At 44.7% G+C, this 120,068-nt stretch overlaps 1 protein-coding gene and 2 long non-coding RNA genes across 5 annotated transcripts; 1 reads left to right on the forward strand and 2 right to left on the reverse strand.

Moving 5' to 3' along the window:
- Positions 1-11,781: 11,781 nt before the first annotated feature.
- Positions 11,782-96,537, reverse strand: FOXO3 (forkhead box O3). Of its 2 annotated transcripts, none has more exons than XM_059842328.1 (3): positions 95,720-96,537; positions 23,267-24,701; positions 11,782-12,003 (listed from the first exon to the last, which is right to left on the reverse strand). In XM_059842328.1, the coding sequence occupies exons 1-2, from the start codon at positions 96,308-96,310 to the stop codon at positions 23,301-23,303; spliced, it is 1,992 nt and encodes a 663-aa protein (XP_059698311.1). In that variant the 5' UTR covers positions 96,311-96,537; the 3' UTR covers positions 11,782-12,003; positions 23,267-23,300. The 2 variants fall into 2 exon arrangements, with proteins under 2 accessions (XP_059698311.1, XP_059698312.1); XM_059842329.1 differs by lacking the exon at positions 95,720-96,537 and adding an exon at positions 64,766-64,843.
- Positions 96,538-101,554: 5,017 nt separating this feature from the next.
- On the reverse strand, positions 101,555-103,201 carry LOC132325246 (uncharacterized). The gene is made up of 3 exons (XR_009485862.1): positions 103,088-103,201; positions 102,259-102,363; positions 101,555-102,174 (listed from the first exon to the last, which is right to left on the reverse strand). It is a non-coding gene; the product is annotated as an uncharacterized LOC132325246 (long non-coding RNA).
- On the forward strand, positions 102,345-108,714 carry LOC132325245 (uncharacterized). 2 transcript variants are annotated; one of them, XR_009485861.1, is made up of 3 exons: positions 102,345-103,148; positions 105,544-105,598; positions 106,115-108,714. It is a non-coding gene; the product is annotated as an uncharacterized LOC132325245 (long non-coding RNA). The 2 variants fall into 2 exon arrangements; XR_009485860.1 differs by having other exon boundaries at positions 106,145-108,714.
- The last annotated feature ends 11,354 nt before the right edge of the window (positions 108,715-120,068 follow it).

The following is a 120,068-nucleotide window of genomic DNA, read 5'->3' on the forward strand; positions in this document are numbered from 1 at the left end:
GCACCTCCTGCCCGGGGGCACAGGGTCTGCAGTCCCACAGCACGCCAGGAATCCTCAGCACGCCACCAGTGGGACCAGGAGAGCAGTCAGCCAGAGGGAAGTTCCAGGTAGCCCTTGGCTCCGTGCTTGTTTGCTCATTCTCTCCAGAGACCCTGAGTTGCCCACCCCCCAAACACCAACGCCAGCACAAGGGAGCAAGAGAATAATTTATCATTATTTGGAAGGAGCTGCTCTAGTTTTACTCAAAGGTAAGGGCAGTTGTAGATGAAAGAGCAACAAGGACAAGGACAGACCCCTGGCAGGTTTCTCTCCAGGTCTGTGCCCTGGGCAGGGCAGGCAGATAGGATCTGCAGCACCATAAATCACCTCACAGTGAAATGAACTGTAAAATAAACTTCTAATGTAAACATCACACAGGCAGGGGGTTGTTTTTTCTGTCTGGGAGCCCAAGTCTGGTAGAGTTTACTGGCTAACTGTGCTGGGCCCTTGTTTGGTGAGGTTACTTTTGGGTGTGGAGGCAGCCATCACTCTTGTTTGCCAGCAGGAGAGGAGGCTGGTGCTGCCATGAGCATCTTCTTGTCCTCTGGCATAATTTGCCTGCTCAGGCACTGGAGCTTTGCCCTCTTTTGCCATGATGGACTGTCTGGATCCTCCTGTCCCAGAAAGACACCCTCCCAGATACCCACCTAGGTGGCCTGGCAACGGTGTCAGGGGACACCCCAAAAGGTTTCAGCCTGCATCTTTCACCAGGGCCTGGGTTTTCTGATAAGCGGGTGCTCACCAAAGCTGTCTCTCCCTGACAGGTCCCTGCCCACTCCAGTCCTGCTGCTCACAGTCAGTGGGGCTTTGCTGCTTGCACCTTTCCTGGTCTGGCCCATTGTCCCTGCCGGGAGGGCCAACAAGTGCCCCCAGCAAGGAAAGCAGGCAACCTCTGAGACAAACCTGACCCACTGCAGAAATATCTATATTTTCACCTGTATTTATACTTCTGGTCCAGAAGGAGTCAGACTTCATGATGCTGAAGGGTCCCTTCCAGCTCAGCAGATTCTGTGATTCCATGACTGTGCTACACCAATACCTCCCTGGGGTCAGGGGCACACCCTGCCTCGTGTCAGCACAGTGGGACAGCATTGCTCAACACCTGTTAGTCAAACCAGCAGAAAAGAGAACAGTTTGCTACTGTACATAGAGACCTGTGCCTTAGGTAGGAAAGGACAGAAGCCTCTGTGCTTTTTTAGATTTTTTTGTCTTGTTTTAAAGCTGCTTTGAGTCCTTAAGGCAAGCATGAGGTTGGAAGCGACCTCAGGAGATCATCCTACTGCTCTGAGGCAGGGCTGTGGAAAATCCAGGCAAACATTTTGTTCCCAAAAAACACCCTCAATGAAGAAAAGTCCACACCTCTAGGAAATGTGTTAATTATCTTCATAGCTAAGGGAACATAACCTAAATTTCCTGTAGATGAAACATGGCTTTGTCCTCTCCTTACTGGGTATGAAGGGTGGGGGGTTTTAAGTAATTTTCTTCAGGAAGTAATGCAAAGGTATTTTGTGTCCCTTCTCAACTTGTTCTAAGAAATAACGTCAGCCTTTCCAAATAACATCAGCCTTCACCATCCTCACTGCCCCTGCCATTCTTGCTCCTCTTCAGCCTGGCTTAAACATCCCAGGGGCCCCAGTGCCACAAGTCCACAGCAGGAGCTCAGACAGCTTCTACCTCATCACTGCCCACAACACCTTTTTCCAGGGCTGCTGCTTGCATCCCACTTGGCATTTGGCAGCCGGTCTCTTTCCTCAGCACAGCATCTTTGTCTGCTGAACCTCACCTGGCTGATTTTCCCTCCCAGTTCCTCATGCTGGCCCGTGGTGGCAGTCCCCATTCTGCACATGGGCCTTGCTGGGTGCTGGGCACGTCTCCTCCAGCTGCTGGGCTGCCTGACCTGCACCAGCACTCGAGGGGGCTGCCAGCTTTTGGGTTTCCAGGGCCCCGTGGCCACGGCATCCAACCAAGGCTGGGCGGGGCAGGCGGCAGGAGGACCAGGGGAACAAGTGTGGCACAAGATTAGGCTCACAGGAGGAGGATAGAAGGGACAGTTGGGAGGGGAGATAGCAGGCAAGTCCTACTTTTAGAAATGCACACAAGCAAGCCAGTAGTTCCTGTGCTGAGGAAAAAGCAGTTGCTATCTCCAAATTCCTCTTCTCTGGTCAAGCACCTGTGGTTTTTCTGCCAGGTGGAAGGTGGAGGGGCTGAAAACTGACAATTGGCCAAAAGGTTTGTGGGACACAGTGGAGAAATCCCCAGGATGTCGGGACTGGTCATTGTTTCCCAGCATGAGAGTCTGCATTCCATAATGGCCTACCCAAAATTGGGAGTAAACTGCTTAAACACAAAGTACTTCATCAGTTTGTCATAATTCAGGTTTCAGATAAGAAGGGTCAGAACAATGTAGTTTGGCTCTATATCTTTCTTCAAACATTTATTTTGTCAGACTCTTATTATCATCTTGAGTCTCAGGTGCCAGATTCAACCCACATCTAACATCTCTAGTACAGATTTATCCTGATACTTTGGCACATGGGTCATGTCTGAGACAAGGCTAGACCAAAAAGAAATCTATGTGACCTCTGAGTGTGCGTGTGTGTGTGTGTGTGTGTACAGATGTTAGACAAGTCACCTTCAGATGGTCTTTCCACAACCATGAGCTCACCTGATCTGCCCATATGGTAAATTTGACCTTTAGTTAGTCTTGAAATGCTGAACATGTGCCTAGAGAGGGCTGTCAGTTATTGTGGAAAAGAAACAGATAAGCCTTTGGTTAGCTTATGGATGAGGTGATCAGCACGAAATTCTGATAACCTTCAGTTGGAAAAGTTTGCAGATTCTCGACTCACTGAAATAGAGACAATCAAAGTTTTTCAATCTTACTTTCTAATTTATGGCCTGGGGAATATTGCAGGTCACACGTGCCAGCACTGCCAGAGAGCAGACACCCCTGTTAACTCTGCAGCTGGTTGTTCTGGGCTGCACCTGAACTGTACAAAGTTACTTCACAATATTAATTTCTCACAGAAAAACTTGGCAGAGCATGAACAAAGAGAGACACTTTCTAAAAGAACAAGGCATTCATTTCTTTGCCATTTATTCATCTGTAGGAGTTTGCTCTGAAGTGGTGGGCTGGTGTCCCTTTGAGCTGCCATACCTGGTAAGAGGCCCACAAACCATTTGTACTCTCAGCTCTACCTCTCCTTACCTTAGCAGACCTGTGAATACAGCCACCAGACCACATTGGCTGCAAACTTTACTATTCCAAGTGAAGCAATATTCAGCCTGTGTTAGGAAAGGGTGGCTGATGCAGCTAGAGCAGCAGACTTTGTCTTCAGACTCCGGTGTAGTTTGAAGCAGCAAAACAAGGAGTGTTTCTTCCTAGAGTAGCTGGAATGGTGTGACTTGTGCTGGCAATGAGTTCTTACCAGGTAACTGTGTTACCTGGGCTTCTTGCTTAAATCAAAGCCTCAAAAAAAAACAATCATGTCCACAATTTACATAATTGACCCAACAAACATTTTAACAATTGGCTGTAGAAAAACAGAGAATGTAAAAAAGTCATAGAATGAAAAAAAGGAAAAAAAAAAAAATTTCTTTCCAAAAAATATTCATGAGGATTCAAAGATAGGAAGATCATTGCTGACAGCAATGAAAATCACTGGTGACTTTAGATATGGATTGAAGAATGACTAAAGGGAATGAAAAAGTGGTTCAGATGACCCCATGGCACTGTAAAATTTAAAGAGTAGCATTTATGAAACCCTTTCCACTTGCCACTTTGTTTTTCACTCCCATGTGCTCACATCTTTGGACATTTTCTCTGCACCCAAGGAGAAGCCCCCTGGGATGCATGGTCCATGAGATCCGTAAGGTGGGAGCTGCCCACCCCTCTGCTCCTTAAAATCCCTTTGTGGGGGAAAACCAAACCTTGAGAGTCTCCTGCTAACAGCAACATCATCTTGTCATCCCAGAGGCCCTTTCTTAATAAGGGAACAAAGCTTTGGCAAGGGAAGGTGAAGACATTGTGGAAAAGCAGAGATGTTCTGGTAGGAGATTTAAGAGGCTGGAAGTGCAGCCACGTCTCCCAGGACCCAGCAATTCAGGGCACTTTCTGCAGGCAACTTCTCACCTTGACGTCCTCTGGTGAAAAACCAAGTGAAATGGGCTCACCCTGAAGTGCTTGTTATGGCTGAGGAGAAGGGAAGAGAGGCTCTGCATTTGTGTACTCCAGGGGAACTTCCCACCTGACCTCTCCTGTCAGTGTAACTTGGTTGGTGCTGGCCCTCTGGTGACAGCCACGGTACCCAGGCTGCAGAGCAAACACAGCTCCACTGCACATCCCCTCCACATCCATGCCTGACCCCCCCTCTGCTACCTCCTCCAGAGGCAGAAGCTTCAGAGAAGATACCCAAAGGTAGCTGCCTTCCTCAGGAAGAGACTTTGATCCAGCTCTGAAAGCCACTATAATTTTATAACTGCTATGGCAGAACAGAATTTTAACTTCAGTTGTGGCTTTTCCATGGGAGTCTGCTAGGCTGAGTGACAGTGCATGGCAAAAACTTCTGAATAAATGAGGCAGCCTTGCCATAAATTTTGACTAATAGATGCACACTGAGATTGATAACACAATTTGATACTGCAAATATGACTCTCCAGAGAAGTGTGAATGACAATGGGTTTAATTTAATGAGTAAAAGGACTTTGTTTTTTTATTGTATGTCTTTTATGAATTGCTTTATTGCTTGCTAAGCAGTAACTTTTCTCCAGGACACTCATCCATGAATTAGTTAATGGTGTACAAGCCTGGTTAACCTTAAGTAAGAAAAGCCTAAGAGAGATTTAAGATAAAATGCTGGTGAAGTATGAATTTTCTTCTGAAACAACAAATCCAAGCCAAACACTAGGCCAGTCATTCACAGCAGAGGCTTGGAACAGCTGGACCTCTCCCTCCTGGAGGAGAAGGTGTCAGGAGCTGCTGTCCTCTGCTGCTCTCCAGGGTCACCTCTGAGGTGACTCTGCCAGTGCACACCTTTTCTCCATCTTTTTCTTTGGAGGTCAGAGGTAGAGTACACCTGTGTTTCTTAACTAGCACTTTCTAAGCAATGCCATCCTTTTCCATGGTGGTTAGGAACAGCAGAAGGAACCATTGTCCATGCAGCAGGTGAATCTTCAGAGGTTATCACACACCAGAGCAGGTGCTGGTATCTGCTGTGTTTGCCCCCACTGGCATCCTTCCCATCCTCCTGCCCTGGACCTTGCTGCACCAGCCATGGGATAACTGAGGGTTTATAGTGGCCCTCAGAGCATGCAGCAGAGCCAAAGTCTGACATTCTGTGGTGGCAGGGTCCACAGGTGCCAGCAGCAGCCCCAACGCCCATTGCAGAGAGCACTGCTGGAAGGCTGATCCCCAGGGAAAGGCAACATGTGGGAATTGCTCTGCACTTTAAATTTCAGCGAAAACAAAGTTTTAAGGCATTGCCTCAAAAAGCGAAAATTGAGGGAAAAGACTCCTGATCAGCATTATATTTGTCTTGGAAGCTGGAAATATTTTTGTGAGATGTCATGTATTTTTACAGTTTTCCCCCCATTTCACTACGTCACTCATAGGACCTAGGCATCTTTAAACCTGCATGGCATAATGTAACATTAAAAGAATGTTACAACAGTTAACCTCATTTATGCCAGTTGTTCCTACTGAATTGGGACATTTTATCTCATTTTCTAGATTAAATCAGGTCCTTGGTATGTCATCAAACCATCAAAAAATAAAAGCAGGAGACGCTTTGTTCTAGCAAGTAAATGTTTTGACATATGCAAAACTGCTCATGTCATGAGCATGCAAAGAAAATCCAGGTGCAAAAATAAAAATTCCAGTCTGGAGATTCTGAATTTTGTCAGAGAATTCCAAAGTTTCTCAAAGATTTAAACCAGAGTAAAAAAAAAAAATTAATTAAAAGCTTACTTGGTTTTTTTTTGTTGCTCTGGTGGAATTTTCTATGCTTTGTACTTATATGATAAATACATTTTCAATTTTAAGAATTCCACAGGCAGACCCAGTGGGAAAAAAAGCTCTGTGGGCTGGGTTGGGCAAAGAGAGATGCCATGAGACAGCGCAGAACTGCTGGCAGTGGGATGAACATGTGTACCAGCAAAAGCAGTATCTCCTCCATCTGGCTTGGGCTCCACTTCATCCAGGAAGACTTCCTTTTGAAGGAGGAGATTCCAGCCATGATGGCTCCAGCCAGTAAAAGAGGTAGCCTCCCAGATTTACTTATCTCAACCTTCTTGAAAGCACCCCTAACTTCCTTGGCAGCAGTAACCAAACAAGAGCTGTAAAATACTGTTTTCCCTGGTCTGGCTGAACTCTCGACTCAGCAAATGTGGTGGGGAGCTCCTAAAATAGCTCTCTGTTGCCTCACCAGCCTCAGCAGCAACTTGAAAAGTCTTTTGCCTTCTGGGACAACTTGGAGAAGTTTTAAAATGTTTGGACTTATTTTGAAAGTACTGTGAAAGATAAGAATGATCTATTCCAAGGCCGTGTGAACTGAAGGTCACAGCTGAGGCATTGCACAATAGACCCAAGTAGGTTCAGCACAAAATTTGCTCAGGAGCTGATCAGCTCATCTTCATTGCTGTGGCCACCCCTGCCTCAATTCAGGGTAAAGCTGAGTCCCTTTGACTTGGCACCTCACCAGGGCAAACAATCAAAATATTAGTGTCCCAAATATCAGTGGGGCGATGCCAAGGCAGAGGGCCCGGGTCCTCCCCTGGCAGAGCCTTGTTGGAGAAGCCTTGTGAAAAAAAGCAAACCAGCCCTGTTTCTGAGGGGAAGCTGCAGTTGCTGCAGGACAAGTGCACTCTCACTCTGGCAAGTTTAATGCTTGTTTTCTCCTGGTCAAAGGCTATTTACTCTCTGTCTGGATCTTGTGATGTTCCAGGCTGTCTCTGGTTAGAGCAAAACCTGAAGAGCTCTTGCTGTGTTAAACAAGGGATATCCCCAAGCTGCTCTTTATTGCTGCAGTACTTCAGCGTAACGTTCCTGTGGGCTCTGCATGGACAACATCATGGTTTGTCCCCCGGAGTAATGAAAATCCCCTCCCTCCTGTGAGGAAAGGCTCCTCTTTCTTGAAAATAAAATTTTCTTCTGAAAAATGACTCAAAAAGACCATATACATCTCTGGTTTCCCATCAGGGTGGGAGAAGAGTTTTTTTGTTGACATGTCTCTCATTTCTGAGCGCGCTCTCCATGGCCTCAGCCAGAGCCCTCAGTATAACTTTCTGCTGAGTCAGGCTGCTGGTTTTATTATCCCAAATCCCAAACGGGTGGTTTTAAGTACTCGAGGCATTTTTCAAAGACAGTCTGAAACCCAGCCAAGCCCATGGTGGGGTGTAACCCTTCTCTGGACAGGTCTGTGGTCGGACTGGCTCTCTCCCAGGTCAGGCGAGCTGGTCTGCAGCTCCAGAGTGCAGCTGCCACCCCTGGGGACAAACCCCCTCTGTCCCCAGATTCAAGAGAACTTTGTGATTTTTTAGCAGCAGTAAATGATCCCCCTGGGGGTTATTTGACCACCAAAACTACACTGGCTTGGCTGAAGGACTGAAGGGCCAAGGCCCATGTCAATTTGTAGTGACAGATATTAGTGGATGCAGGCTGGGGACCCCTGCCTAGCCCCAAGCACCCCACCAGCCATTTTCACTTGCTGCTTCACTCACCCCTTCTCCAGGTCCTGTGTAAACACATGTCAGTCTGTGACACAATAAAACAGAGCAAAGGCAAATGTGCAATGTAGAGATCCATTATGCTTTATTTACATGCGTCACCATCTCTTTTACAAACTAGATTACAATTTAAAATGGAATACACAAGGCAATATCTACTAACACCAAGTGGAGTAAGCACTGCGTCTCTACTTCATTTGGAAAGGGGCAGGTTTTGCTCCAAAACAAACTTCCTTCCAACCTCTGAGTAGTAAGGTAATATATTCCTCCAGGGCAGCATCTTTTTTTCTTTGTTTTCCTTTTTTTTTTTTTTTTTTTGGTTTTTGTTTTTTTTTTTTTTTAAATATAAAATCCTCAGTAAGACTGCAACGTGAGAGTGTCTGCTTTCAAATGAAAGTACAAGATAGCCCAAATGAAAAGTATAAACTGTTCAGCTCTTCGGTATGTAAAGACGGCCATGCGCGATAAGGCTGTGGATTTAATATTCTTCCAATTTACATGGCTTGAAACAGAAACAGATAAAACAGTTTTACAGATACTGTATACATATTTTTTCCAATCATGCAACTTTTTAAAAAAAAGTTAAACATGTGAAGCCAAATGTACAATCCATTTTTTCCAACCCATAGTTACGAAATGTATCTGGTCCCCCTTCGCATCTGTTGGCAATTCCAAAGGTATACTCTGTACTTGAAACACTTACAGGACACCAATTGCCAAGCAATGATATAATTTTGGAGAAATACATGACCTAAAAGGTAACTTTTTAAGCAGTGGCACAAAAATTTCTGGAGTTAAGCAGTGTTTAACTGTCCAATTATTCTTAAAAGAAAATTTGTTTTACAGAATGATTAAATCGAGCCCCAACCTGTGACTAGAAACTGCATAAATAACACCTTTTTAGACCCTTTGTTGAGACCAAGTGTTCAAAAGACAACCATGTAATTGTGACCATGACCTTCATCTGTTTGACATGATTTCACAAGGACAACTTCTAGGCATAAACATGTTCAAAGACTCAGAGGCCAAATTTTCAAAATGTAGGTTCCTCAAACTAACTATTCAAGGCTTAATTTTGACAGCTAAATAACTGGCCCTTTGAATTCAGGGAGATTTATCTAGCACCTCTGGAGTAAAGGGCCTTTGCTGAGCACCTCAGCAGGTGAAGAGAGCGATGACCTTCCCCTGGGCCTGGGGGGACCTGTCCCCTCCCCGTCCTTCAAGAAGCCATGAGGGCAGAGCAGCTCGTCCCCTGTGACCATGCTGGAGTCCCTGATGTTTGGTGCCTGATACCAGGCACTTCTGCTTGAAAATTTTGGCCCCAAAACCGAGCAACAGAAACCAAATCAAACTGAAGAGGCTGGCCAGGTCCATCCCTCTTCAGTGAGCTCTGGGATGTTCTCCAAAGCAGGGGCCCAAGCTGTCCCAGCCATGCCAATGGAAATGCTCCCCTTGACATTGCTGGGAGGTTAAGCCTTTCAGCCACTAATGCTTTTATTATTTCTGTAAAAAAAAAACTTCTCTGCCATTGATGGGCTGTCTCTAAACCAAGTGTTTTTTCTCCATTTTCTGAACAGAGCAGGCCATCGTTTTGTCTCTCATTTCTGCCAGTGGAAAGCAGCTCCTCTGAGCCCAAGCAGGCCAAGTTTCTGGAACAGAGCAGAATTTGCAGCCTTTTCATTTAAGCTTTAAACAGGCCTTCCCTTGCCTTTGACATGAACTGAATCTGTACCCAGAAAAAAAAAAAAATTATGAGGTTTGGTGACTTTGGCCATACCATTGAGTGAGGCTTTACTGATCTGTCAGTGACAGTGGGTTTTGGGCAGCACCACGGTTCTCACTGGAGGTTCATCTCTGTAGGGATCAAAAGCTGCACCTCAGCACAGGGAGTCACAGAGTGAGCTCTGCTGACAGCCAAAACATGGGGCTGGGGCACAAGTCCAGCGACAGGGCAGCAGCCGCAGAGAAGCCTCAGTGAAAGAAACACCAGAGGGAAGCCCTCCAGCCCTCCACACTCACATTTTGGGGTGAAGCTAAGAGCTAATGGCACACGCTCAGGAGAGGCCAGTGATGAACTCTTGACCAATTTCAGTAAAAGGTGCCTGCAACTGGACTCGGGTGCCCAGCTGTGCCACACAAGCATCCTGGGAAGCTGGCTGCTGATAGACATGGGCAATGTGCACCAGCCAGCTCCAATGAACGTAATAAACTAGGCCATGTGCCAACAAATAGAACCCCTCAGTATAAAAGGAAAACAGAAGGTTTTTAAAAGGCAAATGATAAACCCTTGGCTGCTTGAAAGAGTTGATATGCTACAGGGCTATGCTACCCACAACTGCACAGAGCCTACAGTCGTAACTGGGGGGAGAATCCAAGAGGTGCGTCTTTGTGAGAGAACAGCATGGGGGGCTACGGTACAAAGCCAAAACTTCCATCACACTAGGAGCCATTGTTTCACCAAAATCACCTCAGGGACCTGGAAAGTAAGGAGTGAGGAAGGGCCCACGAATGTGTGTGAGTGTTGGTGCATGACTGTGCATGTGCGGTGGCAGTGGCGAGAGGGAGTCACTCCACATTGCATGGGACACGGGTCGGTGGGAACTCATGCACTGAGACCTTGGGTTAAAATGCTAGTTTTGTTTTCCTAACATCCATGCATAATGATCCATTTCTGTACATAATAAAATATATTTATATATTTATATGCATAATGCTTTTATGCAAAGGAAAAAAAAACTTCATATATCGCTTTGGAGAATTATGTATACACTGTCCTATTCAGAACCTCTTCATACCAAATTCCTATGTACCACTGGTGTTTTCCCCTCTTTTTTTGTATCCCTCCCCCCCCAGATACTAATAAAAAGTAATCAAACTTTCCAGATTATAGAGAGGATCTATACAGCACCATACCTTTTATTCATTATTATTATTAATTATTATCCATTTTACAAAAGAAAATCTTAGAAGCAAAATATATAAAACTGCCTTGTCTTTCAGTGTCATTTATCCTGCTACAATCTACGCTCAAATGAAAAGCCATTTGCATGATACTGTGCCACTCCCACTCCTGCTTCTTCTGCCGCAATGGATTATACATAATGAGAAGGAAAAAATAATCAAGGATATGTCCAAAACAACAACAACAACAACAAAAATAAACAGGATCACTAATGCCATAACACACCCTGCAGTGATCTGTGCCTCAGCTCCCGGCACTGTCACTGCAAGTCACTTGCTGAAGCCCAGCCGCTCGGTTTCCTTTAATTTCTGTGCTTCCAAACACATCTCTACAGGTGACTACGTCCACCTCACGTGGCAGCTCAGCCCACAACTCCTCACCAGCTCCCCATGGCAGTGAGGGCAGCTTTGCTAACCTAAGGCAGGAGGGGAGCCCACTCCAGCGGGCAGGAGAGGGGCTCCTGCCTCGGTGCATGTGAGGGCAATGGCACCCGCTGTCCGTCCATCCTCGTGAGCCAAGAGGCACACTCTCCAGCTTCCCCTGCTTTGCCACCAGCTCTGGGCTGACCCTTACGGAAAACAGGGGTGTACCTTTAAACTTCAGGAAAGAATAAGAAAGAAACAAACCAACCAACCCAACAAACAAGCAGGCCACGCACATCCCCTCTCTGGAACCCAGCTGGCTGACAGGACTAACAAACGCTGTACCTTCAGAAAACCCTGACATCTGAGCAGTGCTGGGTTACAGTCATTTCCATGCACGTGCACAGTGCCTCAGATTCCCCAGGGAGAGAAAGCAAAAATGGTTAAAAATCTATGGAAATCAAACTGGAGGCTGTAGGGGGGGGAGGGTGGGCAGATAGGGAAAACCTCCAAAAAGAAAAGCCAACTTAAAACATCCCATAAACCATTAATATATTGAAACACCACATACTCATTGACAAGTAACTAGTGTAAAGGCTACACAGTGTGTTCTCAACAGGATGGTGCTGAACATTGTCTCCACAGCAGGTGCTTGGCCATCCCAGAAAAGGAAGATTTTGCATACTTCAGAATGAGTTCAATTTTCAACAAAAAAAGAAAAAAAAAAAAAAGGAGAAAGAGGGGGAAAAAAAAAAGTAGGTTCTTCACTCCAGTAAGGGGCCTATTAACAGTCTGCTTCATTAGGAAAATAATGCAGGGTTCACAAAGGTCGTAAGCTGTAAACAGTATCACTGTCCACTTGCTGACAGCAGATTTGGCAAAGGGTTCTCTCTCTACATCTCGTGTCAGTTTGAGGGCCTGGAGAAGAAAAAGAAAAAGAAGAAAAGACAGTGAGATTACTGCACAAAGGGAAAAAAAGAAAACCCCACAACAAAAAAGGCAACCAAGCAAACATCCAAACAAAACAACAGCTTACACTGAGGAACATTTCAGGTATGTTTGCACCCAGGAGTTTCAAACATATAGCAAGGAATAAGATTACCCTGCCTGAAAATACTTTTCTCTTGCCAAGGTTCATGTGTTTCTTTGATGGCTTAGCTGCTCCCAAACAGGACAGAAAAACCCTCTCTCCGATGAAAAATGATAGTCAAGTCTGATTTACAGAAACCCAGTGCACTGTCTATTTGTTAAACATATTTCCAGGTAGAAGCAATGAAGGATCTTCCAGCTTTTCTCCATTTTTCACGATCACCTTTTCTCAACATCACCAAAAAGCTGAATAAATCTTCTGTGTTTGACATCCACCACCACCCTTGAAGGACAGATGAAGAGGATGCTTAAGACAAACAGTAAGGAGCCATGAATTTCAGTGTGGACTTTGGGGTTTTCCATTTTCCTGCTCACACAACACACCAGCAACAGACAGGGTCCAGCTGGCTTTAAAAACTGGGTTAGGGTCTATCTCATTCTCTAGCCAAGAAAATTCTCTGAGGAGAGAGAAGCATGGGGAAGACACCTTGGACACAGCATGGAGATGACTATGACGAAACATGGTAAGTAGGTAAAACACTAAAACAGATGAACATTTCAACCAAGGGGGCCAAGGGGACAGAGTTTAAAAGGTACTCAGTGGCTTGGAGATATAGGCAAACACCGCATAGGGTTTTGGAAAGTATGTACATTTAAACATTCCCATGAAATCCTCTCACATTTTCAGAAAGTTCACTTGGTAGACATTTGTGTCGCTGGGCATGTAGCTTCTGGCTCTGAAATGGCTTCTGAAAACAGGGTTTAGTCCCCTCACACCACTTACTACCTTTTGAGGACTTTCCCCAAAACGGAAGATTGATGATTTTTTATACAGTGCAAGAACAAGGGGACACTGGCTGAGACCAAAAAGCCATTGAGTTGATTACAGGAATGTCTTTACTTTCAAAAGACCCTGATAGCAGGCACCCTCATGAAAAATGGTGGATTTAGTAGAACTGCTGCTTTAACCAGGACGGACATCTCCTGCAAGGAGGACAACTCACACTGTCTTCTCTCTAAGGTGCCAGGCACTGATCCTATGATAACAATTTATTAAAATGACCTGTTCTGATAATGCTAAATGATTGATGGAAATTTAATCATTTTGTCTCATGGTTATTAAAGCAACAGCGTGACAGCTGCTCCCTGCGCCATTAGAGGAGAACTTCATTCAGCACAGCTTAGGGAGCAGACAGATTGTGCATTTCACCCAAACAAAATTTGGCTTTAGCCTTAATTATGTGGAGGGGTTTGGGGTAGACTGTTTTGTGAATAAAGGGATTTCTGACTGGATCAACATATTGATTTCTTCATTTTCAAAGGGCAAATTAACTCTGGCCGTTTGTTAATGTGACTGCCTGCCAATGACTCCGTTTGGTGTGCGCCGGTGGCTGTAACAAGGTCAGCAGAAGATACCCAGACAGGCCTGGCAGCCCCCAGAAAAACCTGGCCTGCAGCTCGTAAGCAGCTCAAGCAAGTGCAAGCCCATTTCTCTACTTCTTAAAGCCTGAGCACCAGAGGGGGCTGGGAATGAGTGACTTCCCAAAGCACAACACTCTCTGAAGGCAAGGCTCATGTCCCAAATGCCACAGCCCAGCAAGTCAGCTCCCTCTCAGGCAGCTGCCAGTTATGTTGATCATGGGCTTAACTGTGGCACGTGTGAGAAGTCTTGCTGACTTTGAATAAAGCTATTGATTAAAAGTAAAAGACTACAGCAACTCCCAATAAAGCACCAGAGAATTGCTTAACGTTTAAATTAAAAATCTATGTGAAGCATTATTCTATGAAACCAAGTGATGAGAAAAAAAGTGGAGGAGGATTAAGTTGAGCATCTTTTGTGGAAGTGGCACTGCCAAATATTTTTTGGAGACAGTTGCACAGCTGAGGTGTGCATCACATAGCAGAACACAACTATGTTCCATTTTCACAGCTCTGCTTACATGGACTTTGCAAATGAATTAAAAATGAAAAGAGCTAGATCAAAGTCTTAACCTGCCTGCCTTCAAATTACCCTGTTAACATCTGTAACAGACTCACAGTCTTGCTTTCTGTCTCACCACAAAAAGCCTATTTACCCTGAGTTAGCAGGCGGCTACCCCACAGCGATGGAAACTGTATCAAGGCAGGGAAACAAGTGCTCCGGTTACGCCTTCACTTATCACAGAATCATAGAATGGTTTGGGCTGGCAGGGACCTTATAGATTGTCTAGTCCAATCCCCCTGAAGTGAGCAAGAACATCTTCAACTAGATCAGTTTGCTCAGAGCTCCATCCAACCTGGCCTGCAGCAGTTTCAGGGATGGGTCATCGACCACTTCACTGGGCAACCTGTTCTGGTGTTTTACCACCCTCACTGTAAAAACGTTTTCCTTACATTTTATCTAATTCTACCCTCTTCTGGTTTAAAACTATTACCCTTGTCCTATTGGAACAGGCCCTGCTAAAAGCTTTGCAAACAGCCATGCAGGAGATGAGATGCCCCTTTCTTCTGTCCTATTCTCTGCCCTCCCATCCTCTACCTTGCTACTGACCAGTTACAAATGCTCCTCTCATTTTACTCTGTGGCCAAGCTGACCAGTTCTAATTTCCCCCCAGCAACAACATTTCTTCACCTCTGTCTCACATCATTCCACCACGGAACTGGACTCCCAAGCCCCATGCCAGCCTGTGCACCATCAGAGCAGCTCCAAGGAATCATTTCCCACCTGTTACTTTCTCCCTTTGATTCTCAGTGGTGCCAATTATGAAGCACTGGAAATTTCTTCAGAACAGAAAGGTGACATGGTGATGCTCCCCAGAGCAGGGCATAGATAACGTGCCCTGGTTTATCAGTGAGCCAACACAGCCACCAGCACATGAAGTTTTCTGTGGGAAGAAAAGCTGTGTGCTCATTTACACAATTATGGTACGAGAATCTGCACTGCCAACACACAGCTCCTCTGTATGGCAGCCTAACATGGATCTCCCGATTTGGCTGGAAGGTTTGTTCAGTGGATCTCATCTTGGAAAATATCACCCTTTAGAGGGCTGTAAAACAAGCGTTCTCCCTGGGTACCTCTTTGCAACAACCCTCCAGGGACAGGAAATCCCAGTAACTACTTTTACTGTCTAGACACCTGGGTTGCAGACATTTTCAAGGAAACTTGTGTCCTTTAGTGACAGATGTGCATTCGTTCTGGTGCCCTGCCCTTCAATTTGTCATCGCTTCTAGCAACTGAGCTTCTACTCCAAAGTGGGGGTAGGGTCAAAAAGCAAGACTTGATTACGTGTGGTTACAAGTTAATATTCTGCCTGAGGTTCCACAGCTGAAGACTGAAAAATACACAGAATTTGCTTAAAAACAGGTAAGGAAGATAACTACTGTGGCCAGTCTTTCTGTAACAACAAAATTACAGCATGAGATTGATATTTCAAGCGCAATAAAAACTGGAAATCCCAATGCCCACAGCAGGTATTCCACAGTGACACCCTACAGGCTGCAAAAAGATGCCACAGGATGGCCCAGTGCTGAGGGACAACACTGAGATCAGGAGACAAAGACCAAGGACAAAAAAAAGAGTTGGCAACCTAATGTGGCTTTATTTCCTGAACTTTCAGGCATGTTGCAACTTTACTTTTTCTCTTTAGATTCTGCTCATAAAAATAGATTTTTCCCAGCTCAGAACTGGGGGCAGAGAGTAAGGGTTGAAGGATAGAAGAATGCCAGCACAGAACCAGGACTTATGGGAGCTAAAATATTGCAGTGCTTGTAGCTGCACAAGCACGTAAGGCACCAAAGTGTCTCTTTTCTTCCTGTTGCTGCTCTTCTTCCAAGGAACACTGCAAACCATAGGAGACAATGAAGTATTTTGGAAGTCAATGTAATTTAAGACAGTACATCATTCTCTCATCCTGTACCATCCCCCTGGGAAAGGCCAGAAGTGTAGTGAGGTGCCACAACTATTTATAAACAGGTTATTCTGATATCCCACTGCTCTACAGCACCATATAAAAGTCCAGGCTGGAAGGGATCAGCATCATCTGGTCCAACTTTCTGTTCCAGGCAGGGCCTTAGGTAAAATTATTCAGGATCCTGTCATGTATGGAGTATTTCCAGCACAGGAGAATCCACTGCTCCTCTGGGCAGTTCATTTTACCAACAAAGTTGGGTAAAGTCCCATCTACCCATTTTACAGTTGAAAAGGAAACTCTGAGCCCAAGCACTGTTGATAGACAATTGCTGTTGAGAACCATCACATCAGGCTGGGTTTAATCCTCTGCCCTGGTTAACACAGGAGAGCTAAGATAGGGGACAACTTCTCTCCACAAGGTCATCAGGTTTCTTACTTGACAACTTTTGGTCAATTTTATCCCCTCTATTTTGCTCAGGAGCCCAAGGAGTGGGATGGAAACCCTGCCAGTTATGGGTGACACTGCCAATGACTGAGAGACATCAGCCGGGGTGTTCAACAAAGCCCTCTTAAGGCAGGATGCTGCTGGACTAGATGAAGAAGGCCAAAAATACTTACAAAATACATCTTTTTTTAGGGGTAAAACCCATTAGCTGGAATAACTGTGCTTTCTTTAGGCACTCAGGAGCACTGGGAAGGAGATGTCTACTGTGGATCACAAAAAGATGCATAACTACTGCACCTGTGCAAGACCGCAGAAGGATTTTACTTGCATTTTTGAATCTGAAGAAAACGAGTCCCATTTTAGAGTGAGAGGTACCTGCATGGCTAGAGGGATCCTGAATTATGGTTTTATAGTGCTATGGAAACATGCTATGTACCCATTATTCTGAATGTGCTCATAGACAGCTTCTTTTTCTTTGCCAGCTACCAAGTCTATTTTAAAAGCATCTTTCCTGCTATAGAATCTTTTTGTTTGCTCTGTGGTAAATTGAAAATTAGAGGCCAATACCATGTTGATAAAAGGCAGGACATCTTCTATCATAACTTACAAGTGGCAGAAAAGGAAAGAGAGGAAAGGTCCTACCTCAAACCCAGATTTTATCTACATTTGTTTGTAGATAAAAGCCAGGAGATGCAGACAGCGCAAAGGAAAAACAATGGGCAAGACATTCAGTTCAGCTGTAGAAGTGCATAAGCACAAGCCATTTTCCTCAGCATCATCTGGGAAAAGTGGCCTTTTTCCTGGAGGAATGGCAGACAGCCGTGGCTGCACAGCAGCTTCCGCTAGCTGAGCTGTCCCTGTCTGATTCCTGCTCAGCAGATGTCCCCTCTGCCAGACTCCAATAACTGCCACCCTGTGCAGCAATCTGAGTGGAAAAGCTGATTAAACAGCTCCGGCAGACTGGACCAGAGCGGGGCATTCCCACACCCAGCCACAGGTACCTGATTTAACAGGGTCAGTGCTCCCACACACCGCTCAGGACTTGATCAGGGACAGTGCTGATGGGAACATCCTGCTGGAGCTCCTTCACCATGGGCACCAGAAGCCCAGGGTGGCTCCTTCCTTCATCCCCCTTCCCCGGGCCAGGACAGAAAGGCTGGCTATCAGTACTACTCCAACATGCACTCCCACTGCCACGCTGTACCTGGGATTTTTGGCCGTCATCAACATAAGACTTAAACCTCTCCAGCTGTCAGTTCATCACCTGGGCTGAGTGCCCAGTTGATATGAAAAAAAGATCCTGACCTTTCCTCAGCTGCATGATGCTATGTTTCTAAAAAGGAGCTCTTATTACGCACTTCTTCAAGAAAATATGCTTTCATGGGGGCTATTTAAAAGTCTGGCTCACAGGAAGGAATGAACAAAGAAAAGCCACCTGTAACCAGCCCAGTTATCAGGCAAACCACATACCGAGGGACCAACACTGATCTGCAGCTCTAAACAATCATTATGGCTCATTCACATGAGACAGACAATTTGCACAGACTCATTCTGTAGCAAAACCTGTGCACTGCTGATCCAAGGAGGAAAGCACTGGGGAGACCAGTTGATGCGGGCTGTGCTAAAAATATCAGTTTGTGCTGTCATCTGGTGAGAGTATGTCATCCTGTAATCTTAGCATCTGCAGGGACAGCAAGTTTCTGCCTAATTATTGCTGCTGAATCACATGACAAAGCATGAGGTTCTAAAAAATACATCTATATAAAACACCAACAGAAGAACACCCAAACCACAGGATGAGACCGCTGTCCTGGCTTCAGCTGCTTTACACTCACAACACAAGCCTGTGGAGCCAAGCCTGGTTTTTACAGATCTCTTCCCTGTGTTAATAAAAGCCCAAACAATAAACCCAGATTAAAAACATACCAGAACAAAAAAGCCCTACTCCCAGGAGTGAGCAATTCATTTGTGTGTCAGCTCCTACTGTCTTCACACAGCAAAAGTCACAGCATCCCTGCAAGCCCAGGACTGGCCTCAGTGTGAGAGGGGCTTTGATGAGCTTCAGTGGGATCTCATGGGGGCTATGGGGTTTGCCCCAATTTCCCCTCTCCTCCTCCCCAGCAGCCATGAGCACAGAGTTTGTTCCTGTGCCACTGATGTGTTCCCCAGCCACTGAGGAGCCTGCTCAGGGCAGGCCCTCCTTGGAGTTGAAGGGATCCCTGTTCCCCACAAAACACATTTTCTACATAGATATTTTTGTTCAAAGACTAAACTTGGCATGTGTGGAGTTCAGCTAGTCACAAAACCACCTTTCAAAACTTGGGCTGGCAGAAACAACATTTAAATGTTACAACTGCCACCACCTTAACCACTAGCCTACTAGAAATGGAGCAGAAGAATGTGCTGCTCTTGAATTTCCTTTAGATTTTTTGAAGGCAGACAGCCCCACCTCAGCTCTGTGTAAGAAACCTGGCAGCCCTATCCCTAAGACCTCATTTCTGAAAATAAGAGAGAAGGAAGTGCAGCTATGGTCCTGAGGCAGTCACATGTCATTAGGTAAGAGGTCCAGTAATTCAGCTTTCATGGGCAGAAGTTTTCTGGCAGAAAACAAAAATCATTTTCTTCGTGGCAAGCTGCACACAACTCTCTGATTCAAAACTCCATCCAAATGGAGATCTTCGACTACCGATTTTCACTTTGAAGATGGTGTTGTAAACATGAAGTCATCCTCAGACCAATTTGTCTTAGGTATGAATTGTACACAGAAACAGGCTGAACACCAATTAATAAACAGGCAAGAAGTCCAAGCTGATATGGACTAATGAAAGACTAACAGACATTTTGTTAGGTTTCCTAAGATTTTTTTTCACCAGAGATGTTAGTCATCAAGTATGAACACTACATGACGTTGCTATTTGCAGCTTGTGTATTCTGCAATAAGAAGATGTGGGACCTAGATGATACTAGTGGAAAATGAGTGACTTCAACTCATCCGTCAAGTATTTTACATGTAATTTTCAAATAAGTCAACGTGTGTCCAGCACAGCTCTGTAACAGAGCCCAGAGGCATCCTGATAAATCACACATTGAAACCTCCTTCAGAAGATGCAGCTTAGATGAGTTTTTCAGACTATGACACCAACTCAAGAAGTTCCTGCCCTGCTCATGCTGAGCCTTTCTCCAGCCCTTGCCTAACCCTGAGAACATTGCTGCCTACATGATGCCATTGTAAACTGGATCACTGAAACAATCCAGGTAAAAGCAACTTCTTGGATGGGTTTTGGTGCTGGAGAAAATGTTTGCCCATGCAGCAACTGCTCACCAGCTCCTGACCTTCCAGGCAGCAGCATAAGTCATGAATAGCCTTCCCTGATGCTCTCTTTTGGGATTATTCTTTGGCAAAAGCCAAGTCCCTTTGAACTTGCCAGGTGAGACAGACCCCGGAGCAAAGTGCAGAGTTGTGGGAATCCCAGACTAAGAGAAGGACCCATTAATTTCAAAATAAAAGGCATTCTAGAGACAGGTAAGGGAATAGTGATGTCTATTTATTGCTAAACCCTCTGAAATACCAAGGTGATGATTATCTGAGTGGGTGGAGGGCATTATCCCTGCATTATCCCTTTTGGAAAGCAGGTAGAGAGAGAGGAACAGAGGCTTCAGGCAGTATAAGAGGGGAAAATGATGACTGAGTGAATAAAGCAAGAAAAAGAAAATGATTTTCTCTATTCCTTCTTGTAAGAGGAAAAAAAACCAAACCAAACCCAAATTCATTTATATGTCTCAATGAGGGCCCTCTGAAAGGCTGGGCCTGGGCAGCCTCACGGGCACAGGTTGGTGGGGTGGGATTGGCCAGGGCTCTTTGCAGGGACCATGCAAACGTGCACAAATACTAAATCTGCAAAAGTGGCATCTGGTGCAGGGTTTTTTAATTTCCCTATGAAGAAACTGTAGTTGATTTTCTTCCAAAGTAAACCTCCCTCTATACCTAAGTATGCATAAATTAAATACCTGTGTATTTGTCTTCTTTCTTTTCTTCCTGAAAACTGACTCCAATGTTTCTCTTATTTTTAATAGAACACACAGCACTCACTATTTCTAGGTATGCCAATAATTCACTGTAACCACTTTTGCCTGCCTGCAAAACACACCTGGCTACCCTAGTGAAATGGATTTAACGTAAGCAATTGCCAGGCTGTTCTGCCAAAAGTGTTCTCCAGTCTTTGGGCTTGCAAAATTTCATTACTGGGATCATGAACATTGCTGAGAGAAGATTTTAATTCAGGGATCCCTACTGCAGCAGTGGAGAAGTAACCAAGAAAAGCAATTCAGACCGATTGCATCTGATGTCATGCGAGAAGCCCCTACCAAAACACAAGATGCTCACAGGGAGGCAAACTCTCAAAGAGTGCTGCTTAACAGATGAGGAAGGGTGCATGATGAACCAGCTCAGCAGAAATCGTCTGCGCTTGCACCTGATACCAGAGGCACCCCCACAGCAGCCAGTCCACTTGTCAGGGAGAGGGAGAGAGGCTTCCACAGATGACTGGACAGTAATCTGCCGAGGAGAGCTGTCTCGTTAATAAATCTGTCCTCTGCAATGAGACTCCGCTCACACAGATGTGTCACTTCCTTTATTCGGAGGGAGCAGCCTGAAAAAGATCACAGCAGCTATGCTCTCCATGGATGCCTGAGGCCAGGATGAAGAGGTAGCAGGGAGCATCAGTGAGGAGGTGGGGTGCTGTGTCTCCTCCACGCTGCCCCCCTCGGTGGCTGCTACCTACACGCAGCACATGAAGCTCTGGAAGTAAGAGGCTGCCCTACTTGCTTGTGTCAAGCAAAACTGTCAATAACATCTATTTTTCAGGCCCCATATGACAGATTATGCTGCTGGATGTTGCACAGCAATAAAGCCCTTACAGGCTTTTTTTTTTATATTGTGCAAAGAAGGTTTTAAAATCCAAGCAGTTCACGCACCTGAAGGAAGAGACAACTGGTCAGCAAGCATGATCTGCTGCAAACTTCTGCTTCCTCAATTTTGTATCAAGTCTCCTTTTCCCCCCCTCTTTCTTTTCCTAAATTCTCCACTACCAGAACTGAAGAAACCCCCAAATTCACCTGTGGCCCTGGCATTGCCACACTGCTGCCTTGCTCAGGTCCATGGGATGCAGTGTCCTCTACAGGCCTTCTCCGCAGCCCGTCTCCTGGCTGTGCACTGCAATGCTCTTGCTAAGAGTGAGAAGATGTGCAAGAACCAGAGGAAATCCTTGCACTGTCAGAGAAAGGACTGTGCACACCAACAACTCCATTGGAGCGGGGCAGCTCTGCAGACCGACTGAAAGGAGGCTGCCTGGGCAGCCTTGCTGTCCCTCACAGAGAGGAGATCGCAGCACATCTCCTGAGGTGCTCCGTACACACGGGAAACAGGAAAACATTCTCCAGGTTCACCACTGCTGCTCACCTACCACAAAGCTTCCCCTTGAACACCTAACTGTGAAACAGTGAATGAAAATGCAATTAAAGATGAAAGGGGCAAATTATGCACTGCAAAGTCAAAGGACACAGACTCCTTCTTTCTGTCCTTCAACTGGAAAATAAGAAAGCTGGAAGTAAGCTGTAATCTGAATGAATGCCTCATTTAACCCCACTACTGAGACGCTCTACATACTATTCTGAAGTTAATAGAACACTTTCAATAATTTATAGCTAACCTTTTATCATACTACATTTTGAAATCTACTCCCTTATACTAATAAATAAACAAAGGAGAAAGGGCACTTTGTGTGGCACCTACCCTGTGAGTCAGGGAATATGTATGTGTGAGCAGGCAGAGGTATGGGCAAGATCCTGAAGAATCACAAAAGAATGACAGAAGCAATGATTACAAGCCCCCAGCTGTGGAAAATAAGGAACGGAAAAAAACCACATCAATCTTGATAATAAATTAATCTGAAGAAGCTAACATTTGAAAAACACCTATGTCAGAACCAAAATCTACAGATATTCTCTTGGAGGAGTCCAAAAGAAAAAGATATCTAGTCCATTCAGGGAGGGGGAAGGAGGAAAACAGCTACTGCACACTTAAAACATTAATAGGCCAGGACATTCCTGAGACCAGGATCCCACCAATTTATAATTCCTCCATTTGATGCATTTTTTTTGCCAAGAAATACAATTTTATGAAAAAGCAAACCCAAACAACTTTGCTAGTGTTGCTAAGCCTCAGCAGAAGCACAGCTCTGATTCTGTCCAGATCTGTCCCACACACCTGATCCCAAGTGAGTGCTCTCATCTTGCAAAGACACTTCCTCCTCCCCCACAGCAACACTGCTCCACTGACTGCAGAGCCCCTCGCCCCATCCCCGTGTAACACAGCTTGGCTACACGTGGCATCGCCTGCAAGAGGGAATCCATCTGTTGCGACTTCAAAGAAGACGAGTTAGAGCTCTGTGATTCCTAAAAACCACAAATACTCCACCTTGGTTTGCCTGATTTGTCATTAACATTTCTCATGCCTAAATTAAGAAGGGCGCTGAACACCAGATGCGTGCCGACAGTGTTGCAGTCGAGCAACTTTTATAGCTTAGCCTCGTTTCCTTCCACACCTCCACGTTTCTTGGTTGTGCCTGTTGCATACCAACACACAGCAAGCCATCACAAGCCAAATTACTATTATTAGTGTGCACTAACTACTAAGAGTTTGGTGCAAACTCCAATAAAACTAAGGAACTAATTTTTTACCACATCTATGGGGCACTGACCTGTTTGCCCGTTTTCCCTGTTCTCAAAGATCCTTCAGCCTGGTACCCAACTCTGTGATGACGCCTGTTTAGCACCAGTGAAGTTCCCCACATTCAGACTGACAACGTTCTGAGCTGAGATGAGGGAATCAAAGTTAAAATCCAGCCCATCGGCATCCATGAGTTCACTGCGGATAATGGACTCCATGTCACACTCCAGGCTCCCATTGAAAATATCCAGGTCCAAGTCACTGGGGAACTTCTCATGTCCCATGACCGGGAGGTTCACGCTAGAGGAATACAAAGAGGAGCCCGACAGCGGGTCAGAAAGTGTTTGCATAGACTGATTGACAGGTGACTGCTGATGTTTGGTGGATCCCAAGCTGTTGGAGTCACTCAAGCCTATGTTACTGATGGAATTGGACAAGGCACGGCTGCCACTAAGAGAGGAGTTGTGGGACTGGTGCTGGTGATGGGACAGGTTCTGATTGACCAGACCGCCCTGGCTGGACTGCGCGGCAAACGACATCATGGGGTCGTTGCGGAGCATTATATTCCTGCGGGAATTCTGGGCGGACACAGCTGTGCTGGCTTGTGACATGAGTGGGTCAGACTGTGTCATCATGACATCGCTGTGACTAAGCGCATCAGAGGTGAGGAGATCCTGCAGCGTCTGATTGTTGTAATGAGAAATGGAAGAGAAGGTGGCCTGCTTGTTCTCCTGAATCGTCTGCATGGGTGACTGGCGGAGGGAATTCAGGGACGACGGCCCAAACACAGCGTTGTTGAAACTACTTGACGGGGAGCCCAGCCCTGAACCTTTGGAACCATAAGGAAAACTGGAGCTTCTCTGCATTATCCCTCCTGTGGGTGACTGCTGGGAGGGAGGGAGTGTTATATTGTCCAAGAGATCATCCATGAGGTTATCAGTCAGTCCATCATTCAAGTTCATTGTCCCAGCCATATCAGTCAACCTAGGCAACTCCACAGTACACGGTTTGTTTACCGATGGGGACAAGCTCGATGGACTACTGTACAGCATGGGAGAAAGTGGAGCATCATCATCTTGAACATCATCGAGCTCGGTGCTTGCCAAAATTGGTGACAAGCGGCCACTGATCGTACTGGCGTTTGAATTTGTACGGGAGCGAAAATCTGTCCATGCATCCAGCTCATCGCTGCTGCGGGAGGTGGGACTCCCTGGCCACTTGGAGAGCTGGGAAGGGCTGTCCTCACTCGTCTCCTGGGCTGTCTGCAGGGCTGCCTTCTTCTTTGCTGCCCGCCCTCTGCTCTTGGTGTACTTGTTGCTGTTGTCCATTGACACAGCGCGTCTCCGGGGCGCCTTGCCGCCTTTTCCACCATCTGGATTGATCATCCACCAAGAGCTTTTCCCGGTGCCTTCATTCTGCACCCTGACAAATCGGCTGTGGAGTGACAAGTTGTGCCGGATCGAATTCTGCAGGAAAGGAACAAAATAAAGCATCAAGACCAGCACCCCACTTCTTTTACAACCCAAATCTCAATCATTAAACCAACATCCCATGGCAACAGCAACATGAATAAAATCATTGGACCCTCCTGGACATCTCCGTGAATTTCTCAGGTGCTGGATATGGGAGGGCTGGAGTGTGACTGTGGCATGGCAGCATCCTGCTGTAAAGCAAGCCCCAAGGTTGCACTAGTTGTGCATTCCTTGTGCCCATCTCCACACCCCTAAAAGCTTCATCCTAAGAAAAGGTGACATTCCTAAGAGAGTGACATTCCTGCTAGAAAGGAGCTAGATGTTTCTCCCTTACTTTTTACTCAGGACAAACTATTACTATCAGTAATCGTGCCATCAGTTCCTTGAAATAAAAACTGCAAAGGCACAGCAAAAATCTGGCTGGAGGGGTAGTCACACTCATCGCAGCCTCTGCAAATGTCTTTTTAATTCTTCATGGGCACGTGTGCTGTATATTTGTTATAATAATTCCTGAGAAAACTGCAAGTGCTGTTGCTCCTCTCCCACAGGCACTCTGTGCATGACTAAGCTGTACTTTCTCTCTTGATTAGAGGCACCAGAATTATGCCCATACAGCAGTAGCTGGCCAGCTGTCCCCTCACTATAGTATCCTCACCGTCTTCAAAACATGATGTGACACAGAATACAACGATATCCCTGTCCCCGTAAGCTGCTGGATGCAGAGCTGTATGAAGCTGCTGTACACAGCCGGATACTCCCTGCAGTACAGGATGCTGTGGAATACAGGGCTCTCAGGGGAGCCTGCACACAGCCTGCTCTTCTGCCCTACCTGCTCGCACTAGTCAGCAGCATCAAATTGCCCAAACACCACGTTGGCCCAAACTGGTGATAACCACCTCAGAATCAGAAAGAGCCTGAGAAAACCAGCCCACGGTACCCCCAGGGAAACGGCACTGAATTTAAACCAAAATAACTGAGATGAAAATTCCACTCCACTCATCCTGCTGATCTTGTGCTTAAAATATGGATCAAAGAAAGGAAAAGCAAATAGTATTTGTTAGTGTGAATGCTTCCAGGTTTGGTAAACCAACATTTTTTTCCCATGTGGAAATCCAAAAGATTTTTGGAGCGATCCCATATTCCTTTGAGAAACCCCTTGTGCTATTTCTCTAAGCTTAAAGAGTATAGAGTTCTTTTTTCTTAAATTTTGGCAATTACCAGGTGGGTCTGTGAAAAGGATAAAATCACATTTGTCCTATCAACATCTTTTAAAAACACATAGTCAGCAAGACCATAACACAATCAAACCATTCAGAACAATTGCCCCTCGTTTACAAAACACTGAAGGAACTCCAAATTTAAATGGGCAAAGAATGAATTAATAGACAAATAATTCACCAGCACCTCAATATTTGCATCCTTAGAAAACATGGATGCTTGACATAAATAAACTGGAGAAACATATAAAGAAGTGCAGCCTAGCTTTTTTTTTTTTAATAATTCTTTTCAGTATAAAATGCCTTTCTTTCCCCACTGTTTTGTGGTTTTTGTCAGATTGTGAAATGGAAAACATGCCTGAAGTTCTCGCACGCAGACAGCAGACGCGGTTGTGATTATCACTTAATGAAAAGAGAAATCATATGGACCACGCTTCAAAACAGCAACTGTTACGTTTTAAACAATTTACACAAAGCAACTGATCGGACTTTGCTGACATGCTCAAGAGAAGTTTGGGTCAGTGCCTCAGCTATAAACATGACCATTTCTGAGGGACTATCATGCCATCAAAATACGGTGGATTGAGTTGCATCATAATAATTCTACAGTCTAAGGAGGGAAAAAAGTTTTTATTGTTTAACTGATGGTATTTTAACAATATTTTGAGTCTGGCAACAGTCTAACTTCTAATAACTAGGTACCTCCTTACTTTTTCAGGTCTCTCCCTGTAAAACTGGCTGCAGAACCGATGTTTTTTTTTAAAAATAACCTTTCTTGATATTCCAGCTTGTACTGCATCTCTGCAGGTAGCTCTCACCCTCAGTACCTGTAACTTCCAGGGACAACTACTTGTGAGAACATCTGTGTGGGGATTTCTCCATGCAAAGTCCACTCCAGGTTTCAAAAGTCATAGGAACTATGCTGTTCCCCACCTAAAAATGCTGGGTAAAAGAATACAGAGCATCATGACTCTTGCTAATGACAAATAAATCTTTGAGAGGACAAACACCTGAGGTGGCATATGCAGCATGCCATGCACAGCTTCAGATATAAAAAACACTCAGCCAAAGTGCCAGCAGCTAACAGTTTTCAGCCTATAGTATTCTCATAAAAGGGCTTATTTCTGCTGCTGGTATCCATAATATGAAAGTATTTGGCCTAAAACCATGAGAAATCCTAAATGGTAAAATTGTGAGACTGAGGCACCTTTCAGGATGAGGACTCCTGCATGTGTGGATAGGTATATGCACATGTGTAATTTTCTTATTATATCTTTTTGCTCAGTGTCGGTTTTACTGAAATAATAAAAGAATGTAATAATCCTTCTGCATTGAAAATTGGTAGTTATAAAAAAATTCAAGCAGTTTGTTTTCCTTTACATTAAGCACTATGCCACTTATAATCCTGCTTCTGTTTTTCTTTGCTTTTCTTCTGCAGGAAGATTTTCTTAAGCATAATTGTGGGCTAATTTATTTTTGTGTACCCCATCTCCACCCTCTGTTCAAACACTGCCTTAAAACCCACTACTTTCACGTAACCTCCCCCACTAACCTCTTCAGCAACCGCATCTGAGTTTTTTGGTTTCTCCTTCTGTTGGGTGCCCTGCCAAATCAAATCAGGGCTGGATCCTATTATCCTTTCTCATGCAAGTTTTGCTACAGAAGCCACCAGGATTGACAACTCACATCAGTGAAAGCTGTTGCACTGTTCTACCAGGTGGCAATCTGAATGGAAATAACTGTATTTTCTACCTGTTTTCTGAGCTGTCAAAAAATATTCCTATCTGCTTAAAAGACAGGGAAGTATATGAGGACAATCACTGCTCACACCTAGGGGCATTACTAATATATGACCACGCAACAAACCACAAAGGAGGTGGGGCAGCAAAGAAAATACAATTTATCATTTGAACCCACTGCTGATGAAATAAATGGGGATTTGTCTTTGACTTATGTGGGAGATGAATTAGGCCATGATGATGGAAACTTAACACATTTTTCCATGCCAAAATGCAATGAGAAACTTTAAAAGATCCATAAAGGAACTTCCATCATCTGTCCCGGAGACCATATGTAGATGGGAGAGATGCTAGCCAGGCTGCAGACAGCTTGGATACCACCAATGGGTACAACATATGGGCTGTACTCGAGCAGAGCAAAAAAGAAATATGATGAGCTCCTCCCTTTATTAGTGCTGCTATTTATACCGGACTTGAAGAATGTCGTGTGCTCTGCTGAAAGCCAGAAGACTGAGGTTCCTGCAGATAACATCTAGAGCATCATATACTGCCCTGAGGCCAGACCAGCTGGGTTGAAGTCCCTTTGGAAAGTGGTCCTGCAAGAAGAGGGACTGTCCCTGGAGACAAGGAAGACTCAGGGCAGAGGAACACAGAGACCAGGCAGAACTGGTGTGAGCACAGGGTGGTGCAGTGCCACAGGCAAGCAAAGCTGCTGTCCTCCCTTGGCTTAGGCCGATGGCACCATGAGAAGGGCTGAGCTGGGGGCCAGAACAGCCAGGGCAGCAACACCAGGGCTTATACCACTTTCCCCAAACTCAGGGACATGCTCTCAACTTCAACAAATGTTGATCCACTGCCCTGTGTTTTATTTGGTTAATACTCCTCGAGGGATCCAGCTACATTTTGCTCGCAAGAAAATCCCCCGAGATCAGCTAGCATGTCCTAATTACAGGAGTCTCTCTCAATATTTTGATAAGACTGCAAACGGGCAAGCTGACAGAGAGGACACTCCAACATTTCCAAAGTGCCCTATCCCTAATCTGATACAAACAACTGAATGACTCTCCCAAGGAGGCTGGGACTGTGTGTTATTTCAACACTCAGACTGGGTCAGGCAACAGCAGCAAATGCTTGAGCTTTTAAAATGGAGAAAATTCCCCCTCCCTGTGCCCATTTCAGCCTCTTCCAAGCAGTGTTTACCTTGTGGAGCCTGTCCACTAACTCAGACACCAGCTGCAAGTGCTTCCACTGCAGCACAGAGTCCTTTTTGTCTGGAAGCAACATGTGGTATCAATTTATCATCCTCGACAACGCAACAAGGAATCCACTCGCTTTAAAAATAAAATGAGAGTTGTGTAACTTAACTCTTAAAAGTCTCTGGTTTTTTTTTTGTTTTTTTTTTTTTAATAAAGCCTGAAGATTAGCAAGATGAGGTGCAGCTGGTGGCTGATGAGTCCAAGTTACACACTGGCCTGTTTTTCTTTCAATGTTTTGTAGTGAGTAGCAAATTTGCAATTTCAGAGATCGGCTCCTAAACTGTAAAGTTAGGGCTAAAAATCAAAAGCAGTAGTTTAACAAATGGGATATTAAGACATGGTGGGAGAAAAACAAACTATCTGTAGACCAGTAAATGCTGCTAATGCTCACTTGGGAGAATTACACTTTATTTTATCCTGTATTAACATATATGATATTTTTACTTCACTATATGAAGTTGTCTGATGCAGCAGAGAAAGGCATCAGACCTAATACCACTGAAAAGAAGCCATGAAAATAACTCCAGCTTATCAGCCTCCAGATGAACAAAGGGAGTCCAGCTTCTCCATGGCTCTGCTTGCTTGCTTGAATTTCAGTTTTCAGCTTATGTCATCTTGCTCAAAATGCTGTCACACCGATCTTGTTTGGGATGAACACCCCTAGAGACAGGTTCCACCAAAAAATTATTTTCTTTAGGAAAACCCTACTTTTTTGCATTCAGTGTTGATGAAACCAGAGTCTGTTAATAATTCAACACGTTTTGCCCACCTGTTCAGACCAGTGTCTGTGCCTAAACATGAAGTAGCTCAAAACTTGCTTCAACTACCAGTTTTCATAGAATCATGGAATCACAGAATATGTTGAGTTGGAAGGGACACATCAGAATCATCAAGTCCAACACCCAGCCCTACACAGGACACCCCAAGAGTCACACCATGCGCCTGAGAGCATTGTCCGAACACTTGAACTCAGACAAGTGATGCTGTGACCACTTACCTGAGGAGCCCAACCACCCTCAGAGTGAAAAACCTTTTCCTGATATTCAACCTAACCCTCCCCTGGCACAGTTTCATGCCACTCTCTTGGGTCCTGCCACCGGTCACCACAAAGAAGAGATCAGTGTCTGCCCCTCCTCTCACGAGGAAGTTGCAGACTGCAATGAGCTCTCCCCTCAGCCTCTCTTTTCTCCAGGCTAAACAGACCAGGTAACCTCAGTGCTCCTCATATGGCTTCTCCTCAAGGCCCTTCCCCATCCTTGTGGCCCTCCTTCGGGCCACTCTCTAATAGCTCAATGTCTTTTTTATACTGTGGTGCCCAGAAACGTACACAGGACTAAAGGGGATGCTGCATCAGTGCAGCGCACAGTGGGACAATCACATTTTACATTTCACATATTTTACATTTTGTTTGCTTTAAAGTCCCCAAGGAGATTCAGTTGCAAGTAAACAAGAAAACAGATGCAGTGGCTAAAGTTGCCAATTGTGTGCATGCACATAGGAATTCCTGGTGAAACGGATTTGCAAGCCTAGGGATGCTGATCTTTAGAAAGTACCAAGATATTGGTTCCATACAGTCTCTTGTTGTCTAGCTGCATAAGGCTGCAGTGCTACACTTCTCAAAGAACCCTGAAGTCCCAAAGTGGCCTCAGAATTTCTTCCTCTTTCCCATGAGTTTTTGCAAACCAGAAAAATGTATGTAATTTAATAAAGTAGTGAGGGTGCTCTGCAGATACAGAAAAATCAAGAACTAAAATATAAAGAGAGTTCTCCCTCAATATCTATCCAGCCATGTTGTCCTGATATACCTCTTTCCCATATTAAAACAAGTATTATGTGCTCCAGATTGTTATATTTCCCCTAAAGTGTAGAAGCTGCAGGGACAAAAAAAGCATTAAGAAAATTACACAGAGGAAAAGAAATCTTTTCTGACACCCAAAGTGGTTTCGATGTCTGATGTTTGGTATCATCTGCATGTTCCCAAGGCAGCTCCCAAAAATCCCACCAGCTGTTCAGCAGAAGCAGGCAGCCAGAACACACCAGAGTCCTGCAGGGTACACCCCTTCACACCCAGCTGGAAAAGACACCATCCTCACACTCCTGCATATGTGGGGTGACACAGGCTCAGCCCTACAGAAGCATGCCCTCCTTCAGGAAAACAGAAAAAAAAATATCCCAGAGATTTAAAAAAGTCAGCTCCACATCTGAAGGGTGGTGGCTCTGTGGTTTGCCCTCCTCATCCTCTCTTCAAAGGAGTTTTCTGACCTTAGGGGAAGAACACCAGAAGAGGCCTCCTGTGATCAACTCTACCTGCACCTCTGTCCATTGTCTCCCACCCCAGAAGAGCAGAGCCCTGAAGGATTTAAGCTCCTTGGGAGACCAGTAAGTGAGGAAAAGGTTTATCCCCTGAAATGTGCTCAGACAGGAGAGTAGTACCCGGATCTGCCTCCTGTGTCCCGCACATGGGGCACTGAGCTGTGGCTGCCAAATTCCAACAGGAGAAAGCGATTAGCAGAGGGAAAACAAACCCTCCCCGACACGCACACCACGCTCCCCCGGCTGCGCTGGCCACCAGGGCAGGCAGCGAGCCACCTGCCCACCAAGGGGCTTTGTGCCCTCCTCCTTCTAAAGGAAAGCATCTCAAAGCATTGACCTATGGGAACCGAGTCACAACTTGAAAGTTTTTCCTTTAAAAAAAAAAATAAAAGGAAGAAAAGTAAAAAAAGTTAATTCTAGTTAAAACAACCATTGCCTCACTCTTTGCAAACAGTGATATTGCAAATTGTTACGCTGACGTAAATAAAACTTAGCTGAAAATATACACTGCCTGGAAATTGCCTCAGAGCACCACACTTCCAGTTAGCAGAAAAATCTCTAGTTATTTTACAGTCAGACATGCTCTGACCACATGAGGACTCTAATAAATAACATTTGTTTTGCTGTGAGTAGAGCATGCTGGTTGTCATTTACACTGGGTGTTGGGAGATGGGAAGCAGAGTGCAAGGAAAACGCTGATACTTCAACGCAGCTGCGGAACAGCAAGGTCAGGCTCTCCAGCAACATCCCCCCACCCCCAGTGTCAGGAGCCAGGTACCTCAGTAGCCATTGCTATAGGAAGTCTCCTAAAAAATAAAGTGTTATCCTCTGCACGCTATGGCAATGCTTTTCCACATTAGAATAGGATTTGGGAATCAGGAGGCAGGCACTGCCACTGAGGTTGCTAGGGCACCTTATCAAGAGGAACCTTTTCCAGTCCTTTCCACCCGCTTCATATTGTGGCTGCCCAAAACTCAAAACCACAGTTGATTTAAATAAAAGGATTTAACTTAATTAAGAGCAAGAATTTACTGCCAGGCATTGCTCTTGTAAGGTGAAATCCCAAGGGAACTCATCACAGGCTTGACGGGGACATGAACAGAGTCAGCAAGAAAATGGGAGATGTTGCCCTTATTGTACATAAACCCAAGGAGCTGCATACAGAAAGGCTGCAAAGGACACACAGGGCTGGGTCTTTGCAGAGACAGAGTAAACCAGTTGTAATTTCTGTTCAGGAATGGAATCACCAGCAGGTAACATCTTTCTTTTCTCCTATTGTTTCTCAGTGGCAAGCCCCAGCATTTCAAGTGTTTCCACTGTAGGAACTTTGGAAATAACACCATGTTTTACTTGTGGAGCTCCTTCAGCACAGCATCACTGCATTTCTCCTCCACACCACAGAGCCCCCAGAGAAGTGCAAGCACACAGGAGCAATCAACCTGAACATTCTACATAACAGTAACACCCACAGAAACAGCTACTCCTGTCAGCACAGCCCCAATCCACCACTGCTGAAGCTTCTTGAAGAGTCCTCCCAAACCTCAGTGGTCACCCAGTTTGACCTTAATGAAAACAATGCAATTTAACTGCAAGGCAGACTTTCACCACGAAGGCTTTGGGTTTGTATTGCTAGAAAGAAGATCTAGGGAGGGGAAAAAAAAAAAAAAAAGAAAAAAAAAGGCCTCTGTTTTTCATTTCTTATATGCAAAGACCCATGCATCATTGTGGAAGCCAGAGTGCTCAATTCTATTTTTACTCATTCTCAGCATATGGCTGTTACTATACATTGACTATTTAGAAACACGTATGGGCGTTCTTTCATGCCTTTATAAATAAATGTGAGTGATGCTACTGCTTATAATAATTCACTAAAAATAGTAGCTTCCCATGGAAGATCACACAAGCCTCTCACTGCTGAATCACCTATTATAAATCTTCATTTTTTGAAATCTTTTGCAGTCATGGGTTGATTTTTTTAACACTTTCTATGAAATGCAACTAAACCAGCAACAACTCCCACCACACAGTGGCAGGGGAAGAATAAAATCTATGTGTGTGGAGCCAGCATTCCAGGGCTCTGGAAGCCAAGCTCAAGGCTGCCCTGCACGCGGCTCCACGAAGTGCTAGCTCTGAAATGATAGATTGTTAAACACCCGGCCGGGATTAATTGGAAGTGTTGAGCTGCACACACTAAATTGTGAATCTGGTGACAGTTACAGCAAACATGTGACTGATGAGAGGAATAGATCTGATACACTGTCGCCTGACTGAGTTTGATCAGGCCTCAGCAAGCCCTTCAGAAGCCAGCAAAGGCACCTGAGACCTTCTCACAAGAAAGCTCACAAGCAACCTCCAAACCAGCCCCCAGCATTTCTGCTCTGTCAGCTAATCTGAAACAGGACCCCTCTCCTGTGCTATTTTAAGCACATAATTACTTTATTATTGAACCAGAAGATACTATCCGAGTTTTTAAAAAAACAACAGCGTTTTAAAATATGATGTGCTTCAGTTGGCAGCTGAGGTGGCAAAGGAAATGGTCCTGCTCCACAGACCTGAGCTCTGGGGGAAGCTGGGGATGCACCTAAGCGGGGCTCTCAGTGGGTCTGACCCACTGACTTTTACAAGGAAAAAACCCTTGTGAGCCTCCCAAAGGGCAGCTGGTGTGGGAACACGCACCTGTGACTCCAGATATCCACCGAGTTACTGCAGCACTGCTGGGGACAGGGTGTGAATTAGGAGACAAGGGATAAGTGAACAGAACAACTTGAAAAACAGGTATCTCCTTCATGACTCCAGACTGGATAGCTACCAGTAAATACCTGAGCACTCTTCAAAACGTAATGGCAGCTGTAAAATATTAATGCCTTTTGAAAGTAGAAAGTGATCAGTTTTCCTTCTGATGTATTCCGATGTGCATTCTCCTTTCGTCCTGAGAATAACACGTGGACCCTCCCTAGCCCCTTGGTTACACAGATTCCTGTATTTTCCATCACTGGCATTGGGGAACATATTTTAAACACTGCACTTAGGAGTATATTTGAAGAATCCTACAGATTTGCTTTCTGTATATATAAACACAGCTCATGCTGTGCCAGATGACATAGGTGGACAAAAATATCCACCTCTACACCGTTTGTACAAGAACAGTAGCAAGGTGGGTTTACTCCAGCAGTCTTTCCCCCAGAATGCCCATTCTTCGATCTGATTTCTACTGATACATTGCATCAGGGCACTCAGTCCCAAAACCAGGTCTGCCCAGAAACTCACCACCAAGGCATTAGTTTCCATGCTGTGATGCCCTGGGTGTAATCCCCAAGTTGACAGCACTTGATTCTTTCTTCCCTCCCTACGGAAAAAGCTTTTCTGCAGACTTAAAACCAGGTCAGACCTGAACCTAGTGTCACCAGCCACCCTCAGGAGTCCTGGGGAGAAAGGAGCACCTCCATCAAACAAGCCCACCAACCTGTCTTCCTGTTCTCATCTGAGAGCGCCTGACCCTCTCTGCTGGTGGGGGTAGATCTCATCCTCGGGCAGGCAGGTTTTGGGATGGTGACTCCCAGTGCTCCCCACAGCATGGCAACTTCAGAGATCTCCTTCACACTCAAACCAAACTCAACATCTCTGCATTCATCCCAGCTTCACCTACCCCACTTATGAACTGTTTTAGTTTTCCTTGAACCTCACCTCACTCAGATGACTTGCATGTTACTGGTTCTACTGGATTTTTTGAATTTATTTTCTGTTTAGTGCAGGGGCAAAATATACCTGAGGAGCTGACAAAAGGGAATATGACACCTATTACAATGCCAGTGAATCAGCCCTTTGCTACAGAAAGCAGGACATTCCTGTTTCACACGTAACCAGCAGCAGCACCATCCCAGAAACCTCACAATCCAGGTAAATGCACAAATATGAAAGTCTTTTTTTTTTAAGCTGTCTACCTAATTTGAGAAAATAAGACCACCATCATTGATACAATCATAATCCCAAGTGCTGAATGTTGAGCCTAAAGCTAGACTGTGTCAAAATGCTCCAGCACTCAATGCTTTGTTCAAGCCCCACCCCAACACCAGAGCCTGAATAGCAGAATGATGAGTGGAGGAGCCTTTTCATGTTCTGGATTTGAACCTCTATACATGAGTAATCCCTCCTGAGGCCAACACTCGGGCCACGATGGGGTCCTGGTATTGCTCCATACAAGCCTTTTTCAGAGGCAGCTGTGGAGCCACAGGACAATGGGTTTTAGGACCTTGACTGTGTCAACAGCAAGAGTCCTCTCTAGGTAATATGACAAGAATTATCTACCCTGGAGGATGCAGTCTGGTTGAGCTCCAAGTGTGGGAAGGACTGCATCAGTGGAAGACATGTGCATCTGAAAGTTTACAGCATCAACGGGCAGATGAGGAAGCACCAACTCCATAAAGATTCCACAGAAAATAAAATCAAGACACTTGTTTTGCTTTCATTTGCTAGCACAAACCAGCCTTGTCTTCCCTGCCCTTCAGGACAGGCCTTGAGCCAACTTCACAGACACCATCTTATACTCTGGAAAATTCAAAGTTTTGACTTGCTGAATCAAAATCTATGCATTTTGGGGTTGCAGCAGATGTATGGACTCTGAGATGGCCCTACAATTCTTCCAGATATATTCTCTCTCAGATAATTTTCTACTTCTTAGAGAAACTATCCCAGATCTCACAGGGGTTGGGTGGACACAGGCCACATCTGGTTTTTAGGGGAAAACTGATGAGTTTTATTAGTGGAACTACACTGCTTGAAGTAAGCTCCTTTTCAACACTTACATGTTCAAGACACAGGGCAAATTTTAAAGGACAATGCCAAGAATGATGATGCCTTTGTACATCATCTTTTTCTTATGACACTGTTCACAGCATTCATAGCTCAAGAATGCAAGGCCTCCTAAGTATGCCAGGTATCATTTTCAAAAGTAAAGCACACAAGAAACAAGCACCTTCAAGTTGCAGTTGAACAAATGAGGGCAAAAAGAGTGAGCAATGGCAAATACTTATGGGGATATTTTTCCTCCTTTGGAAAGGGAAAGGACCCACTACACCAAAAACCCTGAGATGTACATACATTATGACAGGTCTGCTAATACTTTTGCAATATGAGACAAAATGCAAAATATAAACTGGGCTTACTAACTTTGTGCTTTTTATTTCCTTCTTCTTCCCCCCCCCTCCCCCTTCCCCCACACCATGATTGAAGTTTAGAGGAGATGGGATATCTAGAAAAAAAGAAATTAACCACCCACTTTCTGATTAAGGTTAGAAAAAGGGGAACGAAAAAAAAAAAAAAGATGTGGAAGAGTACAAACTCATCTCCAGTTTTACTTTTTCCAGAGCTAGTGGAAATTAATTCTGTTTATGAGGATCTGCTCATGTGTCTGTTGCAAAGTGAGATTCTCACCTGCAAAGGCTTTTTTCATGTCTAAATGCATACAAACTACTTTGTGTGCTTCAACAGGAATGCCCTCAATGTGTAGGGTAGATGTGCACCAGCCTTTGCCAGACTCTGCCTTGTTGACAAGGATAAACACGAGGAGACATAGAGAAATTTCCAATTTTGTTCACAGGCAAGTTTCAAAGCTTGCAAAAGTTAATGAAAACCTTCTAGTAGTTTTGTAACAGGTTCTTTTTGAGGTGAAAATGCACCATATTCATTATTTTCAGCAGAAATGGGTTTTTGGTGCCATCCAATCACAGCTATGACACCAGCAGCCCTTCCGCAGGAGAGTGACAGCTGAGTCACTAATGCTAAAACAGGGATAAGAAAAGGAAAATGAAAAAGAAACTAGGCTGCTTCCCCTGAGGAGCTAAATACAGTATTTAATGGCATATTTTTATAAGGTTAACAAATCAAATGCTTCAGCTGTGAATTGTTGCCATCATCGTAACTACAACAGGATGACCCCAAACACCCTATCTCCATCTAGGTTTTTTTCCTCCTGTGACACATAAATAAAGAGGAAGAGGCTGGGAGCAGCCTGGCCTTTCACCATACTCTGGTCCTGGGGAGACAGGTTGTGATAGCCACACAAGGACTCAGCAGGACAAACAGCTATGCTGTCAACGCGGGGCGAAGGCGGCAGGAGGGAACAGCTGGGTACTGGTCCTTTCCTGCATCTGCAGCAGCTGCCATCTTCATCAGCTGCTGCCCCCATGGCACTCTGCCTGCACCAGCTGGGGCAGGCAGCACTTGGGCTCCCCTTGTTTAACTCACACTGAAGAGTTGTGTCCCTCCCCGCCCCACTGCCCTTAAATGAGTGTGTCAAAAGCAATTAAAGTCAGGATGGCAAGAAACCTTAAGGCTCTGTGTACAGAGGAGCATCTTTTTACCAACACCACAGAAGTGTTGGGCACTTTGGACTCCATGTCTCAAGCTGCATTTTAGTAAGCTGCATTTTAGTGAAGTAGCTAAGAAATACATGCATACTCTAGAAAATATCTGTTCAGCAGAAAAGTAAGGACTGAAGCTAATTCTCCACAAAGTCAGTTGACAAGGCCTTCTGTGTTAGGAGACCCTATATAGAGTCATAAGGTTTTAGAGCACAACAGGATGAAATCTTTACTTGCTTACCCAAGGTCATGTTTGCCAGCATAGCCCTGGATCAGGGCTGCACCAGCAGAGCTGCTTTTGCACCTTCAGGCCCCAACAAATGGTTCCCTCTGCAAGAGCCAACAAGGTAATCACAAATGCAACATGATCATGGGGTGGTTCAGAACACTGCCTCCTGATCTGATAGCCAAACACGGGAGCGCACAAGATACTGGCATGCAGGGAACTGGGCCACCTGGGCAGATAAATCCTGGCAAGATCATGTGCTAACCTTCCTTCTTGAGGGCAATGCCAGGGAGTGCACATTGGACACTGCATTCATATATTCTTTTTAGGGAGGCACTTTCTCTGAGTCCTAGAGCTTAGCCAAACCCAGCCACGCTTGCCAAACACACAACATTTCTATTTAATTAATCCCATGCATGTCTTCAGCAGACTCCCTGTTTAGCTGGCTTAAAGCACCCCATCCACGCCTTATCACAAACTCTGACCATGTTTTTATGACTACTTTAAGCATAATTCGAGCATGATGCCAAATAGCAAATAAGTTGCTGTTCGTGCAGAATGTCTGGCTGACCTCTGCAGGACTCTTCACATGAGAAAAAGTTTGCAGGATTAGGACCAAAGCCTGGAAGCAGGGTCATCTCTTCCCTCTGCCCACACCCCCCCTCCCTTGGCTCCAGTATCCAGTACATGCTGTCCTCTTCATTACTTCAACACAGTCCTTAAGGCCTTAGACCTCAATGAAGAAAATGAGAAAGCTCTGTGATTCGAGGTATTTAAGAGTGGAAAAAAAGGGCAACTGTTAGGCAGAATCTGCTAGGAGGAGGAGAAGGAATCGGCAGAATGCCAAGAGACAAGAGTCCACAGTCTTCAAATTTCAAAGGTTTTCAGGATAGATGACCTCAAGATACTTTCACAAGCTAGTCTGAACAAGTCACAGTTTGGGCTGGCTTTTTCCTCCTCTCCTTTTTTCCACCTGGATAACTTTGGATTTTTTCACTTGGTGAAAGACAAAATAACTTTAATAACTTCAAATAACTTTACTCCCCTGTGGCACTTACATGTCAATTAGCTCTGGATTGCTGCTATATACAGGGACAGTGTACATGCTTGGGAAAGAGTCCCTGGGAATTGTGACACCATGAAACGCCTCGGTGCTTCAATCCTACCCCATCATTCTGTTACACCAGTCAGTGAACACAGAGTGCTTTCTTCTGCCGTGCCCCTCTCTGTCCCCCACTCCACCACGGAATTAGGACATTGCTGGAACTCAGCACAATGCTATTTGCAGCCATGCATGTTTGAAATAAAACATGTAGTCCAGGATTGTACCTCAGGCTGCCTGAGATTCAGCCCTCTTCTGCTGCCCAAAACCACAAAGACAGTGCTTGCATGTTTAGATAACAACTACAGCAAAATGAAGACTAAAACTGTAAGCAATCCCTTTTAATTGCAGACAGGGCAGGGAGTGACTGCCAAGACGCACTGGCACTAACCAGATGGAGCCTTATGAACATTTGACTTGTTTTACTCCCAGGTTTCCACCCTGAGTCCCACGTGCACGGAAGTCATCAGGGGACATAGTTGGGTTTGTTACTAAAGAACTCCTGGACCCCCATGTGTCAAATGACAATGAGCTCTGCTCTTCTGGTGAGGTATTTTTAACTTCAGGAAGTACCTAGCAAAAAGCTGGGGGATGAGTCCAATGAGCCAAGTTCTCAAGGCAGCCACTGAGAAAAAGAAGAAAAACATCTGGGAAATGTCATGGTGTCATGCCATTGTCCTGTCAGATGGATTTTTGGACACTGCCACACATGCTGCAGCAAGGTTTCCAACCCCCCAAGCACTGCAATATAGGCACCTAATGGGTTAAATCACATCAGTCCTCCAGATTTGCAGTGGTTGATTGAAATGGTCTTCTTCAGGAACAGGAAAAATCCCAGGCATCCTACAGGACACAATGCACGCTTCTCCATGACTGTCCCAACACATAAGGGTAAAATGAAAAGCCTGGAACAGACGTCAGCAGCTCCCAGAGGCCTGACAAGCACTGGAAAGGAGAGCTTTCCAGCACCAAGAAAAGGCTGGGAGTATCACCTTCCCCTGGGTACATAGCAACAGTTGCTAGTTTTGGCAGGCAGCGAGATGCAGTGCAAGACGTGAGGGTGACATCATTTGATTATCACCTCGCTTCCCTCAGATTCAATTGGATTCCAATAACAAATTATTTTTAGAATCGCTACAGACAAAAGCCTTGAAAACTAATTTATTACAGATTTGGGTAGAGGAGGCTGGGGACTATATTAATAGCAGACAAAGCCTTAAAAAGGCCCAAGCATTTGGAATCCAAAACCACAGCAGGAATAGCGTGTACATATTAACAGCAAAGGTAATTAACCTTCTCAAAAACACACTTGAAGATGGGGTGGATTCTCCACTGCCTTAAGCTTTTGCATTTAAGGCTAGATATTCTTCTAAAAAGTGGGATGAAGCTGAAACTGAATTTGGGATTTGTTGTTGAAAGATCTGAAGGTAGCTCTGATACTTTTACTCAGAAGTCCCACCCTTAAAAAACCTAAAAGCCTACTTGTTCCCTGTGCTTGGGAAGTTAAGTCCTAGTTTGCTGATATAGGCATTTGCAGTTTCAAAGAAAGTTAAGAATTACTAGAAGACATAATGACAATGATATAATGATATAATGAAGTTAACTCTCCAGAGAAAGCAGCACGGGAAAAAAAAATTATAAAAGCTCTCCAAAATGTTAAGCCTGAGGCTCATTGCTTTTGCCCTGGACACAAGAAATGAATAACATCATTTCTTGTTACTCCATGACACTGAGAACTTGAAAGTAATTGATCTTGCCTCCAATTTCAAGTTAGCCAAGGTGTTTGTTTAGGAGAAGAGGCTCACATGACAGGCTGGAGCTTCTGAAGGAGACCTTTCCCTGAAGTGGTAGCAGCTCTCTGGAAATAAATAACTACAGGGATTCCCAGGCAGTTGTGGAATTGTCAGCAGCAGTCCACTGCTTTGTGGTGCACAGCACTTCTTCTTTATGTTTATGCAACTACAGGTATTAGTATTTACAGCAAGCAGTTTCTTCTTACATCACTTACTTTGAATATTTGATATCCTATATGAATTTTAATAGACTGTTGTACTGTCTTCTGTTTTTTAGCTTGTCATTTTGTATGCTTGTACAGTGACAGACTAACAAACTACTGAGTGATGTGAGGAACCATGTAGTATGCCACAAAAACTTGTTTTGTAAAATAACAGGGCAGAGCTTTCTTTACTTTTATGGCAAGGACACAGTCTCTGCTCTGCTTGCCCCAAACGACAGTGAGAAAAAGTCTTTTGAGCAAGAAGGAAGGAAAACTAAAAAGCAGAACAGAAGCGAAACTGCACTGTCAGGTTTTCACCCTGCTAGAGCCCTTGCAGTCAAACCCAGGAAGGCTACCCAGTGAAGGGCCCTGGGCTATCACATCATCCCCACCGCAAAACTTCTGACTGACCTAAGCAATTGACTCGTCTGCTAATTTCATTTCTACAACTCACTGCATCGGGACGTGACTGATAAGAGCTGACGAGGAATTCCCACAGACAGGGGCTTTGCAGAGCCTTGCACGCCGTGCAGCGCGGCCGACTCCACCCATTTCTTTCTGCACATGCCACGGTCGCCCACAAATCTGAGGCAGACACACACGACTCTATCAGCAGGACCATATGTGTCTGCAGAGATAGCAAAAGCCAGAGATTGCCATAATTTAGCCAAATAAACAACCTCACATACAAGAAATGACGTGGCAGAAGAGATCCAGGTAAGGACATAGTTTAGGCCTCCTAAATTCAGATGCTTTTTGCTTCAAGTAAGAGAGCAGAGGCAAGAGGCAACCCAATAGCCACATTTGTGTCTCTGCAACACAAATTTCTATTAGGGAGAAGTCAAGAAGGACAAACCATACCCAAAGCAGAGAATACAGACTTCTTCAAAACTGATGCATCTAAATTGAGGATTTTTTGAGGGTATGAAAGGCCTTGGATAAATATTTGGGTAAGAATGGGGAAATGGAGAAGAAAATCAGACCAGCAAGTAACAGGAGTAATGTGAAAATATTTGGTGGGGTAAAGTGGGCAATAAATTATGAACCATCTGGCCCATAGAGATTTATGAGAGACTGTCTGCCAGTGAGGCCAAGCAACTCCTTTTTCTGCAGTGCCATAGGAGAGGAAGCACAAGGGCAAAGACTGAGACTATTGTCCACTGGAAAAGTAGATTTTTAAAAACCCTCAGAGAAGGCAGGAGCAACGTCAAAGTAGACTGAAAAACTCAGGCCTCCTGGAGGTACATGCCTTAAGCTGAAGGCTGTGCAGGTACCTGTTCCCATAACTGCCTTGAACAAAAGATGCAGCATGGCTGCTGGAGGGCTGGGAGGGTGCCTGACCTTATCTGCCCAAGTCCCACTGCACCCTCCTTCATAAGGGCCTGCAAGGATTTACTGCTTCCCCTGGGGTATGCAGGGGTCACAGAATCCCAGAATCCTTAAGGCTGGAAAAGACCTAAGATCATGAAGTCCAACCACTAACCTAAACCTAGTGTGTTCAGCTCTAAACCATGTTCCTAAGTGCCACATCCACACATTTTTAGACGCTTCCAGGGGTGGTGATTCCACCACCTTCCTGAGCAGCCTGACCAACCTTTCAGTGAACAAAAAGGGTCAGTGTACAACAGAGCATCAAGCTGCAACGGACACACTCTCCATGTGTTGTCCATGTGGTTGCATCGCTGCATCCTTTCTCCCTGTGCCCACTGAGACTCTGTGACCACAGCTCTGAGGAGCAGCACTCAGAGACCTTGAGTCCTGCTGCCCGCTGATGACAGTGACCCCATAAAACAGCTTTCTCAAATCAAGATATGATTTACTAGTAACAGAAGGTAGGCAGCGTAATGCTTTCTAAAACTGACTCAAAAGAGGGTATTTGTCTCTCCTACCTTGGTCCCATGCCAATACATGTTCCAGGAGCTGCTGAGAAGCTGAGATTCCTGCAAACTTACAAGCAAGGTGTCTGATCCTAGTGAGTGGCTCTCAAACAACTGCCTACTTTCTGCCTGAAGAGTTTTTTTAACTCTTGGCAGTTCCTTTGATCTGTTCCTCCTTAACACTGGCAAAAGAACCTGAAGCTGAGGAGGTAGCATCTTCCCAGTTAATCGCTTCGGCATTGTATCTTAATCCCTCCTGAGGCACCTTCCCAAAGTTATTTTACCAGCAGCTGCTGTCTTGGCTGCCTGGTTGTTTTTAAAACTACTCTGATACCAAACCAACAATACACACATCCCTGAAGCAACCATCCCAGAACCAGGGCATACCCCCTCTCCATCCCCAGCTGGAGATCCATGCCATGCCAGAGATAGAGAGCAAGGAAGAGAGGGACAAGCCCCATGGCACACCTTTAGGCATCCTGGATGTCCAAGCAGGGAGCTGAGACTAGTGAGGCATCCTGACACTTGAGGCTTCTTTCAGAGGCTCCAAGATCAGAACTGCCCTGCTGCTCATGTCAGGCACAGAGACATCTGAAGCTGGACAATAGTGATTTTCTCCTCTTCCCTCTTCCTAAGGATATTTTTTCCTTGAGTTTCTCCCTTTTCATTGCTGGGATTACAGCAAGCTGGGAGGTCTGTGCAAGCTGTTTTCATCACTGCATACCCAGAGAAATGAACCAAATCATAATAATAGCATATGAAAAAGCAGAAATTTATCTCAAGACCATGGTGTTTCTATTAAGGTGACTGTAGGCAAACACTTATGCCCCATGTGATGGGGAAGGCAGGCAGGCAGAAAGGAATGGGAAAAGGAATTAGTAACAGAAGCAACATGATAATTCATCTCTACCAACAAAAAGGTGCTACAGACTTTCTTCTTGCCCTTCTCAAATAAATGACTTGTAACAAACAATAAAGGTTTGTCTAACAATAAAACAGACAAAGCACTTAATATCTGTAATTTCAGTCTCAGAGAATAAACTATTTAATCCTTCACGTTTAAAATTTCTTTTACTTCTAAAAAAGATCACTAGCTCCTCACTCTGGTGCTTCCACAGCAATTTAGCAGGCATCAAATGACGAGATAAGAAACTGCTAAATCTCAGACCAAAGGAGAAATCTGTCTGCCCTGACTCAAAGGAGAAACCTTCCTATTCAGCTCCCTCTTGAGAAAAGCTGGCATAAATAAATACAGTGCTTTCCTACCTTCCTCATTTAGGAAAAAACCACCATCACCACCATGTGATACAGCCTCAAGACCACAGCTTTCTAGAAAGTAAGGTCAAGTGAAACAGTTCTGCCTAAAGAGCTTTCCTGACTGCAGAAACAGGATCGCACCAAGCAACGAGCAGCAGGACAAGTGCCTTCATTCACACATCACAGGTGCTTCTCCATCCTCCATGATGCCACCATGGACAGCAAAGGAGTGGGGAGGTGGGGAGGAAATACAGGGATGCTGTCACAGTTTTTACATTGACCATACTTTTGCCTGACAGATCCTGGAAAAGGCAAGGCCACCTGGCCACCAACAACAGCCAGGCATTGGACCAGGCCAACAGAAGCCCTCCATCTCCATTCCACTGAGGTGGAGGCAGGAAGCAGTGATCAACTGAAAAACTACCATGAATAAAAACCCAAGCACTACCACAAAAACATGAAAACCCAGGGAAAAAAAATCCTAAGAAAATACTGAAATAGGTTACCTTTATGTGAATGACTCTTCACGCTCGCCTAGACTGAGTCACTCTGGGAACTGCCTCGCGGTCCATCTGGCTGCCAACTCCTGGCTAAACCTGAACATCCTGTGACTGAAATGAATGCATCAAAGGCTAAGGCACCGCAAGGTAACAAGGTTTTCTTTGTCCAGCACTTCCAGATGCACCAGCATTCTCCATCTGCTAACTCTCACATCGTCTGGGTCTGTGTTTGGTATATTTCTGACTTTCAGCGACTGTAAAGAAAGGGTAGACTTGAAATTTGCCTCTCACCCTAATTTCATGGACCTCCTCAATCCATCTCTGGCCATGTATCAGTGACAGCATAGCTCTGGATGTAAAACTGTTTAAAATTTTTCATTGCTCTGGACATAAAATTTTCCTACCACCTATGTAAACAACTTTCAAATACTGGAGGATGCAGTTGCTGCAGATGAATGTAGGCATAGAAACCATTCTGACACGATCATACAGAAAGTGAGACTGCACTGCTGGATACTGCACTTCCACAGTCTTTCAACCCACTTACAGTTGTAGTGGAAGGGGGAAGGATAAAAAAAATATAAAAAAGTATTCCTTACAGTCCCAGCTTTCCTTCCCAAATCAGGAACACACTCCTATCTCTTAGGTGGCAATATAAACTTAAATAATCTTTCCTGCCCTCACTTAAACTATTTTAAAACCAGTAGTCAGGTACAAAACAAATGTCCCAGCTAATGCAATGTGTATTACTCAGTGATGATAAACACTATACACCCACCTAGACTTTTCACTTGATGTGGTTGGAAACTGCTATGTAAGGTGGAAAAAGTAAGGTGGGCTGCTTTATTTTTGGCATTTACTTTAGAGTTTAGGCTTACTGCAAGAGTACATTTACTCTGGCTCCATGTACTGCTTTCAGCCAACTGTGTAAAGATATTTAGTGGCTATTTTTTTGTCAGGAAGAAAGAGGTACCACCCCCCACCTCCCCTGTGTCTCCTACTCCACCACACTGCCAGGCTGCAAGAAGGGAGCGTGCTGGGAGGGGACCTTCTCCTCGTCTGACAGAGCAGAGCTCAGCAAGGTAAAGCTCTGTCTAGCCAACAAAGCTCTTTACCACGAATATCCTTATTAAACACAGCCTTATCAGAGACCAGTTTCTGCAGTCTGAAGCAGTCAGGAATTAACTCTGTCAATACAAAATTTCAAGCCAGGATTAGAGCCCAGACCCAAGGGGATGTGAGCTAGCGTTCAAGCCACAACAGTCACCTGACCATGCTCACGCCATGTCAGGGGGCTGCCCAAGGGGCCAGGGCTCAGACTGTGCACCCCCCACCCTGGTGCTACCCCAGTGCCCTGAAGGGCTCACTTCCCAGGCTGCTGCAGGAGGGGAAGGGGGATGCTGAAACTTGTCTGTCTAGCAGGATGGAAGGGAAAGGCTCTGCCAGTACTTCCAAAAGAGGACAGGCTGAGGGAAGACCCTAGTACAGCAGCATCACCTGTGTGAAGAGGGCATGAAAAGCCAGCCTGGAAGGGGCAGACAGCACTCCACAATGTAGCCCAGGACTGTTGGCACGGGAGGTTCACTAGCATCTCCCAAAAGGGTGCCACCACCCAGCAAGGTGCACGGCCAAGATACAAACTCATTCAGTATGCTCCTTTGTCAGCCCCTGGCTCTAATCCCCGCCTACAGGATCAGGCTGTGTCTCCAGCCTTATCCACAAGACGAAGCTGTGTATCCCCGACAGAGCCCTCAGGGCTGTGGCACCAGTGCTGCCTCTGCCTTCGCTCCAGGGCGAGCCTCCTTCCTCCGCTGGCACGGCACGGCACGGCACGACCCGGGCTGCAGAAGGTGTGAGCTGTGCCCCACAACTCCGTGAGTCAAGGCCTTAATGGTGACCTTGCTTCTCCTGCTACATATTGAAAGCTGGCAGTGCTATTGATGGGGACTCCGTGAAACATGTTTGTAATACCGAGCTAATAAGGCAGCAGTGAGGCTTCTGTGCCCTGTCATTAGCAATCCCAGTGAAAGAGCCTTCACGCTGCCCTTCCCTACAAAATACCTGTCCACCTCCCAGTAAGGCAGAAGAACATTTCAGTGCATGCCTAAACTACAGTAATTTTTAAACTCTTTCCCTGAGCTTATTTTACAGCAGCTACTAAACGGTTAAACTCATTACTGAGTCCAAATATGAACACAGGGGAAATATTTCCATCGCTTTTGGCACAAAGTAAGTGCAAAAGTTGCCTTTCTGCTTGACTAAAAGCCTGAAAAGCAAACAATGCACACAGCATAGATTGTTCAAGAAGGGAGTGCAAACAAGCCAAAAGCATATTAACTTTGAAGGTGTTGTGCAGGAGCAAAGCAGGCAGCACCTACTGTTCCCAGCCCAGCACCCCAGGCAGCGGGTGCAGAACCCAGCACCAACTGGGATCCTGACCATTAATCTCCTCATCAACACTGGGAAAGCCAAAGTTGCACTTCAGAAAACAAGCAGCTATTAAAAGAAATTAAAATTAAAAAAAAAAAATAGGTACAGTCCTAAGAGCTTTAACAAGACAAGGCCTTCACCCCCAAAGAGCAAAACAGCACACACTCCTTATTTTAAGACTTATTCATCCTTTTCTAAACAAAATGAAGAAGCTTTCAGCGAGCCAAAACCTTTGGGGAAATTTTTAGTCACCAGAGGCAGTAGCACATGCCTTGATTCCTACTCAAGTCTGCAGAAATCAGGTGCCTAACCCATCCAAGCTTCTGAAATCCCCTCAGTAACAGCTTAATGCCACAAAAGGGAGAAACAAACGAGTTTTGTCTATAGGCTGCTTCTCAAACAAAGAATACAAACTGCATGTGACATGCTGCTGCACAAGTCTGACTGCATGTGTCTATGTGCAAGTGGAAGGGCTAATGGAGAAGCATGCCAGCTTCAGAAGGGCATATTGCTGCCCGTCATTTTTAATACAAAAATTAAAAAATAAAATAAAATAAAGTAAAATAAAATAAAAATAAAGTAAAATAAAAAATAAAATAAAAATTAAAAAATAAAAAAAATTAAAAAAAAATTTTAAAAATAAAATAAAATAAAATAAAATAAAATAAAATAAAATAAAATAAAATAAAATAAAATAAAATCATCCCAGAGATTCTGTATGCCCTATTATGCAAGACCATTGATTTGAGCAACCTGCAATTTGGAAGTAGCATGCCCCACTGCCTGCCCATGGCCATGGACCCCATGGGCCACACAGCTCAACCATCAACAAGACTTCCAGCCTACTGTCCTAAGAGCTAACCCCAGTCAAGTCCAAATCTTCCTCCTTTTCTTTAAAGGCATTTACCTCCATGTCCCAGTGTATCTGTTTAGAGCAGCATGGCAACTCCATGGCTACAGCTGTGAAACAGACCTGCTGCCCAGGCCTGCCCCTGGACTGTCCCCCTGGACTTTCTGGAGATGATTAGGTGGTTGCATGAGTGTGTCATTTTCCATCCTTAGCAGCTCCTTTGTCTAGGAAACTGCCTGCCTGCACACAGCTTCACCACCAAGATGTGAGTGCAGGCTCATGTTGGGTGGCACTGCTCCAAACAGGGTTCCCAGAGTCCACTTGTCTCTTTTTATTCTTCTCCACTCCTCTCTGTGCTCTGCATCGTGCCTCAGTGAGCATGAGACCACCTTGGGAATTCACAGCCATGGCTTCAGATTAAATCAACCAAGCACTGCAAATTCAAGTATTTTTTTAAAAAGTTTTGGTTCATCTTTCAAAAGCAGAGAAAGAGCACAATTCAAAATTTAGATCTAGTCTTTCTACGTAGGATGCCTGGACTCAGGTGGGGAGCCAACTCAGGCACCTATGAATTCAAGTTCTCACCTGGACCTGCTAGCTTCCAAAAGATTCTTCTGCTTGTCGCTTCACAGCACAGCAATTGAACCATCATTCCCCCCACCCCACCCTTCATCTTCTGCAAATTTCCCTGGGTGATAAAGAGTGAAGTTTGTAAACAAGCTGGCATTTTGATGTGGATTTTTAGTTCAAAAATATTCAAAGTGTCACGCATTTGGCAGTACTGGAGAAATCATATGCAGAAGGTTCCATCCTCACACTGAACATCTGGGGAAAAACATCCAGCAAGGTGTTGGGCGTGCTAATGTGAAATCAGTTTGTAAGGGCCAGCACCTCCCTCAGTTGTTAGCATTTAAAAGAGGCCACGGCTTTCAGAGGGACCCAAGACAGACTCACAGAATTTCAATTAGCTCTTCTAAATCAAGGCTCTTCTAAAATCAAACCCAGTGCTTACACCTATAATCATACCTAGGTTTTGAAATACCTTTCTCCTTTTGTATGTGTGCAAGTCTTTATTGGGGAAAATCTTTTATGTGGATGGTTAACTATAATACTTAAGTATTTCTTGAAGTAAACACAACTTAAACTCATTTAGATTTAAGCAGGTGCTTGCCTGCTTGCTTTTCTGAAGGCAGATGAACTTAATTACATGTGTACCTATTCTTCCAAACAAGGGCCCTTCGGACATCTAGCATTACTTTTTGCAGGGTTGTTTTTTTTTTTTATCAAGATGTTCACACCACACTACAGAGTTTATAAACTCAGTAATATTTATATCCTTATAATATTCTCAAACAGGGATATGTAAGTACAGAATATACTTACTTGAAATACATTAATTTTCATCTGAAGAAAACCATTTACACATACCCAGTTTCACTACAGATTGAGGCAGCATATGATTAGCAAGAATTGTTGGATATGCTGTTTTACTGGGTAATACACTGATCTTCTAAAACCTTGAATTGTAATGTTTAATAATCGGTCCCTAAACAGGGGTCTGAACTTGGCTTCTCTGCATGTTTTGTCTTAGTGTATTTGACTTGTTAATTATCTGCCCAAAAGCAGCACTCAAAGGAAAGTAAAATGTAAAGATCCATGTTAAGATAGGCATATTTGGATTCATCTCATTGGAAATCAGTAATGGTAACTTTCACATTCTAAGTAATGCTTAAATGAAAGACAGGCACTAAGTACTTTCCACTGAAATGTGTAGAAGTCCTTGACAGTATGTTGTATAAGATTAAAAAAAAAAAAAGGCACAAGCACAGGAGACACTGAATGACCACTCTCATACATATCTGTGTCTAACTTCTCAGGAACTTGTACCCTGAACTCGTACAAGCACGCCACTTGTCCAGAGGACTGTTGGGAGAGCCCAGGACAGGTCAAGGCAGGGACAGTGACTAAGGTCAGCTCACTGGCTGTAACACACTCCATTAAAATTGCAGCTGCACCAGAGTGGAGGTTTTATGCAGAAAAGGAAGCGGCTCTGCCCTTTTGCACATCTGCGATGCAATGCACTATTAAGCAAAATTAACTGATTATGTAGCAAACATGGCAAAATGAAGCCTTGACTCCTTTGACAGCACTATCTCCTTTTTAATGAGGCACAGAACAATCTGTTACCAGGGTTAGTGCTGCAGACAGTGTTTATGGTAATGGGTCCCAGATCATCTATTTTTTTTTTATAGTTCAGTAGGTACTGCAGATGCCAGAGGTACCATACATTAACTGCTGAGCCTAGAGGGGCACAATGTTTGGCTATGTCACTGGATATTAACAAACTTGTACAAAAGGCCTCCAACAGTTTAATATTTTTAATGGCATCTATTCTACTCATCCCAATCTGTTCCTCCAGCTTGCCTCACTAACACTCTGTCCAGTGCATTCACACCTGTATGGCTCATCCTCATCCATTACCTGGAACTTTCCTTACGTCAAGTATATCGTGCTGGCCATGCCTAACTTATAAGGCTTTTGTAAGCCAAGGAGCAGCTGAAGAACATTGCTAGGAAACCCTACAGGCAACTGCAGAATCAGCTGAACCGAGCATAAAATAGGTCACTTCTGCATTATCAAATGCATTTAGTGCAATTACAATCATGAGAGAAATGAAAAAAATACAATAAAGAACAGAGAAGGAGGGCAGGCCATCAACAGCAAGTGTGAAGTCCTGTTTCTTCACAAGAGAATGCCATCATCAGGTCACTCTCTCTGGTAAAAGAACAGACTTTAAATTGGACACGGTTTTTATCACATAATTAAAGGCTGTAAGGGGGCATATTTAGGTTTTTCAGTACTGTGATAAACATCAGAAGCAAGAGCATGGAATAAAGCATTAAAAATCTGTAACAGCAGTTTCTGGAAAGGAACTAGATAGGAGCTGCTACCTGTGAAAGAAACCCACTGCCTTTCCACAAAGCCTCCTCACCACTTGTGACTTCTCAGAGGAGCATATTGCAAAGGGGAAGAATGCACTTTGCAGGGCTTTTAGCCCATGAGATAGAGTAAAAAAGTAGTTTTCAATTCCCAGTTCTTGAGGGCCATGCATCTCTGAAAGACTGTCTCCGGAATTTTCTCCCCAGTGACCATCAACACCAGCTCTTCTGCCTGGATATCCTCCTTAAAATTCACATCCTGCTTAAAGTTTGCACCCAACTAACTCTAATGAACAGGTCTCACTAAAGTGAGGCTGTTCCCCTAAGGAGCCAGGAAGTTTTAACGTAGCCTGACACGTGAATGTCCTGCATTAACAATGGAGCAGGTCACAAAGACACAAAGGCCACAAAGATGACAAGTGCTTTAGTGAGGATCCCTTCCTGCACAAAGCAGTCCACAGGCTGCAGACAGAATCACCTGCAATCTACTACAGCCTTGAGCGCTTTCATTATTTGAAATCACAAATGTAATTTAACACCTTTAAAAGTAGTAAGGGCTCATCCTGGAAGCTGGGATTCAAACCACTTTGAGTGACATGGTGTGCCAGGATGAGTACAACTCTTGCTGTGTGCTATGCAGACTGACAGGAAAGCATCACAAGGTACGGGGTATTCCTTGTCACCCAAATTTTTTCATGTCAATTATCAAATTATTTCATGGCAGTCAAAACCACTCTCCTCTCTGTTCTTAGGATACAGACAGGCCGTAAGCACGGTACTTGTCAAGTGAAGAACCGAAAACAAGACACCCGTTTTGTTTGCTGCATGGTTTCTTGTGCAAGGCGAATGCTTTCATCACCTAAACAAGTACTTTTAATAAAAAAAAAAACTAAAGTGAAAATAAAACTATTCTGATTGCTTGGTTGTTCTCTATAACTTCACTTGAGAAATACAGATTGAAAGATTACATACAAGACAGCACTGATACAGAGGGATTGTGACACCACACCAAACCATAACGAGACTAAATCCTCCATCTCCTCCTAATCCCTCTGAGAATGCAGGATATTTACTTCTATTATCACCATTGCTCCACTTCCCAGCCCTGACTGCTGGTTACTGTAGTACAGTATGTACTCTTCAGAGTTGCTGAGTCAAAGAAAAAACAGCCCAAGTAATTAGAAAACAAACAAACAAAAATAGACTTTTCCTTCTGTCCCTCCCTTCCTCCTTAAATAAAGCAACATCACAGACTGTGAATCACATTGTGGCCATCATATGACCATATCAAAAGCCTTGTATTTGTTATTCCTTTTGCTGTGCACGCAGACAAGATAAAAATGTTTTACAGAGAGCTAGTCATCATAAAGTACCCACTGAGGTAATAATTTATCTTTGCATGCAAGGGATCTCAAGACGCAGATTGCTGTTTACAGATTTTTTGGAGGAGGGAATATTAACTAGGGACAAGTCATGTCATATGTTTGATCCTAATATTTGTTGGCTTTGGAGCAGCATGGTTGTGTGGGACTTGTTCAATTTTAAAACAGATCTGCTGATACTGAAAGTAAATGTCTTTTCACAAGAAAATCAACAAATACAATGTATTATGTATACATTATATAATATACTCTCTCTCTTTGTGCCTCAGTTTGGACCTAACACATAAACTGGACCCCTTAAAGCTTCACATGCACTGAAACTTAAAATTGACAATGTGTAAGCATGCCAAGCAGTACATGAACAACAGTCACCATTTAAATAACACCAGAAAAACTGGAATCAATTTACAGTAAGTTTTCAAAACAAGCATTTAACACAGCCCTGAAGTCTCTAAGTGACACAAGAATGCCTACTTCCAGGCAGAGCTACGTTGTGGCTGTGCTGAAAGGCATGGGCAGAACGGAAAATGCACTCACTTCAGCCAACCACTGCCACTGTATTTCTCTCTAAAGAAAGCAAATGACTGAATTATCAACTGCAAATTACTTCTGGGTCACAGAAGAAGGTGGAAGGGTTGAAACCTTGAACTACAGCTGCTGATGCCTAGTGTCTTTATCTCCCTGCTCCCTATGGCGTGTAGTTGCTGGTTATCTCAAAGGATGAACGACCTGCCTGCAATGAATTATGCCTGCTTATCTTCCAGACAGGCTATACACCAAGTCATTAAGTCATCTAGGAGTATAACCCCAAGGGAATTACCAAATGAATGTGAAATCCTGTTCTGCTCTTAGCCTTTGTAACAGACTTCTCCCTGCTTCTGGTGCAGGCGCCACAGGGAGCAAGAACGGGACTCGAACATCTCTCACCTGTTGGTGTGGCTACTTGTTTTGTAATATTAATGTTTTCTGCTTCAAAGGCTGCAAAGTAAGGTGATGTCAGAATAGTAACAACAGTCATTTCCTCCAGAGGGAGGGAAAACACAGCCCCACTCTGACCACCAATATTTCCAAACCTCCAATGTACCAGCTGAGAAAAGCGGCCAACATGAGACTAGCAGAGAGCTTACGGCTATCATATTTGTGTTGGGATATAATGGATTTTGTCCAGATGAAAGGGTGCACTTCTCCTGAAGAGCAGCACATTTTTTTAATTAAAAGAAATTGATTTAGTGACAGGATTTACAATTCGTTATCTGACAAGCCCACTGACCTTCACACACATATACAAACAACTGAGGCTTGATGCATTCAGAGAAACGAATTCTCACTTGAAACCACAAAACACTGAGATCACTGATTCCTACAGAACCCAAGGAACCCTCTCTAAAGCAGAGTGTAAAGATTGATGTGCACAGCAAACCTTTCCAGATAACACTTCATGAAGTCAGGGGGATAAATAACATCTTTAAATAGAGAGAGAAAAAGCATGTCTGACAAAGGCTCACCCATGCTTTATTACAGCCTGGCAAAGCTTTAGCTCACCGTTTGCCTGGGATGCTGCATTTACTGTCCCTATTACCACTGCTCCTTGTACTGAGTAAGTTGTGCAGTAGTTAAATATCTCCTTTCAAGTATTCTCAGTGCCCACACAAAAGAAAGAGGCTCAGCAGCACCCTTAATGAGAAGAGACACACTAGCACCTCCAGACAGCACTAAACAGTTTGGCACCCAGCCTCTAAAGCTGTTTTCAAGGGGCTGTTGCTCAGGTTTGTTTCCAGTTTCCCATTATCTGCAGCCAGGCTAATGAACACCCTAGGAGGTGTTTCCTTGAAAGTGGTGGTACGACAGCCTCTGTGTTCCACCCTGGCTGAACAGCACCCCAACCTGAGTTTTACTGGGAAGAAAAATAAGCAGGATCCTCTGTGAAAGAATGAGCCTGTCAGAATGGAAATCTGCACCTTCACAAAAGGGCAATGACAATCTCTAACCTTCTGCCTGGTGAGGCCCACAAAACACATGAACCAATGATGCTCAGCACCATTTCAGGATCCCCTTCTAAATTTAAAATTATAGATCAAAAATTATAATAATTTCTTTAAAGCTCGGTTTTCTTTATTTACAAGCTTTACTGAATGAAAACCCCTCCCAGCCTGGTCAACCTGATAGGTTTCTCTGAATGCTACAAGATAAAAAATAAAACCTAATCCTTGCTTGAATGTTCCTGGGATAGGGCCAGGATATTTATATCTTTCCAGGGTAAACCTCAAACTAGGCCTTGTGCTGTGCCAAGAAAAGTCCTGCTAGGACAAGGAAAGAGGAAATTGCTCCTGTTTCCATGTGGACATCAGAAAACGTTGTCTGGAAAACAGAAGATGCCACACAGATGGTCAGAGAGCAACCAGACTTGCTTTAGAAAGCTACACACAACACTCCTCCCAAAACTTTTTTTTTTTGGAGGCTTGTTGTTCTTATGTGTGTGTTTTGGTTTGCTTTTTTCTAAATCAGAACTTTCTACATGAATAAAAAGTAATCTAAGTAATCTAAGTTTCATTTTCAATCAGTACCAGAGACGTATCGGGCACCTCCACAAGTGTGATTTTAATCTTATCTTCCTATGCATAGTGGTTTATATAAGGACTTAGGTTTTTTTCTCTTATATAAAACCTATTTTTTCACACTGTACCTCAAGCCACTGCCATAAACAAGGAATTAAACTACATGATGGTGAAAAGTCTTCACTAGCAGAGCAGCTTCTAAGCCTGCAAGCAGTCTGCTAAAGGAAAAATAAAAGCAACAGATTTTCAGTTTTAGTGGACAAGGACAGCAAGGGCTCCCTTGTTAGCTTCTATTTATGGTCCCACAGCACATGACCTGAATCTCCTCCATACTCATCCCCCTCTACAGAGCCTATAGCTTAGATTATTCACTTCTTAATGAAAACACCACCTGCCAGATGGACAAGAGAATAATTACATTACACTTACATTATTAAAATACATACGAGTGCCGTTTGCTGTGCACAGAGCAGTGCTATACATCTGGGTCTGTGTACAGTAGAAAGACTTTTAGAAATGGGATTTTCCTTGCTCTATTTTATGGTAATAAAGATCAGCATCTGATTCATGCAATTGCTGGATGCAGACCTACCTGATATGGGAAAGGCAGCTCTTGGAGTAATAAGCTGCCTTTCTTTATCATCTGAGCTGGCTGGGTTCTGTAGGCCAGGGTTCAACTACTGCATCCACAACATGCTGGCATTCCCATCTGAAACCCCAAACAGAATGGAGGAGACACCACCAGAACTAAACAGAAGGGCAAAGCTCTAATGGGAGTCATACAGAGGTAGGGACCTTATCTGAACTTGATAAAAAAGCTTTGGATTTAAGTCTAGGGGTGAGCAGAAGTTCAAGCCAATTACGCTCCCGTATCCCTAATACCATCCATGGCACCAGCCAACAGCATGTCCTGCCCTGGTGGTGTGTCTTAGGGAGCATTTCCACACCTCTGGAAAAAGCATCATTATTCATATTTCTGGGAGCCAGGGGTAGAGAATTAGAAACCAAAATGCCTGAATGGGCAGTGCAGCACATAATAGTTTCATCATTAAAAAGATGGCCACAGAGTGAGTCACTGTATGGCCACAGCTGCATCTGCATTGAACTGAGGAGTGCAGAAAATTGATTTCCCCTCCCGAGAAACGTCCCGAACCTCTAATGGTGTTTATCCAGGAGGGCAAGAAGACCAAGGAATGCTTTCTGCTTGCTGAACCCACTTCTCTCTTCCCCCAAGAGAAGCTACATCTTTAACGAAAAAGGCCATGTTTTGTTGAAAACATGTTTTAAAGTTTAACATCCATAAATTGTGCTAACATAGAAATTTCAGTAATACCATTTCTTTCTGCTGTCCCACTACTTCAAATACTACTCAGAAATACTACTCTGGGGCTAATGAGACTTTTCCAGCCTATTCCTACTTTCTTGGCTCCTGTTCCTCAGATGGACCAGAGCTGTAAAAGACCCTCTGGAGACTTATCAATGCATATTTGGAGACACTCGAAGAAACTACTGGTTTAGGCTGAATACATAAATTCTGCCATTCAGCTCAGTGGTAGCAGAAATGCTGGATGGCTGTTGTCCTCACAGGGTGAAACAACAGGAGCACAGTGTTCAGTGTACACTCGGTTCACTGCCTCTGCTACTGGGAAAAACAGTAAATTTTCTCCTTAGAAGGATGATCATGTTTTGGGTAAGTAAATAGGATGGAAGCAGTCCAGAGCTCACACTAAGCAATGCTACAAAAACCTTGTACACAAGCCATCCTGTCTTTCTGGCTGACAACTAAACACATATTTCCTTGAGGGAAGAAAACATCTCAATCAGTTTGCCTGAGACCCGAACTTCAGTCCTAGCCAGACAGCAGTCCTAATTTTACCAGGAGCCAGACTCCAGCCCTGGATGGTTTCCATCAGGATTCCATTAAGCCTGTGCATGTGCAGCTCTCATAATTTGCAAGAGCCACGTGTGTGTTCAAGAGCAGATTTGGATGTTGTGTTCGCTTCTGGCTTCGTAATGGTTCTCATGCCCCTTAAGAAACAGTCTGTTTTCTAGAAACTTAGTAATTTCTTAAATATGTTCAAAAGTTTATCCCTCTTATCTGGCAAACAAGATTGAAATTATCAAATGTTTGTAGCTTTTGTTTTTACTTTTGAAGACAAAAGACTGTTTCTCTGAAGGAACATGTTGGTTAGACTGCATAGTTTCCTGCTCAGGAATCTTTTTCCTTTACCAACACCAATGTCTGCAGAGGTCCTGCCATGTACATCTCCTAGTTTGTCTCCTAGGCTCCACTGAGTCAGTCTAAGGTGTCATAGAACTGGACTAACAACTATTTTATGAAACCACCTCAGAACACAGAATACCCAAAGAAAAGAAGAACTTTGCACAAGAAATAGTTCAGGTAGCCTGTGATCCCAAGCAATTTCCATTGTTCTTGGCAAGAGCAGGGTATAGATCTAAATTCCCAAACGCAGCAATGTTTATTGCACTAGCTTGGTGATTCACTAAGTACAGGATGTGCCCAATTATTCTGTGTATTTTTCCAATCCTATTTCATAAACTTCAGTTGCACAAGTACAGGAATACATTCTTTCTTTCTTGTCCATTAAAATTAATTTAAAGAAAGGCCATCTGACTTGAACAATAAAATCACCAACTGGCTATATGTGTGAGGCTTTTTTGTTTTCTTGTTGTAACCATGGAATCAAAAACCTTGGCTGTTAAGAGCATATATTCTGTGATACAATCGCTTTATTTTTTGTCTCAACCTGCTGAGAAAAGTTTTGCTTTTAACTTAGGATGCTGGGTTTGTTCCAAATCCAAAAATTAAAAACAGCAGTTCTGAAGGACATGGATATCTAAGCCAACAACATTTGACTGTCTAACATAAAAATTAGCAGAACTGTTATTACTAAAAACAAACTATTAGATCTTTCCAAGATAAATAAAAACTTAGAATTCTGACTATCAGTCCACAAACAAAGCTTCTAATTTAGTTTGTTTGAACACAACACCATGGATAAAAGAGATACAACTTCAATTTTTTTATTTCTAAGTTAATTTCACTACATTAAGCAAGCTGGCTGTAAACTGAAGCTTCGCCTCATTTTCCTTCCAAGATGTCTTACTACAAGTAAATACAAGTCTTTGAATTATCATCAAGGTGACAACCATGCTCCATTGCTACACATTCAAGATTATTTTATGAATGAAGTGTGGGGTTCGTGCAAAAGCAGCAAAGGCAACAACATGCACGACAAATGCAGTGCAAGGTCCCCGACTCCCAGCACAAGGCACATGCAGCCTTTACGAGAACCCCAGCAGCCAGGATGCGTCCGTTCGGCTGGGATGAAGCAGGTTTCACCTGGAGAGCTCACATCACCTACCTGAAGCAGATGAGGCAGCATGAGAAGCAGTGGCTTCCCATAAGCTTCCCATAAGGCTCCCTCTGCTACCACAGATGCAAAGGAAACCTGGGTTTCTTAAACCTCCAGCTAGGATCACCCTGGCTGTGTCCACACATGTGGGTGGTCCAAAGCAGCTCTGAAGCAACCCCCATAGCCATCCCTCCCACTGTAAGCTGGCTTTCTTCACAGGGTGGCTCTGCTGGGTCAAAATAATATTCCTTTCAGAAAAAACTAAAAAGGAAATTCAGCTCCAGGGATGTACCAAATGCCTTCACATCTTTGAATTAGGATTGAAGTGTATGAAACAAGTAGTGCTTTGGGCAGATTCAACCCACACAGGCAGTGGGGACATTTAGTCCAAAGGACCAGACAAAATCTAGTCTGGAATAAAATGTTCAGAATATAGTGTAGATACAGGAGCCTCTGTACCTGCTGTTTTGATCTACTCATCCTCTCCCACTGTGCCACACAGCAGGTAAAGCCCCTGTCTAGCATGGTGAGCTGAAAGGCCAGCCAGTGCCTCTTGCCATGTGTGCAGGACAGACATCCAACATATTTTTCATGGACAGCCAAGTATTGCACTAACAAACCATTTTATGTTCTAAATGTGAGGATGAAGGTACAACCTTCACACTCTAGATGACAAATTCACAAGGCAGATCAGAGTTCTGATCCAGCTTGTAAGAGCTCCTCTCTGACAGGACCTGCACATCTGCTGAACCCCATCATAGAAAGTGCACCAGAAGCGGCCGCCCGCTACAAACCTGAGGCATCCACACCACTGCACAAGGCCAAGCAACACCTGAATCACCACTGATGGGAGCCACGAATGAGATCACCCACTCTTCCCAGCGGCGCTCAGACAGCTGAGCCCAAGCTGCCCTGAGACACTCGCATCTGGCAAAGCCGTGCCATCCAAACCAGGTCAGCCAGTTTGAAGCAGGCTCACCCCCGCTCCTGGCAGCAGAGGTTTGCCTCCAGCAGCTGCTCAGCACTTCAAGGAAATAAATGTCACCTCACCACTTTGTGCACACACCCCACAGTCACAGTGACTGGTCAGGCTTTGCAACCTCACTAGGAAGAGACACAAGAGTAAGATAGGCCAAATTAAAACCCTAAGCCCATTAATCACACCCTCATGACTTCAGATAATGCAACGTGCAATGTGCACCATATGCTTATGTAGGTCTTGCCCTTGGCCATAATCTAGATTATGGAATACACTTGGAGCAGGGCTGCGGTGAAAAAATGAAACAACACAAGGCAGGAGGGACAGGCAAGAGTCCCGTGAATTCACTCCCTCGATGGAAGGCAGTTATGCAAAGAGTTCATACCTGAACTCAAATGGCTCAATTAACATTCCTGAAATGAAACTCATCAATTCTTCACATACAGTGAGACCAAAAGTGATGGCATGTACCCACTCTTTGACACCCTCAGTGCTTGAAGTGGAGCTCAAATGGATCCTTGCTGCTTTGCAAAGTTCTCTGTGAAGAACTGCCAAAAGAACAAAGTTATGTGAAATATCACTTTATCATTCCTACAGTGGAAGCAATCACAGAAATGGCAGTGGAAGAATGCAGCTGAAGTAGCTTCCTCTGGCCTGCTGCAAGGCACCAAGAAAGCTCTTCAGCCTCACTGGATTAATGCAGGGATCTCTGCATTACAGTGATTTCATGCCACTATTTGCAGACAGTGTTGCATGATATTTGTAGAGCTGCATTAATAGAAATCCTTTAAATAAACAATGCAAGTGAAAATTGGACATACTCAAATTGCATGATCTCCATGCTATGCTAAATATTAATGCTGTTTGGTATAACTGTAGACTACTTCGCATGGAAAAAACCATTACTTTTGAGGGGGAAATGATCCATGTGGAGATATACAAAGATTTAAAATCAAACACATCAGAAAATGAGTATTCCTATTTAGACCAATTGCTTAAAGTCAATTTTTTTTTTCTATAAAACTGCTATATTTCCAACACATACACATCTGATATAGCAGGTTTACAGTGCGTAGATGACAAGTCCCAGAGGGAAGCTGTCCCTGCAATCCTTTAACACTTAATCTGTTACACAGAATCACAAAATCTACTAGGTTGTAAAAGACTTTAGAGATCATTGAGGCCAACCTATGACCTGACACCACCCCCTGTCAACCAGACCATGGTACTAAGTTCCCCATCCAGTCTTTCCTCTAATGCCTCCAGGGGTGGTGACTCCATCACCTCCTTGGGCAGCCCATTCCAATATCTAACCACCATTCCTATGAAGAAATTCCTCCTGATGTCCAAACTAATCCTCCCCTGGCACAGCTTGAGGCCATTTCCTCTCATCCTGTCACTGGTTGCCTGGGAGAAGAGACCAACCCCACCTGGCTACATCCTCCTTTCAGGGAGTTGTAGAGAGCAGTAAGGTCCCCCCTGAGCCTCCTTTCCTCCAGGCTAAACACCCCCAGCCCCCTCAGCTGCTCCTCACAGGACTTGTGCTCCAGACCCTTCACCAGCTTCACTGCCCTTGTCTGGACATGCTCCAGCCCCTCAATGTCCTTCTTGCACTGCGGGGCCCAGAACCAAACACAGGATCTGAGGTGTGGTCTCACCAGTGCCAAGTACAGAGGAAGAATGTTCTACCAACAGCCCTGTTCTCCAGATACAAATCACCTGATTTTTCATTCTATCTCCCAGTGAATTTTTTTCTGCCTTCAGATAGTGAAAGATTGCTTCTAAGTGATAAAACTGTTAATTCCTACAACTGCACCTGGCAGAAACAGCAGGACACTTTAAACAATGTAGTCCGCATGTAAGACATTTACCTTACAGGTGACTTTTAATGCACACAGTAGAAAATGTCCTTCTGTCTTCATCAGAAGTTGCTATCAGCTCAAAATCCAATTAACTTAATAAAATAAAAGGAGGAAAAAAAGAGGGGAAAAAAAAGACAGAGAGAGGTTGCTGAGAACAAGGGTACGACAGAACTGCCCAGAACCTCTTTTGTATCTGAAGTCCCCTTCAGCCCACCTGAAAGGGCTTGTTTACACCTAGGCAGAAAGCCTAGACTGATGCTAGGATTGGGAAAGTGTCTTTTTCTGACCTAAAGAGGGCAAATTTAGATACCTGTGGTACGTAAGTGCTATAATGGAAATTTGGGAAGTAGAGTGGGTTTCCTAAAGAGAACAATTCAACATGGCAGGTGTGAGCTGTGTTGTGAGCTTTCCTTTTCTGCAGAGAGCACCTTGGACACACACAGCCACTGCAGTAACACCTGCAGGAGCTGATGGGGGGAGGCAGCCCCAGGTAACACTGCTTCACCCTGAAAGAAGCCTGGAGTGCAGCAGGCACAGTAAGAAACACTGCGGAGGCAACTATTTTGCCTGAGCTTTTCAGTTTGAGTAATCTTAGATAATATGAGTGATAACAGCAGGTAATAAAAAACCACATAAATATACAACCTTAAGCCTCCTGAACTCCTTTGATCTCAACAAACCATGCTGTCAAGTACTTGCAATGCTGTAAACCTAGCCAGGATGGTGGGGGAGACAACAAAAACGCACCACCAAGAATAGCACGCCTCTGAGAACTGATCAGTGCTATCTGCTCTGCTGAAAAGGAAGCCACAGAGCAGGGGAAAGGAGAGCACGCCCTCCACAGCCAGCGCTGTGCCTGGGGACAAACACCAGCTGGCATTCCCATTCCATGCACCTCTCAGCTGCCACTGCACAGCGTGGGTGGGCACCCCGCCTGCCCAGCGGGCACAGGAAAGCCATGCTCTCTTGTGCTTGGGGTAAGCAGACTTAAAAGGCAAATACCCTTCTTGGACAGGGACTACAGGCACAAAAGCACAAGCCATGACTTTTATTAGCAATCCCTGTGCTGGAGCAAATGCTTTCTCTAAACATGTCGATATGCACCATTGGAAGTGGACAATGCTTCTACCCCCTCACCACTCTTGCTGATAAAACACAAAGGTACCATCTTTAGTGACCTTCCTCTTTTAACTCCCCCTCAAGCCAACAGTAGCCAACCACTAAAAATAAAGGTAAAAGCTCCTCCATGAAGGTTCTAAAGACGACAGCAGTGCTGCATGCCTCGAAGGAATCATTTGTCCCCTAACATTTCAGGCATTCAGACAGAGACGGACAGAGAGACACTTGGCTTAATGCTCTTTCCCCTCTCCCCTCCCCTCCTTCTTGGAAATGGTATTCTGTTTGAACAGTTTGCCCCGAGTACCCCTAGCCATTCTTGGCTTTAAATGCCTCCTTCCTCCAGGAATCATTTCAATGTAGGCCACTCTATTTATGCTGCTCTTCTGTAATCGGGGGATGAAAGAGTATCGCTTGCAAGACATGCCTGCCTGGTTCACAACCTATCTCCAGGCAGTGCCAACAATAGGACTGCTTACAGCTAATCCATTTACTTGGCTTACCTGTTATATTCCCATCCCCTTAATAAGCACTACACAGCAGCTTCACCAAACTTGGAAACTGCTAAATGACCCGTAGTAACCTCCCCTGCGCCATGTACTTGGAAAGCTGCGGATTTGGATTTACACAGAAGCAAACCAAAATTGTCATAGAGCTTCCAGTGGCCTGCCTTTGAGAGAAGACATCTGTCCCTGCATGGAGACAGTGCTTTTTTTTTTTTTTGTAACCATTTGTGGATACAAGCACCTCCCTCTCCATGGCTTACTTTCAAGGAACAGAAGCCATGTACAACATAAATAGCAGCTCCCTTTTCAATGTCTGGGGGGGAAAAAAAAATCACATGATACTACGTTTTTCTATACCCTCATGCAGGCAGAAAAGGTTCCCAAAATGCTGCTGACCTCTGTGGTAAAAGGGTATTTAGCCTCCTGCAAGTGGCTCTGAGATGCTGGAACTCACAGTTTCCTTTCTTCCTTTCAAAAAGTAGCAGCTTCAGTGCTGCTTGTCCCTGCAAATTGCTGTGCAAGGTAAGAGGCAAACAAAAAGTGGCAGAAAACAGAGATTGGAGCTCCAGTAGCTTCAGAAGAGCTGCAGCTCCTGCATCTACAAAAGCCCAAATTCTTCATCACATGCAGAACAAAATAGGGAAATGGTTCAAGAACACGGAATGGAAGACCCACATTATTTCTACTTAAAACAAAACACTTAACCTATTTGGGCAAGTAAAGAAAGCTATCTTTCCCAACACAGAGGTCTAGAGAGGGAAGGGGGGATTTTGGAACCCTAGCATCAGAAATATATTCAATTACAATGCTAAACAAACAAAAATCCACAAACTAAATTCAATTAAAAGTAGAAAAAAAAAATCAAAACCCCCACAAACCCTGATATTGACTAAAACAATTATTAGTAGAAGAAAGCTTCTAATAGAACTGAACTTTAACGGAGACTCCAGCTAGATGCTGGGGAGCAAATAAAGAGACTCATTTACTATCAAGTGTGCTTGCAAGCAGGATGCACTGAAGTAGCAATACTTACATAAATTTTATTAAGAAAAGTAAAGGACTACCAGAGTAAAGCCCTAAAAGATACAACTTTCAGGAGGAGAAGGAGGAATCCGAGGATGCAGGTTATCTAAGAGAACACTGGGTCATTTGTACCTTCCCTGTGCAAAGTTCTCTGATAGCAGACATAAGCTGATGTTAACACAAAAAAATGGAATACCAAAAAACTCAAACAGTGGCTTGACAAGTTCAGAGAAGAAAAGAAGTATCAAACTCCTTATAACAAAAGAAAAAAAAAAAAAAAAAGAAAGTAATTAACCACTGGGAAAAAGAATTCCAAAAGCTTCATCATCTTAAGTCTTTAAATCAGAACTGGATGCCTTAAGAATAACCTCAAGCTCAGCCAGAATTCACATCCTTTATGCAGGAAGTATTAGATGAAATTTGATGTCCTGTATGTCACACAGACATTAGATCATGGCCATAATCGGTCCCTCCAGCTTTAAAATCTATTAATTCTATTCTATATGTGCTAGGAACTCAATTACATTTTCCAACCATCAAAACCTATACAAATATTATCACATTGCTGCAAAAGACAAGCTAAGAAGAAACAGTTCATAAATCACAAAGCACTGCAAAATGAGGATTCTTAGCATGATGAAAGTGTATTAATAAATCATTTTTTTAAAAGGTGCTTTATAAAACTCATCTAGACCTCTGCCAATTCCTCCTCATGCTACCCCACTGTTAAAACACAATTTTTTTAGTAAAATTTAATGGTTAACAAATAGTATCAATAATCCAAACAAAATGGGTTCACCTATTTTCTGCTGCTTGTCTGGAAAAAACACCAAAAAACAAGACTAAAGGGAGGAAAAGTCTCTTTTCAAATACAACACCTGGATCCTAGTTAATAAGAAGTGCTCTCTTTACAGATGCATCATTCCAAAATGGAGAAAAAAAATTCTTAGAGAATAAAAATACTTTGAGTTGGAGCAGCAATTTCCATTATTAGCACTAGAACACATTAGCAGTTTATGTCTTTCTCATAAGGATGCATCCTCCCTTGTGGCTGGCCTGGATGAGAGACTCACAGTGCTGGGTGCTACATGAACACAGAGTACCAAGAAATGTCTGCTCCTTCAAACAGCTTGTTTAGAGCAAGCTGCCTTTCCCCACATCTCAAGGAAATGCAGCAGGCAGGTGAGAGAACTGTACCTTTTGGAAACTGCAGCCGTACTTTGTACCACTCCAACATCTCTCTCTTCCCTGTTGTGCCATCACCTCCCATCCCTTCTTGCTAAGGTTGAACAGTACACGCTTACTTAGACCTGTGAGAAGATAAATCACAGCTCCTGATACATTAAATGAAGTAGATGGGGCTCTATCATCCTTCTACATTAATGCCACTTTACTTAATCCAATCTCTTTATTTCACTCAAACATTAGGCGTAGTTTTCAAATTTGCATTTTATTATTAATGGAAAGAATTTTATGGTGATTTTTTTCCCCTCCCTAACAAAACAGGGGGAAAAAAAAAAGAGGCCTAGTCCATTTTTTTGAGAACAGGCTTTTTCTTAGTAATAAAAAGGATCATATGACAACAGTTTTGCAGTGTATCGTGCAAGCTCTGCTGGAGTCAATCCAATTTCTATACAAGTGCTGCCATTTGGACAACAAAGCCGCCTTATTGAAACGGGCAGGCTTCATCTTAATTCTGGCACTACTGAATGGAGAATACACACTAGCTGGAGAACAATGAACCAAGAAAAGAGTTACAAATCTCTCGTGACAACTGCACGCCAAGGAAGAGAAGACGCATTATGATAGTGTTGTTTGCTCTGCTTCTTCCCAAGACCACTTTCAAACAAAGGTGGCTTTTTTGAGCTCAAAGCTGAAGGCTCTTTCCAGATTTTACACATGTACCTATCTGCACCATTCCTTGGACAAAGGTGAGGAAAAAGAGGCTCCCATCCTCCCACTCCCTTTCTTCTCCTGCCTGCTTTATCTGTCACCCCTCCTATTAAGAGCCTCCCCTCCTATTTTCACATTTAAAGCACATACAGCTGGACTGTTGTATTGCTCTGGGGAAAAAAAGTATTTGCCCTTTATTAAATTAACATACTTCTCAGCGAAATTTAACTTCTGAATTCCTGAGATTTTCTGAAGTTAGGCTTAGTTCAAAAGTGCCTGCCTTGACCTTGGCTCCTAAAATAAGTTTGGCTCACACTGGTCCTCAACTCTCCTGGTGACACAAGCAGAAATTCCCCCCAACATGATGCATTTTGATGAACCATTAAATAAAAGTTAAAGTGTTTATGTGGCACAATATATTGCGCAAGTGTGCATTACAACTCCTACACAGAATAGTGTGCATAAAATCCCTTACAGAACAGGTTAGAAAATGCTGTGATCTTCCTAGTGTTTTCTCCCAACAGGCATTTTTAAGTGGGAGTGTAAAAAAACAATATAACCCCATACAGGGGAAAAAAAATACAATTAAATCTCAAGGTAGCAGAAGATTACATGCACATCACTCACTCAGTCCTGCCAGTGATTCTCAGGTGACAGCGTGTGACACTACTGGGGGAACACACACCTGGGCAGAAAGGGATGGTGACTCCGAGCCTGGCTCTCACGTGCAGTGAAGCTTTTCACTTTGCTTTAGTTTGCATGGAAGAGACTGAGATTGCATCCACAGGAGCTGACCAAACCTTTTCCTGCAATTGAAGGCAATTTCATCCGTGTTTGCAGGAGTTTCAGGAAACCTGGCAATGGGTATTTCTCCTCACCACAGATGACTTTGGCTCTTCAGGCTGCTAGCTTTTTGGTAGGGTAAACACAAGGACATATATACACCCATATAAACATGCACACACGTAGGGAGATAGGACAAAACCTTGTGAAACCTGCGAAACAGGCCAGCTCAGTCCATGAGCTTCAGTGTAATGAGGTTCTTAAAACCTTTCAGGTATTTACTCTGGCAAATACAACCTGATAATACAGGTATTTGTAATATAAATAAATTGCAAGTAGGTGCATGTTTCTTTTTTTTAATTAAAGCAATTACAATCTTTAAAAGATTTGAATATAAAGCTTTGCTTGGTAATTCTGGTAAGAAGGATCCAGGAAAATACTAGCTTCAAAGACTCCTGGAGAGAAACACCAACTCATCACAAAATGTTAGACAATTTACAAAGAGATCTTTCAAGGACAACAACTCAGCTTTTTCTTCATATTCCACTAGTAAAAGCCAACAGGAGTTGAGAGACTAACTCTCCTGGTATACCTGAAAATCTTCTCATTATTCTTCAAATTGAAAACTGGAAAGCATGAATGACTTTTAATTTAAAGGCGTTTAAACTAAAGCCTTTTCTGTCACACCTGGTTTCAGAAACTTGATGATTCTAATGCTGATTTGTACAAAATGTCCTGTGGAAAGGAGGAAAGGAGGGTCAAAAGCAGGATGAGTACCCTTCCCATGCCCACACATACAAGATGAGAAGGAGAAAGATCTGGCACTTTCTTTTCCTTATTAATAAATAGCTTTTTCACTCGGCAAAGGATTTTCACTCAGCAAAAAGGAATTAATTTTATCTCCAGTGGATTGCAGCATCTTGGCAGGAAACACAGAACATGAGTTTAATCTTTCTAGACCAAGTCCTCAAGCTTGGCTGATGTGAACAAAAATATGCAACGGGAGTTTTTCTCTCTGCAAATAATTGTATGGGAGGGAGATGAAGCAAGTCACAGGCCTAATGAGCAGAATTGCTCAGCTCAGCCATTTTGCTGTCCTGCAAGAGAAGCACAGCTTTTGTCTTCTTTGACAAATAGGAATCTTTTGAGACTAGGAGCCTGGGCCCACAGTCCACAACAACCACTGCTCTCTTACCTCTACTATGGATTAATGAAAGATGGGGTGGGGGGGGGGGAAATAAAAGCCCTGTAAGCCAGGAAATCTTGAGAACATCAGAAAAAGGTAAAATGGTAAGAAGACCAGATACTCAAAGTACCTGGAGAAGACCCTTGGAGCTAGAAGGAATGTGGTTTGGAGCACGTGGTTCAGGCTGGGGCTGTCCTCCCCAGCTAGATGCAAAGGGTGCAGAGAGACAATGACAGAGCTGGGCTGTGCCTAACAGGTCCTCCTACCAAAAATGAATTACAAAACACAATGTGAAAGGTACCACAAGGAGATAACTACTAACCTGCTAATAAAGGCAAAGGTTGATTGTGTTCAAAAAGCTGCTACACCAGCTACATGGAGGTCTCAATCCTCCATGGAACACTTCCCTTGAAGACCACAGCTAAAGCTGGCTTATACAAATCAGTTAGGAGTTCACCTTTCTGTCCATCAGAGCTGGGGCTCACAGTGCTTACAAACCTGCAAATGTGGGTACAACACACTACATGGGGCATGCACATCACAAAGACAGCTGAGGTCTCCAGCAGCTGTCAGGGATCCTGAAAGCCTCACAGCACTCCTTCATCCCCAGGAAGTACATCCATACCAAGATGATTTGCGTCCAAAGGCTTGGACTCTTCTGGGAAAAAAACCTCCAAGTTGTCATCTCCACTGTGTCAATCTTGATAGAGAAACAAATGCAATTGCCCAATCCACTACAAATACTGAGCAAAATTGCTGATGAGAAAAGATACCAGGTTACATGTGAAGGATACAATGCGCTTTTGTTAAGAAAAATCTACTAACTTCCTCCCTAAAACTTTTGATCAAAGCTCTGAGAGAAGCAACTGAGCAGTGAACAAAAGAACCTCCTTCATCGCTGTTTAACACATTTAAATAGACAGGTGATAAAATATAACTATGATAAAATATATGAGATCTTAGACTCAGTTCTACTTCCCTGCTTGCAATTTCTAAAAAAACCCTTAGAAAATAAAGAGCACCTTGCAAATCTATCATAACAAGTCCCTAGAGAAGAAGATTCAGCCTACAAGGTTAAAGCTGCCACCCATCCTTCACGCAAAGGAAGACAGAAGGTGACTGCTCTGGTGTCTGCCCTTTTGTCCTCATTCAAGTGCCAGTGATTGAGAAATGCAATGCAATTTAAAAAATCCAACAAAGTGAGTTTGTGTATTCTATCTGATTATCAGATGTTTTGAGATTACACCTGAGTAACTAGATTAACAATGCAATAGGAAAGAAATACAGCTTTGACATAGGGAGCTTTTTTGTAATACTTTCTGTTAAAGTATTGTGGAAAGCACAGATAAATTTCCAGCATTTTCTAGCACAGTAATACTGGAAATCTCCTTCATCTGAGTCAGGAATTCCAAAAAGGAAAAGAGATAAAAAAAAAAAAAAAAAGAAAAGAGAAACCAACTGTAAATAAGGAGACATTTAGAAGTGCCCAGTCTATTCAAGGGAACTTTTAAAGTTCACGAACAAGCGCTTTTAAATCTTCTGCATTTGTCTTTGTTTCCAGTATTATAAATTCAGCCCAACCAAGGGGAAATTAACACAGACTCAGAAAGAAGTGCTGGGGAAATAAGATGAGCTCCTTTATGTTTCCCAAGTGAGGAAAGGTCACTCTCTAAAACAATGTAAAATATGGTATTAATTTCACTTGGCTTGTCATAACTCACTGAAGGTCTGAGCCACTTTTCAGCAGCCCGCCAAGCCAGACTGAGAACAATAATAATAGAAAACCAACTCCCAAGTGATAGTCTTTTAGGGCCCAGAGGCTCTCAACACAGAGTGGCAGGCGGCAGAGCTTTTTGACACCAAATAAGTCAGCTTTCGTGCTGCCTTAACACAAACATTGGCTGCGTGCAGATGTGTCCAGCTCAGTTGCAAAACTGCCCCATGTCCCAGTGATGTCCTCTCATCTTGCCCCTTTCTGTCTCAAGAAAAGGATGCTTTTGGGAAGGCATTTAAACATCCTTAAAGCACAGCCTAAACCACTCCCCATGCCCAGCCACATTGACTCTGAAGGAGCAATTATCATGCTAAAGCAAGAGTTTGTAAAATGATGCCTAAATGCGGTAAATGAAAAATCTCAGTATGTACTTTTATTGTTTGGGAAAGTTGTTCACACTGTTCCTTAAGAACTTTTCACTCTTCTGTGAAAAAACAAAGCTGTAGTCCAAAACTGATGTCACATTATGACATTAAATCAACTTTCATTCCCTCCTTTCTGAGTCAGAAGACACAGAAGTACATCTTGCATTAAACCAAAAATATACGGAATATTAGCTTCATACAAGACTTTTCTGGCATAATCCTGCAGCTGTATTTAGATAAAATAAAAATTACAAGTATGAAATTTCAAATTAATTTTCTCTTTTTCCTGCTTAGAATCCAAGTAACTGCTGTTGGGTAGACAACTATGACCACCACACACACCTGGCTAATGAAACAACCTCCCACAAAAATAATCTCTGGAGACAAAGAAAAGAGAGAGGCTACTGGAAGGTAAACAAGCCTTACCACTTAGAAGTACCTAAAATAAGCAGAGGATTACAAAACTGTTCTCAAAACCATTCAATTAAATATGAATTCTGAAATTATTTCTGTTGAGCAGGAATTAGTTCGCCTAGCATATTATGCACCAATATAATTATCAATACATCTTCATCCTGGTACAGAGAAGCAGCTGACAAGTATCCTGACAAAAACAGTGATCCCATGATAACTGCAACTCTCTAATATTTGCTACAGGAAAACAATGCAGAAAATGCCCAGTCTGTTGTTTGTTTGCTCTGAATACACCTAACTGTCTACAACAGAATGAAATTCCTAAGATCTTGCAAAGGAAACGTTCAGGTTTTTGAGTCACCTGCCTGCACTCTGTAGTGAACAGAGCCTTTGAGTCACATGGCTTTGATTGTCCCTGGTACCTCCCACCTGAGGGAAGACAGCTGTAAATGTAAATCATTCCCCACTAGACCATGTCAACATCCTCCACCTTCAAACAGCCTGGTAGGATCATCCCATACCTGGCAACACTTCCAGCAGCACATAGGCAGTTGCCCCACAACCTTGAGGATTAAAATTTTGCTGGCCCACCATGCAAGGAAGACAGAAAAGCTCCCAAAACGCGCAGCCTCTTCTGAGCGAAACCACTTGCACAATGTGGAAGAGGCTGGAAGAGAGGGGAACATCTTTGGATTTTGCTCATCTTGCAAAATACTGAACAACCTTAATTGCTTCACATTTATTAGAGATAATAACAAAGGATCTGAGTTGACTCTATGTGGAAACACAGCACTAATTTGAAATGAACACTCGGGCTGAAAAGAATAAACACAACTCCCTCAGTAGAGTACTGACTGGAGGCGGCAAAGATAGGAAGGCTGGACAACTGTGTCCCAGCACTGTAAAGAACTATTTATTCCTAAAGAAAGAGGCTTGCTTTCCCCAGGTGGTTGGGGAAGAAGAGGCAGAAGGTTCCTAAAGACAGGTTGCTTCTGATCCTCTTAATACACTAGATTAAAACAATTTCATTTCTTTTTGCCAGAGGTCTTGGAAACATCTATATCTTGGCTAGCTTTAAGATACTTAAAAAACAATTCGGTCCCATCTCTTACTATTTATTTCTTTAAATGACAGCATGAGGTATGAAAGACAAGTTCTTGCAGCCAAAAGGTATTTAAACACAGACATGCTATCAGATTGAAATATCACATGCATTTACACTCTTCCCTTTCTGGCTCTCTAGTTCCTGACTCAGACATCTCCTCACAGGATAATTGGAGTCCTGAGGAAGATGGTGAAGTCCCCACCAATGGATCCTGCCCAAATGCCTACAGAAGTCCTGGTGGACACAGCACCCATATCCTAAGAAACCACCCTAACTCCAGCATAGCAGCACTGATATATTTCACACAGTGGGGCCAGGCTCTCCTGGCAGCTCAGGGTGGGGCACCTCTGCCCATGAAAAGGAAAGAGACAGCAGACGTCAATTATCATTTTGCCATCTTAAACACTCTGCCACTGATTTGCTCAATTTTAACATTAATGCACATTTTAAACAGGGAAGGACTCAAGTTCCCCATGGTGAGTGAGCAGTTAGAAGGATTTTCTTGGCTTTGAAGAAGAAACCTCACAAGAACTGCATGGGGAGTGTGCCAGCTCAAGATGCCTCTCTCCTCACACCCTAAAGTCTGACCATCATCTCCTCCTCACAATTCACCCCCCACCCTGTAGCAAGAGACAGCCAGACCCTCAGCCTGAGTGAGTGCTCCCCTAACCCTGCTGAACCTATGACTGGCAAAACACCTCTATGAGAGTGTTAGCCAGGAGGCAGCCAGCACGGGAATGGAACTGGTAATGGGGGTGGGTATTTCATACACCACCACAATGGAGCACTACATAGAGGAGTAAGCTGGACCTCTGTGTGCCCCTATTTGTGTTTGCAACAGCATGCTGGGGAGTACAGATCCTTTTCTTTTGGTTCTCCCTAGCAGAAGTGGGGAGACAACACCAGAGGACATGGAAAGTTGGCAGCCTCCCGACTAAAGCTGCTCTGCCTGGCCTGGAAGCATCCTCCCCACTAGCCACGGGCAGCAGGGTCACCCCCGAGCTGCCACAGCTGCTCCAAAGCAGCAGAGCAGTCTCCAACCTGGCACAGCCCTGCCTCAGCAGCAGGGCCTGTGAGAGACTTGTATTAAAAACAGGGTGGTAACTGCAAATCCTCAGGATCTTTCTGGCTCTGCAGAGCCCTTTCAGAGCCATTAGGCAGGGAAAGGCTGCTGCCCCGAGGGACCTGGAACCACACATGTGCTGATAACCACACAAGTGCACGCACACAAATGGGTGCACAGCTAGAAAAGCCAGGGGTGAAAGGGAATCATGCTTAAATTAAAACCATCAACAAAAATGAAAAAACTTTTTTTCCCTCCCCACTAAATCATCAGAGGGCTTTGAATTCCTTCAGACATGGCATTTTCACATAGACTACCTTTAGGTAAACAAACTGCTTTTAATTAATTTTTTTAGCCCTCACAAGACATTCATTAAATGCACAGCAACTGCAGGACGCAGAGGTGACAGTCTGAAACCTAGTCTAAAACCTTTTTTGTTTAGGAAGCTACTTCACTTGCTGCTAAAAAACAATTTGCACCTTGGATCAAGACCACCACTAAAAACACTTCCTTCTTTTGGGATGAAAAGATCAGAAGCTCCAAACTGTGCCTTTTTCAGAACTGAAGTTCAAAAATACAGAATGCTAAAACTCACTAGTTAACAACCAAAAGGGTTTATATTCATCACCAAGATAACCACAGCTGCTTTTCCTAACCAAAGCGATCCAAATTAACCCTGTGTGGCACAAGCTCATCCCCTTTGCCTCCTGACATGCAGACAAAATTTAGCCTTCATATGCAGCATCAGCCTGTCCTGAAACCCATGGAAAACACAGAGGCTCTCAAAAGTTCTTAAAAACGTTGTGAACAGCTGTTTTAATTCCCCCTCCCATTACACTTACTGGAAAGAGAGGAAAACCACCACCCTGTGCAGCGCAGCCTTGCAGAGCCACACCACCCTGAGGCACACAGCCATGTCTCAGGTGAGCTGGGAAGGTGCCAGATTAAACAAAGGCAAGCACGGGACTGCGCAGGGGCTGAGCCCAGGTTGCTGTGCTGACCTGGCACCTATCTGCACACCCTGGCAGCTGAGAGGGGCTCAGATCATCTCAGCATTGTGCAGGGAGTAGACAGCAAAAACCTTCAGGCAAGCAGTCTCTGCAGCCTAACACCAAATTTCTTCAGATACACAAATAAAAATCACATTCAGTGAACAAATAAAAGTACACCTGAAGCAAGCTTGGCTTCATGTGGCAGATCATCCATCTTCGGCCTTTTTGGAAGACCTCAAACACCAGGGGAAATGCCTGGGTTGGGTTTGACTTTGTCAGAAACCACCCACAAGGTGTGGCAATGGACCAGTGATGGGGAAGGGCCTTTTGTTTTCCCAGCATCAGACCAAAACCCTGCCCAGGTCAGCTTCTGACTGACAGCTGTTAAAAAACCTCTGTGAAACAAGTTGGCTGTTTTAATCCAGTTTCAAGTGGACTGTGTGTAGATCCCAAGGTGGTAAAAGCTTTAGCAATGCAGTGGACAGGAACATGCCCTTCACATAAAGCTCAGTACAAGTACTAATCAGGAGCAGCCATGCAGGAGAGGAGCCAAGGACAGAGAGGAGGCTGGAAATCCAGTTACCCACTCCATTCCTAGAAATGATTCAGCTAGATTGGACTTACAGCAAACAGGCAGAAGCACAACAAGTAGCTTGTCTTTGCTCCCTACATTTTATGAATAAGTATTTCAGCTCCTGAACCCTTGATCTTTCTTCCCATAAAATGCTATTGCAAAAGCCAACTCATATTTTCCACACACATGGAAAAGTATTTGCTACCCATTCAATTTCTTAACCAAACACACACACTTAATATACCAGCAGCTTTCTTCCTCACCCCTTTAGCATTTTTTTCTTAGAAAAATCCTTAAGTTTCTTCTTTTTGGATCTTTCTTTTCAATATTACAATAGTCTTTTTACACTGTGCCATCACTAACTTTTGTGAGCAGCAGAAATCTTCAGGATGATGCAGTAAACATAAATACCAAGATTTCTGCTGTTTACAACCTTATCAGAACATGGTGTTTTCCTGTGAGATTTTCGGTCTTTGAGAGCAGTTGACAAGTGAATGAAAAATCAGTAAATGCCTTGAGTGCACTGCAATAAAATAAATTTAGAAAAAGTCTAAAACCCCCTAAAGCACAGAATATAGGAGGGGCAAAAGGGGTGTTTTGGAAATTGTACACATGCAGTCAAGATGGGTTACTTCCAAAAACATACTTCCAGCTGTTATGTATAAATATTGGCCCGAAAATGAAGCCCTAGACGACATGCTGGCACTTGGTTGGGCCTGTTGGCTGGTGGGGCACTCTAGGGTGACACCATGTACATGCTGTGCTGTCACAGAACGTGCTGGTCCCTCCCGTCCTGGTGTGTCACCACCATTGCATCACTGCCAGTGAAATAACGCAGCTGCCTCACTGCTTTTTTTTTTTTTTTTTCCTTTTTTTAAAGTGACAGCAAATTTCAGTGCAATAAATCTCTGAGCCTGTGCCCAGCTCCACTGCTCACACAGGCCAGCTTCTCTGCTTTGTAGGATCCTTCTTTCTCCCTCAGCATGGCCTCATTTGAGGAAAATAACATTCTCACCACCTGAAAGATGTGAGGATTAAGCTTAAAGTTTGGCAGCCACATTATTGCCTGTTGTTGTCCCTTAGGCTCCTGGGATTACTGCTTTCACTGGCCGTTATCATTGCCCTCCCTGAAGCAAATGAGTTAGATAGTCTCTCCAATAACACCTACAATCCACCACAAACCTGAACACTGCTAAAAGGCCCCAGAAGTCACTGACAAATCTCAGCAGCAAGATACACAAAACTTTCCTGCAGTAAACGCAGCAGCAGCAATAGGTGTGGTAAGTACTCTCACCAGGCTGCTGGCCTTCACTACTGTTCAGCAGGCAGGAGGCCACAGCCAGGCTGCCCACGTGACTTTCAAAGAGCACCTCAGTGCCATAACCAATATGCAGAAAGGTTCATTTATCCAGCTTTATCCACTACTTACCCACAGCAAACCTGACAAAGTGTCACACTGTATAATGGCAGAGCTACCTGTAGCCACTACTTGTCATTAAAGTAGGACACCATAGTCCATCAAAACATCCTACCATATAGTTCAACCACAATTTTACAAAATCCACTTGGTTACCAGCAAAAAAAAAAAAAAAATTAAAAAACCAAAAAAACCCAACCCCATAAAATAAAAATTCCTTTTTTCTGTATTTTGACAGTGCATAAAAAACCCACTTTGTGTGAACTTTCAAAAGGGTTCCCAAATGATGGACACATGGAAAACACTGCTGATCCCTCCAGAGCACCCTCTTTTCATTTTGACAATTAAACACATGAGCATAGAGTTCAGCAGCGTCTGCAGCTGCAAACACTCTAGCTGAAACCTGCAAGCTACGTACTTGTTCAACCAGATTCATGTTATTATCTTTTCCCTTTCCTTTCGTTGTGGCAAGAGTAACAATTTAATTAGACAGGGGAAGAAAAAAAAAGCCCGTATTTATAACTATAGCGCAATACATTATTTTTAGCTAAAGGACTCTTCAAAAAGAAATAGCGCCCAGACCGATTTTCATGTACAACTTCCTGAATTTGTGATTCACAGCCAAATTTCAGGGACAAGTTTAATTTAGGTTTTGATCCTTTTGACCTTGGCACATTAGCAAGAGCTCTAGATTTAGTGCCTGCAGCTTTGCTTCTTCTGAGCTCTATAGATTTAAAGCTCAACAGGTCCACTGGCTACAAAACCAGCAACACTTCAGAAAAGGCAGCCTTTGGAGAAACAAAGCTGTCATCCATCCGACTGTGGCTCTTGGGGAAGTTTGGGAGGTGGGGAGCATTCACCCAGGCACAATACCACACTGATAGGAGAGGGACGTATCCCCTTACGGGAACTGCGCGTCCACAAACAAGTACCAGAGTCACAGGCTGTTCTGTGCCACACGGCAGAGATAGCCCCGACAGGCTTCACACTGCAAATCCACCCTCCCCAGCCACTTTTTTTTTTTTTTTTAACCTAAACTATATTTGACTTCACTGCCAAGTATTTCAGCACAGCTGCTATTCTCAGGTTCTCCTAAAATACACACAGTAGGTACTGTACTATTGCACATACAAACATCTACCTTCCTACCACAGCTATTTATGATTAAAATAACTTTTCTCCATTTCTGATTTCATTTCCTTTCCCTGGGCCCTGTTTTACATTGCACAGGAGGTGCTTCCAACACCAGACCTAGCCTCTAGCATGAAATAAAGAAGTAAAATGTTAGCCTGGTTAGAAGTTTAGAATTTAATGTCCAGTTTCTCTTGTGGGTGACCTACAAGCAGGACTTATGTCCGATGCCTCACAGTTTAGGGAAAAGTAAGGACTGAAAGTCAGCAACTAGCTAGGAGGTGGTGATAAAGAGGAGCTGCCTGGTCCCTCAGATACCACCACTGCCCATTCCAGTCTCTGCTGGGTTTGTAAAATATGTTACTAGGGCTTACACAGCCCAAGTCCTCTCTAAAGATGTGCCCCAACTGCAGCCATCACTGTCAAAAATTGTGCAGGTGCACAAACAGCAGCACTTAGCAATGGCAGATCTTACTCTGCCTAAAAACAAATTTCTTGGGTAAAGAACACCACACATGCTTTTCAGTTGCACTGAAATAGGATAAAATGGTGGCACGCAATTTCGGAGGGACACTTCCACAGTTCAGGGGTTCTCTGTGATGTGATGCAAGAAAAAGAGCCAGTGGCTCCTCTGCATCTGGAAGATGGTCTCTCTGCATTGAAACCCACCCACATTGAAGCATCACCTTCTAAACTTGCCCATACAGACTGGAAAAGCAAACACACCTTGTTTTCACTCACCCTTGCACCAGGCAAGAGTGGAGGTAAAGCATAAGCATCGCAGTTACAGTGCAGAGGAGGCTGTACACAGGAGCAGACCAAGTTTTTACTGAGCTCCAAGCAGAAGCACTGTAAGTGGTTGGGATGTTCCAACAGATGTTCTCAGCACCTGGTTCTTATCCAAACCCTCCCTCAGAGGCATGTGTTCCACTCAGGAGGACCTTGCTTTCAGTGCATGAATTCTTCCGTAATTGAACGTGTTGAAGCCCAAAGCTTCTTTACCTCTCAAAGCTTTTACATGATTCGTAACTTCAGCATGACACTAGCTCAGATGCTTCTGGAGGGCCAAGCAAAACCCCTCCTACTCCCTGAAATGTTAGGCTGGACATAGTTGACCAGCCTCATTCCTTCTCCATGATCATCCTGCCTACTCAGCTGACTATTAAATAATTAACCCACACTGAGGCAGAAGCTCCTTTCTGCCTTATGGAATGGGGACTCAAGTTTTCAGTGTGAAGCTCCTTTGTACTGAACCCAGTATGTCCTAGAAATCTTTCTGTGGGCAGCTGTACTCTGTATAAACAGTAACATAAACAACAGAGATTAAAGGGGTTCATCTCTCGCTGTTTAAGACAAACAAATACAACTGTTACGAATCATTTTGAGGTGATAAGGGATTTGGGGCGAGCAAAGCTGAACCCTGACTCCATGACCCAGTGGCATGTATCCAAGCACAGTAAGAGGAAGCTCCCAGTGGTCCTAAAGCTGGGCCTAGAAACCATGCCAGAAGGGCATAGGCACTAGTGCTGCAAGGCTGCACTTCAGCAGCACTGCACTCTGTTGTGCCTCCTGTTTGGAGTGGCCTCCCCTCACTTACCAGTGCCTAAACTTGGCTGCACCAACTGAAGCTTAATCCCAAGTTTTAGCACAACTCAAGCAGGTGGATACCTTCATACATGCACACACTGAATCTGTACTTTTCTTACACAATTTAGTAGCTTCCTTAAATAGCTGCTGCTTCCAAAGATCCTTAGCCCTCCCTCTCCTTGCTCTTAAGTTGCCTTTTATTTAGAATTCAGGCATTTATATTTCTAGGATGGGAAAAGGACATTTGTGACAAGATGTTCAAGACACCCCTATACATGAGAAATCAGGGGACAGGAGTTTAAACTAAACCACCATGATGTTACTGGTCTGTGCTGCCTCTTCTTCCTGCTCCACAGCCCATTGCTGGAGGAGTGAAGGAGCTGCTCTCCCTGGTCAGCACTGTCAGATCCCCAAGGCAGAGGAGGGTACTCTTCTTGACACCTGCCCATTTAAAACAACTGCTGGATTTGCAGTCAGAGAAAACCCCCTTTCTGTGTCCTGCCCTCAAGATCAGACTGACAAGGAAGGCTGTTGGAAGAGTTTTTTTGTCTTGACTTCTCAGCAGCAAAATACACAAAACTTTCCAGGGATCTCAATGGGATTCCCTGGATATTTCATTTAACAGATAGGCTGCATCTGCCTTCCATTTTTCCTGGTATCTGCATGCAATACACAGCTGTTCTGGTCTGTCTTATAACTACAGGACTTTGGTTTGTCATAAGGTAACAGAAAAATGCTTTACCTGACGTGCTGTAGGCCAGATTTCTGAGAGATTTTGGAAAAAAATGCTCATTGGCACGGGTGGCTAGACCAGGTCCATCCACTTCAGGGCCTCTGTAGGCCAAAAAGGTGCACATTTCTTTTGCAAAAAAGAAAATTACCACAATGTCAGAACCCCAAGTAACACGGTTTTCTTTGAATTTTTTCTACCTACTTTTCTTATCTTTCTACTGAAAGAAGAGGTTTACAGCATGGAGAGTTGCATCAAACAAAACTCTGCTCAACAGCCTTATCTCAAACCCACAACATGTTAATTCAAGGTTGTTACCTCTTCCATCTCCTTTCCATGCACACCAGCAAACAAACAAAATACACAAAGGGCACATGGAGAAGCCTCAGTGCAGTACAGACAGGACAGATTTTCTGATTCAACTTCAATCTCTTCACTTTCTTGTTTTTCACGGACACTAAGAAATATGTACAATTCTTTTATCTACATAAATTGCCCATTTCTAACTGATGCAGGCTTCAATGGATGACCAGCAGCATGGAAAACAAAAGTTACTTAAACTTCTCCACTCTCCATAAACGCAAAGGAAAACCTCAGCTGGCAGCCAGCACACTGCAGTACTGATGCTGTTCCTAAACCTACAAACCAGTCCTCAGCATGTGCTGCTGCAGACACTTAACTGCACTTTAAATGTGTACATCTGAATGTTTCTGAATGTGCAGAAACCAGGCAATGTAAATAGAAAGCAGTTTTAACATGACACAGAGACACAAGGTAATGCTCCCTAGGCAGTACGCAGCTAAAGCTTCAGCCGCCAGCACGGGCTACATGACAGAAATGCTCCATCGAGCCAGAGCTACGGCTCTGCAAAACTGTAAATGATTACAGAATAATGCCCTGCAATCAAAGAACAAAATGTGTGCTGCAGATTAATCACTTTCCAAGACGGGAAAGGAAAGATAGGCTTGAGAGATAAATCTGGCTGGGGTGTTTATGCAAGCGTATCGTGCTCCTTAGTACTGAATGTCCCAGAACTTACAGAGGAAGTAAACAATGTGCTGGGGGGGTGTGCGGGGGGTGTGCGAGGGGTGTGCGTGTGCCCGTGCTCACAACCCCAAAGGAGACAGCTTGTGAAAAATGCTGAACTTTCAGTTATGAAACACCGGCGTCGGGAGTCACTTTATTGCCAGCTGTACTGCTCCTGCCTGCGAAAATCTAAAACATGGAGCCCTTCAGACACAGCCGACGCTTCTCTCTGGCATTTCAAGCTTCCCTACAAAACTCCACAAGGATGCCCACGGACTCCTGAGCCCTCTCCCCCATGGTGCCTCAGCAGCTCCAGCAGTACATATGAAGGCAGGAACTGCAAGCGCTTCTGGTTGGGATTTACTTCTGGAAGCAACCTACATTTCCAGCGTCCCTCTAGCATAAAATCACACTGCTTTTGGCTGTTTAGGCAACGCCAGCTTTCATGCCTTCCTCTTTTCTCTGTAAACATATTTACATTTCTAACTCCTAACTGGCTTAACACTACACAGGCATTTCGAGGAAAACTCTACCAGCCCTTGAATTACATGCAACACTCTGACAACCAATTACAAACACAGTAAACTTACAGCAATGGGTGCAGGAGAGGCTGGTGATACGGATTTAGTTCAAGGGCTGCACAGGTTCGTTGGGACGGCTTTTTGCAAAAGCTCACCGGGGGCCTACGCCACAGTAGACTGAGTCACCCAAGTGACACACATTACAAAAAAGTTAGAAAATCTTCATGCTGAGAGTTTTAGTTGTCATCAGTGACTTTGGAAGAGGTAGGGATACCATGCTACAATTCCTCACCTGAGGATGATGGTCTTATACCAAATTACTTCCACACAGGAGCTAATAAAAATTTCCTAAAAACTAAAGTGAGAAAGAGTGCTGGGGTATGCAGTGCAACAGTGCTGCATATAGGGAAAATACTTCACAGACACCAACTACTGAGGTTCCTTCTCCTTGCAAATATCTGGCTCTGCATTAAAACAAATTAACAATATGCTACTAATAACAAGACTGTGATATAGCTGTGAGGCTCCCCTAAAGGAAAATCCTAGCAAATGCTAGTAATTGATTCAGCAATGTGCACCAGTGCAATGGCACAGGCGTCTCCAATTCTTGGGAACATTACATCCACTCTAATTCTCCCCCAAGGTCACCACAACCATCAGAAAACCCCCATATGTTGTGACCCAGGGAGCTATGTCTAAACAGCCATTATCAATAGCCTGGGAAACTGAAGCACTGCATCTGAAAGGCATCGGCCACCACAAGTAAACCCCTCAGCCAACCAACCTGCCAGAGTGGCTCGGAGAGCAGTGGCAGAGAACAAACTGCAGGAGAAAAAGCAGGGCGTGCTAGATTTGCCTTTGCACTATTTGTTGCAATGTGTGCTTGCATACACTTTATTGCAATGGAAAGAGGACAGGACACCCTGTTAACATTATTAAAGTTTTGAACTTTTTATCATGAAGGAACAAGAGACTCATGGATGACACACTCTATGCCCAAGCTCTTTAATAGGTCTATACAGGGTTATTCACACCAATAAATGACTTGGTCTAGCTAGCATCACAATTCAGTATGAGTTTCTTGATCTAATTCTGATAACAAAACCACTGACATCAGCTTCCCTAGATGTGAAGGCATTTTACCAGAACCATTAAAGACCAGGCCTGAAATTAGCATCAGAGGCAGAAGGTACAAGAAACCATGAAGCAATATCAGAAAAGGTCAGCTGTATCATTATATTTTCAAGTCTAAATCTATTCATCAAGTCAGAGGGTCCTTACTGGAGGACACAGAATATGCTATGACTATAGACTGTACACTTTCATGCACTTCTAGCCTTCTATCTTTTCTATTTTTAGTGAGGAACTTGAATGTCTCCTCTCTTTTCACAGATAAGGAAGGAAAAAGGAACAGCCCTTCACCATGGAAATAAGAGCAATTACTACCTATACCATTAAATACTTTAGGGACAGCTCAGTAGCCCCATGAATTGTAGAATCTCACACACTGTTTGGTGACTAGGTCAGGCTACAGAGAAGACATCCAAGTCTCTCTGAGACAGGGCCTCCATCTCTTACACAAATGAGCAACTTCTCAGTAGCCAGTATTGTCAGAAGGAACAGGATTATCCCAATGACTAAGGATTTGCACATTGACAGCACCAGGACTGCTTACCTAAGGGTGGATCAGTTAAAAATATAAACAGTGTTCTAAATTATAGGTGGTGTTGTGAGCCCCACCTACACCTTGTATTGTCCAACACTTCCTCCTACAAAAAACCCTGTTTGTTCCTCAGCACTAATAACTTTGCAAACCTGAACTGAAACTGGGATTAGAAACAGGATAAATGGTCCAGGATAGGCAAGCAGGAAATACACAGTCCTGGGGCAGGGGGGAAATGTGGAATGGGGAGCTGGGAAAAAAAAAAAAAAAAAAAAAAAAAAAAAAAAACAAACCAGACAAGATGGACAAACAGAACAGATACGAAAACCAGTAGTGGTGGGCAGAGGTAGGGAAGGTCACAGGAAAAGGAAGGAGGAATGCATGGAGCAAGACAGGGAATCACAGAAAAAGAGACTGGGATGAGAGAACATAGTAAGGAGCTTGGGGAGAATATCTGGTGCTGGGACAGGGCTCATCAAGGAAGCCAATGGATACTGAGGAGGCAAAAGACACAGACAAGCACACCCGGAAGGGCGTATTTCTTTACTCAGAGCCAAGTGCAACAGCTATGGCACAGGGCCCACACAGAGAGCACAGGGGATGAGCTGAAACCCTGAGCACTCCTTGAAGGATCCAGCCCACCAAGGAGAGCGGGGGTGGATGGAGCCTGTGAGCTCCTTACTAATAACAGCGTCATAGCCGGCATGAGAAGTAACTGCAAGTGTTAGAGGCAACTTTATTTCTGACATTTTGTACTTGCCAAGCACTTGACTTTTATATTGATACTTTTCTTCTGTGTAGATTTTTGGGTAAATAAAGAATGCTCTTATTTGGTACTTCTGCTTGGCCCTTCACTGAACAGTGAGAACTATCCACAGAGATACTCCAATGATCTATAGTTTGTAGTCAAACCATGCAAAATCTCCCTGGCAGCTCCTAGACAATGAGGAGAACCCGTAACTGGCACTGCTCAAACCCACCCACTGCCTCATGGTACTTCTAGGGAGAAAGCTGCTGACCCCCACAAGTCTGTAATCACCTAGAAGAATTTGTGGTCTGATACCTGATACAATTTCCTGCAAAAACTAAGGAAAATACCACCTCTGTGGCAATGAAAAGTTTTTGTTGTTTATTTTTTAAAACCAAACACAACCAACAGCCACCAACAAAAATGTAAAACCAGAAAGCAGGCACTCAAAGCTGGATAAATTTAGTAAGATGTCATGACTCAACTACAATTGAAGGAAATCCATACCTAATTTCTCAAACAACTGCTATCATACAATTCAAGCAGTGTTCTTCCTTCAGGCTGAGAAGATACCAAAGACACACTATTTCTCAATTTACTACTTTTTCCCTCTTTTACTTTGAATTAGAGAACATTGTCATTCGACATGCTTAGTACAAGCCTGAATAGAAATGACACGTGAGAAGCTATTGCCAGGGTTAAGTCCCGACACAGCTGTTGGAAAAACCCAAAATGAACATTTTATCCTGGCCAAATCAGTGTTCTTTTCACTATTTATACTCTTGGATCCAGCAGCTGCAAGTGACACCACAGGTCATGTTGTCCAAAACGGACAGGGAATCTGAAGATTCTCTCAAGTTTTGGAGGCTTCTACTTTGGGAGTTCCTACTTCTGTTCTCCCTCTCAGTGCTTCACAGCACTGCTGCACCAATGCTAATTTGCTGCAAGTTTAAGTAGAAAACCAAACTCTGGCCTGAACAGACTTTTCAGCTAAAATTTCCATTCTTCATAAAAAAGTGCCTTTTTCCTGCTTTCATTTTTCAGCACCATAGGATCAACACTGGCTGCTCAGCTGATAATGCCCCTCTTTATTTGAAATTATTTTTCTCCTTTCACCACCCACATTCATCTGGGACTTATTCAGTATTATTCTGCCTGACACTGGTCCAAGACAGCAAATAATTTCTGTAACTGCACAATAAGCTGAGAAGACCCTAACAGAGCTGCTTCATTGTCTAAGAACCCCCTAACATACTGAAAATAAGGCTGAAAAACTTGTAAGGACGCTAGATACAGCTGTGCCTTTAACAGCACAACCTCTCTGGTATTTTACATTTGGCATCTGGCATTTCACAAGCAGGGAAGCATTTCTGCTGTACTTTGGCCTTCTGTCATCAGAGAGAGGTGGAGATTTATGCCCTTTCTCCTTCTAAATTAGACTACTTCAGTGCCCTATTTTATATTCCTCCTGACAGGTCCTTATTTTGTATAAAACAAAAAGTATGACTGTCTCTTTTTGCATAGCAAAAGCCCTTTCCAGCTGAAAGAGAAAACTCCTGCCACCGAGTTAAGTGGCAAGATATAACTTTGCAGTTAAAACTGCAAGGATAAAATAATTTTGCCCAGCAACATATTAATTTCCAGCAGGATTTGATAAAATTATAATTCACTGTCCAGAAAAAGACTAAAACATTAAACATATTATACTGAGAAAGTCAAAATAGGTCATTCAATCAGCGTTATTCCCCCTTCATTTCACACATAATACAAAGCAGTTAAGTAGTTTCTCTTGCAATTAGCATCATCTTTGTCTCCTTGGTGTCTAAAATACACTGGAGATATGAAACTGCTCTGACTGTACTGCAGCCCAGGCCCTGCTTCCCACCATCACCGACTCCTCAATAAATACAAAGGTGAAATCCTGTCTTCAATTATTTCAACAATGATAATTTCCTTTTGTTATTCCAATTTCCTGGTCTATCATCTCAAACAATAGGTCTTTTCCCTCTGATTAAAAAGGAGTACAGGTGCACTCAGGAAGAATCCCAGCATTCTCCAGCTGCTAATGCACATCCCACTCCATCTTCCAACCAAGAACACTTGTTACCTGGCAGAGCCCTGCAGAAAGTGGGCTAGAAACAGCCTCCATGAGGAACGGCGGGGTTTTAAGAGATCTTTTGTGGATGTGAGAAGTCTGACATATGCTTCAAATGCATTTTAATTTAGAAGAATGTTGGAAAGATTTTATTTATGTTTCTAATTAGGTAAACAATATGCTTCTTCCACCTGCTTTGAGCTACCCCACTAGGCCTAGTAGACATCAGATGTCTATGAACATACATCAGGTTGATTTACACCCTACTGCTAGCTCAGAGAATCCTTCCTCCTCCCAGTCCCGTATGCCACTACCTTATGGACTACACACTTCCCCTCTTCTTTGTATGGAAAATGGCCTCACTGTTGATTTTCAAATCCCTTCCTAAGCACCACAGCTCCCTTCCCCATAACTTTATATAGTACAGTTCCTCATAAAAGATTTCTCTCCTACCCCAAGCATGCAAACCTTCTAGCACATTTTAATCAGAAGTATTTTTGCCCTGCATGAATCAGGATGCAAGAGCACTGGGGCAAGAAATAAATCTCAACATGCCATGGGAAGTGAAAATCACACTGTCAACATCATGATGAACATAATACTAGGTCGGAACTTTTGGCTGCGGCACAAACTAGGCTGGAAACCTCTGGCCCAATTCATACAGAGCTCTGACACGACTTCTATTTGCAAATCGAAGATTTTAGACGTAGCCCATTTATACTGGGCTCAGGCTTTGAATTCAAAAAATGCTTCAGAATTTTTACAGCTCCTCAGGGGCAGCATCATTATCAGTGCCAATGTTCTTGTCCTACAAAGGCATAGAAGGGTCAGCAGCCTCCCACTGTAGGTCTTGATGCATACTTAAAGAAGCACCATTCACTCTGAAACCTGACATCTCACACAAACGGTTTTGAGTTCCCCCATACAGTGAAACTCTCAGGCACAACAGATCATGTTGCACAAAAACAGGGACAGCAGTTCCACATGTCTCAGCTTACAAGCATCTCAGGACACGACTTGAACTGGCATCACCTTCTTGTACAAATTCCTGAAAAAAAAATTCTCTGAAAATTAGTCAAGGTCCAGAGCAGTTGTGCAGAACAAACAGTGAGTTACAGGCTTTCAGGAAACCACATCACTGCTGTCTGCACAAAACCAGTCAGCAAAAGTGGTGATAATGTGAGAGCTTGTGAAACACTCACAATAAGACATTCTTTCTTGAGCACTGTTCTCACTTGTCAGATGCCAAATTTTATTTACTAAAGCATATCTGGAACTTAATACGTGAAACTGATAAATCCTCCATGAAGTATTAGCAAATATATTTACACAAGATTGGGGTTCGCACAAAGTCGGAAACTTTTGATCTGGATTAAGTCTCACATTTAAAGATATGTTTACACTGCAAATTTCAAGTAAGAAAGTGGAGTTAACCTTGGTCACAACGTGTCTTTGGAGAGCTGCAATAGGTGTTTGAAGAGATAGTGGGGAGAAGAAAATACCCCAGATACAGCAGGCTTTAAAAGAGCTGCTGTGTGAGTACATATCAAGACAATTCAGTCCACATTCTAGACAAAACAAATATGGTCTTGGAGTTCAGCCCATGTCCTAAAATTATTTCTTTAGAATAATACATTTATTCTTCTGCAACCTATTTTGGAAAAAGCATAGAAACCAACATGATACAGCACAAGAAAACACTAAGTTATAAGGGCAAATGGTCTCCAGAGTCAGAGGTGCTGACTGTCTAGACTAGGAAAGCAGCTTGTATTAGATATTACTAGGCAATTAATACATTTTTAAACAAAGCTTTGTTTACTTAAGTATGACACTGTTACTAACGCTCCCTGGTCATACTCAGTCTCACATGGGGCTCAGGCTGAGCTGCAACCAGGATTTTTGGCAGTGCTGGCTTGAGTCTGTCTAGCACTAATGCAAATGCGTGCTCCTGCCTTGACACGGCCTTTAGCAGGGATGAGACTCAGACCTGCCCTCTTTACTTCATCTACCCATGAAAGCTGCACTGTCATAAACCTACATCCATGCCAACTCTTCTTCATTCCCACTCCCAGCTGAGCAGACGCAGCACCAGGACGCAGAGCAAAGCCCCAGCGGACACCTCCCAATGTTTTTGGGTGTTCCTCTATCTGTCCTCCCACAGCAGTCTGTCCTCATCAGTCTTCCGACTTATCTGTTGTCTCCCACTCCTCTAGGGCTGGGATAAGCAGATGTTACCTCCCTGCTCAAGCCCTGGCAAGCAGCCAGACCTGCCCTTTTCTGCTCACAGGACTCAGGAGCCAGCAAACCTGCTGAAAACTCTTTCCTAGCACTGAGTCCCACCCACTGATCAGAGTCCTGGGAGTGCCATGGCCTCGGCTGCTCCCTAGAGAGAGACAAAGAACTGGAAGGCCAGGGATGGGGAGACAGGCTGGCCTGAAGACACTGCAAGGTTGAGGGCTGGATTGTGAGGAGCCCCCAGGCAGACCCACAGCACAACACAGAGTCTGAAGACAGCCTGAGAGGGAGATGTCAAAGGAGAAAAATGGCTTCTTTGGCAGCACTCCTTCCTCCTGCCCTCATTCCAGAGCTCTCAACTGGGTTTTGGCGTGGAGACGTCAGCAAGGACCCACCCTTCACCCCAGCACGGGCAGCGGGTGAAGGGACGCAGGAGTGGCGTGATCCAGTGACTCACCCCACGGAAATGCACCTGACCACGCGCAGCACGCGGGTGTACAGCAGCCCCAGGCTGCACAGGCAGAGCCCTGCACCCACAGCCTCCTGACCCCCAAAACTGGAGACACACACTGCAAGGGCCCTGACAGCAAGCTGTCAGTGCCACACAGAGTTGTCCTTGCTTCAAGTGGTCCTTCCTCTACCAGTTCCTCCAACAATGGTCCGTGGGCTGCCTCTACCCTTCTGTACCAGCATGCACCGTCCTCACACCTCTCTTTACATGCAGCGAGTAGAAACTTCACCATCAGGGGAAAAATAATAAAGAAAAGCAAAATACTACCCTGCCAAATAAACATGTTCATGTGAGAACCCAGCATTCCATAATTCAGCTCTAAAGTATGTAGCATGTCGTGATAGAACAAGCAATCCATTTAATTTGTTAGCACAAATCTGTTATAAGACCTAATTTTCACAAGGCATTTCTTTACTAGTACAAATCCACAGAAAGGCATTTCTCTGTCTGTGAAATCTTAAGAAGGTATTTGAAAAAGTATTTAAATAGCCTTTCTTTTTAATAGGTACCAGCATACAGATAAAGAAAATTGCCCCAGTAAGCAAAGTCCAGGTAGGACACACACAGACAGAGTTATTAAGAACACTTCAATGCTACTAACTCCCAACCTCCCTCAAATTCCCTGCAAAACAGCATTATAAGCATATCAATCCTTGAGCAAATGTGCAAGGTGAGTGGCCCACAGAAAGGACTCTGGCTTTGAAGGGTAAGATGGGCTCCTCCTGGACCTCACAGCCAGGCACACCACCAGGAGAAACCACTCTGGCAAAAAGCAATGCTCTTCTCTAGCCCTACTGGAAGGCAGCTCCCTTGCTATTTCACACCAGGGATAACGCAGAGAATGGATGCAATCACTCACTTGTTCCCAACTCCTCACACTGTACCTGCATTGCTTTTCATCAGTCCTGTAGACTAATCATCTCCTCGCTGTATCCCCAACCAAAACTGCCAGCTACAAGCCAGCCCTCCACCTCCCACAGATGTGCAACATGCAACCCTCCCACTGGTGTTACAAATGGGAAGGATGGAGGTGAAGTAGGACATAACGTCCCCGGAGTGTCCCGAGACAGGAATGAGAAACTGGGATATGGGGAATTGAAGCACGGATTTTTTTTTTAAATACTGGTATTTGGAAATCGTACAAATCCTCTCTGGTTCTTACACCCCTCACAGGTTAATGATCTGTGACAACCTTTACTCAACACACTGCCCAGGAGATAACTTGGGTAATGTAGTTTAAGAATACAGCAAGACTCCTGCTGTTGCTGGAGATCACGCTCCACTCCAGTAGGGGCCTGTTCTCAATGGCTGTAGGAGCCCCAAGGTCCATCATCCTCCTCCACACAGAGCAGAAGATGACCTTCCTTGCAAGGCACCACGGGGTGCTCCAGCAACTCCTACATCCCCTCTCCAGCCTTGCACACCTGAGCTTTTCCTACTCCCTCACCCCAAAGGGGCTGAGGTCACATCACCACAGGACTCCAGATGCCCCTGCAGTTCCTGGCAGAATGAGAAGCATGGCTCTTTCTCTACTGTCTCAAGCAGATGAGCAAGAGCTGTACCCACCCCTAGCAGAAAATGCTTGGAAACATGCAAGTCTGCTTGGGAAGGTGTTGTCAAATAAATGCCAAATACAGACAGGTAAGGAGTTGGTGCCTGTCAGTGGTACAACTGTATCCCACACGCACATCTAGAACATCAGGAAACTGCTACAGCCATGCAGAGAAGCACGGGATACCCCAACCTGACTTCATCTGAAACAAGTTAGAACAAAACATCTCACTCTGAAGGAAAATCCCCTTCTGTAGACAAGCCACTTTTTAATAATAAGTGCTAAATGGACTATTCAAGCAGGTAATTAATGTTAATTAACATATGTCAGGCCATAAATTGGCTAAATGCACCTCATTTTCCAAGCTTGGTGTGTGGCAATGCTCAGGAAATTGTAACAGAACAGCCTAAGTTTGTAGAAGCACAAAAAGAAGAGCAAATAAAAGGTTAAGCATAATCTTCACTTAACTCATGGTGTGCTGAGCCAGCAGTACAGAAAACTGCATGACTGTGCACATTACTCGAACACTTCATTTTGCTCCTGAACCGCTGCACTACACACATATTGTCAGTCCCAAGAAAAGCCACATCCAAAAAATCCCTGCAGCTCCCTGAGCGCTGCTATCGGCCGGGCCTTTACGGGATCATCACTGTGTGCAGGACCTGGATGCACCTCCTGTTCTAGGGCCTGGCCAAGTTGTGCCCCTTTCCAGAGCCAATTTGGGAATAGCAGTTTTCCGTTGCAAGGGGAACGAATCAGCAGCGGAAGGATGCTCAGAGCTTGCCCTTCTTCAGAGTACCTCCAAACAAGGAGGGCCCCTTGCCTTTAAAGCAAACTAATATTGCCATTTTATAACACTGCCCTTGGGCACATTTTCTGTGACAGACAGAGTAGTAAGGCTTTTTAAAAAACTGGGAGAGAAACAAGAACATGCAGAGACTTTAGTCTAAGTAGCAACTTGCATTAGGAAACACTTTCAGTTTCTCCTTTGGCAATTCGCCACTACACCAAGACCAACTTTAATTGCAGTGCAAATAAGAAACAATCCTCACAAAAGATTTTCCATACTTCCACGCAAAATAGCTGGCTGCCAAAATCTAGCAGGGCACCTTTAGGAGGCTGCCACCTAGAGAAATGCTTTGGCTGCTTGTCCTCAGTTTTCCCTATCTCCAAGGCAATCCCTTCAGCCTCCCTTTGAAGCCAGCACACCCACCGTAGTTTTCTGGGGTGGTTTCACACTTGTTCACGCCGTCCACCCGAGGCGAGCTGGCTGAAACCCATCCAGCCGCTGCAGGAGGGTGCAGGGGGGCTGCCTCAGAGCTGCCTACCTTCCACTCTGGGCTGCTACTTTGTCCACATCAGCACAAAGAGCTTTCACAAAACCACACAGCTAACCCTAATCACTCGCCTTTCTAAATGCACCAGCACGTGCCCAGCCTCCCCTAATCTCCCAGGATTACAGCAAAGTAGTGTAGCACCACCAAAATGACTCGAATACAAAATGGCCTCGAGAGTAAGACACCACTCACTTCACCAGGACAACACCAAGCAGAGGCAAGATGTCCCAGGGCAGGAGCGCCAGGACATTCCTCATCCCCAGCCTCAGTCTCACTCAGTGTTTGTTCAAGCCAGTACAATACATCAGATATAGCTGCCACTAAGGTGATTTAATTTTTACTGGCATTAACTGTGTACTTTCAAACACACAGGTAAGAGTTCGAGAAGCCAACCTCTGACTCTCAAGCATCCTATTTTAAATATGCTCAAATTTTAAATATGTACAAATATTGACACTAATAGATCTATTACAGACAATATCAATTGCATGACTGTTTTAGGTAGCCTTCTGTCTCTGAACAATGGAGGGACATCAATTCCAGCACTGGAAGATTCCACTGTGGGTCTACCTGGCAGTGACAACTATCCAGCAATACCGCATCATCATTGATTCGAAGTTTCCCATTCACATCAAAAGTTGAGTTTATCAGAGCCTGTGATTCTTACCAGCTGAAGACATTCACCAAGGTGATGTGTTTATGTCTGCATTTAACAAGTCCTTCAGCAGAGGTGCTCCTCACTGTCACACTGTGAACCAAACAATGTGAGTGATTCTGGGAGAGCTACTTACTTGGTCTCTCTCTCACTGCTCTAATAGCTGTCACCTGCCTGCGTGAGCTGGGGAAAAGTGAGATCTCTGATGTACATTACAGATATGAAATAACAATATGTGCTAATACCTACATATGGTTTCTACTGGAAAGTTTAAAGTCATTTGTTACTGTGCTACTACAGTATACTCCGCTTTGATGCAAGACATTTGTTATCTAGTGGTTTCAACCGCTGGAACCACACATCTCTTTACACTGCTCAGCACAAAAGTCACTAAAAATGTTTCTGAGTATTTTGTTAAAGCACAACATAGTAATGCTTTGATCAGGTAAGATGCTTAAGCAGCAAGTTTAAGCACACAAGTAATCCCAGTGAAGCCCCAAGGATCCATTCACGTGCTTAAATCCATGCTCTCCTCAGTAGGTCAAAACTTAAAATAATCAGGCTACAGCTTGTATCTCAAACCTTTCTGTACAGATAAATAAGGCGACACAAAAATATACTTAAAAAAATATAATAGAAGGCTGAAAAAAATATTCCTGCTAGCAGTTAATTGGGAAACAGAACCTTTAAATAAATAAAAAAGAAAAGAAGTTTAGAAGTCAATAGAGGAAAAAAAAGAAACTGATGCAGACTCCAGTTTTAAGTTGCCACTCCTGATGAAGACATTGTGTGTCAGTCTGAGGAAGAAGTAAGAAGAAAGAGAGCGGTGTTACTTCCTTCTCACATCTTTGCAAGAAGATGATAAAAAGAGTCCGACACATCTTGCATATCAGCATCTGGCTAACACATTTAGACATCTGTCTACATCACTGGCAAATTTCTCAAGCCTTTTAAAGTCTCAGTAATTAGAGAAGAGACTCATGCATTTGGTACACCAAAGGGACTGCAGCCCTTTGGTACATACTGGCCAATAAAACATGGTAAGAAATGTACAAAGTTTACAAAAACCTCCCCTTCAAAGTAAGTACACCAGCAGCTAGCATTCATCTTCTATGGGGAAGATGAATACAACAGGTGGAAAACAGAATAGGCTTCTCATACAAAAAACAATTAAAAGCAAATCAGTTATATTTAAATTTGGGAATTGCTGGTATCTCTGTATAAAGGACGAGATTCATAGTCTTGCCATATCGCTTAACAAAGAGGAAAATAGTCCCCCTAGTGTACTCTCCATGTAGAAAATACTGTTTCACAAGATAGTGCTCAAGAAATTACAAAATAACATTGTGGGAAGAGGTATGGAATTACTTAAACTGTAGTGAAACTGGACATCTCTACTAGGTACACGGACCAAAAGGTTTTCCAATTTCTTATTTCAAGATTACTAAGGGAAGTGAGTGCTTCACCCTAAATACCTGCAAGATAAAACTTGGTTTTTAAGTCAGCACACTAGTTTTGTGACTGCAGGACTTTGATTGGGTAACAGATACCTGAATGAGGAAAGATCTAGTCATCAGGGAGCTCTGTGAAGTACCTGGAACAGTCGCCTGGCACAGTGAATTTCACAAGGGTGAAACCAGCTCACCCTCGGATCTGTTCCCCCCTCCAGTGATGACGAACACAAATACCGACCTTCCCTAAGTATTCAAAGAAGCCGATACCAGAACATGCATGGAAACCTCTCCAGTGGTTCGGAAGTGTATGGGATTGTACCAACCGGGGCAGCCCGTGGCACGCAGGAGCGTTCAGAGTGTGGCACCTCCGCAGCACTGCACCGTACACTACTGCCCCAGTCAGCTTCAGGCACTATTAACTTAGCCAATGTCCCACCAGGGCCAGGGGGAGGGAGAAGCAAAGGAGATTGTTAGGGGGGTGTATTGGGTAAACCTTATCCAAATTACCAGAAATGTAATATATGCCTTTCTAACCACATCTGAAATATTCACTTCTGCTTTAATGCCCTAGGCAGGAAAAAAAAAAAAGAAAAAGTGATAACTGTAACTTTAATTTATAGCTCTTAAAATAATTGTTTGAGGAGAATAATCCCAGCTATGTTTACAGATTATGGTGTTCAGCACATCTCACTGGAAACAGTATTAATATTTCATATATGATAATACATAGGTAATAAGACCAAGTTATCTTTTTCCCTTTGTTTAAAATAACAATTTTCCCACTCAGTGGCAGAGCAGAATTTTGTTATTTGGGCTTACTGCCTTCAACAATTAATTTAGCTGTGTAAAAATATTCTAAATGAAGATGAAAGCCTTCTAACACAGAACTATCTTCTGTTCATTTAAAGTCTTGCTGTAACTAGCAATCTGAAGAAGTCTAATGTGAAAAGCTGACATTAGTTCCTGAAGAGTTGTATTCATTACCTGTGAAGGAAACAAAGATGATAATTAAGATACAATCTGTTTTAACATCAGGAGACTAAGATGGAATCCCCGTATAAGAGTGCTGCCTCTGCACAAACTAAGCTACTCTCCAGCCAAGAAACTGAAGTAGCCCTCTTCTGAACGTATACACTCTTGAAAAAGAAACCCTAGCCTTGCTAAGGAATTACATTTTCCAGTTTTAGATGCCTGGCAAATTATTATTATTAGCTCCTGACCTCCCCTTTGCCCCTTCCAGAATGGCCCTACCACCCACACACAACTGCAACCACTGTTAATGTGACCAAACGCCTTACCCTAACTTCAGAGACAGCTCACAATCATCAGAGGCAGAATTTGCTGCTACCCAGTGTGCCTGCATCTCCTGAGAAAGGTCATCCTAAAGGCTTGTGAGAAACTTCTGAACTAAATTATAACAGAAGAATCTCAAGGGATCCAAGTTTTTAACATTTTAATTAGCTCCAAGTACCAGTTAATGCTACTCAGCAAAGGAATCAATATCAAATTAACAGTATAAATTGTCAGAAAAATTGTGACGGTATTAAGGATACTAATCAATGTAAGCACTTCATATTATGGCCCAGATTCTGCTTCTGCGAAAGCAAAAAGGAGTTTTGCCACCAAATTCAAAACATAGTCAGTCCCATTCTTAGGTACATCTTCGTTTGAATCAGATACTGAAAATTTACTGAAAATTCAAAGTACCAGATAAAAATGCTGGATTTGTCATAACAGCTGACATCTAAAGCCACTGCTTCTGTGTGAAACCAAACAACTTATGAAGGTACAGGCTGTCGCTGGAAGATGTAACCCTTTATCACACTCTGCATCACATTTGTAAAGTCAGATCAAAATTCAACACCTAATACAGACACAAAAGCTGTAAAAAGAATGTGTGTTTTTAAAAGCCTTGTCTTCAACTAGCTACGCCAGAGATAAACTTCGTGTTTGTATTTTTCCCAGCCTGAGACAAGTCTGTCAACTAAATACTTCCTCTCCTGTGTTTCATTTGTAAGGTTAAAATCATACAGCCGCACTTCAATTCCTATCAGCAAGTCCTATTCAGGCACCAAAATACAAGACAGGGCTGCTAGAACAGAAACTGCCAGAAATGTTTCATCTGTACAGTATTTCTGACTACTTTGTATACTGAAAGTTACCACCTGATCCAAACCTAGATAGATTCAAAGAGAAAATTTAATTTCTCTGTAAAAGCATTGAACTTGCTGGCAAATCCACCTTCAGCCATCCATACAAAAACTCAGTGTCTGACGCCGCTAGTATCGGCCCTCAGCAGCAACTGAACCTTGCCGGGATTTCCTTCTGCAAACAGTATTGGCGTCAAGCAGCACCTGCATTTCTGTACAGCTGCAAGTACGTGACATTTTGGCATCCAACAGACGCTGACAGATGAACAGGAAAATGAGAAGAAAAAAAAAGCAATTCTGGAAATCACTTTAAATGTTCTTTACGTGTAGTTCTGGCTCCTGGTAGGCCTTAAAAGACTCTTTCTTGCGGGTAAAACCCTGCCTGCCTGCAACGTGCTTTTGCACGCGCTGAGTAAACAAGCCACAAAACCAGATTTTTTTTTCCCCCTCACTTATTAAAACGGTAGTACTCTTAGGTGCTCACTGTCGCAGTGCTGGACAGAAAATGCTGGGCTATCAGTAGACGGTGCTCTCATACACTGGCAACGCAGGAATCGTAAATCAAGCATTCCAGGGGCTGAACAGCCAATAACTCCATGCTTTGATTAACTTTATGAAGAAATGTCAAAACCCGAATTTCCCTCTACTACTTTTGAGGAACACATGGGCAAAAAACTGGGGGTTTCCTTGACAAAAACAATAAAGTCGTTCTGCATTTGAGCTTTGAGACACAGACTGACCATACATAAAAGCAATTCTGCTCTTTGCCAGCATGAGTTACCTTTGCTGTTACCATAACTTTAAAAAAAAAAAAAAAAGGCAAAACAAAACCCACACATCTTATAAGTATTTCTCATTTTTCTTTCTCTCTCTCCCTTTCTCTTTCCGTGCTTATGTGCTCGTGCATCACAAAAGCCAACTCCGCTCCAGCGTGTACTGTGCCCCCAGAGTCAACAGCCCTCACCGCCCGCACACAGCAACAGGAAAGAGATAAAACTTTCCTTAATCCCTCTCTTAAAAAAAGGCAAAGCCGACAGGGCGACCACCATCAGCACGACCAGCACCAGCGCCCGGCGGGCTGCTGCCGGGGCGAGCCGCCAGCACCCCGCTCCGCGGCCGCATCCTCCACCGGCAGCCCGCCCGTCGGGGAGGCGCGACGGGAGCGCCGCGGCCCCGGGATCCCGCCTCACCTTCCACCCGGCCGAGCTGTTGCTGTCGCCCTTGTCCTTGAAGTAGGGCACGCAGCGGACCATCCAGTCGTAGATCTGGGAGAGAGTGAGGCGCTTCTCCGGGGAGCTCTCGATGGCGCGGGTGATGAGGTCGGCGTAGGAGAGGTTGCCCCACGCGTTGCGCCGCGACGAGCACTTCCTCGGCGCCGCCGCCGGGCCCCCGCTCAGCCCCCCGCCGCCTGCCGCGGCCGCCGCTCCCCCCGGCGAGAGGCTCGGTCCCTCCGGGCCGCCGCCGGGCAGCGGGGCCAGCAGCCGCGCCGCCTCCTCCGGCACGGCGGTGGTCGCCGCCGCTGCCGCTACTTCTCCGGCCGCGGGGGCCGCGCTGCCGACGGTCATGGCCGAGCCGCCCCCCTCCTCCTCGTCGTCCTCCTCCTCGGGGATCATGGAGGCGGCGTCGGCGGTCGACTCGCCGGCGGGCTTGGCTGGGCTGGCCTGCAGCTCGGGCCTCTGCAGGGGCCAGGTGCAGGAGCGGGGGCGGCTCTGCGGCTCGAACTCGGGGTCCAGCTCCACGTCCAGGGGCGAGAGCGGGGCGGGGGGCGACGCCTCTGCCATCTTGGCCTCCCCCGCGGGCGGCTGCGGGGCGCTACGACGGGGCGGGAGGGCGGCCGCCGACCCCGCTCCTCCTCCGCCGCCTCCTCGGTGCCGACGGGAGCCTAGCAGGCGGGGGGCTGCCGGGCGGGCATGCCGCGCTCCGCTAAGGGCTGGCCGGCTCTCCGCTGCGCCCCGAACTCCGCTCCCCGCGGGCGATGCGCACGCCGGAGCTGGGAGGCGGGGGGAGAAGGGGAGGGAGGGAGGGAAAAAAAAAAAAAATCAGATTAGGAGCCGGAGCGGCCGCGCAGGGCGGCAGCACGGGCCGGGCGGTGCCGGAGGTGCCCGCGGCGCTGCCCTCCGCGCCGGCGGAGCGGCGGCCGCTCCCGCGGTGCGTGTGTGCGTTTGTTTATGTTTCACTCCATGCGGATGCAGAAGTAGCTCCGGCGGGAACCGCTCTGTATCCAGCCGGGAGAGGACCCCCTCACGCCCCCGGCGCCTCCGAGCTCGCTCCTCGTTGCTTCCGCAGATATCTTGCCTTTTGGGGGGGTGGTCCTTCGCGCCCTCCGTCGGCAGGAGGGCAGGGAGAGCGGTCCTTTGGGTTACGCCGAAGACTTTTTCCGTCTTCAAAACGCCCTAAAGGGAGCCGAAGTCTTAGCATACATCCAACTGCACACTAGCGTAAACCTGTCACTTTGCGGTGCCCCCAAGCCACAAGCAAGCACCCCCCCAAAATCTCACAGCCGGCGGAGCAGGGGGCAGGAGAAGGCCACCCCGGGGGCTGGTCGGTTAAAAAAAAAAATAGTAATAAATCCTCCTTCTTGCAGGCAAAAAGCAAACACAACGGGAACAAATCAAATCGCCAGTCTTCCAACAGGTCCAGTAGCTTTAAGCCCTCCCTAGGGCTGCCAAAGAGAATAGGTTTTGTTCCAGCATCAACACCACATTCATAACCTCCTTGCTCCTGCTGCTGCCATCTTGACAGTTTTTCCCCCCTTCACTTAAGTCATTTAAAAAGCGCAGGCAGACGAGGCAGGGAAAGCCACATCGGGAGGGGCGGGAGGCGGCGGGGGGGTGCTGGATCGAGAGCCACCTCCACAACCGGCAGCAATCGAGATCCGAATTCACGGGAGGAAGAAGCAGCGCTGCTGCATGGTTCCTGCTGCTCCTGCGCCTTCAGCTCCAGAGAGCCTTCCCTTTAAAGGCGAAGGATGGGAAAACGGCAGAGCGCCCGCTCCCCCTGCGAGCAGCCGGCGAGAGGCAAGCGATCCGCCCGCGCCCAGCCCGTCCGCCGCCGCAGCCCGCCCGAGCAGCCTGTCACCCTGCTCGCCGCCGACTTCCACATCCCTCCTCCTAACAACCACCGGCAGCAACACAAAGTTATAGACACACGCAGGGAGACTCAACCAAACCTCACGGCTCCGCACGGCCCGCCCACGGGCGGGCGGTGCCGCGCAGGAGCCGCCCCAACGGGGCGGGAGCGCCGGGATGGGGGGAGCCGCCGGAGCTGGGCGGACCGGAGAAGCTGCCGGCACCTGGCGAGGGCAGCGCCTCTCTGCTCGCCATCCCTGCGGCTGCAGAGCCCTGTCCGCCCGGCCCAGTGGAAAGCGCTCAAGCCTCTCCAAGTACCCGGTATACCTTTCCAAGAGTTGTATTAGGCCTCTTTCTTTTCTGTACTCGTTTTCACTGGTCATAAATTATTGGTGCACGAGCTATTCTGGTAAACTTTAAAATATAGAGCCTTATTTAGTAATTCTTTGAAAACTTTCACTCTGCCTGTGGGTGATGCCAGGAACATGTTCAGACATGTCCACACGTGAATACAGTGCCGCTCTACCTCTACCATGGAGGCCATGCCCTAGCAGAATGCCCTCCAAAGTAGCTCACTTGAAGATGTTGTTAATTATGGGTTGAATAAAGGGGTGACCCACAAAACCAAGGAACATAAAAGCTATTAATATGGATGTAGTTATAAATACTTCATATTGCAGCTTCTGTGTATCAGTTCTCAACTGGCTTGATATCCACCTGGACTGTGGACTAGATTTAGTCCAACAGTAGCATTGTCTGAGACAAGATACAGACAACAGCATGGACTGAGAAGCAGTGTGCTTCTGAAGCTTTGCTGGATAGAATTAGCAGACAAATTAAACTAGTCCTGATGTATTGTATTATAGACAAGTAGAGAGATTTGACAACTATTCAGTTTTATTAGAAAACATCAAGGCCCTGATCCTACATGCCTTACACTGCTGCTAAGTAGGGCCTAAGGGTCTAGTTGGGTTTTGAATCCAAACGCCACTGAAGTTAGGAATAATTTAGTGTGATTTTATTACAAGGGACAGCATTTCACTATGCATACAATTAACCCCTGGTTATCTAAATGTACCAGGAGACACTGAATTAATCAGAATGAATGCATGTTCAAGTAATGGAAATAATTTTCACTGCAACTCCATTTTGGGTCACAATGTTGAGTGCCTTTTGCCCATGGCTTTTGTTGTGACATGGTCCCTACAGGAATGCAAGGCAGCTCAAAAAGACACCAGCCACTCTGCAATTGTGACACTGGGATTCATTTAGCAGTTGGTAGGGAGGAAAACCACAGTGGCAGTGAAGAGCCAGCAACCAAGTTCAGACAAAAAGGCGTGGTGAGAAGACACTTAGTCCAACACCACATCTCCAAGGAGGCTTTTCTTGTAGCTTTCAGCAGTTAGCCATAGAAGGCTGCCTGTGAACTGTGACTGGTGCTCAGCCTTTTCCTAAAACTAGCTTCTGCTTGGGGCTGATTTTGACCACTGAAAAAACTTCCACATGGAGTGCATCCTGAGGTTCCAGGGAAGCATTAAACTTTGACCTTGGGCTGGGTTGCAAGCAGCAAATCTAGTCCTAAATGATATTATCATCTTCATTTATTTATTTAATTGGCATTGCATTACTCTACAGGCACTGCTATTAGGTCTCACTGTGCTGGATGAAGGCCCTGCACGTGGTAAGAAATGCTCCACTCCCTGGCAGAATTGCAATCTAAGTGAGGCAGGAGAGGGCGGGAGAAAGGAAATAAGTAAGTAGTAACCCTATTAAAAAGATGATGGACTGAGGCACTGAACAATTACATGACTGTACTGAGGTCATACAGGAAGCCCATGCCAGAACTGAGAAATAAAACTGGATCACCTGAGTGCCAGCCTTGAGCAAGATTATCTCTCCTCTTCAGAATTCACTGGTATATCAGCCACACAACCTTTATCACACGTCATGGTACCAGTTCTTCACAGTTCCATGCAGCACGTGTGTGCCCATGATAATGCAGTTTAGGGGCATAATTAAAAAACACAGTATCATTTTTCCTACATGTTTTGCTTATGAAAAGTGCATGAGCAAAACAGAAAGACACAGGAGCTCTGCTTATTGTGATTCTATGGCTGGGCCCTCTGAAATACACATAAAAACTGATCAAAATTGAATCTAAAGCTTGCACAATTTTCAGTCTCTTCCTTTAAGTACTTTTATGCCCCAAGGGTGGATTTTCCAAAAGACTCCATTTATGGGAGTTTTATCACTGACTTCAACAGGAATAAAGTTAGGCCAGCCCTCAGGCCATTTGAAAGCCAGCTCACTTACTTTGCCTACTTAGACTGCGAGTGTTTTAGGGCAGGGCTGCATCTGCCTCTCCTTTTATCTACTATGGCCGCTCAAGCTGGTGTGGGGAACCTGTGCCTATCATGGTGTCTGGATTATATGGATCTGGCAGGGTCACAAGGCAGCTAGAGAAGTGCAGGTGACATTTCTGGCTTCACTTCTCACACAAATATCTTAACTGCAGAAGCAGGGTTGGAGATAAAGTCGCATGGAGGCGTGGGAGAATTGGAATTTCTTGTCAGTACAGCATTATGGACATCTCCAGTGAAGTGTACTGCCGCTCAATAAATGAATGTTATATTGCATCTACGTTAAACAACAGCTGCATTGTCTGTGTGGACCTCACACAAACAAGCATATCATGGGTTGTTTCATGAGGCACCTGCAGCCTGGTCTCTGAGCAGTTTGTCCCCTGCAATAACCCTGTGTACCCCTCCCATTCACACCGTGAGAGAGTGGCTCCCTTAGCGTGTTTTTGTTCTTCCCACAGTTCCCTACTGTGTCCTTTAAACACAGACTGGGCAACAGGCAATAGGCTTTATGGCTGATTCAGGGCAACCTGGATGCTGATGATTAGAAAGAAATGTCATTTATAAGCCAGCCGCATTCATACTCTGAGTCTTTAACTTTTTGGCCCAGTTTGGCTAAAACTGGCTAATGGGTTTCGCAGTTGTTGTGGAAAGATTGGCTGACTGGCAGACACAGAACAAGGGTCCAAATTGTGCCATGGAAATTGATGGGTTTGCCAAAGATGGCCACAGATTTCTAACTATAAAATTTTCCCTGAAGTGATGAACAGCAATTTAAAGATTGCTTCAAGTTAGCTTCAAGTTGGACCAGCATTATTTATGAGGCCTGCAATACTGGTATTTCCCTGATATCCCTCTTCTTAATGTCCCATTGAAGGGGCATCTCAGCTTCCATTTTAAACCAATAGCCAAGTTCTTGATGTGCCATGGATGTGACCCAAATATGCTTTGAGGGCCAGGAAGAAAGGTAAGAGGTGGGAGAAAAGCAAAAACTAATTGCATATTTTAGAAAACCTGCTCTTTAGGCTGACATTGCTCAAAGGCTTCCTTCATAATTTTTAAATACTTGGGGGTACATGCAGTTCTTGAGTTTATACTATTAGGGTGCAGTCAAATTGCTGAGATACAGCAAAAAAATCCACTTTATTATTATCATTATTAATCTTGGGATTATATGAAAGAATTTTGACTTGTGGAGATAGACAGCTCTCCCTTAGCTTGGGCTGGTCCGAGTGACCAAACGCCGTTCTGCCCCGCCACTGACTCGTTGTGCAATGCGGCCGTGTCCACTTAAGCCCGTCACGGTTACCCCACGTGGGGTTAATTAGAACCACTTATCTCTTAATTGCTCCATCATTATAACTTAACACCTTCCTGCTCCCACACAGCGCGGGGAGGGGGAGAGGCGGCGCTGGCCTCGGCCCGGCCCCGCCCCCGCGCCAGCCCCGCCCCCGCCGCGGCCCCGCCCCCAACAAGCTAGGCTGCGCCGTGCGAACTGAATGATGTCATGCTCCGGGGCCGCGCGTGACCGCCGGGGCCCGCCTTCGCCGCCCATTGGCCGCCGCCCGTCGCCCGTCAGGCTAGCGACGCCTCCCATTGGCCGGCGCCTCCGCCCCGCCGCCGCCCCTCGGAAAATAATAAACAATCGAGTAAAATGCGGCGCGGGGCGGGGGTCCGGGCGGGCTCTGTGCCCCCTCCCTTGGAGCTGCCCCTCGCTCCGGGCGCTGCCTGCAGCCCTGCCGCCAGAAAAGCCTTTCCTGAAGGTGCCGCGGCGCTCGCACGAAAATTGCCTTCAGCCAGAAGCTACTGCTGCACTGAGGACCAAGCAAAGCCATCTCTCGGCTTTCCCCGATCCCCTTGTCTCAAAGCTAAGTTGTGCCAGGCTGCAGGTGCCCTCCAGATGTGGGTTCGAGGCAGTGGAGAGCTGTGTGCGGTGGGAGGGGAAGGGACTGGGTGGGTACGTGTCTGGCAGCCAGGTGTGCTATTCCAGTGTGCTCAATGCCTAGAGGTAGGGCACCGACAGGGAGACCTGGAAGCCGCGCCTCTGAAACAATGTCAGTGTCCGTTGTCTTCGCGGGACATAAAACGTCCCCGAGGTGACTGTCTTATCCGCATGGTGCTGTGCAGAGATGCATCCTCGATCCTTGCTTCGTTGTGGTGGTGCTTACACAGCACAGCCCTAAAATAACTACCTCTCACAGCCCTGCTTCCCTCTACCTGCAAACAGAAGGCGCGCTTGTACAGCAGGGGATTTAATGGGGGATCAGGTGACGAGAATGAGTGCTGCAGGAAAGGATTTACCTTTTCTCAGGCTCGAAGCCTGGCCTCTTCTTTTGATAGCAGGTGCCCAATACGGCCTATTTCGCTTCCTCCAAAGAATTAATTATTTTCTCCCGTACGTGGCCCCTGGAGGAAAAAGTGTAAGCACCTCTGTCATGCTGTCATCCTCTATTTTCAGTGATCTTTAGCTTGTTCAGGAGCTAAAGATGTGGCTCCTGGTACTCTTCCCAGGACGTTGTGTCTTTTTCTCTGACAGATGTTTGATGTAAAGTACATAGAGCACACTTTCAAAAGGGGACTGAAATCCAAGGCTGCTCCCCTCCCTTCCCCATGGCAATGTTATTATTGCTAGGTCATGGCCTCTCCTTGATTGCTCCGGTGAATCCCGAAGCCCCACCCTCTCCCCTAAGCAGCAGTACGGGTTCAACAGGCTGGTTGGAAATGGAGTGCGTGTCAGGCTAGCCTGCCTCCCTGGTATAATACTCTTCGGGAAGGTCAGAGCCAGGCATCTGAACCCCGGCGGGCAGAAGAAGGAGAAAATGACCTCGTGTCTCCTGGTGTGAGGGGCACTGCAAGGCACACAGGGGGAAGGAAATCTCCCCTGGGGAGTTGAGGAAGGGTTCAAAGGGGCTGCTGAAGTGCTAAGCAAAAGCAGTCAGCGGCTTAGCACATGGTGGAGAAGTCGATTATAAGCATTTGCAGCTGGTTCTCTCTCTCCTACCTCGGAGGAACTGGGTAACTGCTGACTCAGGAGCTGCATCAAGTCGGAGGAATGGGAGGGAGAGGGGTCGTGTTTCCCGAGTGCGTGTACACGCCGCAGAGCGATGGGATAGCGCCGGGCACCTCCTACCTGCTGTCCCGTCTTGGAAAAGCGATCTCAGCAGCGTGCTCTAAGAAGCCAGAGCCTATTGGTATGTGTTGGATGAGCTCTGAGCAGGCTACGCAGCCGGGCCGTGGGTCTCGTCTTGCATGGAAACGTGTCCCGAGCTACGAATTCCAGCACTGGGTCCGGGGAAAGACAGGCACAGAGCTGCCCAACAAGGGGTGGTTGTGTGTATGTGAGAGGCAGAGTATCCTGTATCTTGAGATGCTGACAACCTAAAAATAGGATTTTATTGCTTCCAGGATTAGGCATCTAATTAGGAGCAGGGGATTTTGGGAGGGCAGTTCTGAACTTTAATGCCCCGGTTCTGCCCTGGTACTGTGCTGCTATTAAAGACTTTACATTCCTTGCAGCTCATGTGAACGTGACTCAAACAAGCTTAGGGCATGCAGTTATAGCAACTGCCCTGCAAACTCTTCCTGGAATCTGAAAAGTTGAATTCTTCTATTTGCACACACCCTTGCCTGCCTTGCAAAATAATTTCCTTCAGTTTAGCAAACCAAAACTTCAACTGAAGTCATTCACTGCCAGTTTACCTATGGAGAGACAATGACAGCAAGAGTGAGACCTGATTTTGTTGGTTTTTAAATGTATTTTTTGGGGGCAATTTTATTTTTTGAGCCCATCTAATTGAATACATGCCAATCTGCTAAAGAGCATGCTGCTTCTAAACACAGTAGCTACTCTTGATAATAGGCATGTCTAGTTTAAAATATAGGTAGAGGTATTGTAAACCTTGTTTAGCCAAAATGGACTTTTTTCCTTGGAAGTAAACAGGGAGAACTGGGGGAGGAACTCTAGCTGAGGTCTGACAGATGTTCAAGTATGTGAAGCTTAAAGAGGAACGTGTGCTATTCAGTTTGCTCACAGAGCCTTTGTGACCTGTGTCTTCGCAGTAATGATGACACAAGCTTTTTTGAATAAAAGGAAGAAATTAACTGCCGTGGCTAATTGCACCCTTGCTAGCTTGCTAACCAAGGACACCATTTGACTGTGAAAATTGTTGGTGTACCCAAATCTCTCAGCTGGAGAGAATATCCAAAGTGAGAGTGTTCCCATATCTGTGGGTTAGAAGGGCTATTTAAAAAACTTCCTTTAATTGGAAAATTAAACACTATTGCTTTAAAACAGTGGTGCACTGCTTTGAAAAATTAGGATCATATGGAATCATTTATTGCTTTTCAATATGTATTCAGTCTCTGGTGCAATTTTATGTACTCGCTAATGCATAAAGTCTTTTGGAGCAGGAATAAAGCACCACAAAGCATGATTTAATGCTATAGGGTCACCAGATCTGTTTCACATTACTGGATGTTTCAATCTGCTGGAAAGAAGGGGTTGTCCCCGAACCAATGAAACAATGATGGGGAAGGGGGGGAAGCCCATAAATCTGGAACACTTTGAAAATATAGTGCACATATCAAGAAAAACTTTTGAAGGATTCAGTGGGGATTTGGCTGCATAGGAGATTAAAATTATGTAAATTTAGATTAAGAACAGGAAAGTTAAAACAAAGTCGCAATTAACAGAACAATACTTGGTTGCAATTTAAGGCGTCTTAATAAATCATGTTTTCAAACAGTACAGGCCTACATAAGCATGTGACTGTAAGAGAAAATAAGAGCAAGTAATCCGGGAGTGCACAAAAGTGCTTTTGTTTTTAGTTCTGTGGTCACTGGAAGTGCCTATTCTTGTGCTTATTCACAAACACCTCTGGCTCCTTCTTCCAGAAATCCTATCCAAACGTTTTTGTTCTGACTTCGTTAGAGGACTTTGTGCTTTGGTTCTTTTCATATGACTTGTTCAGGGTTCAGTGTTACAACATCTTTCCTCTGGCAAGGGACTGAGATGGGTCCGATGCCTTTGCTTTTTTTTTTTTTTTTTTTTTTTTTTTTTGCCTCTTCCCCCCCACCCCAGAATGACAAGCTGTGGGGGAATTTTTGCTCTCAGGGCCTGGGCATTTCCCTTTCACTGGTTCAGCAGGGATCAACAAGAAGAGGCCAAGTCTGACAAGTAAACCATGCATAGTTTGAGCCACCTGGCAATGAACTCTGCAGGCATGGGAGGCAACCTTTCTGCTTTTATCATGAACCTGAGAGCAGTATAACTGTCTGGCTAGTTATAATGTAACATAAACCCCATTTTTCATCTCGCTGTGGTGGTATGCTTTCTTTTAAATGTCATCTGTAGAGTCTCCCAGTGAGTGGGAGCTTCAGTTTTGCTTTGCATTTCTTACAGATACTGACAAAAACTAGTCCACCAAGTTACTGAATAAGAGCCATATTCCTTCTTAGAGGCCTAAGCACACTAAAAAGAGTTTGCAGTAACTTTAATCAAAATATTTTTCAGTATGCATTTGTCATTTATAATCAATAGAATAATTGACTGGTTTTTTTACTAATTTTGAAATCTTATATTTTCAGCTTTCCTGTAGCACTAGAGCTTGTTCATCATGGCTGTGCCTTCCATCATTCTTTGGTAATTGATATTCATAATTTCAAATAAGTTCAGATCTTTTGTTCAAAATAAACAGAGTATACGTGTGTCTTCTGGATCAGTCCCTTAATGTGACCTCTCCTGTCTGCTCAATTTAGAGTATCAAAATAAAAATCTTCAGAAAAACGGAGCTAGTTGAATGAATGCATCATCAGTATTAAAAGCAATACCATGAGGACTAATTGCTGTCTTCAATTAACTTTTGCTCAGATCCTATATATTAGCCATTGGAAAATCTTAAATAAAATCCTCTGTTACATCCTCTCAAGCTTTTTCAAAAACTGTTGTCAGTTTAGGCATATATTCCTACTTTAACTTGTATGTATGTTTGTTAAGACTATTGCTTGTCTGTAGATGGCAATAGCATTACAGGGCTGAAGTAGCCCCCAGCCTGTAAAATAAAGCTGTGATGCTGGTGAGCATTAACTTTGAGAATGAAGAGAAAATATCTTGCCTTTTTCTTTTCTGTTTGTTTGTTTGTTTGTTTAATGTTTGCAGCAGTGGCAATGGGGACTGTTCTACTTACAGGAATGTTGGGACTAATCATGTGAGAAAAGATCCTGGAGTGATGAGGCAGCATATTTCCCATGTCTGAGGTCAGGATTTGTTCTGTGAAGCTGACCTTTAAAACAGCCTGAAAATGAGGAACGTGGCACCAGAGAGCAGAGCAGGAAGCATGAAATTATGTAAGATATGTTTCTTCTGCATATGAAATACATTTTTTTTAAAGCTCTAGGTTTGTGATTCAGCATTTTCTGCCACTGAGAGATACAAGAAAGGGGAAAATTCTGTAGCAAAAAAAGAAAGTCCCTATTGTTCTAATCAAAACCTAATAAAATATTAGCCATCAGGTATTTTTGTTCCCTTCTGATGAGCTGGGATTGAGATTATATTTTTCAAAAATCACTCTGCCCTCAGCCTCCTGATCTGAGAACCCTGGAACTGAAGACAAAGTTTTATTTTGGCACAGCCTGGGCACCTTTTCTATATATAATCTGTGTGAAGTGCCTCCAGCTTTGTTGGCATTGGATTCCTGGGTGACTGCTGTTTCAGCTCTGACAAGCAACTGCAGGACAGGCCTGTGATGAGGATGCTCCAGGGTGCTGGTGCCCAATGGATGTTTGCTTTTGCTGCAGGATAGGCAGGTCAGGGTCCCCCCAGGGCTAAAGCATCAGTTTGGGTGAGGTTGCCAGCCTGGGTTTGATCCCAGCTGCATGGTGATGCAAGCCCTAGACACAAGCTCTCCTCTCTGAGCTTGTGCAAAAGTGCCTTCACTGCCTTTTTTTCCTTCCTGCCTTTTCGCCCTGTTGCCCTTTCCATTGTTGAGATGCATGAGGTTGCATTGAGAGCTTTGCTGCAACTGCCAGATGTCCCAGCCTGTTGCTGCCTCCCTGGTCTTAGAAATGCTGTTGACCTGTTTGGAAGGAGAAAATGAGGGAGCCATTTCATCCTTCTCCCTCCTTGGAGTCTGGTTCTGTGTTAAGATAGCATTTACCTCTCTTGATAAAGGAGGTGGCAGTGGTGGGGAGCACATTCCTGGATAGTGGAGCTCAGCTGAGTCCATGGAGAGACTGGTCCCTGGCACAGTGTTGGCCTCAGGATGTTAGCATTTTCCCAAACAATTCCCAGGCATGGGCATAAAAATTCTGCAGTCACTACACTTTGATGGATAAGAGGGTTTAACAGCCTGTACACAGCTAACCTGTGCCCATTGGCTCATTTATCCCTATGGATGTGGTCTGGATGTGCCTGGAGCGATCTGTGCTCAGAGCAGAACCCTGCACAGGGGCAGCCTTGCTCTCCAGTGTTGAATTATGTCATCGTGAAGAAGGAAGACAGCCTTGTCATGCTTCCCCTTTACCTGCTGAGATGGCAGCAGCAGCAGCAGCAGAGGTGACTGATGGCTCTTTTTTGGTTGCTCCAAATGCCAGACAGAAGGAAGCAGGCTTGCATCTGCCTCAGACTCTGAATTGATTTCTTTTTTCTTTTCTTTTTTAAGAGTCCTAAGGGAGAAACAAATGGATATAAGCATGTACTGTATTTGTGAGACCAGCACTGGGATGGCCTGCATGTTATAAATTAATGTTGAAAAATGGGTGGTGGAACATTAAAGCCACACAAAATGATTCAGAGCCTGAAGAAAATGCTTCACAATGGGAGACATGAAGCACTTTGTCTCTTTAGTTTATCAAAAAAGGCTGAGCAGAGAATTGATTATGATGGTGAAGGAACTTCCTTGGAAGAAAAATATCAGGTACTGAAAGGCTTTTTAATCTAGTAAATTATGGGAATGTGTTCCAGCAAGCTGAAATCAGATACATTCATATGAAAAACTGGGCACAAATTTATTGGAATGAAGGTGGTTAATCACCATAACAAGCTATCAGGATAGTTGGAACATTTTCCAGATGTGCCCAAGCCAAGACAGGCCTGTTTCTGAAGGGCATGCACTAACCACAGTTAAAAGCAAGAGGGACACTGCAGTAAAGTCTCAGGCAAGGTAAACAGGTGAGGTTTGAAGGACTGTGATGTGTGACAGGCTTGACTAACAGCTCCCAAAGGAGCTGTGAAGATCTAATGGTTCCCATCTGTCCTTAACCTCCGAGAGACTGAGAAAAACAGCACTTAGCAGAAAGTGGAAGGCAGGAATCAGAATGACAGCCTCATTGCTGGCACACTCCTGTGACCTCTGTTTCTGGAAGGACTGTGTCTTTCACCTGCTCGGGACTTTACTAATGTTTGCTCTACTGCCAACACAAGAACGTTTCTCCAGTCCACAAGCTCTCTGTACAGACTGGCATCAGCACCCTTCATTTTAGGAGAGCATGAGTAAAAATTTGTGATGCTCAGTGGCTCAGTGGTAGCTAGGATAAGTAGTTTCCTTTTCCAGTTTGTTTTTTTTTTAAATTCCATCTTCATAAGCTTTGGTCTTGCCTGTGCTTCACACCTTCTAGTTTCCCCAGTATCCATTTCCTTGTATTGCCTTTGCCACCAGGCTCAGTGTATTTTCCTGCATTGATAATCTGTGGTGCAGGATGTCTTGGAGGGTGCTTCCTACCTATAATTTGACAAAATAAACGCTGTCTTTCTTGCACAGATTTCACATGAGATGGGTATGTCAGTGATGTGCTGTGTAGATAAGAGCTCGTCAGGAACTTTTTGATAAACTACCTTTCATCCCAAAGTACAAGTTTGTATCTGCTGTAGCTATTGACAGAAACACACTAAGGTATCTTTGCAAAATACCTGCAGTCTGTATCTCGAGAAGTGCCCTAATCTAATTTTAAAAACAAAGCTCCTTTTCCAGAAAATCAATTGGTGGTGGAAATCAGGAATTTCTTATCTCCTGTTGCCTTTTCTGGGGTCCCAGTGCTTTCATGCTTATTTCCCATCTGCCAGGGATGATGTACGTATTTTATACTCTCAAGCCCTAAGACAAGTTTGCTCACTTTCCCTGGTTCCAAAGGGCAAGGTACAAAGTAAGAGCTGAAACAAGGCAAGTGATTTCCACACAGCATCCCTATCTTTAAATTGGAGAGACAGGGATCTGAAAGGTGGACTGTTTCATAGATAAGGCATTGTCTGGATGATGCAGCCAGAGAGTTGTGGCCAAAGGTGCCTAGGTAGAGGCTGGTGCCGAGTGGTGTCCCTTGAGGCGCTGTCTCTTTAGCATCTTTATTCATGACAGTAGGACCAAGTGCACCCTCAGCAAGTTTGCAGATGGCATAAAGGTGAGCAGTGCATTTGACACAACAGAGGGAAGGGATGCCATCTAGAGGAACCTGGACAAACTGGGGAAGTGAGAGCATGAGAACTTCCTGAGGTTCAACAAGTGCAAGGTGCTGCAGCTGGGTCAGGGCAATTCCAGACAGTACAGAATGGCAGAAGAGCTCATGGAGATCAGCCCTCTGGAGAAGGAGGTTCCGTGGGTTCTCATGGATGAAAAGCTGGACAGGAGCCAACAGTGTACACCTGCAGCCCAGAAAGCCAAACACATCCTGGGCTGTATCAAGAGGTGTGGCCAGCAGGGGAAGGGAGGTGATTCAGCCCCTCTGCTCTCAGTCCCCACCTGGAGTGCTGCATCCAGCTCAGGAGTTCCCAGCACAAGATGTGAAGCTGTTAGAGGGAGTCCAGAGGAGGCCACAAAGATGATCAGAGGGATGGAGCACCTCTCCTGCTCAGACAGGCTGAGTGAGCTGGGATTGCTCTTCTCTTGATGGACAAGGCTATAGGAAGACCTCATTGCAGACTTCCAGTACTTAAAGTGCCTTATAAAAAGAGGGAGAGAGGCTTTTTTCTTGTAGTGATAAGACCAGGGGGAATGGTTTTAAGCTTAAAGAGGATAGGTCTAGATTAGATGTTAGGGAGAAATTCTTTATTGTGCAGGTGGTAAGACACTTGAACAAGTTGCCCAGAGAAGCTGAGGATGCCCCATCTCTGGAAGTGTTCAAGGTCAGGCTGGATGGAGCTTGAAGCAATCTGATCTAGTGGAAGGTGTCCCTGCCCCTGGCAGGGCTGTAGGAACTAGCTGATCTTTAACATCCCTTCCAACCCAAACCAGTCTATGATTCTATGAATTACGGGGTGGAGATGTCATCCAGTTGTCATGCAGTTGTTGTCAGTTTCCACAAATCATTAACCTGGTTCACGGACTCTCTAGAATACAGAAGTTAGAGGTAGAGTAGGGTTTTGAACTGACATCCTCAAATAGTGAGAGTCCTGAACTTACTTTTATGTGGGGAAAAAAAACCCTTTGAATAATAAGAAATATTGGGGGCCAAGAGAGGTTGTGTTTGTTTAAGATTTGGGGTTTTTTCGGAGGACATGCAAGAAGTTTTCCAACCAGTTTTCCCAAAGTCCCAATACCTCTGGAAAGCAGCGGAAGTATCTGCATGAGCAAAGAGCTCCAGCACAGGAAAGTACAGAGGATGTAAGAAGAATAAGGATTTGGCTGGAGAGATGGAAGTGGTGAAGTCCTGCAGCTACTGGTAGGCTTTTCTGCAAAGACTGCAGTTGTAAACAGAGCCAGGCAGGAGCTCACCCAGACTTTAGGAAACATTTAGTTTTAGAACTTAGGAACCCATGTTTTAGTCTGAACTGAACCCATGAGTCTAAAAGTTCTTTAAACTCTGGATGAATGTTGCTTTTAACTTTACCCTGTAGCTTGGATCTATTTGTTTTGTCATTGCCCAGATGAAGGTTATTCTTTGTCTCAGAGAAAAGATTTACCTTTGCTCCTGTCTCAAATTAGTTTACTGTTGTCCTCTCAGTTCACTTGCTTTTATATGCATATCCTGCTGCTAAATGTGAATAAAATTAGCAGATAGTCCTTTCACTCCCTTTTCTTTCAGTTTGTTGATGCAGGATTCAGTCATATGCATAGTAATGTGTAACTGAAGGATGTTGGCCCTGCCCAGCTGGCTTAGATCTCACCTCTAGGCCTGTACTCAAAAAACCTACCTATTCTGAGCAGCATGGGAAGCTCTCCAGGGCCCAGAATGTGAAAATTAATCAATTCTTGTAGAAATGTTTCTGTAATGCTGTGGAATCCAGCCAAGAGACATGATGAATGTGAAAACTGTTTTCTAGGACATCCAGTTTCATTTAATTTTGTCAAGCCCATAGAACTTTTCAGCAAATGTCTGTATCCTTCCATCCTGCATCCTTTTGTGATGTGGTTACCCTGGCAATCCAGCTGACTTTCCAGAAAAGCCAGCTCCATCAAAGTTCATTGACTTGCTACATTAAAGACCTTCAGTAGGCTTCAGCATCTATTGATGCCAGTCCTTTCATGGGCTTGGACTGTTATGAGGAGAGATCTGCAGAGAGGGTTATGCTCGAGCATGCTTGATTGGAGCTGATTTTTTTCTGTGTTTCTTCTTCACTCTACATGAACCAATAATCTTGAAACACTGAGGTAACTTTTCTGCATATCATCAGACTTCTGTTTCAGCAGATTCTCTATAGGGGTAAAGTGTTCCAGTAAAGGTCTTTTCTTATGTACTTCCCTTCAATGTGTGCAATAGTTTGACTTGAAAAAATCTCAATGTAGTTTCTTCCTTTAGACAAGCCACAGAAGGACCAATGTTTAACAAGTCTGTCTATATTTTCCACTTGAACTTAGCATTTTTTTTAACACTTGAGATTAAGAAATAGAGCCTAAAAGGTACTTAAGTATGCAGGAACACCGAGCATTGAAATGCCTGACTCCCTGAGTGCTACATGGAGTGCTTGCACTTTATGAGGGGAAAGTTTGGTGCCTCAGAAGAACAGAACCTCAGAAGAACAGAACGCACAAGGAGCTGCTTGCACCAATCAACAGAGGTATGAGCCTGGAAGGGGAAATCACATGGGGAAGACCTAGCAGACAAGAGCTGCTCTCATGATAAAAAAGAAACAACTAAATAATTTTTAAAAACGCAAACCAAACAACAAGCCATGAAATGTTAAACAGAGGTTGACCTATCCCCTCTAGTACCTTCTAGTTTCCTTGCTCATGTTTTTGGAGAGGATACAGTCTGTACATTCTTCTAGGATGTTGTCAGTAGATAGGATTTCTGCAAGCTGAACCCTGTGGGGGGAGGAGGAGGAGAGGTGGAGACACTGGTGATGAAGAGGTGGAAGAATAGGACTAAGGGAGCTTATTGAAGTTCTTAACCATAGTAAGCCCAAGCAAGGGCCATCTTTTTTTATAAAGGCATAATCCTGGGGGTATTTTTGAGGAGCCTGTCATACACTAAATCCTACAAGTGCTCCGGATTTCAGAGCATTGGGGTTTCAGGCTTATTTAAAAGCCAGACTCCTCTAAGTCTGTTCCAGATTTTTTGAGAACGGCATCCCAGCAGAAGACAACCACAATAGATTTCTTCACTGAGATGCAGAGATACAACTCATTAGCACAGTTTCCCTTAAACGTGGGGAATTCACAGCTGCGCCTGAAGTTGTGAGAGACACCGTTTCTCATAAGACCACCTGTATGTGCAACAAGCATCCCAGAATTACTTCAATCCCAGGAACAGGTGGCACTACCAGCTCCATTTGCCAAAAAGTCCCTATATGCAGGGACAGCAATGACCTTCACCAAGAACTTCTGCATTCCAGGGTGGAGACAGCCTTCCATCACCCAGGCAACATGCTGACAAATATATGTTCGAAATGATGAGTTGGAGACAGGGATCTAGGTGAATCCCTGTCACAAGGTAGCCATGCAGAAGCTTCCCAAAGGTTTTTTGGGGGCCTGCCTGTGGCTTTGCTCAGGAGCACACATGCCCTGTACTCTGCACCAAAGGATCCTACTGGTGCTGTGCCCGGAACGATTCAGCTTGAGCCATTGCAAGGCAGCATCGCCGTGAGGAGAAGGCTGGGACAGGATCAAGCAACATGAAAGGGGTCACAGCACCAAGAGAGTTCAGGAAGTTGGGACAGTACTCTCAGACACATGGTGGGACTCTTGGGGATGGTCCTGTGCAGGGCCAGGAGCTGGACTCAGTGATCCGTGTGCGTCCCTTCCAACTTAGATTATTCTTTGATATCAGGCAACCCCAATTTCACAGAAGCCCTTGCTTCCCAAAATCAAGTTATAATTGACTGGTTGTATATTAAAACCACATCGGTTTAAAAACATAAATCATGGTGAAGGTTGGGTCATCCCTGTCCTGTGGAAGGCTCTGCTGCCCACCTGCCCCACACTTCCCTGTCCCGCAGCCACCCTGCAGCCCCTTATGACCCCTCTGCCCCCCATTTTTGTGTCCAGCCTGCCTGGTGTGGGACACAGGGAGGTATCTCAAGCTGGGAGTGTGGGTGTTTGATGTCTCCCTTTTTTTTTTTTTTTTGCAGTACTTCATAGACATTTTGGGGTTGGAGGGGGCTTCTGGAGATCATCCAGTCTGAACCCTCTGCCAAAGCAGGGTCACCTAGAGCAGGTGACACAGGAACGTGTCCAGGTGGATTCGGAGTCTCTCCAGAGAAGGACTTTCCACAACCTCCACGGGCAGCCTATTCCAGTAACATAAATTAGTTCTACCTCATGTTGAGGTAGAACTTACTGTGTTTTAGTTCAGGTCCATTGCTCCCCATCCCGTCGCTGGGCAGCACCGAAAGTAGTCCGGCACCATGCTCTTGCCTTTGAGACAGATACCTATGCATTAATGGGATCCCCTCTCAGTCTTCTCCACTCCAAACGGAACTTTCTGAAAGGGATCTGAGCCCAGGCTAGTACGGTGTACTTGTCGGACTTTGTTCTCAGCCTGGTGGTGACACTCTGGAGTGTATTTTTACCCTCTCCTTGCCAGGCCGCCCCCGCCGCGCCGCCGCCGCCCAGCCGCGGAGCACGCCCGCCATCTTGTGGGCCCTGCTCGCCTTGCAGGCCGCCCTCAGCCCAGCCCGCGGCGCTCGGGGCTTCCACGGGAGATTTCCCGAGCAGATTTATCTTAGCATGGAAGATAACTGGGACTGGAACAGATTGCTCAAAGAAGTTGCGGATGCCCCATCCCTGGAAGTGTCCGAGGCCAGGTTGGGTGTGGGCTCTAAACAACCTGGTCTAGTGGAAGATGTCCCTGCCCATGGCAGGGGCGTGCTAACTTTAAGGTCGCTTCTATCCCGAGCTATTCTACGATTCTGATTCTGTGATTTTGCAAACAAGGGTAGGAGAAAGCCGAAGGCAGTGTCCTTAGACAGGCTTTCCCTTTTGTCACTGGGAAGTGGCTGATTGCAGAGTGAGTGGATGTGTTTCCAGAGCCCCAGCAGGTGCAAGTCTTGTGGGGAACCTGGGCTATCTGGATGACTCCTGTTATCCTAAAGACAGATATCCCCACAAATCCTTGCCAGTCTAGGATTTAATAGCCCCAGCCTGCTAATTTTTTACCTCAGAGAGGCCAGCATGTGTAGATTCTGGAGAAGACGAGCAAAGAACAGGGAATGCATTTTGTACTGGAAGTGCCACTGAATCACAGAGGCAATGAGCATGGCTGATGAGAAATTGCCTGCTTGGCACTACTACAACAGCCTGCTGAAGGGAGAGTGATGCAAGTGCATGCACACTCCTCTAGGAAAGGGTGAGGAACAAAATTTTTCCTCCCCTGAGGCAAGAGAAGAGATCCCAACACGCAGTGGTGCCAGATGATGGCATGTGATGCACCCAAATACAAAAGTATTCCTACAGAACTAGAGGCTAGCTTTCCTTTCTCTGTCAGCCTTTCATGATAATTTACTGTTTATCCTGCCTTAGCCCAAACTCTCTGTTTTGCCTGGATAATGGAGCAGTGGTGCCTCACTTAAAGTACAGCATTGAACTTGTCTGTTGTCACTGATGGTAGATGCACCAAAGTCAGAGGGGAGGGACCCACAAATCCTGACAGCTTCCCTAACATCTCCCTTCAACAGGAGCATCTCAGCCCAAGAGACACAGTAAAATCTCCCCAGAAGCTGTAGCACAACAGGGCTTTGTATACTCCCCTCCATGCAAGGGGGGGAGCTCCCCTTCCATGGAAGAGCTGTGAAGTTAATAGGAAGATGGGAGCTTGTGTTTGTTTTAAGCCAAGAAAAGGGACGCTCTGCTAAAACTCACTTTGCCCTGCTTTTACTCTCTGCTTACCCTGTTAATATGCAAAAAAAATCAATCATCTTTCTGTTTGAAAGACAGGAGGTACTAGAATCCAGCTTCTCTTTTGTAGGGACCCATCTTCCACCCTAGTCAAGTACCTAAATACATTGGAGGATTTTTGCTCAAAGGCTGAGACTTCTGAAGCTCATTTCTTATTTGGGACATAGGCAGGAGCTTGTAGCATTAACAGCTAAATGGGTTCAGCTCTAAATGAACTGGCAAAGATGTTCTCAGCCCAGAAAGTTTTTCTATTTCCAGCTGTAGTAGTTGATCAGAGAAGCAGTGTCTACCCCTCCCCTTCCCTTTTCCACAGCACTGTTTTCCAGCCTCTTGTTCCCCAGTCTGTCCATACATTCAGCATTGTCCCATCCCAAGTGCAGAATCCAACAATTTCCCTCATTGAAATTCATGTGGTTGGTGATTGCCCAGTCCTCTGATTTGTCAAGGTCTCTCTTCTGGGCCTCTCTGCCCTCGAGGGCTTCAGCAGCTCCTTCCAATTTAGTATTATCAGCAAACTTATCCAGGATCCCTTCAGATTCTGCAGCCAAGTCATTTATGAAGATGTTGAGGAGCACATGGCCTAAGATGGAGCCTTGTGGAACCCCAGTGTCAGGCCACCAGTCTGATGTCACCCCATTCCCTATGACCCTTTATGCCTGACTGGTGAGCCAGTTGCTCACCCATGGCGTGATGTGTTTATTCAGCTCTGTGCTGAACATTTTGTCCAGGAGGATACTGTGAGAGAGTACTGAAAGCTTTATTGAAATTTAAAAAGATTACATCAGCTGGCTTCCCCTTGATCAGCTAGGTGAGTTCCCTTGTTGTAAAATGAAGTTTGACAAGAAGGACCTTGCCCTCAGGAAGCCATGCTGGCTGTGACCGATGAATGGTGGTTTCCTGCTCATTTGTGCTGTCCTAGCAAACCTCGTTCCTCTTCCACAGCAAGTCCCTTATGACACTTTGCTTCTGATTTGTCCTTGCTGCCTCATTTTGGAAACTGAAATAAATGCTGGACCAAACCAGGGAGAACTGCACGGCTGCCTGGATGCTGTGCTGTGGAGGCAGGTGGTTGAATTGCAGGCTGCTGGCAGTCAAGCCTGTGAGTGTGGCAGAAGGAAGAGCTGAGGTGGAGGAGAGGGATGGAGGGTGCTCAAGCAGCACCACACAACCCACCAAGGGCAGGCAAAGGGATGGAAGGCAGTCCCTGTTCAGAGAGGGAACACTAGTTAGTCTGAATAGGAAAAGGGAATCTGGCAAGGACAAGGGCACAGTTTTGTAATGGTACAGGGGACCCCTGGAAAGACCATGAAATGAGAACAATCAATTAACAAGTTGCTGTGGCTTCAGTAAAGCCATTATAGACAGAGTGGTGTAATGAGCACATCTGATGCACAGAAGCTATTTAACCTTCAGCCTCTTGCCTTATAAAGCACCTCTGGGGCAGTGGGTAAAGCTGTTAATTATTAAGGTCAACCCTAGCAGACAAAGGTGTCCTCAAGTATGGGCTGCTGTGATACACTCAGATAATTTCTCCATTATGTCAGTAACTAATTTCCTGAATTGTTCAAGAATTGGCAGATTAGCATCCATTAACCAAGTCTTAACTCATGGCTGTGGGAGCAGTTACAGGCCACAAGGACTGCAGAACCCATTTGTAAATTCTTGAGCACATGTAATACATACACATAGACAGTACTGCAGCAGCTTGGTGTGAGTAAAACAAAAAAGGAAGGTATGTAAAAAGGCTGGGCAGGCAGTGACAGGCACTGGCTTGAGCAGATGTCTCAGTGTTTGTCCTCAGGTGCTCTAAGAGCCGAGGATGAAGTCACTCTGACTTTTAAAGAAACGTGTATTGAGGAATTGTAAATTAGCAGAATCAACTAAACCAAAATACCCATTATATTCACTACCAAAAGGGCTTTCTGATTTTTTTTTCTGAGGAAAAAAAATCCATACAGCAAACATTTCATGGATTTGATAAGTGTGTCTTTTTACATTGTTCACCCTTATGCGGCGAGACAAATCTCATTGCTTTTATTTATGCAGGCCGTATAATTTTGTGTACCTAAATGCAAACATTTTTTTTTCCAAGCACAGCTTATGAAGAACCTTTGGAAACTGCAATACAGGTAAGTAAGAAATTCCTTTGCTTCACAAAGTGGTTTTATTGTTTTGCCTCAAAGCCAAGAGCAAAAAAGCAGCTGTCCCAAGTGGAGCTGTTGTGAAGGGACACAGTGGGGGCACAGCGCTGAGGGCACCTGAGCCTGGCACACCGGCTGCACCCAGCTCGTGGAGGAGGAGGGAAATGGCCGTGTGACTGCACCACAGCCTTACCTGTGTCTGCACTTACCTGCCTGAGACTCTTCTGGCTCACTGCCTGGAGTTAAACCAAAGGAGGCTGAGAAGAGACTGGAAAGAGAAGGAAATGGAACTATGGTGGTGATAAAGCCTACTAATACCAGCATTCCTTTAGGGGATCAGTGGGGAGCGAGGCACTGGAATAACTGCTGCCAGCCTGCTGCCAGGAGGGTGACAAGCTGCTTTAGCAAGGCCAGCAATGAACACCAAAGGATATTAAACCCTCTCCCAGCACAGATGAAAGGGCTGGAGGTTGGGGGTATCGGAAGGAGGTCAGAGCAGCTTCTCAAGAAGAAACATTACTTGACTTGCAGCTGCACGTGGGTGTCCCACCAAAGCTGGGGACGATGGGCTGTGGGAGGGGATTTCAGGAGCTTGTCTATGCTGCTGAAAAGGTTAAAAAGGGGAAGTCTCAAGCACCAACACTTTCCTCAGACTTAGGCTTGTCTCCTGGTTTGTGGCAGGCTTTTGGCTGTACTGCCAGCTGTTCTGCCCCAAAGGAGAGTTTCAGCTATCCACTGCAGGCTGTTTGGAGGGTAATGGACTGGCAGGCAGTGTTCAAAGACAGCAGTCCAGTTTAAATGCCAACACAGGGACTAGGATGGGTGAGACAGGCAGGGGGTGCCAGCCAGTCACAGGGTGGTTAACATGGCAGGCAGCAGGCCTCATCTCCTGGGCTTGTGCCCTGGGAGAAATGTCAAAGCTGGAGTGGGGAGGGACACTGCTCCCTTACCTAGAATGATGTCTGGCTTTTTTTTCCCCCCCAGACATCCTTTACTAGACCAGTCACTACCACCTTTCCCCACAGACCTCATCTCACTTGTATTCCTTAGGCTGCCATGGCTGCAGCATCCCTGCAGTACCCATGTGCAAGGGTCAGGTGGCCGTGGGAGAAGCCACAGGGGGAGAGCAAGGCCAGGTTCACCACTGGCTGGAGCTGTCTGCCCACCGAAACTGCCCAGGCGGCTGTGACTGAAATTTAATTTGCCTGGTGCATTCCGTGGACATTTTAATCAGCATTTCCTACAATCTACTTGGCAAAGAGGCTCGATTGGCAGCTGCCTGACTGAATGGGCTTTGCACCCAGTCTAACCTTCTCCATTCGCAATTTCCAGTGCTGGAAAACCTCTCTGTCTCACTTTCAGAAGTTTCTATAGCAATCACAGCCATCCTAGTGAAGCACTGGAAATGGCAGCCCATTCAGATTGTAATTTTGCTGGACAGTAATTGCTCCTCTCTCCACTGGCCTCTGAAATGTTATTTTTTGGGAGATATCAACTGCAACTGGAGGAGAATGGTCCTCTGCCTGTGTTTTCAACCAGCTTTGCTCCCCCTGCCCCCTGAGGAACTTTGTTAGCTGTTTAAAGTGTGTGAATCTCGATTAGCAGGGAAGTGTTGCTGGGCACATCATACCTCGGCTACAGGGAAAGACCTGACATGAGTGATGCTCTTAACAGGCCTGCAGGAACAAACCTCACCACCCAACACAGCATGTTGTGACCTGAAAATTATCCATCACTGCATGTAGAAAAAGTTACACAAGTGTGTTTGCCTTTGCTAGTTGTAAAAGACCAAAGCACTCAAAGGTTTTTTCTTCGTGTCGGTGAGCTTACTTTTCCTAGTTTCGTTGACTTCATCTTAAACACTCACTTGATCTTTTGTTCCATGCTTCATTTTTCAGTGGCTGTGATTGCTCTTAATTACTGTGACACTGAAGAACCATGTGCTGAAAATACATTAAGTAACTTCTTGCAATAAGAGAATGTGGTAGAATTATCCCACATCTTGTGAAGAAATCAGTTAACCATTTCTTAAGCTCTTGTAATAATCTTCCTCTATACTTTTATGGCTATTGTTGCCTGCTGGAAAAATTAGCTTAAAGCTGAGTAAGGGGAATTGTGGATAAGTGTTTGCAATTTGGCTTTGGACTGACATAGTGTGGTTGCACTCAGAGAATTTGAAGTCTTTGCTCTGGCAGCAGTACTCAAATCTGGAAATATAGGATTCGCATTGGAAAATAGTGGATTTTTATAACTATTTAAATGAACAATTTCAGCTAGAGAGTAGATTAACAGAGCCAACTAAACCCTTCACCCTGACAAAGAACTGGCGGGAGGACTATAGAAACACATCCAAAATTTTACCAACATGAATGCAGAGTACTAGGTCAGTGAGAAGCATTTCTGTATTTTAATGGCTCTCTTAGAAATCAATTCAATTTAAAACAAAAGTTGTTTTACAAATATGTGGAGAATGCAGAAGGCTGGAGAGGGAGCAAGTGGCCTGCATCCTCCATCTGCTTCATCCTCCCTCTCCTCTCATGCTAGGAACTGCTACTGCAAGTCTCCCTTCTGGGCAGACACAGAGGCAAAACCAGGCAGTGCCCCAAACCCGAGGGTCAGAAATGTCTCCCATTTTGCAGGTGCACGGGTGCACCCCCAGACCCCACACCCTGTATTTTACATGTGCCAGAGCTGCTGAGGCCCAAAGCTG

This window comes from Haemorhous mexicanus, chromosome 3 (genome assembly GCF_027477595.1).
Source record: "Haemorhous mexicanus isolate bHaeMex1 chromosome 3, bHaeMex1.pri, whole genome shotgun sequence".
NCBI lineage: Eukaryota > Metazoa > Chordata > Aves > Passeriformes > Fringillidae > Haemorhous > Haemorhous mexicanus.

Coding starts and splice junctions, on each gene's coding strand:
- FOXO3 (XM_059842328.1), bottom strand. CDS start 96,310: ATGGCAGAGGCGTCGCCCCCCGCCCCGCTCTCGCCCCTGGACGTGGAG. Junction 24,702..95,719: donor ACAGCTCGGCCGGGTGGAAG/GTGAGGCGGGAT, acceptor CCTTTCCTGCAG/AATTCGATCCGGCACAACTT.